This window comes from Haliotis rufescens, unplaced genomic scaffold (assembly GCF_023055435.1).
Source record: "Haliotis rufescens isolate VD_foot unplaced genomic scaffold, xgHalRufe1.0.p SCAF_18, whole genome shotgun sequence".
In the NCBI taxonomy this organism is placed as follows: Eukaryota; Metazoa; Mollusca; class Gastropoda; order Lepetellida; family Haliotidae; genus Haliotis; species Haliotis rufescens.
Window position 1 is genome coordinate 30,652,607 of NW_025963868.1, and position 134,352 is coordinate 30,786,958.

The 134,352-nt window shown below is 40.7% G+C and overlaps 2 protein-coding genes across 7 annotated transcripts; both read right to left on the minus strand.

The window, feature by feature from the left end:
• Positions 1-15,097: 15,097 nt before the first annotated feature.
• On the minus strand, positions 15,098-86,723 carry LOC124115526. 6 transcript variants are annotated; one of them, XM_048398580.1, is made up of 5 exons: positions 86,304-86,723; positions 59,875-60,308; positions 22,595-22,909; positions 22,070-22,231; positions 15,098-19,369 (listed from the first exon to the last, which is right to left on the minus strand). In XM_048398580.1, exons 2-5 carry the CDS (start codon positions 60,206-60,208, stop codon positions 15,432-15,434), a joined length of 4,749 nt encoding a protein of 1,582 aa, XP_048254537.1. In that variant the 5' UTR covers positions 60,209-60,308; positions 86,304-86,723; the 3' UTR covers positions 15,098-15,431. The 6 variants fall into 6 exon arrangements, with proteins under 6 accessions (XP_048254537.1, XP_048254540.1, XP_048254538.1 ...); XM_048398583.1 differs by lacking the exons at positions 59,875-60,308; positions 86,304-86,723 and adding exons at positions 23,748-24,187; positions 27,440-27,836; XM_048398581.1 differs by lacking the exons at positions 59,875-60,308; positions 86,304-86,723 and adding exons at positions 23,748-24,187; positions 27,436-27,836.
• Positions 86,724-87,453: 730 nt separating this feature from the next.
• On the minus strand, positions 87,454-106,664 carry LOC124115507 (cystathionine beta-synthase-like). The gene is made up of 14 exons (XM_046476523.2): positions 106,533-106,664; positions 103,812-104,021; positions 101,593-101,753; positions 96,733-96,845; positions 95,805-95,939; positions 94,929-95,008; positions 94,202-94,336; positions 92,501-92,570; positions 92,255-92,346; positions 91,413-91,535; positions 90,892-90,976; positions 90,108-90,219; positions 88,845-88,924; positions 87,454-88,452 (listed from the first exon to the last, which is right to left on the minus strand). The coding sequence occupies exons 1-13, from the start codon at positions 106,635-106,637 to the stop codon at positions 88,849-88,851; spliced, it is 1,497 nt and encodes a 498-aa protein (XP_046332479.2). The 5' UTR covers positions 106,638-106,664; the 3' UTR covers positions 87,454-88,452; positions 88,845-88,848.
• Positions 106,665-134,352: the final 27,688 nt, after the last annotated feature.

Below are 134,352 nucleotides of genomic sequence, written 5' to 3' on the forward strand. Positions count from 1 at the left end.
GGCTATTTGAGTTTAGATATAGGTTATGACATTTTTTGGTGATTTTTTGCTTGTTTACACTTTTAATTTCTGATTTTGAGATGGGTAAGTTTAAGCTTATTTCTGGGATTTTGAGGGATAGTTTAGCTGCTTTATCGGCGTTTTCGTTACCGTATATTCCTACGTGGGCGGGTATCCACAAGAAGGTTATTCGTTTGCCTGCCTTAGTTAGGTCGTTGGAGCTTTTAAGTATTTGATTTATTAATTTAGGTCGGTTTTTGGTATTTTTGTTTTGGAGTGCTTGCAGTCCACTTAGGGAGTCGGTAAGTATTAGGATATTTTTGTTTTTTTGGGATTCTTGATTATGGAGGGCTGAGGCCATGCCCATTAGTTCTGCCGTGAATATTGATTGGTTGTTTGGGAGTCGGAAGGATCGTGTGGTTTTAGTTGGTTGTGTGGTATGGACTCCGAAACCTGTGTGTTTGGAGGTCGGATCTGAGGATCCGTCCGTGTAAATATGACACCAATTTGGCCAATTTTCGTGTATGTATGCTAGTGTGGTAGTCTTAGCTATGTTTGGGTCGGTTTGTTTATTTATTTGGCTAGCTAGTGTTGTGTCTATTTTGGGTATTTTAAGTTTAGGGGTGAAGATATTTGATTGTTTGCAGTTTTGTTTAAGATTTTTAATTTGGTGTTCATTTAGGTAGTTTGTTATTCTTTGGGATATTGGGGTAAGTAAGGGGTGTTTGCGAGCTAGAGCTTGGTTTTTGGGGCTGATGTTTTGGTTTATTAAGTTTTGGATGAGAGGGTTTGATTGGGACGCGGCCCAGAAATTTAAGCTTAGCTGTTCCCTGCGTAGACTTAGTGGCATTTCTCCTGTTAAGGCCTGAAGTGAGGTGTAGGAGGTGCCATGTTGGGTGCGTGTAATTAGTTTGAGAGCCTGATATTGTATTGAGTCAAGTTTTTTAGATAGAGAGTTGTTTAGGGTGTTGTATATGGCGCAGCCGTAGTCTAGTTTTGATCTAATTAGTGATATGTAGAGAGAGAGGAGGGTATCTTTGGATGCTCCCCAGTTAGAGCCAGTTAGGCATCTTAGGGTGTTTAGGTCTTTACTGCATTTAGTTGTAAGGTTTTGGATGTGAGCATCCCAGGTGAGATGTTCATCGAAAATAAGTCCTAAGAATTTGGTTTGTTTTTGAAATTTGATTGTTTGATTGTTTAGCTGGAGGATTGGGGAGGCGGGTTTCATGTTTTTATGTTTGAATACTATTCCTGTTGTTTTTTCTGAGTTAAGGGAGAAGCCCCATTTGTCAGCCCATTGTTGTATTTTATTAAGAGATTTTTGGAGTAGATTTTGGGCCATGTTCATGCTTTTAGTGCGGATCCAGATGGCTCCATCATCCGCGAATTTTGATGTGTTTACTTTAGGGGATAGGCCCTCGAATAGATCGTTAATCATTATATTGAAGAGGGTGGGGCTGAGGATACTGCCCTGTGGAGTACCATTTTCTAGGGGACATTGGTCCGATAGAGTTTGGTCTATACCCACGGTTATTTTACGATTGTTTAGGAAGTCCTGGATGTAGTTTATTATCTGACCTTTGAGTCCTATTTTTTTAAGTTTTTGTATTAGCCCATCGTGCCATACCATGTCGAAAGCTTTAGAGAAGTCTAAGAAGATGCCTGTGGTATATTGTTTATTTAGTTGTACTGTCTTAATATCTTGTTCTAGTCGGGCGAGGTTATCTAGGGTTGAGCGGCCAGGAGTGAAACCGCTTTGATCTGGGTTTATGATGTTATTTTGGGTTAAGTAATGTTGTAATCTATTTTGAGCCATTGATTCCATTACTTTACATAAGTTTGGGATATTGGCCTATATGAGTTAGCTTGATTAGCTGATTTATTAGGTTTAGGGATTGGTATGACTAGGGCCTGTTTCCAGGGAGTAGGAACCTGTCCGTTTAGGTAGATGAGATTGTATAGTTTGAGTAGTGCCTGGAGTAGTTTTAGGGGGAGTTTTTTAATTATTTGGTAAGAAGTTAGGTCTAATCCTGGGGCTGTGCCCTTTTTCCTGTTTTGGATTACGTAGAGGAGCTCCTCCATTGTGTAAGGTTGATTTATTTCTAGATTGTTATTGTTTGGTTCTTTTGTGGGTTTGTTTTCTGTTTTAAGTTTATCTTGGAATTTTTTACTGAAGTTGGTGTTACTGCTAACGGCCGAAAAGTGGTTGGCGAGATTATTTGCTTTTTGGGCGGGGTTGGTTGAGTTGTCAATGTTAGGGGTTTTTTTATGTCGTTTTAAGCCTCTAATTGCGTGGATTTTGCGCCAGACCATTCTGGCATCTGTACGGTTATTTATACCTTCGCAGAATTTTTTCCAGTCTCTACTTTTGGCTATTTGGACTAGTTTTTGAACCTGGTGGTTTAGTTCGTGGGCTATATTAAATATTTGTAGTCGCGTTTTGCTTTATTGAAGGCTGATTTACGTTTTCGTCTAGTTTGTTCTATTTCCTCATTCCACCATGGTACCGTCGGTTTGCCTGTCTTAGATGTTTTGAAGGGGATGGAGGTTTTGGCTGCGTTTATTATATAGTCTGTTAGGTTTTTACAATAGGTTTCTGGATCATTATTTTCTATTTCGTTTAAGTTAGCTTCGTTGCAGATATCTTGGAATTGGTCCCAGTTAGCTTTATTGTAATGGAATTTTGGTTCTTGGTTTTCTGTTTGGATTGGTACGTTTGTATTTCCTATGGTTATGTTTATGGGGAAGTGGTCACTACCTAGCGGGACGTTGTGCACTTCCCATTGAGTACTTTGGGCTAGATCTGCGGTGCATATGGTAAGGTCGATAGCCGACATTTTTTGGTTTATCTTATCGTACCTCGTGGGTTGGTTGCTATTAAGGAGTACTAGGTCGTTTGTTTCTATCCATTCGGAGATTAATTTGCCATGATTATCTATTTTATCATCTATGCTCCATGTAGGATGGTGAGCGTTAAAGTCTCCTAGGAATATAGTAGATTTATCGCTTATTTGGAGTAGTTTGTTTAGATCCTCAGGTTGGACTTTTTGTTCCGCCCAGTGGTAAATATTTATGATGTTTATGTTTCGGTTATTTAATGTGATTTTAATGCCGTTGGCTTCTAGGTTTGGCGTGTCTATTTTTATTTCTTCGTAATTTATATCTTCCCTGATAAATATGATTAGTCCTCCTGCGGCTCTTCTTGTTTTCGGTTTAGCTCTGTCAGTTCTAACTGAGTTGTAGTTAGGTAGTGTGAATTTGGATTTTTTTGAGAATATGGTTTCCTGTATACAAGCAATGTGAGGGCCTTTATTTAGTTTAAATTTAGTTTTTAGTTCATGGCCGTGGGACGTGAGTCCGTTGGCGTTCCACTGAAAAATATTTAGTCCTTCGAATATTGGGTTCGGGTGATTGGTGATTTATTTTTTATTTTTTTATTTTATTCGGTGAGTTCTTTTAGATGGAGGTTAAAGAGGAAGAAGGGAAGATTGGTTAATTTTAGATTGAAAGCTACTTTGTGGAAGGATTTCATGCTAGCTTTTGGTGAGTTTTGACTATGCATGTATGCTAGGAGTAAGGTGAGGTTATTTAGGTTTTGGGTGTTGGTTGGTTGGGGAGTTTGGTTTGTTTTAGTTGGAGTAGTGTCTATTGTTTCCTCAGTAATGGAGAAATCTTCGTCATCGGTTAGATTAGGTTTAGCTGATTGAGTTTCCATGGGGGAGGCATGTGATGTGGAGGATTGTGAAGGTGTTTGTGGGATGGGTGTAGCTGATGATTTCTTAGTGTTTGTGTTTTGTTGTTGTGCTTGCTTGTGGGAGAGTGTTGTTACCATATGGGCTGTAGGGTGCTTGGATGAGGGTCGTGTTGTGGTGGTCATTTTGAGGTTTGTTTTGCATGCGGGGGTTGATGTTTTGGCTATGTGAGATGTGGGAGGGTTCGTGGTTGGTTGAGTGGCTGCTTGTGTGTGTGAGGTGGGTGCGGTTTCTCGGTAGGGGGCCCAGACAGAGCTGTCGGTTATGGGTGTGGTGTTTGTTTGTGGGATGGTGTTTGGGTGTGGTGTAGGGAGGAGTGGTTTAGATGCAGGTGTAGCAAATTTTCGTGTTTGGATTTTGGCCGTGTCTATGTTTATGTGTTTGTTGGCCTGCTGGGTGAGTGTGTGTCTGTATGGGCATTGGTTTGAAAGTGAAGTGTGTTGGGTGGATTTGCAGTGGATGCACCAGGGTGTGCATGTGCCTGGGCAGTCTGTTTGTGCGCATTTTTTACATTTAGTTTTACGGTATGTGCATTGGGAGGCAGTGTGGTTGTATTTGAGGCACTTTGTACATTGCTTAACCTGCTTTATGTAGGGTTTGACTTCTAAGTTGGTGTGGGCTCCGAAGGATATGTGTTTGGGGGCTTCAGGGAATTTAGCGGTCTTTTTGAAGTTGATTATGACAATGGAGGTTGGGACCGTTTTTCCGTTTCTAGTTGAGGTTATTCTACGCGTGCTGGTGATTAGGGGTTGAGGGTTTTGGTCTTGGTTTATTTTAGCTTCTAGAGAGTATAATTGTAAGTCCTCATTTGTTTCCCTTGGGTTAACCCTAATTACGCCTCGTGTATATTGTTGCCAATTAGGTGTTTGTTTGATTACCGTGACGTGGAATATTTGAGTTATTTTATTTGCTGCGTTGTAAGATTCTTGGTTAGGGAAGATTATCTGGTATCCTTTGTTGGCTTTTTTAATATTGTTGTAATTTATTTTTTCTCTTTTAAACCAAAGTCCTATTTTATCTGCCGAAAGTTCTAGTGAGAGAGTGGTGTTACCAATTGAGTGGTGTTACCAGTAAACTGACTTGATAAGTAGCATTGCAGGCAGTGTGGTTGGAAACTAACTAAGCCGTCACAACTCAATTAAGTAATTAACAGATAATTGCAAGTGATAATACCCACCTGACACTAATTGCCCTGTTAATCCCTAATCCACCATGAGTTGACATTGAGTTCATCTTGCTAATGAGCTGTTGTGAGCATAACGAGATGATAAACATCAAAGGTGGGGCAGGCTTTGAAAAAGTGTTCTGTAGAAGAGATTATGTCACTTGTTTAATGTTTATTTAGGATTAGCTACATCCCTTGATGCTACCAAGACCATACTTGAGATTATCAGACAGTTTGTCTGGATACAACCTGGCTTAAACTTACCCATCTCAAAATCAGAAATTAAAAGTGTAAACAAGCAAAAAATCACAAAAAATGGCATAACCTATATCTAAACTCAAATAGCCAAATCAAAAAAGTGCTCAGCAAACCACTAACCAAACCAAAAATTCTCCATCCATCCAACAAAATCGACAGAGTAATTACTAAACTCCAAACAGGACACACCAACCTAAATAACCACCTAAAAAAATTTAAAAAACACACTATAGGTAACTGCCCACACTGCAAACAACCAGAAACCCCAGAACACGCACTCATCCACTGCACACACTACCTAACACATCGAACCGCATTACAAACCACCCTCAATCTAAACAAGGCTCTTACTCTAGAAGCAATACTAAACCCACAAAATAAACTCGAAAACTTCAAGGCCTTAGGCGTATTCTTAATAAAAACGGAACTAATAAAACGCATCTAAAAACACAATAACCTACCAAATCAAAATCACATAAACAAACAAACATCCACCATACCCAGCTCCCTTAGTTCTCCTCCCCAATCCCATCGGCATCTATTCCAAATCTCAAAATTCCCAAATTCTATATAAGCAACCCCTAAAACCCCCCTCTTGGGTTGCACAGACCACCTTCGCCCCTTTCGGAAACACATTAAATGGCCTGGCCGGGCCCGTGTGCGAAATACGCATCAGTCGGAAAGTGCACGTTAAATCTCCAAAGTAAGTAAGTAAGTAAGTAAGATACAACCTGATGTCTCAGCTGTACTTATTGGATTCTGCCTTTTTGCAAACTATGTGTGTGACAAGGACTTTGACCACTCTGTGCAGATGCATAACAATGCATAATGAACTTGGGGTATGATTCAATTATGTCACACAAGTCAAAGATGGGTTCCACTGTATTTAGAAACAGACGATAGATGCAATACTGTGTAACTTTATAACAATCAAATGAGTATTCAAATAGGAATACACATATATTTACAATTACCCTTGAAAAGTTCCAAAACCAAATAGAACTACTTATATTATGATTACACTTGACCAATATATTTGGCAGTTTTCCCCGTTATTGTTAATCTTAATTAACGATAGGATAAATGATAAAAATATGATAATGATTTTACTCATGACTATTCATGGGCCGATACAGCTTTTTTTAAAAGTGGGGGTGCACAATTAAGATCTATTTATTGTCTTTGGTGGTAATTTATACAGAAATAAAGATTCTTTTCGAAATAAAAAGGGGGGTGCGCACCCCAGCACCCCCCCTCTGTATCCGCCCATACTATTGCCAGCAGCCGAATTAAGGTCCCTTAAATGTAATATACATAGTTTTTAGTCGATTGTTCAGGTGGTTCTTTTCAGTTGATTTTTTGTATCAGTGTCTATTTTGGCCTACCAATTAATGGTAGATATTAAATATCAATAATAAGTGAGATAATTATTTTCAGTGTGGCTCCCATTGCAACTAAAGCAGGGAACGATTCAAATTAAGCCTGATTCAGCTGCTACATTGAAATGTATTTGCTCCTCTAATCAATAATTCAATCAGTTGTATAGTGACTTGATATTTGGTGAAAATATCTGTTGTATGAAATCCTAATGTTAGTTACTTTTGTATTTGAGATGATATTTGTATTTGGTAGCCTAGTGGGTAATGCGTTCTCCGAAGCACTGGGTTCTGTTCCCCACATGGGTACTGTGTGAAAAGCCCATTTCTGGTGTCCCCGCAGATATATTGCTGGAATATTGCTAAAAGCTGTGCGGAACTATACTAACTTGCACACTCATTATATAGTATTTTGATATCACTTACATGACTTGTGTGACTGAAAGTTTTGATAGTTATGAATACCGTATTCGACGTAATAAGCGTCCAGGGCGCTCTCAAAATTTCGTGGTTTATGCTGGCAGCCTGAAATGTTTATGTATGACAAATATATTTTTCAAGAATGAAAATCCCCATAATTAAGGGTGCATATCACACACGAGTGTGTATTATACACAAATAAATAAGTCTTGTATACATTGATCAATTGGAAAGGGTGCTAATTGGGATTGTTCACTAGCCAATATTTTAGCAAATATTCCTGTGGGCGCTTATTAGAGCGAGGCGCTTATTACGTCAAATACGGTAGTTCTGTTTTTATGTATACGAACCTATTGTATGCAATTTGCATTGCATTGTTTACCCTTCCTTATGTTTTGATGTAATGCAAACATTTGAGAAAAATTCAGGTGAGCCTGCCTTATGGCACTACAGGAATTGTTTTCAGAAGATCAATTACAATTTTGTATTTTCTGTAAAATTTACTGTTTGCTTTGGCTTTTTTACATTGGTTAACATGGTTTGGTTAACAGTTGCTTGATAAATTGTCATTACCTTACTCATTGAGAAACCAACTTTTTACCCTTTGTCAATATATGTGTGTTTCTTATATTTTTAATAACAAGCTTTTAAAGATGTTATATATTGTTTCAAGCACCTGGATTTCACAATGACACCAGATCAGACAAGTCATACAAAGGACTCTCCGGATGATGAATAATCCTCCCCAGAACAACCAACAGGTTCACCTCAGAAAGTGATGATTCTGAATGAATAATGCCACATCAGTGTGATTCTGTAGGTTGTTTTATTACGACATTAATCATGTCTAAAGGAATTAATACCACAGCATTGAGACTATGTTTATGTGGTGTACACTGACGCTGACTATACAAATCTGAATGACGTTTGTGGTTTACTGCACAAACATAATTGACTTTAGATATTCTTCTACGTTGAAATTCCTCTAAGATTTGACTAATTTGTTTATTTAGAAAATGGCATTGAAGCATCTGTTTCAGATTTTGAATATTCTTACACCTCTGGTTACTGAACCAATGAAATGTCATAAAATCAATAAATATGATTTTTTATATGAACAATTGTTTTGTTTTGCTTTTGATATTGATCATTCATAACAAAGGTGCTAACATATATCAAATATACTAATGCCCTGAATGTTTTCCTACAATTAATACAGCTCACTGAACGAAGATTTTAGTTCCATGTCAGTAGAAAAATTACATTGATATTTTTATGTACCAGTACTTTATTAGGTGTTTTCTGTGGATGCCATTAGTCTTATGCACCCATTTGGGTTAATGATATTCTGTTTCAAACTTCAATGAAACTCGTCTGTCAAGATGTAACAAGTACTGATACAGTTCCAAAATAATCTTTTAATCTCACCAGGAACAAAGGCCCAAGTGAGCACATAGCCAATGACTCTCATTTTTTTGTCAGAGTGAGTATGGTGTTATGCCACTTTACAAAATTCCAACAATATCATGATGGGTGACACCAAGCAATGTACCGATGTGGTGAATCGAATGCTTCAACCACTAGGCTAGAACAAACTGGGAATATGAAGATAAAATGTAAGGATACCATCATACCAGGACTGAATGCTTTTCATTTAATACGCTTAACATCTAAAATGAAATATATATGAACTTGAAAAATGTTTTCAACAAAAGTACATGCCCAACTTTAAGGGGATATTTACAACTGAAATAACACAGAATATTACTACAGCTATCTGCTATGCCCAGGCTAACATTATGTACCAGAAATAAGACATCTCGAAAAATTGCATCCGGATACCTGCCGGATTCCTGCCGACCTTCAGCAATGTTCAATTTTCATGGTTAGTTTCCAATATATTTTTAGGTGTTTCACACTTAATTGAACACAATGCACCCCCCAAATTGTGACAAGTTTTTTTAAACTCAGAATGAGGTATCCGGTGCCGGATCCCTGGACACCCAGATTGAGGTATCCGGTGAGGTATCCGGTGCAGGATACCCGGATTCCAGGTGGCATATTTTCCGGTGTGGTGTCCATGCCGGATACCACGGATCTGGTATCCGGCAAGGTATCTGCCACCGGATACCCGGACGCGTTTTGGGTAAGTGTCCGGTGGTATCCGGCAGGTATCCGGATACCGGAAACTGCATTTTTTTTGCTGTGCCTGTACATCACATCACATGATGCAGGTTACATTACACTACATTCACAATACATCTTTATCTATCAATCACTTTAGACAGGATAGTATTTCTGTACGTCTCATATATAGTTAGATTTAGTTGATGACTTGCAATTATTGATAGCTTTATATAAAACAGCTTTGATTTCAATTTGGTCCAAAGACTTTCTCACACTTCCCCAAATGCATTAAGGATTATTTTTAGTGTGTGCAGTCAATCAGCCAACTCCCGAACAACTCGAGACGATACGAGGTTAGAATTGGTCTTCAGAAAATCATGCTTGCCGTAAGAGGCGGCTGATGGTAGTCAGGCTCAATTTGATGGATGCATGTTACTGTATCCTTGTGGGGGAACTTTTTGTTCCAAAGGGCAAAAACTCTCCTTTTGAAATGATATAAACGACGGTCCAAACTGTCAATTTTGGTCTGGTTCTCGGATCAATGCGCGCTGCGACAACTGGTGACATGTAGAGACGGAGCCAAGCTAAAAGGTTACCCTGTTGCACCTTCATTCAAAAACGGTCGCTTACAACTGAATATTTTTAACTAGCACATATTTTGTGGTGGTTATTAAATCAGAATATCAACATTTGTCGAGTCTTCAACTAAAAGACGAATTGTCACGATGGAAGATAGCGGGGAAATAGCCATAAAAACGGTATATTGAAAACGGCGAGGCATTCTGTCAGTCTGGACATTCGTGACCAAATTGTTTATCCTAGGACAAGCCGAATGGCGACTCCAGCCCCTGTCATGGCCATTTTTGCGACCGGGTTCCATCTTAGCGCAAACGGTCATACCTTAACCAATTGTCCACTCGTTGTGTAATGAATGGTTCACATATATTTCCCCATATGGTATATATATTTCAGATGCAATTTAAAACACATCGGTACATGCGGAATTATACAGTATGATTGAAGATATTTAACTGTGTCTTGGGTATATTTTTAGATGCAAGACATGTAAAATCAAAAATTATTTCTGAGGAATTCTTTGACAAAGAACTTGAAATCATAAGCGCGTTCTGATTGGTTTGTAGCATTTTCGTTTATTTATGTAATTTGTTTTTGCATATTACATATAATACTTATATATGTATCAGCAAGTGTCTATAATCAGGCAATATTTATAGTGACTGAATCACTCAGGCAATGTATAAATTGACTTATATTTTCACCCAAAATACATAATTCATGAAAAATGAGACTTGATTTTTAGACGGATTGACTGAAATGAATCAGACTCCTAAATTTAATCATTTAATTTGGATCTAAACTGACGTCACTCTTGCTCAAAAACAACAAAACATACAGGCATGAAGTAAAATGCATTGAGAAGATCAATTTCTCAACATAATCAGCACTAAAAATGACAATCATACCGCTATCGAGAATGACGTCAGAGACCCCCAAAGGTGGGGGTGGTACAAAACTCGAGTTTTCAGAATCATTGACAATAGGCAGAGTACATAAACAATCCCTCACGTTCAATAACAAGTCATTAGTAGCGTGTGTGACCACCAAATGCCTCAATACACGCAAAAACTCTTCGACGCACAGAAAAAGTCAGTCGTCTGATGAGGTCACGTGGGATTTGACGCCATTCTTCTTGGAGGGCCAAGATCAGTTCTTGCCGGTTGGCTTGAGAGTGTGGTCGTTGTCGAACACGACGATCCATCAAGTCCCAGAGGTGTTCTATGGGGGACATGTCGGGTGAGCGTGCAGGCCACGGCAGGACGTTGACGTTGTTGGTTGCGAGGATGTTAGTGACAATTCTGGCTGTATGGGCTCAAGCGTTGTCATGCTGATAAATAACACCACGTGGCTGTTGTTGGAGAAATGGTAAGACAAATGGGCGGAGAATGTTATCCATGTAACGCTGAGCTGTCAAGTTTCCCTCAACGATGACCAGCGGTGTCCTCTCCTGCCCACAGATCCCTCCCCATACCATGACACTCCCTCCACCATATGGTACGACCTACTGCACGCAACACATCGCCGTTCGTTCACCCCTTCGGCGGTAAACATGTTGTCTTCCATCAGCCCTAAACATACAGAATCAACTTTCGTCAGTGAAGACAATCCTCTGCCAGTCACGTCGTTGCCAACGTCGTACAGTCCGGGCCCATCTCAATCGCAGACGACGATGTTGCGCTGTCAATAGCTGTCCTCTGTATGGTCTACAAGCCCTGATTCAATGAGCCCTGAGTCTCCTGGCCACTGTCTGTCGACTAACCCTGTGACCTAAGGCATTTGTCGCCGATGACGTCACTGTCAGGAAGCGATTTCGGAGGTGCAAGGTACGCAAGTACCGGTCATCATGGGGCGTGGTCACCCTCGGTCTGCCTGTTCTTGGCCTGTTAGCGGTCCGCCCTGTCTGTCTGTAACGTTGCATCAAGTATTGGTAACGGCAACACGGGAGCAACCGAAGGTTCGTGCAATATGGGCGTGGGTGGCTCCCATTTGTACCATACCCAAGGCTCGTTCACGTTGTTCGACTGTGAGTCGTGGCATTTCTTTTGTGTTTTTTTTATCACTGTGGATGTCTCACTTGCCGTTGCAATTGTTTTAATCCCTTACCCGAACGTGCTTTTGCAGTTGTCCGTGGTGCACGTGTTTTTCACTTTTTCGCGTGTTATCTCACAAACATGTAACAGACGATTATCATTTTCTGCATACACTATTGTTGTATTTAGGTTATGTGTTTTAAATAGACTTCATCGAAAAACTTTGTCTGAAATTTACATTTTCAGTTGGTAAAGTTTCTTTTGGACGTCAGTTTATTTTGATTTTACGACTATCAAAGAAACTTCTATAAGTAATTGAAAATGTTTCAACAATGAATTGAATGGTTCTTCAAACATGAAAGTGAGTGAGTGAGTTTGGTTTTACGCCGCTTTTAGCAATATTTGAACAATATCACGGCGGGGGACACCAGCAAACATGAAAGCATACTACAGTCCTTTTTTATGTTTCCTATTATTATTGATATAACATTCACTTCAGTAATAGATGATAACTGCTAAAATTTCATGCATGTGATATATAATACCAGTGCACATGCACAAGTATACAAAGATATGAAATAAAATAATAACAGTTGTGCAATGCAGATATGTTTGTCTAAAGAGAAAAAAGACTAACATTAATAACTTGTTTATGTGGGAATTTGAAACATCAGTTTTGAATAAGGAAACATAAAAAGCAATATCTGAGTGGACGAATGAGTTGGGTTTAACGCCGCTTTTAACAGTATTCCAGTTATATCAAGGCGTGTCAGCTTAATGTGGGAGGAAAGCCCAGTGAAACAGATCTCACAGGGCGAAACCAACGAGCACGGGTATAGTGTTGACAAACCAAATCGGGATTCTAATCCACAATCATAGGTTTCTTGCGTGCCCAAGGGACGCAACTCTGCACAGCGAATCGCAGCGCCTTAGACGACTGATTAAATTAAGAATGAGCTCTATCAGTATTACAATCATCTGATGATTGTCACAGCAAACTGGATGTAACTCCTTTGGGAGTGCCGGACAAAATTTATGAACAGAAGGGCCAGTCCTGGTAGCATGGATGTATTGTCTAATGAAGATGAGCTTGGGTATATAGGATGGGGATGACGATCTTTTAAGTAATTATGACCCAAAGACATTTTCGAGCCGGTGTCAGAGAGTGGGATTTCCCCCCTAGCCTAAATTCCCCCCGGAAAAAGGGTTATATAGCCTAATTCCCCCCCGGAAAAAGGGCTATTTAGCTTAATTTCCCCGGGGGAAAATGACTACATAGCCATATTTCCGCTTTAGAGTCAGATTTTCCCCCTTAATACAAGGGGGAAGTATGGCTATATAGAAGAATTTCCCCTATATCCCTCAGATTTTTAAAAAAACATAACCTACTGCACCATTTCACAAACATTGATCAAACAGCACTGGCAAAAGCGAACGTCTTGCATGCCATATTTGACAGAGAAATTGGAGTTAAACGTGTCTCAATTGAAAACAAGCTTTTAGGAATCCTGTATAACAAGTTAAGTGTTGAAAACATAGACGATTCCGACTTGCCACTTGTTATTCATGCCAGAGAACTTATTTATGAATTGTTGCTGGATACTAGTAAATACTTCACGTCAGTGATTTTCTACAATGCAGTGATTAAGGGTGTGTTGGAATCAACAAACAGTAAAACAGTGGAAGACAGTTATATTTTAGAATTTCTTGACAAAGTTTTGTCCTGTGTTTCTGGCGCAATAGACCAGCTTGAACTCCAAACCTCATCCGAATTGTATGTTCCCAGGAAATACCTTCAACTGGGACAAATGAAGATTTGGCTCTATTTGATTTAAAACAAGGTACAAGATATCTTCTTCCAGATGGTAAAACGTAATACCAACAAGGGTATAAAAAGTGATTTGGTTGGTCTGAACAAAAATTTGCAAGCTGTAAAACACATTGATTGTAAAGAGTCCAGACTGTTGAATTTGCATCCTGAAATTTTGCTAGCCACTGTAGTTATATTAGTTATTTAACCTAAGGGCTGACATTAGTACAGGTCCTAAAAGTGTTGTCGCAAGCATAGCCTGCAGTTCACAACCCTGTGCACTAAACAGAATCCGCTCATCAGTTGTTAAATGAACAGATGACGGAAACAGTACTCACGTATATATCTTCCACTGAAACACGAGTTGAAAAACTTGCGGCGTCACCTTTGGCAAGTGATCTTGTTCATGCATGCCTCTGTCCACAAACAGTAAATGGGTACCAAGGAGTTAATGTGGTAATGGTAATGTGAATGGGTAATCTTCTAGCGCCTGACAGGCAGCTTTGGTTGCATAGTTCACATGTAGCTGGGAAGTTCTGGAATGCAAAATATACAGACCTCTGTTCGGGGAGATATGTGCGCTATATACGTTGTAAATATACTATTTAATATACTTGACAGTGAGAGACTGAGGATTCTCGATGACAGAAAAGTAATATGTCATTGCAACAATAATAAGGAGAATGACTGCCGTTCAAGTTTACAGTGACGACCTGATAGAAATCAACTAGCAAAGTGTGTTTCAACTAGCAATGTAATGTATTGTTACTGAAGACAGTTGGGAGATTTTAGATTCGCTGATTTACCTCAAATACACCACAACAAAATAAAAATAAAAAACAACACATACCCTACCAAATAAATATATAATAAATAAAACAGTTCATTTCGTCAGTGACAAAAGGCTGATCTGTCGAGTGACAGATCCGCCATATCTCACTGTCAAAATGAACTATCCTCTTTTTATTAAAATTAAGAATGTATATCGCAAAAAAACACAAGATTTTAATCATGGTTTCTCTTGTAAATTACTCCATCAGCCGACTGTACATCTAGGTACTTTTGATAATAAACATATATTTAATTATGGGGGAAATCTGACTCCAAAGCGGAAAATTGGCTATATAGTGTATTTTCCGGGTGGGAAATATGGCCATATAGTGTGCTTTCCGTGGGAAGTATGGCTATATAGCCAGTTTTCTGGGGGAAATTTGGCAATATAGCCCCTTTTCCGGGGGGAAATTTGGCTATATAGCCCTTTTTCCGGGGGAAATTAGGCTAGGGGGGGAATTCAACTATCTGACACCGGTCCCCATGATATCAAGCATATGACTATATAGATTCCAAGTTAGGATTCACTTTCTCCCATCGGGCCCCGCTCCATCCATACAATGACGAGTATAAAATGTCGTGAAAATTACTGCCTCTGTGGTCTAGTGGTAGAGCGTCCGCCCGGAGCGGAAGGTCCGGGGTTCGATGGCTATCAGGAGTGGAACACAAATGAAAACAAAGGCAAAGTTGTTTATATACAAATCAAGTTTATTGAAGTTGAAACAATATTTAAAAGGAATGATTGAACAAGTTCCAGATGAATAGGTATGGTATCGGAAATAAAAAATCAAAATCAAATTTTCATACAGAGAATGTGCATATAATGGAAGGCAACAACCTGCATTCCTCTCATTCTACTCAGCAATTGTACATATGGTGATACCGTGGGGATGTTAAATGTGTCCAAGTTATAAACTCTTTTTGGCTCTGCCCCTCAGCCCCTCTTTTATTTCTCACATTGAAATATAATCAAGGTAGTATTTGGCAATCCAATACAGCCACCATTCATCCATGAAATCATTTTTGTCTGCAATTATTTCTAATAACAGTGGCATATCTCTGATAAGGTTTTGGATGTCCTGGTCAATGAAATACTGGTGTGCCACCTGTATTGTTCTGGACATTCACATCAGCTCCAGCCTCCAGTAACACATCAACACACTTTGTAGATCCATTACATTCTGCTGCTGCTGCTGCTGCTGCTGCTGCATGCAGCGGTGTGTCACCTGTATTGTTCTGAACATTCACATTAGCTCCAGCCTGCAGTAACGCATCAACACTCCATGTAGATCGATACTTTGGTGCTGCTGCTGCATTATGAAGTGGTGTGTCACCTGTATTGTTCTGTACATTCACATAAGCTCCAGCCTCCAGTAACACAGCAACACTCACTGCAGATCTAAGCCATCCTGCTGGCGCTGCTTTATGAAGTGGTGTGTCACCTGTATTGTTCTGTACATGCACATCAGCTCCAGCCTTAAATAACTCATCAATACACCTTGTCGATGTATACCATTCTCTTGCTGCTGCTGCTGTACTCAGCGTCGTGTCACCTGTATTGTTCTGTACATTCGCATTAGCTCCAGCCTTCAGTAACGCATCAACACTCTCTGTAGATGCATACTTTGCTGCTGCTGCTGCTGCATGGAGTGGTGTGTCACCTGTATTGTTCTGTACACTCACATTAGCTCCAGCCTTCAGTAACGCATCAACACACTTTGTAGATTCATACCCTGCTGCTGCTGCTTTATGAAGTGGTGTGTCACCTGTATTGTTCTGTACACTCACATTAGCTCCAGCCTTCAGTAACGCATCAACACACTTTTTAGATTCATACCTTGCTGCTGCATGCAGCGGTGTGTCGGCTGTATTGTTCTGTACATTCACATTAGCTCCAGCCTTCACTAACACATCGACACACCCTGTAAATCCATACCATGCTGCTGCTGCTGCTGCTTCATGAAGTGGTGTGTCACCTTTATTGTTCTGTACACTCACATTAGCTCCAGCCTTCAGTAACAGACCAACCCTCTCTGTAGATCCATACCTTCTTGCTACTACATGAAGTGGTGTGTATCCTGTATTGTTCTGTACATTCACATTAGCTCCAGCCTTCAGTAACACATCAACACTCTCTGAAGATCCATACCTTGCTGCTGCTGCTTTATGAAGAGGTGTGTCACCTGTATTGTTCTGTACATTCACATAAGCTCCAGCCTTCAGTAACGCATCAGCACTCCCTGAAGATCCATACCTTGCTGCTGCTGCTTTATGAAGAGGTGTGTCACCTGTATTGTTCTGAACATTCACATTAGCTGCAGCCTTCAATAACAGATCAACACACTCTGGATATCCATCCCATCCTGCTGTATGAAGTGGTGTGTCACCTGTATTGTTCTGTACATTCACATTAGCTCCAGCCTTCAGTAACAGACCAACCCTCTCTGTAAATCTATACCTTCTTGCTGCTGCATGAAGTGGTGTGTTACCTGTATTGTTCTGTACATTCACATTAGCTCCAGCCTTCAGTAACGCATCAACACACTTTGTAGATCCGTACCCTTTTGCTGCTGCTGCTGCTCCTGCTGCTGCATGAAGTGGTGTGTCACCTGTATTGTTCTGTACATTCACATTAGCTCCAGCCTTCAGTAACGCATCAACACACTTTGTAGATCCGTACCCTTTTTCTGCTGCTGCTGCTGCTGCTGCTGCATGAAGTGGTGTGTCACCTGTATTGTTCTGTACATTCACATAAGCTCCAGCCTTCAGTAACGCATCAGCACTCCATGTAGATCCACACCTTGCTGCTGCTGCTGTATGAAGTGGTGTGTCACCTGTATTGTTCTGTACATTCACATTAGCTCCAGCCTTCAGTAACACACCAACACACTTTGTATATCCATCCCTTCCTGCTGTATGAAGTGGTGTGTCACCTATATTGTTCTGGACATTCACATTTGCTCCTTTCCCCAACAAAAACAAGACAACATTAGGGTTTCTTCCACATGCGCAGTGAAGAGGAGTATCGCCATCAGATGCAATCATGTCAACTTTGGCACCCTCCTCAAACAACATCTTGATGGTAGGCAAGTGTTCTAACCTACAAGCAATGTACACAGCATCACCGTCAACCTGTGCTCCTCTGTCTAAAAGACAACGCGTCATATGCGTGTTCTGGCTCATCAATGCACAACCAAGACCTCTCTGTTTATCTATATCACATCCTTTCTGCAGCAGCAGTTCCACCACCCCGACATGACCATTTTTTATGGCAAGGTATACAGGAGTTTGGTACATACAAAACAATAGACAAAAATGCTCATTAACATCCACGCCCATGTTGATTGCATGTTCAACAGCTGATGTAAGGCCATTTGCGCAAAGGTATTGAAAGACTGTTTGATCGTGACGGTCTCTTGCATTCAGGTCAGGGTGAAGGGCCATAATTTGATTTACAAACACACTGTCTTTGGTTTCTGCTGCTAACATGAGTGGCGTTTTCTCCTTCCTACCATATCTAGCATCTATCTCAAGCTGATAGTGTTCACTGATATAGGTCAGTACACTACAAGCAGCATTCATGCAGACCCCAAGTAATATGTCTCTCAGTTCACTCTGGCTTAATGTTCTGTTTTCTTTCTCCATAATAAATTTGATGAGATGATGTGACTTGCTGCTAGAAATTAATTTACAAAATGACTGTTTTGAAGAGTTATCAGCTAGTTTGAGAATATCAGAAACAGACATGTGACACTGTGTCTTCAGGCAGCCCATTAGCAAGTCTATAAACTCTGGATTACAACATGCATGGTGCGATAAGACATGCAACAAATTGCTCCTTGAAATTTCAGTTGCAAATCTTCTTGCTAGATGTTTAGCATAGTTCCAGGAGATGTTTGCAACAAGATCTGTCTCACCAGGAACGTTTTCCCCTGGTCTTGTGGAGGCTTTAAGACGAAGTCTCTGATGGATGAATGACAAACTGCAAAAATCGATGATAAACTTTGATTGTTTCATGCTGAGAATTAAAGCGACACTGTCATATATAGAGGGATGGTCAAACATGTATGTGTCATCTTCCTTCTTGAGGTAAGATCCAGCCAAATCATCAGCAGCTGTTATGTATTTGTATCCATGGGCATCCTCCTCTTCCAACTCTTGTCCACTAATCTTTCCATCCCTTTTAATCATAGCCTTGAACAGGGAAACCTTTATCTCATCTTTAAGAAATTTATCTAGGGTCTGTTTGAGGAATGCTAGAGGCGCTTGAAAAAAGGTATCTACTGGAAGCTGAGTCTGATCCTTTTCATATGTTGTGACAAACATTTTACACACGTGGGGAAAGCCATGTGGACAGTCAGATTGACATATCCGAGACACGGTTGACTCATCAAAGTCTATGTTTTTTGTTTTGGCATGAACATGCCATATCTTCCTTCGTTCATTAGAGTCTCTCTGTGAGGAGACTTCCACCACATACTGGGGAATAGATATGTAACCTGCCATCCTTCCCAAGTCTGCCAGTGAGGATTTCAGCACATAGTCACGGCCTACGAGGATAATGATCGTTTTGCTTTTGTTTGGTGCTGTTCTTTTGAGAATTGTTTGCTCATCCTTTGTTCTCTCTTTTTTACTTTTAGTGGACTGATCCATAGAGTCCTTTTCAGTGGTCTTGTCTGTATCCTTCATATCCACAAAAGGTCGTAGACTTGGTCTCCACTTAGCCCATTCTGCTACATCAAATTCTAGATCACCGAATATGTCATCTAACATAATGACAGGGTTAATGCTGGCCGTTATGACCTCATTGAACTCTTCTGGTGACACCACCTGATACACTTGTCTCCCCTGAGTGTGCTGATCTTTGAGGGCCATGTAGGCTATCGTAGACTTCCCCTCTCCCGGCCTTCCTTTAATTGTCACCCATGTTGCTCCTCTGTCCAGCTTCTGCGTCACTTTCTGGAGGGCTTCTGTCTCCACCATGTCTTTACTCATTGACTGAATCCTAGATTCCGTTCTTTCTGTGAAAGCAGGGCACATTCGATATATATATATATAACCATATAAAAATATGTGTAAAAGTATACAGTCTGCCATATTTTAATTTGACCTCAATTAAAGGAATAAAGTGTGGTCATTATCAATCACATACAGTTTGACTCTGAGATCACTGATTTTGAAATGTGTCAGTGACTGAGGGAGTGAGGGAGTAATATGTTGAATATTGTCGATTTACAATCAATAGTTTACACAAAATATCTTGAATTAATTGTGCCGCCTTCAAATTGTTTAAATTGAAACACTGCTTTTCACAGCATTTCTCTATTTTTCGATATAGATCTGCAAGTTATTTGTTCTGAACCAGAGAGCAGGCAGTTTAAGAGACGTTCGAATAGTACCTGTTCTATGTGTGGATAATAACAGAATGTTCATATGAACGAAGCAGCCAGAATACCAAAGTATAGAATTAAAGTGACAAAACCGTTTTGATAATCATAAGCAACAGTCCACTGAAGGATTCTGTCTATATATCATAAACACCTGTTTATGAAACACTATCAAGTAGTGATGATACCAGGTCCTTGCAAGTAGGTGAGGGTAAGTTTCCTGCTTGACATAATGGGAAATTTTACTTTTGAAAGTTGAAGTCATCCCCCTTGCCATACAGTCTTATGGAGAGGTGTTGTGTCATTCAGCATCTTCATTCATAGATCTAAATACGAAAAACAGCCCAGACGGTCTGACTGGTCTCCCTTATTTATAGTCCAGGTGGCTAAACCAGTGAAAGGGTCATTGACTGATATCTGATCACTAATATACCTGAAGCCTAAGATAAACGTCTTGGCCAAATTACCTTGTTTTCACTTTTCCAAACCAAACAGAAATTCTGATTCATATATATTTGTTGATTTTATCTTCCAGCTACTTAGGAGTTGCCATATATGTTGTATAAATTTCTAATGTGTATGTTGTATCACTAGATACAAATATGTTCCAACAACCTATCAATTTACATTTGATCTGAGTGATTTAGATGACAAAATCATGGGCACGCTGCAATTTGTGTATGGTCCTGTAGGGATGTAACATAATGTGAAATGTAACAAATATCAAGAAATAATACTTCAGTGGCTTTACTAGGTTCATTACAAAACTCGATATAAATTATAGTCATGAACACTTAAACTGTGTACCCGAAGTGACAGTTGGAACGAATAGGAAGATTTCAGAGCCAGCGTTTACTACAAAATATAAACTGACGTCCAAAAGAAACTTTACCAGAGTTTGAAATCACTCTTGCTCAAAAACAACAAAACATACATGCATGAAGCAAAGTGTATTAAGAAGATCAAACTTGAGCTTTCAGGATTATGGACAATAGGCAGAGTACATAAACAATCGCTCACGTTCAGTAACAAGTCATTAGTAGCGTGTGTGACCACCAAATGCCTCAATACACGCAAAAACTCTTCGACACACAGAAAATGTCAGTCGTCTGATGAGGTCACGTGCGATTTGACGCCACTCGTCGTCGAGGGCCAAGATCAGTGCCGGTTGGCTTGAGAGTGTGGTCGTTGTCGAACCCTACGATCCATCAAGTCCCAGAGGTGTTCTATGGAGGACATGTCGGGTGAGCGTGCAGGCAACGGCAGGACGTTGACGTTGTTAGCTGCTAGGAAGTTAGAGACAATTCTGGCTGTATGGGCTCAAGCGATGTCATGCTGATAAATAACACCCCGTGGCTGCTGTTGGAGAAATGGTAGGACAACTGGACGAAGAATGTTATCCATGTACCGCTGAGCTGCCCACAGATCCCTCCCCACACCATGACACTCCCTCCACCATATGGTACGACCTCCTGCACGCAACACGCCGCCGTTCGTTCACCCCTTCGGCGGTAAACACGTTGTCTTCCATCAGCCCTAAACATACAGAATCGACTTTCGTCAGTGAAGACAACCCTCTTCTAGTCACGTCGTTGCCAACGTTGTACAGTCCAGGCCCATCTCAATCGCAGACGACGATGTTGCGCTGTCAATAGCTGTCCTCTGTATGGTCTAAAAGCCCTGATTCCATGAGCCCTGAGTCTCCTGGCCACTGTCTGTCGACTAACCCTGTGACCTAAGGCATTTGTCGCCGATGACGTCACTATCAGGAAGCGATTTCGGAGGTGCAAGGTACGCAAGTACCGGTCATCATTGGGCGTAGTCACCCTCGGTCTGCCTGTTCTTGGCCTGTCAGCGGTCCGCCCTGTCTGTCTGTAACGTTGCATCAAGTTGGTAACGGCAACACGGGAGCAACCGAAGGCTCGTGCGATATTGGCGTGGGTGGCTGCCATCTGTACCATACCCAAGGCTCGTTCACGTTGTTCGACTGTGAGTCGTGGCATTTCTTTTGTGTTTTTTTATCACTGTGGATGTCTGACTTGCCCCTGCAATCGTTTTATACCCTTACCCGCACGTGCATTTGCAGTTGTCCGTGGTGCACGTGTGTTTCATTTTTTCGCGTGTTATCTCGCAGACATGTAACAGACGATTAACATTTTCTGCCAACACTATTGTTGTATTTAGGTTATGTGTTTTAGATAGACTTCATCGAAAAAAATTTAACTTTGTCTGAAATTTATATTTTCAGTTGGTAAAGTTTCTTTTGGACGTCACTTTATATGCTTCAGCTTAACGATCATTGTGAGAACAAGTACAGAGATCTAGATAACTTACTCCTGATCTTCCGTGCTGCAACAGTCAGTGGCTTCTCCTCTTCCTCTGGGTTGGTCTGAGGTGTACCAACGTTTTGCGTTCCGCCAATGTTCAGATTCCTGGCGCCCTGGACTGTCACATCACCAAACTGCTGCCGTACTTGGATAAGGTTGTACTGGGTGACTGTAACAGAAACCATATACCTGAAGCTTTCAAGATTGTGTTCCATATTTAAACAGATATATTTCTCATGATACTGAAAACAGACAACTGTCATGAACAGACAACAAACTGCTCCTTCATATTAGTGGCTATATTTTCGTAAATAGTGACTTTCGTGTTACGATTGTTCAAAAGTGGCAAACCTGCAATTGAGCAGAGCTGGACCTTAGAAGTGGTTGTATAGGGTTAATGTCATCCGTGTAAAATAATTAAGGAAATACTGTCATAGCCTATTAGCTTAAAAAAGCAAAGTCATTTGAAAACACCATGTTGAAGGTATTAGATATTTGAAAATTAGTCATGTCCCTGTTTATCTGCACTCACCCACAGAAGAATCACCAGTCACTGGTACCACAGGTAGCCCGGATGACTGTATCTCTGATGCAACAGATCCTGGTATTCTGGGTAGAAGGGATGATGTGGACGCTGGTGTCAGGGCTGCCATTGTCGGGTCCTGTAGACTGGTTGTGTTAGGAACTACACAAGATGTAGTTGAGGACAATTGTGCCTGGCTTGTTGCCTGATCAACATCACCATCTGAAGCTGATTGGAGTTGTGTCCCCTGCTGTGGTGTTGACGCTATTTCTCCCTGTGGTTGTTGACAACATCCCACAATGTGTTGTGCTAGTGTCGTGGTATCTACGAAGGAACAAGCATGTCACATTTGGATCGCAAGCTATTTGAAAAATACATCAAAAATATAAATTATCTCCGATTCAATTTCAAACAAAATACTGCTGCAAAAGACATTGTCTGCCATTAAAATTACATTGTTACAAGCTGTTTTTAAGTAAAACATATTTAGACTCATTTAACAAAACCTGGTTTTGCAGCTGTAGCTCCATACCAAATAAGTTTATTTTCACCACCCTAGCCGTGGTAACAAACAGTTATAGTGAGTTAAACAATTGAATAAAGGATTGTGCAAGGCTCCACACGATTTTGTCGAATCTAATATGCACACTATTGCAAGTACTTGAAACTGTTAATGCAGTAGTAAATACACTGAACACGTTGTGATACAGTAAGTGGCGGAGTATGCTTATGACGTAGCTTTTAGCAATATTCAAGCAATATCAAGGTGGGGGACACTAGAAATTGGCTTCACACATTGCACCCATGTCGGGAATTGAACCTTGGTCTTCGGCCTGACGATCAAACGCTTTAACCACTAGGCTTCCCGACCGCCCCTCGTTGTGATACAAAGTGTAGTAACAGGACTATCTGGCAGATACACCTTACTATGGTTGTTCTACAGGTGCGATTGGTGATGTGTTTCTCTTTGGAAAACACATGTTAATTTCAGTAATTGAGTAGGATTTCAAAATACTAGTATCTATCTTATTAATTGAAACATATTTTCCTGTCCATATGCTTCAATTCCTCAGGTAGCACCTAACTGTCTTTAATAGTCACTGACATGGTGGGATTCTAAAACAGCATCCTCAACAAGCAAGTGAAATTGCTTCATACAAACCTTTCTCTACAAGTTGATATGACTCTTGTTGAACAGTCTGGAGTTTGACCTCTACAGTACCTGCTCCAAGCTGTGACAAGTCTTCTATTCCTTCCCCCTCTTCCTCATCTGTGATGTCATCAAACGAGCATCCATCAGCACTCTCTTCATCAACATCTTTATTTTCTGCACCCTCTGCAGTACAGCCTGCTCCTTCAATTGTTCCTTGAGGGTTGTCCGTGGGAATACCTGCAAGGTCCATGTTTTCCCCGTCTGATGAAGTGTCACCGTCATTGTGCTTCCCAGGGCACTCTGCTGGTGTACATCCTCCACACTCTGTGTCACTATCATCCATCTGGCCTTGATCGTTCTGATTCAGTCTTTGAACATTCTTCACTGTTTCTTGTTTTTCATCAGTGTCTTCAATCTAAGTCGGCATCTAACTCATCATCATCATCATCCTACAAGAAAAAAGTCCTGACGTGTACAGTGTCTGCCTGGAGGACAGCCTTACATTTGGTATCAGTGTATCAAGTATGAGAATTCTCTGCCACAGCACTGTAGCTAACCTGGATATTTTGTCAAATCGATGCTAGCTTTCAGTAAAATCTCTGCAAGTAAAAACTGTTAACAATACATTTATTATAGAAATGAGTGTGGCATATACAGTTATAAAGGTTGTTGTTTTTCATCAAAAGTCATGTTTTACTGTCATGAAAACAAAAACCAGTACTTTCACTTGTGTGAAAATACACAAAAACATGGCCCCGGGATGACAGAACAAGTATCATCCACAGTTACCCCCCTTGAGAGTTGTCTCCCTTGATTTATCTGTCAGCGTAAAAGCAGAACAAAACAAAATGACTAAACAAACTTTCAACTTGTAGTATTGACTATGTGATGTCATATAACTTTCATATTACAAAATAATATCACCATGATGTCTGTAATGTTCTTGTTTGACTTTCGTACCACAAACTTGTGACAAAGCGGGTGACTGATGTTTGCCATGATTGTCGCTCTGTTGTATACATGTATTTAACTGTAAACTGTAAACTGAAATAGTATCTGTATCGCCAAAACAAACCTGAAGATAAATTTTTAAGTACCAAATTTCATTACAGTTTTAGTAAATAATAATAAAGTAGCAATAAATATCCATGGCTGGCTTAAAACAATGTTTATGGCAAAAGGTGAGACTTCCGGTCGTATACCCCTTCAAAAATATATATAATGATATATATATATATATAACTTTTGGCGGAAGTCTTTACAATGGACGGATGACTGATGGTCCCTATAAAACAATTCAGGCTAAAGGTTTAACAATTCCTAACTGTACATTTGTACACTAAACATGTCCTTGTTGGTATGATATGAGTAATGAGTTAGATAGATGTAAACATTGTTTTATAATAAACGATATGTTTGTCTCACATGTATAAGTATATATGTACATATGTAATGCATTAATGATAGTGAACCTATTTTCGAAACAGTCCTAACTGTAAATTATTGTCCTTAACACGTTTCACTGTTATCATGGAGACAGGCGTGAATGTTGGTCTGGTTTCTATGTTGCGAGGTTTGAGGACTTTATACAGCGAGAATAATTGACGTGTTAGAGCAATGGAGTAAACATACAGTACGCTTAGCGTAAGGGAGGTAACACTCTTTTAGTACGATTCATGATTATATAAATACCACACACTCACAACGTTATGGTTTTCAATTTTAACAATGTGTGGATGGAAGACATTTACAGGTACATTTTGAGGCCCACCTACTACCAACAAAAGTATCAAATTTCATTATCTTTTAGTGAAGCGTGAGAACCATGACAAATCCATGTAAAACATTATAAAAACAAGGGCAAAAGTGAGCGTGGCTCACTAATACCCCGGACCCGCCCAGTGTGTCAGTAGTTTCAAATTAAATACCTAGGATGGGTTAGGGTTTGAAAAATTCATAGAAAAATGGAAAATTAATAAAAACATTGTTTTTTTTCTTTTGACTGCACCGCTCCGTTTGACAAAGATTAAACGTACTATGTTTGAGATGAATCTACTAAATAGTTTCGGAAAAATCGCGCGGTCAAAATTTTCGGACGGACGGACGGACGGACGGAGAGACGGACGTACGGATGGACAGGACCTTTGTATATCTATATACTCCCGGGGGTAAAATAAATCTACAAGCAGCGATCTTTGTAAGTAAAAATAAATCTATCCCTTGTTTATGTTATATACTGGATTTCCCCATTCTGTAACAACGGGACGAACAGACACAGTTGTACTTCCTGACGCTACTGGGCTAGTTTCGTTATCTCACTCACCAACATCGCGTCCATATCAGTATACACACTGAACTATTCCTTCTCAAATTCAACCGACAATAAATAGTTACACAGTGATGATAACAGACAAGCATAAATCTGCCGACACTTACTTACTGTGTTGTATCATGGGGATATGCGTGGATGAGATCCGCACCCTGTCAAGACACGTTGCAACTGGAAAAACACAGTGCTAAATTTAGCTGTATATCCCAGCTCCTCACAGCGATGCTTCGTTCCCGGCGCTACCTTGTTTTCAAATAGCGAAAGGAAGCTCCTGCACAGCGCTTGCGTAAACTGTTTCCCGCATCCTTCGCTTGGTGTCGCTGCTCTCCCATCCAGGATAGACTGGCACCTAACCTGGTTACAGGCTCCTTATGCGCATCGTCAAGGTTAAATTGTGATATGAGAGACGGGGCCCAGCTTTGACTGGTACCCTGTCCTTTGCCTCATTGAGGCGGCACAAGTAATGCGACAAAGAGCGCAAGCGCACTAGGGGATACAAACCCGTCTAGGAGAAGGCCTACTGTCACCAGCTGGTTAGACTGGGTACCGCGTTGGGTCGCTGCTCTCGGTTCTCGGTTGGGCGAGTCATGTCAACTTTCCAAAAGTAGCATATTTGCAGTAAAAGTTGTGACTATTGGTACAATTATTGCGTGCCGTGCATACCGTGCTTTATTTGTTTCTTTGTTTGAGAAAGGAGTATGTGGATGAGTAATATTTGGAATATTGTAATTTTTAAAAGATAACTTGTCACCCTCTTTACAGCGCCTTATGCTAAAACAATTCAGCAGGCTAAAGGTTAAACCATTCCTAACTGTACATTGGTACACTGAACATGTTTTTGTTAGTCGGGCACTATGATGAAAGGGGGATAAACTCTATGATATGAGTAATGAGTTAAATAGATTTAAACCTTTTTTTCTAAGAAACCATATATTTGCCTCAAACATGTAAAGTAATATGCGTACATATGAAATGTATAAATCAGTATGAAAATATTTTTTTCAGGCTCAGTTATCAAGGGGACCAAGTTTTTGTCATGGTGACAGGCGTGAATGTTGACCTGTTTTCCGTGTAGCGAGGTGTGAACACTTTTCTACTGAGTTTTTACAGCGTGAATAGTTGACGTGTCAGGGCAAAGGAGTAAACGTACAGTACGCTTAGCATAAGGGAGGTAACTCTGCTAGAGAAACTTTTTTCATGATTGTATGAAAACTACACACTCACAACGTTTCACAGCGAGTTTCGTTATCTCACCAACATCGCATCAATGTTAGTATACACACTTAACTATTCGTTCTCAAATTCAACCCGACATTAAATAGTTACATAGTGATGATTACAGACAAGCATAAATCCGCCGACACTTACTTACTGTGTTGTATCATGGGGATATGCGTGGACGGGATCCCCACCCTGTCAAGACAAGTTTCAATTGGAAAAACCACGGACTTGTTATACAGGTCCGTGGAAAAACACAGTGCTAAATTTAGCTGTATATCCCAGCTCCTCACAGCGATGCCTCGTTCCCGGCGCTACCTTGTATTCACATAGCGAAAGGAAGCTCTTGCACAGCACTAGCGTAGGCTGTTTCTCGCATCCTTCGCTTGTTGTCGCTGCTCTCCCATCCAAGAGAAGCATTCGACACCACTCGCCCCTTTCCGTAACCTACACTATACATGAGAATAACACTAGTTGGTCGCGAATGATATTGTGAAATGAGAAACGTGTCCCAGCTTAGACTGGTACCCTGTCCTTCGCCCTCAAGCGGCGAGGAGCGCAAGCGTACATAGGGCAGGCAAACAAGTCTAAGAGAAGGACTGCTGTCACTCACTATTTAGACTGGTTTCCGGATCCTCCACGTTGGGTTGGTGCCCTCCTTTCTAAGATTGTGTTTGTTTGTTATTTAATGCTGCACTCAGTAATATTCCCGCTATATGACGGCGGTCTGTAAGTAATCGACTCTGGACCAGACAATCCAGTGATTTATATCATGAACATCGATCCATGCAATTGGGATCGATGACATGCATCAACCAAGTCAGCGAGCCTGACCACCCGATCCCGTTAGTCGCCTCTTACGACAAGCATAGTCGCCTTTAACGGCAAGCATGGGTTGCACACAAAACTGAATGTTGTCCAAATATTGATCTGTTTATAAACAAATTGAATAGATTTGATGATTCAAACAATTTCAAGGCATGAAAAGGACGAGTAAATATTCAACTGGCAATACTTTACCAAATTACGAAACGGGAATCGTTTGAACTCTGCTTTGTATAGCTTATGTCAAATAATGGTTTTGGGCCCGAATTCAGTGGGTGTACGGAATTCCTGATTGTACTATTCTCGTGATTGCAATTAGGAACTTACTTATAAATATGACCATCTGGTCAAAAATCAAGACATTAATAAATGGTCTAATTCTTCGTGTGTAATTGTTGGCGTTATTTTCACAAATTTCCATTGATTGTGCATTTTTCCAAGTGAACATTTAAGTACTGAGCGTTGTTCCTTATCTAATAATATTTTTGATTGAATAGTCAACGCTGGTATTGGGCGATTTGACAAAAAGACTATTCAACCTCTAATATTTAATGTTGGAGGTATCCGTTTAACAGTTCTATTATTGTATACATACAACGTGTTTATGTGCCTCGTGAGAAAATGTTGCCCTGATAATACATGAATGCTTACCCGATGAGAAGGTACAGACCACTACTGTGCATTCTGTGTCTGTCTGTCTGTCTATCTGTCTGTCTGTCTATCTGTCTGTCTGTCTGTCTGTTTGCGCGCGGATCAAGATTAAGGCTGGTTTGACAGTGCTAGCCCATTGAAATACCATGTCACAGTTAAACATGAATACCCCACTCACAATGTACTGCCTCCGAGCCAACCGGTCCTTATTTTATTCTCTTTAATGACAAGCACCAGGCAGGGTAACAACAAGTACCATATTTTAACGTCTTTAGGCATCACACGGCAGGTGATCAAACAACCGACGTTTCACTAAAAGGCAGGCGCTCTACCACTACACCCCAACAGAGGACGAAGGCACAGAGCATAAAATGTGTCTCAGGAGAACATATCATGTGTCTCATCCGGTATGGCTTGGGAGGCCTTGGGAGGTCTTGGGAGGACAACGTGTTGAAATACCAAGGGCAAATAGCAGTATCCCTGGGCGGGAAATTTTGAACCAGAGTTCGCAGCCAAAGTCCCTGGTATCGGATACGTTTAGATGACGTGACGTGAGGTGAGATAAAATGGAATTTAACGTCGCGTCCAAGAATATTGCACTTAAAAAGCGACGTGCTTGCACGTGTGTGTGGCTGCTTGTACTTGTCCGGACTGATGCCGATTTCTAGTGCTAGCCCACTGAGATACCATGCTGCATGTTTACATGAATACTCCACTCAGACACAGTATACTGACTCCGTGCCGACCAGTTCATGATTTAGCCCCTTAATGCCGAGTGCCAGACAGGGTAACAACATGTACCATCTCTTAACGTCTTTGGTATGACGCGGCCTGGGATCGAATACCGGACCTCCGCTCACCAGGTGGACGCTCTACCACTAGACCATGGAGGCGGTCCAGATAACGTGAGACGACTCTCTGGAATCCTGTGATCGGGGTTAGAATCTCAGTTTGACAATGAGTATGGTTCCAGACCCGAGTTCGTGGCATTCACCTGCGTTACATCCTGTTCCTCCCACATCCATCTGACACACCGTGATATATCCAAGATACAGCCCACAACTCTCTCTCTCACACACACACACACGCACGCACACACACACACACACACACACACACACACACACATTCACGGCTGGCACTACTTTCATACCAAGTAAAATTTGTAACAAACGTTTGTATACATTAATAAACTGGTTTATTTTCAGATTGATTGCATCATACAATACATTTTTACAGAATGTACACATCCAAAATTCAAAACATGCATTTACATAAATTGTCGTTTTACTTGAGGTGAAAGTTCTATGTACCTACATGCACCTCAACACAGCTATATAATACTTAACAACGTATCCTCTGCCTTGGAACATTTATAAATCGCTATTCTACATGTATTGTTGCATGAAGCAATCACTCGACAATGCAACATAAACAGTTTTACACATACTTCCTAATTACATGAGTTTACGTTCATGAAATAATGAAAATGAAAAGCAAAAAATCAATATACTCTAAGCCTACATGTTTAATAGATCCGCATGTCACCGCCATATTGTTTCTGTCAAGTGAACAGTTTCTGCAGCATGCTGTGTTTCAGGGCATTGTTGCTGGGTGGTGCTGCGATTAGTGGAACGTGTAGCTACCGATGTCACTTTCTGCAGCATGCTGTGTGTCAGGGCATTGCTGCTGGGCGGGGCTGCGATTAGTGAAACGTGTAGCTACTGATGTCAGTTTCTGCTGCATGCTGTGTTTCAGGGCATTGCTGCTGGGTGGTGCTGTGATTAGTGGAAAGTGTAGATACTAATGCCAGTTTAGTGTGCATGCTGTTGAAACCTTGAACAAGATGAGCATGTACTTATATGGGAGATGATATCAGCTGTACATTATATACATTGTGTCGACTTCCACCGGGCTTTTGTGACGTCGTCACGACCTTTAGTGACGTCAATTGACGACACACTTGTATCTCTTGCAATGGACGCCACAATATTGACGATAAAAGCCGATCTTAACCTCGATCTGAAACAGAATGAAAACGTTGCTGACAACCCATGTAAACTTGCGTGGATCGATGCTCATGATGTCAATCACTGGATTGTCTGGTCCAGGTTTGATTATTTACAGTCCGACATCATATATCTGGCCTCATTAATATAGAGGCGTTAAACAACAAACACACATTAGCAACGTGTTTCGTTGCTCATAATAAAAAGGACTGGTTTGTCTGGTCCAGATTCGACATAGTTGAAATAGATGAAGCAAACACTTACCTGTCTACTTGCTGGGTTCCTCCTCTTCATCCTCCAGGTAACCCCTCTCCCCCATCCACTCGTCATTGAGGAACCGCGTCCTGCAACAGGAGACAAAGTCAGTACCTCACTGCGATTGGACAGAGTGATCAATGTGTCTACAAAAACATTTCTTAGAATGACTCCCAACAGTGGCAAGAAACCCGCCATTAACTCCACCATCAGGGGCTGTAGTCAGCCTTGATCTGCTTCAAAGACGACACGCAACTCTATCCATGTAACTAATAATAATAACCATTCTATCCATAGGATCCGGGTTAGAATAGGTCTCCAGCAACCCATCCTTGCGTTAAAAGGTGACTATGCTTGTCGTAAGAGACAACTAACGGGATCGGGTGGTCAGGCTCACTGACTTGGTTGATGCATGTCATCGATCCGAATTGCGTGGATCGGTGCTCATGATATTAATCACTGGATTTTCTGGTCCAGATTCGATTATTTACAGAACGCCGTCATGTAGCTGGAATATTGCTGAGTGCGGCGTTACACAATAAACCAACCAACCAACCAACAAAACGGGAATCGTTCGAACTGTGCGTTGTATACATTTCTTAGAATGACTCCCAACAGTGGCAAGAAACCCGCCATTAACTCCACCATCAGGGGCTGTAGTCAGCCTTGATCTGCTTCAAAGACGACACGCAACTCTATCCATGTAACTAATAATAATAACCATTCTATCCATAGGATCCGGGGTAGAATAGGTCTCCAGCAACCCATCCTTGCGTTAAAAGGTGACTATGCTTGTCGTAAGAGACAACTAACGGGATCGGGTGGTCAGGCTCGCTGACTTGGTTGATGCATGTCATCGATCCCAATTGCGTGGATCGGTGCTCATGATATTATCATTGTCGGATCCAGATTCGATTATTTACAGACCACCGTCATATAACTAGAATATTGCTGAGTGCGGGGTAAAACAACAAACAATAAGAAACAAACTCACAGTCAAAACCGAATTCTCGGAGTTTGTTTCTTAATATTATTAGATACATTGTCCTGTTCTCTATCAAGGCAAACCACAATGATGTGCAGAATGAGTGAGTGAATGAGTATGGTTTTACGCTTTTAGCAGTATTCCAGCAATTCTCACTTAAATTGTGCGGATTGAACTTTTGTGAGAAACGAACCTTAATCTGCAGTGTAATGAGCGAACACTTTAACCACTAGGCTACTCCATCACCCTTCTTGTATAGAGCGGTAATGGTGAACAGAGGCAGTGAAGCCATGAGCGGTATTTCCCCAAACCTAGCTACACATTTCACTCTTGTAAAGTGCTGTCATACATCTCCGATCGCTAAACATGGAAGCCCTGTTCCTAATCTGAAAACTCACAGACCCAGTCACGGATCTTATCGCTAAACCCATCATGAATAGGGTACAAGTATTCACCTAGCTACTCCTATGTACGCTCATGTGTCTCATGTGACGTACGACTGCCAAGTAATGGGGACACACGTCGCCGCATCGAGCTGGTTGGAAATGCAGCGGTCGCAGGTTCCGTTTTACGTATAACCTATATTTAGCGATCGGGGATTTCCCCGATTTCCACATGGACCCTGGGTTCCGTGTCCCTCCGCTGAGGCCCAAATGCCTCCATCTGCCACCACTTACATGTAGTTCCTGATGGAGTCGACGAAGATGACGACACACCTCTGGCCCTCCTTCAAGCCAAAGTCCTTAATTGCCTGGATGCCATAGTGCAGAGCTGTACCACTGCTGCCGCCTTGAACCACATTTATAACTTGTACACCACGTGAACCACATTTATAACTTGTACTCCACATGGACCACATTTATTACTTGTACACCACGTGAACCACATTTAGAACTTGTACACCACGTGAACCACATTTATAACTTGTACTCCACATGAACCACATTTATAACTTGTACACCACGTGAACCACATTTCTGCCTTGTACTCCACATCAACCACATTTTTAACTTGTACACCATGGGAACCACATTTATAACTTGTTCACATGAACCGCATTTATAACTTGTACACCACATGAACCAGATTTATAACTTGGACACCTTGTGAATCAATAACTTGTACACAACATCAAATACATTACCAATACAGTCGGAATGTGACTGTGACTCGTGGCCATCGTTAAGGTATACAGTCAGATTGTGACTGTGACTCGTGGAAATCGCCGAGGCCTACAGTGAGATTGTGACTGTGACTACCGGCCATCGTGGAGGCCTACAGGGAGTTTGTGTCTGTGACTAGCGGCCATTGTTGGGGCTTACAGTGAGATTGTGACTGTGGCAAGCGGCGATCGTGGAGGCCTACAGGGAGTTTGTGACTGACCAGCGGCCATCGTGGAGGCCTTCAGCGAGATTTTGACTGTGACTAGCGGCCATCGTGGAGGCCTACAGCGAAAATGTGACTGTGACTCGTTCAGACATGCAGTCAGATTGTGACTGTGACTCACCTACAAAAAGTCCCTCCTCTCTGACGATCCTGTACGGCAAACTGGGACGACTCCTTGTCTGCCGCTTTTACCATTTGTCTGCACACTTGGGAAATATACACGTATATATCACCATTACCGTTCACACCTTTAGTTGTATTAACTTTCCGATACTTCACATGTATTATACCCGCTCAAGACTGATTGGATGTCAATAACATGATGTCACACTGCTGCATTCTTGACATTAGAATATGACGTCACATGATATTGATGACGTGTCGAACTGATCATCAACACACAACATCGACTTCAGAGACATAGTTTTTGACATTGTACACGTCTTTCTTCAGGTTCTGTCAATTCGTAGCAATTGATAATATTTCCGTTGATCCTCATAGTTCAGAGCTCATTCACAAATTATTTTGCAAGCATCAACAATGTCTTTTGAAGAGTTGATCAAATCTGTAAGTTTCTTTCTTTTTTTATAATTGACAGGGCTATACTTGAATGGATGCAGACCCCTGCCGAGGGTGTTTAACTGACCTGTCTGTCAATCGCTGTCAGGACGAATTCCTTCCCGATCCCCTCAACCTCGAACTTTCCTTTCTGGTTTAACTCTGCTGGCTCAACGATGAGTGAAACCTCGGGATCCTCCGCTACTGTGTGACAACACTGAAAACCTGTCGCGTGCAAAGGACCACTGCAGCACCTGTTACACATCTCCGCATTCTTGAACGTATAAACATTTTGTGACGTAAAACTACTGTGAGACTAGGTTCTTTACAATGCTGATAAATTAACCATTGATTGACCAGGCGTTCGCAAGGAAATGCCCCAACTGTCAGAATAAACGCCCGAATCCTTGTCACTTAATGAGAGGTACTACTTTCAAGTGAGACCTGCTGGGAGGTTTTCATTTGAATGTAACACCTGCAAGGCGATTTTACTATTGAATTGTAAGACCAAGGTTTTAAAGTATTTATCGCACTGAACCAGTGAATTGATGTTCAGTCTTCCATGTCATGACTTCAGTCGTGTCAATGCTGCACGTGGTCGTTCTATCGCACGCCTTCAACAAATTTCTTTTACACCGCGACGCACTGTATTGTTTCACGGTATCCCCAGGTCTTATGATTCTTTCTGGAATTTCTTGCATTTGGAATGTTTATAACCCCTCCCCAATAACCCTCAGTCACAGGCTTACATTCTCAGTAGAGACCTCGGTGCCATTTTTATACTTTACTTCGCCCTCCACACCTGCATCCTGCACCCCCCAGCTTCAAACAGGCACAGCTCAGCTTCAAACAGACACACCTCAGCTTCAAACAGACACACCTCAGCTTCAACACCGCACCGCTCAGCTTCAACACCACACCCCTCAGCTTCAAACCCGCACCCCTCTGCTTCAACCCCACACCCCTCCGCTTCAGCCCCGCACCCCTCAGCTTCAAACCCCTGCACCCCTTACCTTCAAACAGACACACCTCAGATTCAACCCCACACCCTTCAGCTTCAAACCCCGACCCTCAGCTTCAAACACACACCTCAGCATCAACCCTGCACCCTCAGCTTAAAACACACACCTCAGTATCAACCCTGCACCCTCAGCTTAAAACACACACCTCAGTTTCAACCCTGCACCCTCAGCTTAAAACACACACCTCAGTATCAACCCTGCACCCTCAGCTTAAAACACACACCTCAGTTTCAACCCTGCACCCTCAGCTTCAAACACACATAGCTTAGCTTCAAACCTGCACCCCTCAGCTTCAACCCCACAACACACAGCTACAAACTAGCAGCCCTCAGATTCAAACCCGCATCCCTAAGCTTCAACTTCTCTCCCAATGTTTTTATTCCACATACTTCTACGTGAATATTAGTCCCCTGTTGCATTTGTCATACGATTTCTGATAAAAAAAAGTCAGATTGTTTGTCTTGTTAACCACGAAACCCTCTTCTCTGTATGAATACACCAGAAGTGAAACCCATTCTCTCCCAAGACCGCCTCTGTGGGCTAGTAGTACAGCATCAGCCCAGAGAGCGCAAGCTCGGGGGTTCGATATCCGTCCGCGTGATACCAAAATCATTGAAAAGATGGTACTGTTTCCTCTGTTTGCACTATCAGCACTTTCTCCAGGTAGCAGGTCGAGACAGTCCTCCGGCATTGTAATTGCTCGTGCAATCTCTGGTCCAGATACCACCCATCACACTGGTTAGGGAAGATCTAATTAAGCAGCAGACTTTTCAATTAACACTCAATTAGTATTCAATCGGTTTGTTCAACCAGGTAGTTATTATCCAATCAGACAGTTCAGGATGTTATTCCTTTCTGTATATCTGGCTTTATTTCCTAGCACCATGTTGTTCTTACTGTATATCTGGCTTTCTTTCCTAGCACCATGTTGTTTTTACTGTATATTTGGCTTTATTTCCTAGCACCATGTTGTTCTTACTGTATATCTGGCTTTATTTCCTAGCACCATGTTCTTCTTACTGTATATCTGGCTTTATTTCCTAGCACCATGTTGTTCTAACTGTATATCTGGCTTTATTTCCTAGCACCATGTTGTTCTTACTGTATATCTGGCTTTATTTCCTAGCACCATGTTGTTCTTACTGTATATCTGGCTTTATTTCCTAGAACCAAGTTGTTTTCACTCTATATCTGGCTTTATTTCCTAGCACCATGTTTTTTTTACTGTATATTTGGCTTTATTTCCTAGCACCATGTTGTTCTTACTGTATCTCTGGCTTTATTTCCTAGCACCATGTTGTTCTTACTGTAAATTTGGCTTTCTTTCCTAGCACCATGTTGTTCTTACTGTATATCTGGCTTTGTTTCCTAGCACCATGTTGTTCTTACTGTATATTTGGCTTTATTTCCTAGCACCATGTTGTTCTTACTGTATATCTGGCTTTATTTGCTAGTACCATGTTGTTCTTACTGTATATCTGGCTTTATTTCCTAGCACCATGTTGTTCTTACTGTATATCTGACTTTATTTCCTGGCACCATGTTGTTCTTACTGTATATCTGTCTTTATTTCCTAGCACCATGTAGTTCTACTGTTTATCTGGCTTTATTTCCTAGCACCATGTTGTTCTTAATGTAGACCTGGCTTTATTTCCAAGCACCATGTTGTTCTTACTGTATGCCTGACTTTATTTCCTAGTACCATGTTGTTCAAACTGTATATCTGGCTTCATTTCCTAGCACCATGTTGTTCTTAGTGTACATCTGGCTTTATTTCCTAGAACAATGTTGGTCCTACTGTATATCTGGCTTATTTCCTAGCACCATGTTGTTCTCACTCTATATCTAGCTTTATTTCCTAGCACCATGTTGTTCTTCTGTATGTCTGGCTTTTTTTCCTAGCACCATGTTGTTCTTACTGTATATCTGGCTTTATTTCCTGGCACCAATGTTGTTTTCACTCTATATCTGGCTTTGTTTCCTAGCACCATGTTGTTTTTACTGTATATTTGGCTTTATTTTCTAGCACCATGTTGTTCTTACTGTATATCTGGCTTTATTTCCTAGGACCATGTTGTTTTCACTTTATATCTGGCTTTGTTTCCTAGCACCATGTTGTTCTAACTGTATATCTGGCTTTATTTCCTAGCACCATGTTGTTCTTACTGTATATCTGGCTTTATTTCCTAGCACCATGTTGTTCTTACTGTATATCTGGCTTTCTGTCCTAGCACCATGTTGTTTTCACTCTATATCTGGCTTTTTTTCCTAGCACCATGTTGTTCTTACTGTATATCTTGTTTTATTTCCTAGCACCATGTTGCTCTAACTGTATATCTAGCTTTATTTGCTAGCACCATGTTGTTCTAACTGTATATCTGGCTTTTTTCCTAGCACCATGTTGTTCTTACTGTATATCTGGCTTTATTTCCTAGCACCATGTTCTTCTTACTGTATATCTGGCTTTATTTCCTAGCACCATGTTGTTCTAACTGTATATCTGGCTTTATTTCCTAGCACCATGTTGTTCTTACTGTATATCTGGCTTTATTTCCTAGCACCATGTTGTTCTTACTGTATATCTGGCTTTATTTCCTAGAACCAAGTTGTTTTCACTCTATATCTGGCTTTATTTCCTAGCACCATGTTTTTTTTACTGTATATTTGGCTTTATTTCCTAGCACCATGTTGTTCTTACTGTAAATTTGGCTTTCTGTCCTAGCACCATGTTGTTCTTACTGTATATCTGGCTTTATTTCCTAGCACCATGTTGTTCTTACTGTATATCTGGCTTTATTTCCTAGCACCATGTTGTTCTTACTGTATATCTGGCTTTATTTCCTAGCACCACGTTGTTTTTACTGTATATTTGGCTTTATTTCCCAGCACCATGTTGTTCTTACTGTAAATTTGGCTTTCTTTCCTAGCACCATGTTGTTCTTACTGTATATCTGGCTTTGTTTCCTAGCACCATGTTGTTCTTACTGTATATTTGGCTTTATTTCCTAGCACCATGTTGTTCTTACTGTATATCTGGCTTTATTTGCTAGTACCATGTTGTTCTTACTGTATATCTGGCTTTATTTCCTAGCACCATGTTGTTCTTACTGTATATCTGACTTTATTTCCTGGCACCATGTTGTTCTTACTGTATATCTGGCTTTATTTCCTAGCACCATGTAGTTCTACTGTATATCTGGCTTTATTTCCTAGCACCATGTTGTTCTTAATGTAGACCTGGCTTTATTTCCAAGCACCATGTTGTTCTTACTGTATGTCTGACTTTATTTCCTAGCACCATGTTGTTCAAACTGTATATCTGGCTTCATTTCCTAGCACCATGTTGTTCTTAGTGTACATCTGGCTTTATTTCCTAGAACAATGTTGGTCCTACTGTATATCTGGCTTTATTTCCTAGCACCATGTTGTTCTCACTCTATATCTAGCTTTATTTCCTAGCACCATGTTGTTCTTCTGTATGTCTGGCTTTTTTTCCTAGCACCATGTTGTTCTTACTGTATATCTGGCTTTATTTCCTGGCACCAATGTTGTTTTCACTCTATATCTGGCTTTGTTTCCTAGCACCATGTTGTTTTTACTGTATATTTGGCTTTATTTCCTAGCACCATGTTGTTCTTACTGTATATCTGGCTTTATTTCCTAGCACCATGTTGTTTTCACTTTATATCTGGTTTTGTTTCCTAGCACAATGTTGTTCTAACTGTATATCTGGCTTTATTTCCTAGCACCATGTTGTTCTTACTGTATATCTGGCTTTATTTCCTAGCACCATGTTGTTCTTACTGTATATCTGGCTTTCTGTCCTAGCACCATGTTGTTTTCACTCTATATCTGGCTTTGTTTCCTAGCACCATGTTGTTCTTGCTGTATATCTTGCTTTATTTCCTAGCACCATGTTGCTCTAACTGTATATCTAGCTTTTATTTCCTAGCACCATGTTGTTCTTACTGTATATCTGGCTTTTTTCCTAGCACCATGTTGTTCTTACTGTATATCTGGCTTTATTTCCTAGCACCATGTTGTTTTTACTGTATATCTGGCTTTCTTTCCTAGCACCATGTTGTTCTTAGTGTACATCTGGCTTTATTTCCTAGAACAATGTTGGTCCTACTGTATATCTGGCTTATTTCCTAGCACCATGTTGATCTCACTCTATATCTAGCTTTATTTCCTAGCACCATGTTGTTCTTCTGTATGTCTGGCTTTTTTTCCTAGCACCATGTTGTTCTTACTGTATATCTGGCTTTATTTCCTGGCACCAATGTTGTTTTCACTCTATATCTGGCTTTGTTTCCTAGCACCATGTTGTTTTTACTGTATATTTGGCTTTATTTCCTAGCACCACGTTGTTTTTACTGTATATTTGGCTTTATTTCCCAGCACCATGTTGTTCTTACTGTAAATTTGGCTTTCTTTCCTAGCACCATGTTGTTCTTACTGTATATCTGGCTTTGTTTCCTAGCACCATGTTGTTCTTACTGTATATTTGGCTTTATTTCCTAGCACCATGTTGTTCTTACTGTATATCTGGCTTTATTTGCTAGTACCATGTTGTTCTTACTGTATATCTGGCTTTATTTCCTAGCACCATGTTGTTCTTACTGTATATCTGACTTTATTTCCTGGCACCATGTTGTTCTTACTGTATATCTGGCTTTATTTCCTAGCACCATGTAGTTCTACTGTATATCTGGCTTTATTTCCTAGCACCATGTTGTTCTTAATGTAGACCTGGCTTTATTTCCAAGCACCATGTTGTTCTTACTGTATGTCTGACTTTATTTCCTAGCACCATGTTCTTCAAACTGTATATCTGGCTTCATTTCCTAGCACCATGTTGTTCTTAGTGTACATCTGGCTTTATTTCCTAGAACAATGTTGGTCCTACTGTATATCTGGCTTATTTCCTAGCACCATGTTGTTCTCACTCTATATCTAGCTTTATTTCCTAGCACCATGTTGTTCTTCTGTATGTCTGGCTTTTTTTCCTAGCACCATGTTGTTCTTACTGTATATCTGGCTTTATTTCCTGGCACCAATGTTGTTTTCACTCTATATCTGGCTTTGTTTCCTAGCACCATGTTGTTTTTACTGTATATTTGGCTTTATTTCCTAGCACCATGTTGTTCTTACTGTATATCTGGCTTTATTTCCTAGCACCATGTTGTTTTCACTTTATATCTGGTTTTGTTTCCTAGCACCATGTTGTTCTAACTGTATATCTGGCTTTATTTCCTAGCACCATGTTGTTCTTACTGTATATCTGGCTTTATTTCCTAGCACCATGTTGTTCTTACTGTATATCTGGCTTTCTGTCCTAGCACCATGTTGTTTTCACTCTATATCTGGCTTTGTTTCCTAGCACCATGTTGTTCTTGCTGTATATCTTGCTTTATTTCCTAGCACCATGTTGCTCTAACTGTATATCTAGCTTTATTTCCTAGCACCATGTTGTTCTTACTGTATATCTGGCTTTTTTCCTAGCACCATGTTGTTCTTACTGTATATCTGGCTTTATTTCCTAGCACCATGTTGTTTTTACTGTATATCTGGCTTTCTTTCCTAGCACCATGTTGTTCTCACTGTATATCTGGCTTTATTTTCTAGCACCATGTTGTTCTTACTGTATATCTGGCTTTATTTCCTAGCACCATGCTGTTTTTACTGTATATCTGGCTTTATTTCCTAGCACCATGTTGTTTTTACTGTATATCTGACTTTATTTTCTAGCACCATGTTGTTCTTACTGTATATCTGGCTTTCTTTCCTAGCACCATGCTGTTTTTACTGTATATTTGGCTTTATTTCCTAGCACCATGTTGTTCTAACTGTATATCTGGCTTCATTTCCTAGCACCATGTTGTTCTAACTGTATATCTGGCTTTATTTCCTAGCACCATGTTGTTCTAACTGTATATCTGGCTTTATTTCCTAGCACCATGTTGTTCTAACTGTACATCTGGCTTTATTTCCTAGAACAATGTTGGTCTTACTGTATATCTGGCTTACTTCCTAGCACCATGTTGTTCTCACTTTATATCTAGCTTTATTTCCTAGCACCATTTTCTTTTTTTCTGTATATCCGGCTTTATTTCCTAGTACCATGTTGTTCTAACTGTATATCTGGCTTTATTTCCTAGCACCATGTTGTTCTTACTGTATATCTGGCTTTCTTTCCTAGCACCATGTTGTTCTTACTGTATATCTGGCTTTATTTCCTAGCACCATGTTGTTCTAACTGTATATCTGGCTTTATTTTCTAGCACCATGTTGTTCTTACTGTATATCTGGCTTTATTTCCTAGCACCATGTTGTTTTTACTGTATATTTGGCTTTATTTCCTAGCACCATGTTGTTCTTACTGTACATTTGGCTTTCTGTCCTAGCACCATGTTGTTCTTACTGTATATCTGGCTTTATTTCCTAGCACCATGTTGTTCTAACTGTATATCTGGCTTTATTTCCTAGCACCATGTTGTTCTTACTGTATATCTGGCTTTATTTCCTAGCACCATGTTGTTTTCACTCTATATCTGGCTTTGTTTCCTAGCACCATGTTGTTTTTACTGTATATTTGGCTTTATTTCCTAGCACCATGTTGTTTTTACTGTATATCTGGCTTTCTTTCCTAGCACCATGTTGTTCTCACTGTATATCTGGCTTTATTTCCTAGCACCATGTTGTTCTTACTGTATATCTGGCTTTATTTCCTAGCACCATGCTGTTTTTACTGCATATCTGGCTTTATTTCCTAGCACCATGTGGTTTTTACTGTATATCTGGCTTTATTTTCTAGCACCATGTTGTTCTTACTGTATATCTGGCATTCTTTTGTAGCACCATGCTGTTTTTACTGTATATTTGGCTTTATTTCCTAGCACCATGTTGTTCTAACTGTATATCTGGCTTCATTTCCTAGCACCATGTTGTTCTAACTGTATATCTGGCTTTATTTCCTAGCACCATGTTGTTCTAACTGTATATCTGGCTTTATTTCCTAGCACCATGTTGTTCTTACTGTACATCTGGCTTTATTTCCTAGAACAATGTTCGTCTTACTGTATATCTGGCTTACTTCCTAGCACCATGTTGTTCTCACTCTATATCTAGCTTTATTTCCTAGCACCATTTTCTTTTTTTCTTTATATCCGGCTTTATTTCCTAGTACCATGTTGTTCTTACTGTATATTTGGCTTTATTTCCTAGCACCATGTTGTTCTTACTGTATATCTGGCTTTCTTTCCTAGCACCATGTTGTTCTTACTGTATATCTGGCTTTATTTCCTAGCACCATGTTGTTCTAACTGTATATCTGGCTTTTTTTTCTAGCACCATGTTGTTCTTACTGTATATCTGGCTTTATTTCCTAGCACCATGTTGTTCTTACTGTATATCTGGCTTTATTTCCTAGCACCAAGTTGTTTTCACTCTATATCTGGCTTTATTTCCTAGCACCATGTTGTTTTTACTGTATATTTGGCTTTATTTCCTAGCACCATGTTGTTCTTACTGTACATTTGGCTTTCTGTCCTAGCACCATGTTGTTCTTACTGTATATCTGTCTTTATTTCCTAGCACCATGTTGTTCTAACTGTATATCTGGCTTTATTTCCTAGCACCATGTTGTTCTTACTGTATATCTGGCTTTATTTCCTAGCACCATGTTGTTTTCACTCTATATCTGGCTTTGTTTCCTAGCACCATGTTGTTTTTACTGTATATTTGGCTTTATTTCCTAGCACCATGTTGTTCTTATTGTATATCTGGCTTTGTTTCCTAGCACCATGTTGTTCTTACTGTATATTTGGCTTTATTTCCTAGCACCATGTTGTTCTTACTGTATGTCTGACTTTATTTCCTAGCACCATGTTGTTCTTACTGTACATCTGGCTTTATTTCCTAGAACAATGTTGGTCTTACTGTATATCTGGCTTATTTCCTAGCACCAGGTTGTTCTCACTCTATATCTAGCTTTATTTCCTAGCACCATGTTGTTCTTCTGTATATCTGGCTTTATTTCCTAGCACCATGTTGTTTTCACTCTATATCTGGCTTTGTTCCCTAGCACCATGTTGTTTTTACTGTATATTTGGCTTTATTTCCTAGCACCATGTTGTTCTTCCTGTATATCTGGCTTTATTTCCTAGCACCATGTTGTTTTCACTCTATATCTAGCTTTGTTTCCTAGCACCATGTTGTTTTTACTGTATATTTGGCTTTATTTCCTAGCACCATGTTGTTCTTACTGTATATCTGGCTTCCTTTCCTAGCACCATGTTCTTTTCACTCTATATATGGCTTTGTTTCCTAGCACCATGTTGTTCTAACTGTATATATGGCTTTATTTCCTAGCACCATGTTGTTCTTTCTGTATATCTGGCTTTATTTCCTAGCACCATGTTGTTCTAACTGTATATCTGGCTTTATTTCCTAGCACCATGTTGTTCTTACTGTATATCTGGCTTTATTTCCTAGCACCTTGTTGTTCTTACTGTATATCTGGCTTTATTTCCTAGCACCAAGTTGTTTTCACTCTATATCTGGCTTTATTTCCTAGCACCATGTTGTTTTTACTGTATATTTGGCTTTATTTCCTAGCACCATGTTGTTCTTACTGTATATCTGGCTTTGTTTCCTAGCACCATGTTGTTCTTACTGTATATTTGGCTTTATTTCCTGGCACCATGTTGTTCTTACTGTATGTCTGACTTTATTTCCTAGCACCATGTTGTTCTTACTGTACATCTGGCTTTATTTCCTAGAACAATGTTGGTCTTACTGTATATCTGGCTTATTTCCTAGCACCAGGTTGTTCTCACTCTATATCTAGCTTTATTTCCTAGCACCATGTTGTTCTTACTGTATATCTGGCTTTATTTCCTAGCACCATGTTGTTTTCACTCTATATCTGGCTTTGTTCCCTAGCACCATGTTGTTTTTACTGTATATTTGGCTTTATTTCCTAGCACCATGTTGTTCTTCCTGTATATCTGGCTTTATTTCCTAGCACCATGTTGTTTTCACTCTATATCTGGCTTTGTTTCCTAGCACCATGTTGTTCTTACTGTATATCTGGCTTCCTTTCCTAGCACCATGTTGTTTTCACTCTATATATGGCTTTGTTTCCTAGCACCATGTTGTTCTAACTGTATATATGGCTTTATTTCCTAGCACCATGTTGTTCTTTCTGTATATCTGGCGTTATTTCCTAGCACCATGTTGTTCTAACTGTATATCTGGCTTTATTTCCTAGCACCATGTTGTTCTTACTGTATATCTGGCTTTATTTCCTAGCACCATGTTGTTCTTACTGTATATCTGGCTTTATTTCCTTGCACCAAGTTGTTTTCACTCTATATCTGGCTTTATTTCCTAGCACCATGTTGTTTTTACTGTATATTTGGCTTTATTTCCTAGCACCATGTTGTTCTTACTGTATATCTGGCTTTGTTTCCCTGCACCATGTTGTTCTTACTGTATATTTGGCTTTATTTCCTGGCACCATGTTGTTCTTACTGTATGTCTGACTTTATTTCCTAGCACCATGTTGTTCTTACTGTACATCTGGCTTTATTTCCTAGAACAATGTTGTTCTTAGTGTATATCTGGCTTATTTCCTAGCACCAGGTTGTTCTCACTCTATATCTAGCTTTATTTCCTAGCACCATGTTGTTCTTCTGTATATCTGCCTTTTTTTCCTAGCACCATGTTGTTCTTCCTGTATATCTGGCTTTATTTCCTAGGACCATGTTGTTCTTACTGTATATCTGGCTTTATTTCCTAGCACCATGTTGTTCTTACTGTATATCTGGCTTTATTTCCTAGCACCATGTTGTTTTCACTTTATATCTGGCTTTGTTTCCTAGCACCATGTTGTTTTTACTGTATATTTGGCTTTTTTTCCTACCACCATGTTGTTCTTACTGTATATCTGGCTTTATTTCCTAGCACCATGTTTTTTTCACTCTATATATGGCTTTGTTTCCTAGCACCATGTTGTTCTAACTGTATATATGGCTTTATTTCCTAGCACCATGTTGTTCTTACTGTATATCTGGCTTTATTTCCTAGCACCATGTTGTTTTCACTCTATATCTGGCTTTGTTTCCTAGCACCATGTTGTTCTTACTGTATATCTGGCTTTATTTCCTAGCACCACGTTGTTTTCACTCTATATCTGGCTTTGTTTCCTAGCACCATGTTGTTCTTACTGTATATTTGGCTTTATTTCCTAGCACCATGTTGTTCTTACTGTATATCTGGCTTTATTTCCTAGCACCAGGTTGTTCTTACTGTATATCTAGCTTTATTTCCTAGCACCATGTTGCTCTAACTGTATATCTGGCTTTATTTCCTAGCACCATGTTGTTCTTACTGTATATCTGGCTTTATTTCCTAGGACCATGTTGTTCTTACTGTATATCTGGCTTTATTTCCTAGCACCATGTTGTTCTAACTGTATATCTGGCTTTATTTCCTAGCACCATGTTGTTTTCACTTTATATCTGGCTTTGTTTCCTAGCACCATGTTGTTCTTACTGTATATCTGGCTTTCTTTCCTAGCACCATGTTGTTCTTACTGTATATCTGGCTTTATTTCCTAGCACCATGTTGTTCTTACTGTATATCTGGCTTTATTTCCTAGCACCATGTTGTTCTAACTGTATATCTGGCTTTATTTCCTAGCACCATGTTGTTCTTACTGTATGTCTGACTTTATTTGTTAGCACCATGTTGTTCTTACTGTATATCTGGCTTTCTTTCCTAGCACCATGCTGTTTTTACTGTATATTTGGCTTTATTTCCTAGCACCATGTTGTTCTAACTGTATATCTGGCTTCATTTCCTAGCACCATGTTGTTCTAACTGTATATCTGGCTTTATTTCCTAGCACCATGTTGTTCTTACTGTACATCTGGCTTTATTTCCTAGAACAATGTTGTTCTTACTGTATATCTGGCTTACTTCCTAGCACCATGTTGTTCTCACTCTATATCTAGCTTTATTTCCTAGCACCATTTTGTTTTTTTCTGTATATCCGGCTTTATTTCCTAGTACCATGTTGTTCTTACTGTATATTTGGCTTTATTTCCTAGCACCATGTTGTTCTTACTGTATATTTGGCTTTCTTTCCTAGCACCATGTTGTTCTTACTGTATATCTGGCTTTATTTCCTAGCACCATGTTGTTCTAACTGTATATCTGGCTTTATTTTCTAGCACCATGTTGTTCTTACTGTATATCTGTCTTTATTTCCTAGCACCATGTTGTTCTTACTGTATATCTGGCTTTATTTCCTAGCACCAAGTTGTTTTCACTCTATATCTGGCTTTATTTCCTAGCACCATGTTGTTTTTACTGTATATTTGGCTTTATTTCCTAGCACCATGTTGTTCTTACTGTACATTTGGCTTTCTGTCCTAGCACCATGTTGTTCTTACTGTATATCTGTCTTTATTTCCTAGCACCATGTTGTTCTAACTGTATATCTGGCTTTATTTCCTAGCACCATGTTGTTCTTACTGTATATCTGGCTTTATTTCCTAGCACCATGTTGTTTTCACTCTATATCTGGCTTTGTTTCCTAGCACCATGTTGTTTTTACTGTATATTTGGCTTTATTTCCTAGCACCATGTTGTTCTTACTGTATATCTGGCTTTGTTTCCTAGCACCATGTTGTTCTTACTGTATATTTGGCTTTATTTCCTAGCACCATGTTGTTCTTACTGTATGTCTGACTTTATTTCCTAGAACAATGTTATTCTTACTGTATATCTGGCTTATTTCCTAGCACCAGGTTGTTCTCACTCTATATCTAGCTTTATTTCCTAGCACCATGTTGTTCTTCTGTATATCTGGCTTTATTTCCTAGCACCATGTTGTTTTCACTCTATATCTGGCTTTGTTCCCTAGCACCATGTTGTTTTTACTGTATATTTGGCTTTATTTCCTAGCACCATGTTGTTCTTCCTGTATGTCTGGCTTTATTTCCTAGCACCATGTTGTTTTCACTCTATATCTGGCTTTGTTTCCTAGCACCATGTTGTTCTTACTGTAAATCTGGCTTTGTTTCCTAGCACCATGTTGTTCTTACTGTATATTTGGCTTTATTTCCTAGCACCATGTTGTTCTTACTGTACATCTGGCTTTATTTCCTTGAACAATGTTATTCTTACTGTATATCTGGCTTATTTCCTAGCACCAGGTTGTTCTCACTCTATATCTAGCTTTATTTCCTAGCACCATGTTGTTCTTCTGTATATCTGGCTTTATTTCCTAGCACCATGTTGTTTTCACTCTATATCTGGCTTTGTTCCCTAGCACCATGTTGTTTTTACTGTATATTTGGCTTTATTTCCTAGCACCATGTTGTTCTTCCTGTATATCTGGCTTTATTTCCTAGCACCATGTTGTTTTCACTCTATATCTGGCTTTGTTTCCTAGCACCATGTTGTTTTTACTGTATATTTGGCTTTATTTCCTAGCACCATGTTGTTCTTACTGTATATCTGGCTTCCTTTCCTAGCACCATGTTGTTTTCACTCTATATATGGCTTTGTTTCCTAGCACCATGTTGTTCTAACTGTATATATGGCTTTATTTCCTAGCACCATGTTGTTCTTTCTGTATATCTGGCTTTATTTCCTAGCACCATGTTGTTCTAACTGTATATCTGGCTTTATTTCCTAGCACCATGTTGTTTTTACTGTATATCTGGCTTTATTTCCTAGCACCATGTTGTTCTTACTGTATATCTGGCTTTATTTCCTAGCACCAAGTTGTTTTCACTCTATATCTGGCTTTATTTCCTAGCACCATGTTGTTTTTACTGTATATTTGGCTTTATTTCCTAGCACCATGTTGTTCTTACTGTATATCTGGCTTTGTTTCCTAGCACCATGTTGTTCTTACTGTATATTTGGCTTTATTTCCTGGCACCATGTTGTTCTTACTGTATGTCTGACTTTATTTCCTAGCACCATGTTGTTCTTACTGTACATCTGGCTTTATTTCCTAGAACAATGTTGTTCTTACTGTATATCTAGCTTTATTTCCTAGCACCATGTTGTTCTTCTGTATATCTGGCTTTATTTCCTAGCACCATGGTGTTCTTACTGTATATCTGGCTTTATTTCCTAGCACCATGTTGTTCTTACTGTATATCTGGCTTTATTTCCTAGCACCATGTTGTTTTCACTCTATATCTGGCTTTGTTTCCTAGCACCATGTTGTTTTTACTGTATATTTGGCTTTTTTTCCTAGCACCATGTTGTTCTTACTGTATATCTGGCTTTATTTCCTAGCACCATGTTTTTTTCACTCTATATATGGCTTTGTTTCCTAGCACCATGTTGTTCTAACTGTATATATGGCTGTATTTCCTAGCACCATGTTGTTCTTACTGTATATCTGGCTTTATTTCCTAGCGCCATGTTGTTTTCACTCTATATCTGGCTTTGTTTCCTAGCACCATGTTGTTCTTACTGTATATCTGGCTTTATTTCCTAGCACCACGTTGTTTTCACTCTATATCTGGCTTTGTTTCCTAGCACCATGTTGTTCTTACTGTATATCTGGCTTTATTTCCTAGCACCACGTTGTTCTTACTGTATATCGTGCTTTATTTCCTAGCACCATGTTGCTCTAACTGTATATCTGGCTTTATTTCCTAGCACCATGTTGTTCTTACTGTATATCTGGCTTTATTTCCTAGCACCATGTTGTTCTTACTGTATATCTGGCTTTATTTCCTAGCACCATGTTGTTCTAACTGTATATCTGGCTTTATTTCCTAGCACCATGTTGTTCTAACTGTATATCTGGCTTTATTTCCTAGCACCATGTTGTTCTAACTGTATATCTGGCTTTGTTTCCTAGCACCATGTTGTTCTTACTGTACATCTGGCTTTATTTCCTAGAACAATGTTGGTCTTACTGTATATCTGGCTTATTTCCTAGCACCATGTTGTTCTTACTGTATATCTGGCTTTATTTCCTAGCACCATGTTGTTCTAACTGTATATCTGGCTTTATTTCCTAGTACCATGTTGTTCTTACTGTATATCTGGCTTTATTTCCTAGCACCATGTTGTTCTTACTGTATATCTGGCTTTCTTTCCTAGCACCATGTTGTTCTTACTGTATATCTGGCTTTATTTCCTAGCACCATGTTGTTCTTACTGTATATCTGGCTTTATTTCCTAGCACCATGTTGTTCTAACTGTATATCTGGCTTTATTTCCTAGCACCATGTTGTTCTTACTGTATGTCTGACTTTATTTGTTAGCACCATGTTGTTCTTACTGTATATCTGGCTTTATTTCCTAGCACCATGTTGTTCTTACTCTACATTTGGCTTTCTGTCCTAGCACCATGTTGTTCTTACTGTATATCTGGCTTCCTTTCCTAGCACCATGTTGTTTTTACTGTATATTTGGCTTTATTTCCTAGCACCATGTTGTTCTAACTGTATATCTGGCTTTATTTCCTAGCACCATGTTGTTCTTACTGTTTATCTGGCTTTATTTCCTAGCACCATGTTGTTCTTACTGTATATCTGGCTTTATTTCCTAGCACCATGTTATTCTTACTGTACATTTGGCTTTATTTCCTATCACCATGTTGTTCTAACTGTATATCTGGCTTTATTTCCTAACACAATGTTGTTCTCACTGTATATCTGGCTTTATTTCCTAGCAGCATGTTGTTCTCACTGTATATCTGGCTTTATTTCCTAGCACCATGTTGTTCTTACTGTATAACTGGCTATATTTCCTAGCACCATGTTGTTCTCACTGTATATCTGGCTTTATTTCCTAGCACCATGTTATTCTTACTGTATATCTGGCTTTATTTCCTAGCACCATGTTGTTCTAACTGCATATCTGGCTTTATTTCCAAGCACCATGTTGTTCTTACTGTATATCTGGCTTTATTTCCTAGCACCATGTTGTTCTTACTGTATATCTGGCTTTATTTCCTAATCCATTTTGTTCTTACTCTATATCTGGCTTTATTTCCTAGCACCATGTTGTTCTCACTGTATATCTGGCTTTATTTCCTAGCACCATGTTGTTCTTACTGTATATCTGGCTTTATTTCCTAGCACCATGTTGTTCTTACTGTATATCTAGCTTTATTTCCTAGCACCATGTTTTTCTTACTGTATATCTGGCTTCATGACCCAGAGCAACGGCATCCCATTGTATATTTACATGGAACACATATTTTTAGATAAAATAGAATCAAGACTCGTAATAAATGTGACAGATTTGGAGTGCCGGAAACACGACAACATTATTTGTTTTACTGCCCAACTGTCCTTCCATTTTGGGTCACTTTTTTAATGGATGAAGGTGAATGTTTATGATATGGTATCTGAAAGTTACAGAGATACCTTTGGAGTGTAAAGGAGTGTGTCCACTGAAGATACTCAATTAGCTTCTACTTACGGCATAACATGATGTGTATAAATGTATAATTATTCATTGAATCTGCACATTTAATACCTTTGTTAAGGAGTTTCATGCACAAATTATTAACACACATCAGAAAATGGGCCATGTAATGATAGGTCAACGACTTGCCTACGCCTGTAAGAGAATGGGGGTAACTTTTCTACAGCAGTTTCGAACAGCTTTGTGAAACAGGGCTCTTTTGGACTGCACGGCGTCTAGTTTTGAGTAAGTGAGTTTGGTTTAACGCTGCTTTTGACGTATTTCAGTTGCATCACGACGTGTCAGCTTAAGATGTTGATATGACTGAAGGAAACATTAGGTGTTTACCACTTTGGTGAACTACAATAACATAGCCGTGGTACTGACAAACCTAGAAACATAATCATGCAAACGGGAGATCCGAACGCCACATGCAGCAATAGTCCAGCTGTATGACGGCGGTCTGTTAATAATAGTCTGGACTAGACACTCGAGTGACTAATTTTATGAACAGCGATTGACGCCGTCGGTGTACGATGATAAACTATCAAATAGTGCTTTGCATGTTTAAAACAACCACTGACTTGCAGGGGTACATATGCCTGTCTGATTACACTAAACATATTGGTCGAATCATCGAGTGAGTGAGAGGCAGTGAGAAGGGAGGTCAAGTAGCGTCACTCCCGTTAACAGTTGCCACCGTAACCAGTGACTGAAAGCATATTGTTACAATGACCATATAAATCAAGCATAACCAAACAAAATGTCCTACTGGACATATTCAAAAGAAGTGAGACGGTGACCGAGTCCGGCTGTGAACCAGTGAGTGAGCATGATTCGTCACTACTTCCAGAACTATTTCAGCACAAACGGACAGAGCAGCTGAAAGTTGTATTTACACTTTGTAGGAAGTGGTGGCAAGTATCTTTCCCGATATGTTACCTGAACCGTATAAGTTGTTCAAACATGTACTACATCCATACAAACACACACACGTGCATGCAAGTCGCTATATAAGTGCAATAATCTTCGACGCGACGTTAAACCCCATTTTACTTCCATCTGTATGGGTAGACAACTTCTAAAATTTACCTGTAAACCAGCTATTAAGCCCCACCCACTTTGTTTATACATCACTGAGTTGTCTCGGCGAAATGAGGCAAGGGGTCACACCTTTGCTTTAAAAAATGTTTGCTTGGCCACATTTATGTGCTAAACTAGTACAAATCTAATCAGCAATTCTGGACTAGTCAAGCAAATTAATTTTAGAAAAGTGAATTAACATCCAACGGGAAATTGTCTTTATTTCACATGGCTTTTAGGAGTGGAACATAAATGAAAACAAAGACAAAGTTTATATATACAAATCAAGTTTATTGAAGTTGAAACAAAATGTAAACGAAATGTAATTGAACAAGTTACAGATGAAAAGGTATGGTATCGAAAATATAAAATCAAAATCAAATTGTTGCTGCATATGCATCCAACAATCTATTTACTGGCGAAGAATGTGCACATAATGGAAGGCAAGAACCTGCATTCCTCTCATTCTACTCAGCAATTCTACACATGGTTATACCGTGGGGATCTTAACTGTCCAAGTTATAAACTCTTTTTGGCCCTGCCCCTACCTCCTTTATTAATCATATAGAAATATAATTACGGTAGTATTTGGCAATCCAATACAGCCATCATTCATCCATAATATTTTTGTTATGCAACATGCACCAACTAACCCTGAAGTATCAAAATTGATTTCCGCGATTTTCATTTCTTTAAAGTGAACATTGTATTATGCTATCTAGCTGATGACATTATTCGTCAGTGCCTGTTTTATTTTGCATTTTCTTTCAAACATGTCACACTTCTCTCAGTTATATACCTGACAAATACATACATGTACTGCTGGCGAAATTCACAACATTTAGGCAACTATCAATTACGTTGCATAAGACCTTCACATTTCGCGTACCGCATCACCTTACCGCTGAACTGAAATGAATGCTTATGATGTAGCGTGATGGGCGATACTCCATGATAGGTATGGGTATGTATACAATGAAGATCTACTTCATTTCTAAAAAATGTAAGATTCAAACATCAAAGGCAATCACTTTCAGTACCGATTGCAAACCATCAACAAAGCGACCTTGAATGAACGATCAGCTGATCTCACTGTCTCGCTTGAAATGGTTATTTAGTGGTTAACTATACGATATAACCAGTCCTGGTCATCCCTAATGTACCAGTGAACCACGAACATCTATGTCCGGACCTGACAATAGATACATCTTTGTTCAGACACCAGCGTAACCGTTGCCGCTAGAGATGAAGGCTATACTGGTCAACTGTCTAGAGGTGTCCTATGAACATGTACCGCTCGTACCACATGCGCCGTCAATTTAGGTTGGACCGTCTGAGTCAGTCACCAGCCGGGTGAGTGAAGGGAAGATGAATTGAAAAAGATCGCCTATTTCGGAGATCGATGCTCATGATGTCCATCACTACAATGTCTGATCCAGTCTCGATTATTTACAGACCGCCATCAAACAGCTTGGATATTGCTGAGTGCGGTGTTTAACCAAAATACAACAATCCATCAACGGCATAAACCCCTCACACCAACAGTTACGAAGTGAGACAAAGGATACAGGGACAAGAGTTTGCTAATATCACAAACTGTGCGACATCCATAACCTCTGCGTTATTTCTAATAACAGTGGCATATCTCTGATAAGATTTTTGATGTCCTGGTCAATGAAATACTGATGTGTCACCTGTATTGTTCTGTACATTCACATGAGCCCCAGCCTTCAGTAACACATTAACTCTCTCTGAAGTATCATAACATGCTGTTGCTGCTTGATGGAGTGGTGTGTCTCCTGTATTATTCTGTACATTCACATAAGCCGCAGCCTTCAGAAACGCATTAACTCTCTCTGAAGTATCATAACATGCTCTTGCTGCTTGATGAAGTGGTGTGTCTCCAGCATTATTCTGTACATTCACATTAGCTCCGGCCTTCAGTAACGCATCAAAACTCCGTGTAGATCCATACGTTTCTCTTACTGCTGTATGAAGTGGTGTGTCACCTGTTTTATTCTGTACACTGACATTAGCTCCAGCCTTTAGTAACGCATCAACAAGCCCTGCAGATATGAACCGTTCTGCTGCTGCGTGATGAAGTGGTCTGTCACCTGTATGGTTCATTGACATTAGCTCCTGCCTTTAGTAACACATCAACACACTCTAGTGTAGATCCATCCCATGCTGCTGTATGAAGTGGTGTGTCACTTGTATTATTCTGTACATTCGTATCACCTCCGGCCTTCAGTAACAGATCAACACACTCTGTATATCCATTCCTTGCTGCTTTATGAAATGGTGTGTCACCTGTATTATTCTGTACATTCGTATCACCTCTGGCCTTCAGTAACAGATCAACACACTCTGTAGATCCATTCCTTGCTGCTCTATGAAGTGGTGTGTCACCTGTATTGTTCTGTACATTCACATTAGCTCCAGCCTTCAGTAACAGATCAACACACTCTGTATATCCATTCCATGCTGCTCTATGAAGTGGTGTCTCACCTATTATATTCTTGACATTCACGTTAGCTCCTTTCTCCAACAAAAACAAGACAGCATTAGGGTCACATGCACCGTGAAGAGGAGAATTTCCATAAAATGAAATCATGTCAACTTTAGCACCCTCCTCAAACAACATCTTAATGATACGCAAATTTTTCAACCGACAAGCAGTGTGCAAAGCATCACCACCAACCTGTGCTCCTCTGTCTAAAAGAAAACGCGTCATATGCGTGTTCTGGCTCCTTACTGCACATTCAAGACCTCTCTGTTTATCTATATCACATCCTTTTTGTAGCAGCAGTTCCACCACCCTAACATGACCATTTTCTATGGCAAGGTATAGAGGGGGTTTGTAATGTCGTCGTGGGTAAACTGGTGAATACTGCTCATTAACATCCACGCCCATGTTGATTACTTGTTCCACAGCTGATGTAAGACCATTTGCGCAAAGGTATTCAAAGTCACTTCGACCTTTATGGTCTCTTGCATTCAGGTCAGGGTGAAGGGACAGGATCTGATTAACAAACACACTGTCTTTAGTTTCTGCTGCTAACATAAGCGGCGTTTTCTTCCAACTATATCTAGCATCTATCTCAAGCCGCTTGTTATCACTGATATAGGTCAGTACACTGCAAGCAGCATTCATGCACACCCCAAGTAAAATGTCTCTCAGTTCACTCGGGATGAATGTTCTGTTTTCTTTCTCCATAATAAATTTGATGAGATGATGTGACTTGCTGCTAGAAATTAATTCACAAAATGACTGTTTTGAAGATTTATCAGCTAGTCGGAGAATATCAGATACAGACATGTGACACTGTGTCTTCAGGCAGCCCATTAGCAAGTCTATAAACTCTGGATTACAACATGCCTGGTGCGATAAGACATGCAACAAATGTCTCCTTGAAATTTCAGATGCAAATCTTCTTGCTAGATGTTTAGCATAGATCCATGAGATGTTTGCAACAAGACCTGTCTCACCAGGAACTTTTTCTCTTGGTCTTGCGGAGGCTTTAAGACGAAGTCGCTGATGGATGAATGACAAACTACAAAAATCGATGACAAACTTTGATTGTTTTGTACTGAGAATTAAAGCGACACAGTCATATATAGAGGGATGGTCAAACATGTATGTGTCATCTTCCTTCTTGAGGTAAGATCCAACCAAATCATCAGCAGCTGTTATGTATTTGTATCCATGGGCATCCTCCTCTTCCAACTCTTGTCCACTAATCTTTCCATCCCTTTTAATCAAAGCCTTGAACAGGGAAACCTTTGTCTCATCTTTAAGGAATTTATCTAGGGTCTGTTTGAGGAATGCTAGAGGCGCTTGAAAAAACTTATCTACTGGAAGCTGAGTCTGATCCTTTTCATATGTTGTGACAAACATTTTACACACGTGGGGAAAGCCGTGTGGACAGTCAGATTGACATATCCGAGATACGGTTGACTCGTCAAAGTCTATGTTTTTTATTTTGGCATGAACATGCCATATCTCCTTTCGTTCACTAGAGTCTCTCTGTGAGGAAACTTCCACCACATACTGGGGACAAGATATGTAATCTGCCATCCTTCCCAAGTCTGCCAGTGAGGATTTCAGCACATAGTCACGGCCTACGAGGATAATGATCGTTTTGCCTTTGTTTGGTGCTGTTCTCTTCAGAATTGTTTGCTCATCCTTTGTTCTCTCTCTTTTACTTTTAGTGGACTTATCTTTAGAGTCCTGTTCAGTGGTCTTGTCTGGATCCTTCATATCCACAAAAGGTCGTAGACTTGGTCTCCACTTGGCCCATTCTGCTACATCAAATTCTAGATCACCGAATATGTCATCTAACATAATGACAGGGTTTGAGCTGGTCGTTATGACCTCATTGAACTCTTCTGGTGACACCACCTGATACACTTGTCTCCCCTGAGTGTGCTGATCTTTGAGGGCCATGTAGGCTATTGTAGACTTCCCCTCTCCTGGCCTTCCTTTAATTGTCACCCATGTTGCTCCTCTGTCCAGCTTCTCCGTCACTTTCTGGAGGGCTTCTGTCTCCACCATGTCTTTAGTCATTGACTGAATCCTTGATTCCGTTCTTTCTGTGAAAACAAGGGACATTTGATATATCTATAAGCTATATATGTGTAAAAGTATACAATCTGCCATATTTTAATTTGACCTCAATTAAAGGAAAAAAAGTGTGGGAATTATCATTCACATTCAGTTTGACTCTGAGATCCCTGGTTTCGAAATGTGTCAGTGAGTGAGCGAATTAACATTTTAACAATACTGCATCCATATTGTGACTACAATATTTACAAACTTTATATGAAATAAAATCCTGTCAACAATGACTGTAAAAAAATCAGGAACATATCAAAATACTAAATACATCCAGTGAATGTTGAATACTGTCGATATACAATCAATAGTGTGCACAGAACCTCTTGAATCGATTGTGCCACCTTCAAATTGTTTAAATTGAAACACTGCAAGTAGGTCCTTGCAAGTAGGTGAGGGTATGTATCCTGTTAGACATAAAGGGAAATTTTACTATTGAAAGTTGAAGTCATTCCCCTTGTCATACAAATCTTATGGGGAGGTGTTGTTTCACTCAGCATATTGATTCATAGATCTAAATACGAAAAACAGCCCAGACGGTCTGACTGGTCTCCCTTATTTATAGTTCAGTTTGTTAAATCAGTGAAAGGGTCATTGACTGATATCCAATCACTTATATACCTGAAGCCTGAGGTAAACGTCTTGGCCAAATTACCTAGTTTTCACATTGTCAATTCGAGCGGAAATTCTGACTCATATGTATTTGTTGATATTATCTTTCAGGTACTTAGGCGTTGCCATAGATATTTTATCAATTTCTACTGGATATGTTGTATCACTAGATACAAATACCTCCTAACAACCTTACATTTGATCTAAGTGATTTAGACGACAAAAGCATATGGACAGGCTGCAATTTGTATGTGGTCCTGAAGGGAGGTAACATAATGTGAAATGTAACAGAAATCAAGAAATAATACTTCAGTGGCTTTGCTAGGTTCATCACAAAACTCGATGTAAATTATAGTCATATCAGTATAGTGAGTTGGAACGAATATGAAGATTATTACAGACAGCATTTATTCAAAACGCCTTCAGCTGATCGATCCTTGTGGGAACAAGTACAGCAGATAACTTACTCCTGATCTTCTGTGCAGCAGTCAGTGGCTTCTCCTCTTCCTCCGGACGGGTCTGGGTTGTACCAACGTTCTGCGTTCCGCCAATGTTTAGATTCCTGGCGCCCTGGACTGTCACATCTCCAAACTGCTGCCGTAGTTGGATAAGGTTGTACTGGGCGACTGTAATAGAAACCATGTAACTTAAGCTTTCAGGGTTGTTTTCCATATTTGAAATTAGATGTCTCTCGTGATACTGAAAACTGACAACTGTCATAGACAGATATCGAACTGCTACGGCATATAAGTTGTTTTATCATATAATGAGTAGGTTTGACGGCAGGATAAAGCCAACGGATAAAAACGATATCCATTGGGGTCACATGCAGATAGAGATGCAAATATCAAAGGTCGATCAGGGACTACTTTCAGTGTTTATAAACAAACATGGCCTCGCCCTTGTCATTCGGCGATCGAGTCAGAATTAACCAAAAGGAATCTAGATAAATTACAGGGATAATTGCTATCATTATCAATAAATCAGTCTAATATACTGAAAATCAGTGTCTAACTGTAACGTAGCTAAGGCATCTTTTGGCAACTTTCCAAACAACTTTGCGGGGGCACTAGGCCTAGCCAAGCGGGATCAGTAGCCGTATATGTGCATGTAGACCTCTGCGGCTTGACACCTTTGCCACAAATTAAAATAGTTGGATTTGGCCGAAATTGTTTGGATTGTTACCTTGTTTCGTTTTGTCGCTGTGAGTACATTTGAGTGTTCTTCTTTACGTTATGACAGGATAGGCCGATTGTCCACAACGTCTGAACGTGGCCGTGACGTCTCATAGACTAGGGTTAGAGTAGCTTCCCTTTGACAAAGGGCAGTTACTCTAGCGGAGAGACCGATTGATTGCCAGTGAAAGGCAAGTAAAAACAATTGTTGTTTTGCGTATATGATGCTTCGCCACTGTATAGGAACAGATTTCAGTTGGAACTATATTGGCTTCTGTCACTGTCCGACTGTCACATCACTTACCGCGTGACGTAATAAATATTAATGCTCGCATTCCAGGTAAACTCGCAATGTTTCTGTAATGCTTGTGAGACAGGGAAAGCGATTTTCGAGCACAGAATTAAAGAATGACATAATATGATAAAGAGGTTATCACGCTTGTGGGTCGTGAATATCCTGTATTAGAAATAAACACTATGTGTTTAGCTCGCCAAGGCTCGCTAAGGACAATGTTTTTTCCTAATGCAGGATATTTACCATCCCCAAACATACTCGCGTGATAACCTCTAAATGGTTTCGTAAATGGTGACTTTCTTGTTTCAGTTATTCTCAAAAGTGGCAAACCTGCAATTGAGCAGAGCTAGTCCTTGTATAGTGGTTGTATAGGGTTAATGCCATCCCTGTAAAATAATTAAGGAAATACTGTCAGAGCCTATTAGCCTTAAAAAAGGAAAGTCATTTGAAAACACCATGTTATTGGTATTAGATATTTGAGCAATTAGTCATGTCCATGTTTATCTGCACTCACCTACAGGAGAATCAGTCACTGGTACCATGGGTAGCCCGGACGAGTGTATATCTGATACAACAGATCCTGGTATTCTGGGTAGAAGGGATAATGTGGACGCTGGTGTCAGGGCTGCTGTTGTCGGGTCCTGTGGACTGGTTGTGTTAGTAGCTACACAAGATGTAGCTGAGGACAGTTGTGCCTGGATTGTTGTCTGATCAACATCACCAACTGAAGCTGGTTGGAGTTGTGTCCCCTGCTGTCGTGCTGACGCTATTTCTCCATGTGGTTGTTGACAACATCTCAAAATATGTTGTGCTAGTGTCGTGGTATCCACTAAAGAACACGCATGTCACAGTTGGATCTTAGCTATTTGAAAAATATATCTAAAATATAAATTATCTCCGATTCAATTTCAAACAAAATATTGCTGCAAAAGACATTGGCTGCCATTAAAATTACATTGTTACAAGGTGTTTTTAAGTAAAACATGTTTAGACTCATTTAACAAAATCTGGTTTTGCAGCTGTAGCTCAATACCAAATCCCCAATAGGTTTATTTTCACCACCCTGGCCGTGCTGACAAACAGTTATAGTTAGTTTAACATTTGGATAAAGGATTGTGCAAGGCTCCATAAGATTTTGTCGAAACAAATATGCAAACTATTGTAATTACTTGAAAATGTTAATGCAGTAGTAAATGCACTGAACACGTTGTGATACAGTAAGTGGCTGAGTATTGTTTTACATCGCTTTGAGCAATATTCCAGCAATATCAAGGTGGGAGACACCGGAAATGGGCTTCACACATTGCACCCATGTCGGGAATCGAACCTGGGTCTTCGGCATGACGATCAAACGCTTTAACCACTTGGCTTCCCGACCGCCCCTCGTTGTGATACAAAGTGTAGTGACGGGACTATCTGGGAGATACACCTTAGTATGATTGTTCTGTGGTGATGTGTTTCTCTTTTGGAAACACATGTTTATTTCAGTAATAAAGTAGGATTTCAAAATATCAGTATCTATCTCATTATTTGAAAATATTTTTCTGTCCATATGCTTCAATTCCTCAGGTAGCACCTAGCTGTCTTTAACAGCCACTGACATGGTGGGATTATAAAACAGCATCCTCAACAAGCAAACTGAAATTGCTTCATACAAACCTTTCTCTACAAGTTGGTATGACTCTTGTTGAACAGTCTGGAGTTTGACCGCTACAGTACCTGCTCCAAGCTGTGACATGTCTTCTATTCCTTCCCCCTCTTCCTCATCTGTGATGTCATCAAACAAGAATTCGTCAGTACTCTCTTCATCACCATCTTTACTTTCAGCATCCTCCGGAGTACTGCCTGCTCCTTCAGTTGTTGCTTGAGGGTTGTCCGTGGGAATATCTGCAAGCTCCATGTTTTCCCCGTCTGATGACGTGTCCCCATCATTGTGACACCCAGGGCACTCTGCTGGTGTACATCCTCCACACTCTGTGTCACTATCATCCATCTGGCCTCGATCGTTCTGATTCAGTCTTTGAACATTCTTCACTGTTTCTTGTTTTTCATCAGTGTCTTCAATCTAAGTCGGCATCTAACACATCATCATCCTACAAGAAAAAAGTCCTGACGTGTACAGTGTCTGACTGGAGGACAACCTTACATTTAGTATCAGTGTATCAAGTAAAAGAATTCTCTACCACAGCACTGTAGCTCACCTGGATATTTTGTCAAATCGGTGCTAGCTTTCAGTAAAATTGAACTGCAAACAATACATTTATTATATAAATGAGTGTGACATATGCAGTCATAAAGGTTGTTGTTTTTCATGAAAACAAAAACCAGTACTTTCACTCGTGTGAAAATACAAAAAGCAATGGCCCTGGGATGACAGAAGAAGTATCATCCATAGTTACCGCCCTTGAAAGTTGTCTCCCTTGGATCATCTGCCAGTGTGAAACCAAAACAAAACAAGATGAGTAAACAACCTTTCAACTTGTGGTACTGACTACTTGATTTCATAGAACATTTATATTACAAAACAATATCACCATGATGTCTGTAATGTTTCTGTTTGACTATAGTACCACAAACTTGTGACAAAGCGGGTCACTGATGTTTGCCATGGTTGTCGCTCTGTTGTATACATGTATTTGTGTGCTTTCCCACTGGTGCTCAAGAACAACCGTTTTATTATGGTTTTCAAACTTTACTCAATGAGTCTCTATCGCCAAAATAAACCTGAAGATACGTTTTGACCCCATACCAATATAGTAGCCATAAATAACCATGGTCAAACTTTACGCCCCAAACAAGTTGTTTACCATTCCAAAACACCGTCGTGATAACCTCTATGTATTCACAAAAGTATGTTATGATAGAAACTATTTATAAATTGATCTCACATTCTTAGTCATAATATTTCTTTTGGTTTTTCCAAATATAATCAAAGGAAATGCATTCGTCTGCGCCAAATAAAGAGAGTAAGGGATGGTTAATTTTAGACTCGCCTGGGAATTATTAAGTGCCTTTTTATCCTATTTAATGAAAGAAATATGTGCTTTGGGGATATAGATTGTCCATTACAGTTTCTGATGTGTACTTAGTTTGATGCAAGTGTAAATTGAAAAGATATGAGAAACCTTTTTCAAGTTTTTTTCATGTATCATATTAGTCAAGAAACAATATGTAATGTCAAAACAAATTTCCCACAACAACTACATGAAAAAATCGCGCTAGTTGATATTAAAATAGGCATTACTTGATTGGTTGCTTGGTCAATTTTACCCACGCCAATTGCCTACATGCAAACATTGGTGGAGTAACTTTCATGCACTGCCACAATGTCCTCTTTTTGAAATGTTGGTTGATTTGGCGTTTGTACGTCACTCACACCGGTCCGTTTTGGTGTTGGTCCGTTTTGACTTGAATCCACTACGAGCCCTGAAGCGTGAGAGCAATGGCAAAAGGTGAGACTTCCTTCCGCCTGGCCCCTGTGGACATGAGGTCATAATGGGGCGTTTTGACCTGACACAAACTGATCCGTTTTCACTTGTATCCATTACGTGCCCAGTGTGTGAGAACCATAACAGATACATGTAAAACTTTGTAAAAATAAGTCTACATGCAGCGATCTTTGTGAGTAAAAAGAAATTGTTCCTTTGGTTATTTTTACTGATTTCGCCATTCTGTAACAACGGGACCAACATAGTTTGTTTCCTGATGCTACTGGGCTAATTTCGTTGTCGCAGTCACCAACATCTTGTCTATATTACTTTTTATTATTTGTTTTGTTTGTTAGTATTTCGCGGTCTGTAAATAATTAAGTCTGGAGCAGACAATCCAGTGATTGACATCATGAGCATCCGATGATGTGCATCAACCAAGTCTGACCACCCGATCCCGTAAGTCGCCTCTTACAACAAGCATACTCACGTTATAGCATACACACTGAACCGTATACTTATTTGTTTCTAGGGTGTGTGAAATGCGCATAAAGTCGGAAAGCTCCTACAGTAATTTATGTAAGTAAGTAACTATTCGTTTTCAAATTCAACCCAACACTGACTTAATGTGCTGTATCATGGGGAAATGTGTGGACGAGCTCCGGACACCGATCCCCCAGTCTAAAACAAGAAGAGACTGCTGCAGAGCATCAATTGTTCCCCGCATTATAATGTTATATGCCGAGGAAGTACGTGTAAGCTGAGGGAGGAGAGAATTGGCGTAAAGTACAAATTGTTTGTTATTAATGTAGTTATCTTTTGAAAGCACAATAAAAGAAACAGTGTCTTTGAATGGTCAGCACAAGGAAAGACCAGGCAAGAAAACTGGGCCTGTCAGGCAGAACTTGATATATACCCACTAATAGTACCAATAAAAAACATAAGCTGATTACAAGTCATATATAATTAACACAACAAATATCATTCTTTAACATGCATTTGCAGCAAATATCAATATTTCTGGTCAAAATGTTGGCTGGTTTAAATAAAACAAACTTTTAAAATAGTAAACACAAAAAAATATAATGACTCCACTGTAAATAAACTTTAGTTCAAATATTTAAAAAATCGCGCATTCCATAGGGGATTCCTTTTTATCTAACAGCTAGTTAAGAACACACAGTTTGGTCAAGTCATCTATAAATATTGAGAATTATCTTTCATATTTTTAAAAAAAAGGTCATAAGTCACTTTTCTCATTTCGTTAAAATAATCACAAACTAAAATTTGAAAAATTGGTAAATATACAAAAACACCAACCCCATTTGAACAACGTCTCTGTGAAATATGTAATGTCTCAGAAGATGAGCAACCTTACGCAAAACCAAGAAAGAGAATCACAAATAATTCTCAATCATGATAAAGAATTTGGTACACTCTGCTCTTAATGATTTTACCAACAGTTATCCAGAAACATCTGTAATCATATCAACAATTACAAACACATTCCTTGTATATACAACATTACCATGGTTTTGCTCAATTCTTATGTTGTTTCTGTAACAGTGCTAAAATTGCTATATTTCATTCAACTTTTTGTGAAATTCGCCTTCAATTCATAAGTTGTCGGTTAACCATTTAAGAGCTGTTGGTACATACTAGCGATAAGAAATTGCATAACAACATCTGGCACTTCAGATTTACGCCGCCACAATCAGGTCGGTGGGCGAAACTTTAATTACATGTTGAATAACAACTGGTAGTGGTCAGCGCGTTTGGCACTTACCAGTGTACCGTTATCAGCTATTTAGCGTCAACTGACCAAACTAGAAAATTGAAAACGCAAAACTCTGGCACGAGCTGAGTGATTCTATCGGTATTTATAATCTTCTATTACTCAACTTTCCAAACTGACCGTCTGCTTTGGCTATTAACAGACCAAACCCATCATACAAAATTGTATAACATGTCCAGTCTTTATTAGTCCAAAGTCTCGAATTTCAAAGTGGACATGCACGTGTAGACTTGCCTTCAGATTAACAAAGGAGGTCTCAGGTATAAATATAGGGGGAAATCGACTGTTAGTCTTTCCTGCTTTGCCTGAGAACCTCTCTCTGTTTGTCTTTGAAGGTGTGTTGATCCCGTGGCTAATTCCCCGAAAGCATTCTAGGTTTTGATCACTTTTAGTGTAAAAACTAACTCTGTTTTATTTCCATATCATTATAATACACTCGTTTTGAAATAAAATTGTTATAATGTCCCTCCTTTGTATGTTGAATGTACCTTTGTTTTTCAATTGTCGTTTATGGTGCATGTATTTTGTCGTTTGTGATTGTGTAATATTGCCAGTGTTTCGTCATCTAAAACATCTGTTGCATGATTGTTTCTTAAAGTTGTGTGTGGGGGAAGGTCGCCTAAGGCGCTGTAATTTGCTATACAGAGTTGTGTACCTTGGGAACGCCAGAAACCCATGACAGTGTGTTTGAATCCAGGTTTGCCGCGATTTTATTGTCAGCACAAAACCCGTGATCGTTGGTTTCACCAAAGTGGTGAACGTCTAAGACCTGCATCACTTCGGGGTTCCCTCACACATCAACCTGACACTGCATACTATTCTAAAAGGCGTTGAACCCAGCTCCCTCACTAACTCTTGTGTATCGTTCCGTTTGGTTAACTGTGTTTGAGTTGTGATTGCTTCCGGTTTAGATTTGAAGTATATTTAGAAAAATTTAACTGTGTTCAACTCAAACATCGTGAAGATATCGTGCAACTATATTAACATTTAGGTAAATAATTGCATACTACATACGAACCTGTTGATTTCTTATGTATCCAAAAGCAAAGAACATATACAGGTGTATAATCTCTGCCGGAAGAAAACTGTCAAAGCAATAAACAATGCAGAACCGTAAACCACCGCAAGAAATGGTATAAAACATTTGGAAGTATACGGAAACCGTTAATTTTGTACATTACATACAGTGAACTATTTCAAACAATACTGTGCTCAACTATGCCTAGCAAGGGTCATACATGTGATAATGAAGACAAGTAATTACAAATTTCTCATATCAAACCCGTTGTTTTACATGTTTTTTTATTGAACAAAGTTATAGTTCATAGAAGTCTGGTATTTAATCGTGTTGTACTAATGTGTTGCAACAGCAATGTGAAGTTGAAAGATTGAGTGACTGGACAGGCTTGACCTAAATACCTCCCTGTAACCTCTCTCGTTGGCTGTCGGAATAACATACGATACATTGCAAAGGTAGTGCACAACAGAGCTGTTCGGGTAAGGGAGATAATCACTCACGCTCAGTGATACAGCTTGAATAAGATAACACACAGTATTGCTAGGTCAGCGCGTGATAAAGCTCTATACTACGCCTATAGCTGAAGGAGACAATCGCTCAATGCGCAATAGTTTACTCTTACAAAATATAGACCGGTAAACTTTAGCAAAATGAGATATATATTTCCCTAAACATTTTTAGCTCTTTTAAATACAAAATGAATAAATGTCATGGGTTATCTGCATTACGAAACGCCACTAAGTCTCAGAATAGCAAGACGATTTTGAAGTATCTCTTATTGCTGCAAAAGAATAGCATCAACATTCCACGCACATGATTTGTATGTTTCGTTTCGGTAAATGCGTGGCTTGAAATTTCAAATAAATCAACATGTCGACATACATGCTACAAAAGTAACGGTTCACATATACTTCCCTGCCTTCAGGGCGGGGAAGAACAAGACGCTGGAAAAAACAGTGTTAAATATAGCTGTGTTTACGCCGCGTATATCCAAGCTCCTCTCAGCGATGTCTCGTTCCTAGTGCTTTCTTGTATGTAAATAGCGGGGCACAGCACTAGAATAAACTATATCCTGCATCCTCCGCAATTCAGGATGGACTGGTACCTAAGCTGGTTAGAGGCTCCTTATGCGCATCGTCAACTTGCGCCAAAGGAAAAGTGTGATATGAGAGACGGAGCCCAGCGGCGGCACAAGTAATTTCTCTAGGGCAAACAAGTGTATGAGAACGGTCACCCTCTATGTGAGTTTGGGCTCGTTGCTCTCAGCTCCCTGTTCGACGAGTCATGGCAACTTTCCAAAGGTAGAATATTTGCAGTAATAGTGGTGAGTATTGGTACCATTATTGCACGCCGTGCCTACCATGCTTTATTTGGTGTTGTTCTTGTTTGATGTCAGTTTTAAAAGATCCCTTATCACCCTTTTTACAGGGCCTTATGCTAAACAAATCAGCTGGCTAAAGGTTAAACCATTCCTAACTGTACATCTGTACACTAAATATGTCCTTGTTAGTCGGGCATTATGATAAAAGGGGGACGAACTCTATGATTTGAGTAATGAGTTAGACGTAAACATTGTTTTTAAAGAAGCCATATGTTTGTTTCACACGTATAATGACATGTGTACATATGAAATGCATGAATCATTAAGAAAATATTTTCTAAAACTATAAAACTTAACTATAAATTATTATCCTTAACACGTTATCGCTGTTATCAAGGGGGCAGGCGTGAATGTTGACCTGGTTTTTCATGTAGCGAGATGTGAGGACTTTGTACAGCGTGAATGATTGACGTGTCAGGCCAAAGGAGGAGGCCATACAGTACGCTAAACATAAGGGAGGTAACTCTCCTAGAGAAAAATGATTCATGATTGTACCTAAGCTACACACTCACAACTTTATGGGTTTCAATTTGAACAATGTGTGCATGACAGATATTTACAGATACATTTTGAGCCCCTCTGCCACCTCCAAAAGCACCAAATATCAGTATGAGTAGTATAGGTAATAGGGGTTCTGCCGCAACTCCACTGGAGCCAGATTCATATACCTATACTGCTACTACAGGTTACCGTCTCACTATGCGCTTCGTCAACTTGCGCCAATCTTATATTGTGGTAAATCATGAGATTAGAAGGTAAACTACCAGCGCAGAAGTTACTGATCACGCCTGCTATTCTTCTGAAGATACGTCAATAATTAGAACTGACCTCACCGTTCAATATAGCTTTCTGGTCAGCCTGTCTGGTGGGGTTTCCACATTTTTAAGAAAATCGACTCTGTTGCCCGCCAATGTGGAAAATCCAAGACCTGACAAGCAGTTGTGTATTCGTGACGTCACATGGTATAGTGATAAAGTGCACGTACCGGCGACATGCCATGTGTTCTCATTCTTGGACACAGCTCAGGTTGACTGTGTGACTCACGACATGTTTGTCAAGGCGTTGCGCCGTGTGCGAGCGGCATGTGGGTTCACCTCAAGATTACAGTGGACATTCCTTCCGAGGGGAGGTTGTACTTCTGCTTTGAATATCGGCATGACACAAGTGCTGATAAAACGACACAGTGACTGGAACTCAAACGCCTTTCAGCGTTATATCACAATTGAAAAGGACTGGCACTGTTAATTCGTTAAAAAAGAGAGAGAAAAAAATATAGTTTAGATTATCACAACCGTTTGGGGGATTTGGGGGTATTTTTACATTGTTTTAACACATAAAGAATTTATTGTCAATTAAATATTGATCTATTCCCCCTTTGTGTTTTCTACCAATGGACCACGGAGGCGGGACAGATAACGTGAGACGACTCTCTGGAATCCTGTGATCGGGGTTAGAATCTCAGTTTGACAAAGAGTATGGTTCCAGACCGAGTTTGTGGCATTCACCTGCGTTACATCCAGTGCCTCCCCCATCCATCTCACACACCGTGATACAACCAAGATAAAGCCCACAACACTTTATCTCTCTTTCTCTCTCTCTCTCTTTCTCTCTCTCTCTCTCTCTCTCTCTCTCTCTCTCTCTCTCTCTCTCTCACACACACACACACACACACACACAAACGCACACACACACACACACACACATTCACCGATACGGCTGACACTATTTTTATACCAACAAACTTTGTAACAAACGTTCATATAGAATTAATAAACTGGTTTATTTTCAGATTGATTGCATCATAGAATACATTTTTACAGCATGTACACATCCAAAATTCAAAACATGCATTTACATAAATTGTCGTTTTACTTGAGGTGAAAGTTATATGTACCTACATGCACCTCAACACAGCTATATAATACTTAACAACGTATCCTCTGCCTTGGAACATTTATAAATCGCTATTCTACATGTGTTGTTGCACGAAGCAATCACTCGACAATGCAGCATAAACAGTTTTACACATACTTCCTAATTACATGAGTTTACATTCATGAAATATTGAAAATGAAAAGCAAAAAATCAATATACTCTCAGCCTACATGTTTTATAGATCCGCATGTCGCCGCCATATTGTTTTTGTCAAGTGAACAGCTCCTGCAGCATGCTGTGTGTCAGGGCATTGTTGCTGGGCGGTGCTGCGATTAGTGGAACGTGTAGCTACCAATGTCAGTTTCTGCAGCAAGCTGTGTTTCAGGGCATTGTTGCTGGGCGGTGCTGCGATTAGTGGAACGTGTAGCTACCAATGTCAGTTTCTGCAGCATGCTGTGTGTCAGGACATTACTGATGGGCGGTGCTGTGATTAGTGGAACGTGTAGCTACCGATGTCAGTTTCTGCAGCATGCTGTGTTTCAGGGCATTGCTGCTGGGCGGAGCTGTGATTAGTGGAACGTGTTGCTACCGATGTCAGTTTCTGCAGCATGCTGTGTTTCAGGGCATTGCTGGTGGGCGGTGCTGTGGTTACTGGAACGTGTAGCTACCAATGTCAGTTTCTTCAGCATGCTGTGTGTTCACGTTAAATCTCCTACAGTAATTTACGTAAGTAAGTAACTGTTCGTTCCCAAATTCAACCCGTCACACAGTGATAATAACAGACAAGCATAAACCCGTCGACACTGACTTTATGCGCTGTACGAGCTCCGGACACCGAGTCCCCAGTCTAAAACAAGTAGAGATTGCTGCAGAGCATCAATTGCTCCCCCAATATAATTCTATGTGCAGAGGAAGGAAGTGTAAGCTATGGGAGGAGAGAATTGGTGTAAAGTAGAAATTGGTTGCTATTAATGTAAGAATCTTTGGAAAGCACAATAAAAGAAACAGTGTTTTTAAATAGTCAGCACAAGGAAAGTCCAGTCAAGAAAACTGGACCTGGCAGGCAGAACTTGATATATACCCACTAATAGTACCAATAAAAAGAATAAATTGATTGCAAGTCACATATAGATAACACAACAAATGTCAATCTAGAACATGCTTTTGCAGCAAATATCAATACATGCTGGTTGGGTCAAATAAAACAAACTTTTAAAATAGTAAACACAAAAATATTATGACTCCACTGTAAATAAACTTCAGTTCAAATATAAAAATTCATGCATTCATTCAGGGATTCCTATTAATCTAACAGCAAATTAAGAAATCACTCAAGTCATCTATAAATATTGGGAATTATCTTACATATTGTAAAAAGACAGGTCATAGGTCACTTTTCTCAAAACTTCGTTTAAGTAATCACAAACGAAAAATTGAAAAATTGGTAGGTATACAAAAACAACCACCCCATTGGAACAACGTCTCTCTGAAATATGTGTTTCTCAGAAGATGAGCAACCTTACTCAAAACCAAGAAAGAGAATCACAAATACTTCTCAATAATGATACAGAATTTGGTACACTCTGTGTAAAGGAACAGTTTTTAATGATTCTACCAACAATTATCCAGAAACATCTGTGATCATATCAACAATTCGAAACAAATTCCTTGTATGTACAACATTACCATGTTTTTTTCTCAATTCTCATGTTGTTTCCATATCATTATAATACACTTGATTTAAAAATAAAATTGTTATAATGTAGCTCCTTTGTATGTTGAATGTACCTTTGTTTTTCAATTGTCGTTTATAGTGCATGTATTTTGTTGTTTGTGATTATGTAATATTGCCACTGTTTCGTCATCTAAAACATCTGTTGCATGATTGTTTCGTAAAATTGTGTATTGGGGAAAGGTCGCCTAAGGCGCTGTAATTTGCTATACAGAGTTGTGTACCTTGGGCACGCCAGAAACCTTTGACAGTGTGTTTGAATCCCGGTTCGCCGCGATTTTATTGTCAGCACAAAACCCGTGATCGTTGGTTTCACCAAAGTGGTGAACATCTAAGACCTGCATCACTGCGGGGTTTCCTTATGGAAGTATACGGAAACCGTTAATTTTGTACATTACATTCAGTAAACTATTTGAAACAACAGAGCTGTTCGGGTAAGGGAGATAATCACTCACGCTCAGTGATACAGCTTGAATAAGATAACATGTACAGCATTGCAAGGTCAGCGCGTGATAAAACTCTTTACTGCGCCTATAGCTAAAGGAGATAATCGCTCAATGCGCAGTAGTTCATTCTTACAAAATATAGAGGGGTTAACTTCAGCAAAATCAGATATGTATTTCCCCTAAACATTTTAAGCTCTTTTAAAAACAAAATGAACAAATGTCATGGGTTATCTGCATTACGAAACGTGACTTAGTCTCAGAATAGCAAGACGATTTTGAAGTATCTCTTATTACTGCAAAACAGTGTTAAATATAACTGTGTTTACGCCGCGTATAGCCAAGCTCCTCTCAGCGATGCGTCGTTCCTAGTGCTTTTTGTGTGTAAATAGCGGGGGTAAGCTCCTCCACAGCACTAGAATAAACTATATCCTGCATCCTCCGCCTCGTGACACTGTTCACCCATCCAGGGTAGGCTGGTTTCTAACCTGGTTACAGGCTCCTTATGCGCATCGTGAACTTGCGCCAAAGGTAAAGTGTGATTTGAGAGACAGAGCACAGCTGCGTCACAAGTAATTTCTCTAGGGCAAACAAGTCTAAGAGAAGGACTACGGTCATCCACTATGTGACTTTGGGCTTGCTGCTCTAAGCTCTCGGTTCGGCGAGTCATGGCAACTTTCCAAAGGTAGAATATTTGCAGTAATAGTGGTGAGTATTGGTAGCATTATTGCATGCCGTGCCTACCATGCTTTATTTGGTGTTGTTTTTGTTTGATGTCAGTTTTAAAAGATACCTTATCACCCTTTTTACAGGGCCTTATGCTAAGGCTAATGATTAAACCATTCGTAACTGTACATCTGTACACTAAATATGTCCTTGTTAGTCTGGCATTATGATAAGAGGGGGACAAACGCTGTGAAATGAGTTGGACATAAACATTGTTTTTAAAGAGTGAGTGAGTTTGTTAACATTTAACGTCACATCGGCAATTATTCAGCCATATCGTGACGAGAAGTTGGTCATTAATAATGCATATGTTCAAACTTTACAAAAACCTGTCATCGAAGGACAGTACGCTAACTAGCATATCACAGATTAGATTTAAAACTAGTCGAGGCACATTTAAAAGAAGAAAGAATGAGTTGACATCACAATATGAAAAAGGGCTTGAGATCGTCAGTAACTAAAAGTAGATCACCATACCAGGGACCATGGGGACTTACAGTGCCCATGCTTCCTGCATGAACCCTGGCAGGATTTATATCATCCCCTCAGTCACTGGTGATTGTATACCAGTTAAGCCTGAAGTTAAAATTACGAAAATACTACTCTTTAAAATTCTGGCAAGCATAAAAATACTGCGAATGATGTGGGACTTACATACCCTCTTAGGGGGACAATAATTTTGCGCTACTTCAACCCCCTCAAGGGTACAGCCACTAACAATCTCAGTTATAAATAAGCACTACCAATTTATAAAATAATATCCTAAATACATCAAAATATATGAACAAGTTCTATTTCTTTTAAAAAGCATAATATTAAACGATAATTAACGTCATTAAAAAGGGCCTTGTCTGTTTTAACACTGAAATATTTATCCCTTGTGATGGAAAAATCAATACAGTCAAGCAGGACATGCTTGACCTTGTTTTTAAAGAAACCAAATGTTTGTCTCACACGTATAGTGACATGTGTACATATGAAATGCATGATTCGTAATGAAAATATTTTCTAAAACTATAAAACTTAACTATAAATTATTATCCTTAACACGTTATCACTGTTATCACTGTTATCAAGGGGGCAGGCGTGAATGTTGACCTGGTTTTCCGTGTAGCGAGATGTGAGGACTTTGTACAGCGTGAATAATTGACGTGTCAGGGCAAAGGAGTAAACATACAGTACGATTAGCATAAGGGAGGTAACTCCTAGAGAAACATGATTCGTGATTGTATCTTAACTACGCACTCACAATGTTATGGGTTTCAATTCGAACAATGTGTGCATGACAGATATTTGCACATACATTTTGAGCCCCTCTGCCACCTCAAAAGCACCAAATATCAGTATGAGTAGTATAGGTAATAGGGGTTCTGCCGCAACTCCACTGGAGCCAGATTCATATACCTATACTGCTACTACAGGTGGCATTTTTTATGCCAAAATGATGATGCGATTCAATGACAGTCATAAGATTAAGTTAAATTGGGTCTAGCTCACCAATACCTGGGGCCAATCATTGCTTCTATTAGTATAAAAATTATGATGTGATTCAACGAAAGTCGTTTTAAAAGAAATATCAATATTAATTAATAATGAATAAAATTTACTATAGCCCACGAGGATATTGGAAAGGTATAGGAGCAATAAAAAAATTAGCCACCGCAGCTAAGGTATCTAAAGATGTGGCCAAGGATTGGTTAAAGAAAAAAAGCGATGTGGCAAATATATTTACCGGCAACGCGTTATATACCGAGGAAGAAGTTTGATATTTTTACAACAAATGAAGTTCATCAGGCTGACCTCTTGTTTCTTCCCTCATGATAAGGTAAAACGCAAAACGTATAAATACGCTTTAACAGTAGTGGATGTGACTAGTCGATACAAAGAGGCTGAGCCATTAATCTCGAAAGATTAAACAGAAGTAGCTAATGCACTGAGTCACATATATAAACACGGGCCATTAAAATGGCCTAAGCTACTTCAAGTAGATCCCGGTAGCGAGTTTATGGGATCGGTAACTAAACTGTTAACAAAGCACGATGTCGAAATCAGGCGTGGTGAAAGAGAGGCCCACCGCAGTCAAGCTATCGTTGAAAGATTTAACAGGACATTAGCGGAACGTTTGTTTGGCTATCAGTATGGGATCGAAATGAAATCGGAACGATTGAGATCAACCGAATGGGTGACATGATTATCAGCTGTTGTATCAGCGCTGAATAATGAAGTAACAAGATTAATAGGGAAGAAACCATCCGATGCTATTAAAATGAAATCCGTGACTTCCGAATCTTCAGCACCGAGGAGAGGCAAAGAACGAAAACTTCCGGATAGAGTAAGGGTAAGATATTTATACCAGCCCGGTGAACTCGAAGGAGGCCTACGTCGCGCAACCGATCCCATATGGTCCCTTAAGACGTATAACATTAGTCGATTGGTTACAAAAGAAGGAGAGCCTATTCTTTATTATCTTCAAGATGGACCGGGTAGGGCATTTGTACGAAAAGAGTTGTTCATAGTTCCCGACAGTACGGTATTACCACCATAACCATAAGCATAGGTAGTTACACCATCATTATCAATCCATCTCTTTGTATCTAAGGGGGCTAATTATGTCTTGTTCATTCTTAATCTATATATCCTATGATTGTAACTTCTTAAAGAGTTCTTCTCGTGTTTGAACGTTCTACCGTTGAATAATGATTCTTTATACTGTTCGTGTTTGATATGCTTTTTTACAACATACTTCTTAACGCCCTTAGCTTTTCTTATCTCCCCATTATCGGACTACTTTATAGAATACATCTTAGGTCTTAATCCGACATACTCCGCTATAGGGGTCCCAGCACATTCATTCTTCATCTTACCTAACACCTTTTTATTTACTACGCTTTGCAGTGGATTATCTTTTGGGTAATCGCTCGTGTCATACATATCTATTTTTTCTGCCATATCTTTATACACATCCTCGGTTTCAATCAACAAAGAATCTGTGTCGGTATATAACACCTCGCATCTATCGCTGTATTGCTTCTTAAGTTCGTTGTAAGAAAAGTCATACATTAAGGGTTTTGACAAGTCGAGAATACTAATACCGACATACACCGGTCTGTTGAATTTTATATTATTCTTCTGCATATGCAGCGCGGCTAAGTCGTTATCGAATATCTTGCTTCTGTTAAAAGCCGGACTGGATATAAGTTTCCTGAGTCTTTCTTCCTCATTAGATCTGACTAATTTAACATCAACACGCTTCCTTAGATTCTCCATAGTTTTACCAAATACTGAGTTATTCATGAGCTTATACAGATTCTTTTCGAAATCGCTGGTAGCTATCTTTCTTAAATCTGTGTTCAACCTTATATAGGGCTCCATCCAAGGGCTTTGATCAAACTTTAGAACTCTGTGTATTTTCTTAAGTTTCATACCTAACGATAGATACAACTGGAGATTTCTGTAGTGAACTTTATATTTTGTCTTATCCATCAAATTTGGTGCGAGTTTTTCTACATTAGCTAACCTACTATTACCCATCAAGGAGCGTTGATATTCCGACATCCAATCTTTATTAACCATTAATCTTTCGGGAGCTAGCGGATAACTGTTATGATCTTTATGTAAGGAACTTGGATATTCCAGGTCAACTTCTGGTATGTACCCTTAATTCACATCATTCACATTGATATTATGGATATCATTCACTTTCGATATCATTCTCATCGACCCACTCAAAACCACTAGGTAAAGGTTGAATCATAGCCCATCCGTATAAATTGTTAGCGTCGAGATATAATATATGCGTGTCAGGTTTACTCGGATCGTATCCTTCCACTAATTTATTATTAGCCTTAGAATACCTTTTCGCCGCCATCGATATACCACCTCTTAATCCTTTCTCAATAAACAAGTGCATATCGTAATCTGTGAGTGGTTTTAGTTCTACGCCGGTCTTCTTCAACAATGCATCCCACGATAGTCCGGGACTGGAATAGTACTATGCCGGGTCCAAGCCGTATTGTTTTAAACATGTCCTTCTAAATATCTCGAATATATCGGCGAGTAACAGTACATAAGTTTTTAAGTACAGATCGTGATAATCGCCTAAATTCTTACAACCTAATTTATCCCAGACTGTCAGAGCGTGTTCATAATCGGCATCTGTTAGTTTAGATTCTGTTAAGTTACTATAGAATGATTCGAGGGAATGGTAATTCAGTTTCTTCAATGTAGACCAATCATCCATATATTCGTAAGGATATACACCTTTTCTCAACAACAAATGACGCGTTAACCTATCAGTATATTGATTTGTTATCGCAAAGTCATCGGGATTGTTCGCATTAGCTAAATTGTCCAGGGAAGATAACAGAAACTGTACGGAGTCTATGAATCTAAGCCCATTACTTTGCTTTATTCTAGATTTCCCATCCTTGTCCCTATAATGTATAGGTTTAGTCAACGAGAACGGTATGTATTTTTCCATATTATTAGGAATGCACGTTAAACCGCCGTCGGTCTTTGAGATAGCTTGCATGATGAGATGTGAATCGTATCCCCTAAGGTTATGAAAGGTGAGGTGAAATTGGGTTTAACGTCGCGTCCAAGATTATTGCACTTATATAGCGACGTTAAGGTTATGAAACACAACGGGGATGGGTATTGTTTGAGAATTCATTTTTAGTTTCAAGTTACACTCGTTATGAGCGGCCCCCCGATAGTTACCCGTGACCTGCCAATGATCTCTTATGGAATCCCCATCCAGGGGTTTATTACAAACGTGACAACTCGTTGACTTCTTCTTGGGCCCTCCAATCATCCCTCCTCATACACATGGGTTTCTTACATGATAATTTTTCCCTGATTATTCTGATGTAGATATTCTAGGAACTTTCCCGTTGCATCGGGACCTCTGTAAATCACGGGGAGTGTTTGTTTTCCCATCATACCTTACAACTATATATCCAAACCCACAAGGAATATGTTCTTGAGTTGTGTACGTAAAACTACTATCTTGATTATTATGGTTGGTATTTTCTATGGGTTTGATAAGCGCTTCAAAGTCGGCGTAAATTACGTACAGTACTGGCATTTGATTACAATAATGTTCAAATTTTAATATATTTTTTCCCTCTTTAGGCATATCGATCCTGATAGCGGTCTGTCCAACACCTCTACAGTCTTCTTTATGCACTTCTAATAGATCTTGTCTGCTGTACCCATGTTGGCATCTTTCGAAGAAATATTTCTTTCCCTTATCTTTAGTTTGATCGTATAATAGCCTGTTTAAACTCTTTATCCACGTATATTGATATTTACCATCTTTTTCGATCAGAAATGAATTGATTCTGGGGATATGTTCCGGAGCGGAGCTTATCCTGTGTACAACAATTCCTTTAGAATGTCCGAAAACATTTATAGCTAAATTATTTTGCTTTTCCACCTTATCAATTTGTGATATTGGTTCTTCTATACCATCGAAGTTGAGTCCATCGTTTTGGGGATAGCTAGAAGGTCTATTTGCAATTTTAGAATCTACGGGGAACAATGCAGATCTTATCATCATTCTTAAACAGTCATCGGATTTATTTTTTACGCTAATTGTGGGTTTTTTCTTCTTATAATGCGGGGGTAAATCTATATAAGATCCACCTTTGAAGGGCATATAATTTGCTATATCTAAATATAAACTATCGATTTTATCCACACCCCAACCCGAACCTCTATTAGTCCAGCGTTCTAAAGTTTCCTGTATCCTCTGAATTGATGTATCTAATGATGCGTTTATAGTGTCGGATTCGGATTCTTGATTGCTTCGGAAATATGGTTCGGTATATTCGGTGCTATCGTCTGTGTTACTTTTACTCAATAACATTTTAATCGTCAGCTGGTATTTTATACTATGTAAATCATCTAACTCCTTGTTAATTTTACTCCATATGATGGGCTTAATATCGTTAACATCCATGTTGGAATTAATATCCATCTTCCAACCTCTTAGATATTTACCAACGTCGGAGGATGTGGGTACAAATATTAATTCTTGTTGTTTATTCTCAACATCATTATCAATATCAACATTATTATCATTATGTTCATCATCATTATTATCTAGTAAAGCGATCAACTCAGCTTTCTCATTCTAGAATAACCTCTCAGCCCACTGTTTCTCGCTTGAGCTTTGAGTTCCCTAACAGTCTGGGGTTTGTTGTATTCCAAACCGAGTAAATCAATCAATTCAGCTTTTCTCATTCGAGAATATCCACGTAGGCCACTTTGCTTTGCCATAGCCTTCAACTCTCTGACAAAAACCATTGTGGTTGAATGGTATATGCAAAATGAGTCAAATGTCTAATTGGTTGTTTTTCATATATCTAAATACGTATTCTCCCCAACCTATTCCTCTCATTGATGTAATCTCTCTTCCTAGCATAAATAATCTGGTTCCTGACCCTATCAGCACCGTGTTCCTCACATAAACAATAATGACCTTTGACCCCTATCCCGCATACAGAACACGTATAGTTTATGTTTCCGCGCCTGATGTAATAATTGTGTATGCCGCGGTAAATTTCAACACAGCGTCGGTTACATAGAGTTTTTTTACCCATGAGTGTAAATCTGCAATTATTCATGGTTTATACATCTATCATATCATTTGTCTAAATGCAAATCACATCTACACTATTGAGATATTGATTAGGCAGTCAGCCAACGCTATTTATAGATTAGCTGTTACTTTGACTCTCCTAACTAGGTCATGGTTTATGCATAGCCACAGTTGTCACTCTGGTTATTTATGCGTAGCTATTGTATAGCTGAAAATCAATACAGCAGATAACCCCATAATCACAAATTATTCCTCTTCCTCTGACGGTGTATAAAACTGACTCATTGTTGGTCTAGGTATTGGGTCGAGTTTTTTCCCATAAACGAGGAAGTATTCGTGCATGGCAGATTCGACATCCTTAAACATTTGAATTGAATGTCCTTCCTTAAGCAGTTTTTCATGAATAAAGTATAATCTCTTCATTCTCTGCCGCGTATATTGTGACTGGGCTGCTTCGAGTTGTTCTAAAGCATTGTTATGTCGTTTACGTTCCTCTTCAACTTCTTTAGCGTTTGATTCCCTCATACTAGAAAATAAATAAATACTCCCCGAAAAAGCTAGAGCATTAACAATAGCTCCACCGACCATCATCGCAATTGTTGCCATATGTTTAATAATATAAACTATTCAAATGTTTATATGAATATAATATATTCAAATGTTTAATTAATTACTTCATTATGTCTTCCGGGATAAGCCCTTGTTTGATGAGCATATCCTTCGTTGCCATAGCCAGTCCAATATCCAGAACCATCATACCTATATCAAATCCATTAAAATCTAGCTTGGGAGGTGTGGCTTTAGTAATCATTTTAGCCATACGGGCATAGCCAATGGCCAAGCCGGTGACCTCGCTGAATGATACGTTGCGTTTACCAACATTTTACTGTCTGTAACTGGAGTAGTCATACTTCTTATAGCGTTATATGGGGGCTAACCTCTAATTGAACTTGTTGTTGCATTGGGGGTGACGTTTTCTCTTCTCCGGTCTTATAAAAGAACCATACAGCCGCTATACCAGCAACTCCTACTAGTGCCCATGTTTTAATCTGATTAATATTTGAATTATTTATTAATTTCGCTTTCCTCGCGGGTCCTCCCTTTCTTCCTGCGGCTATTTTCAAAGGATTTTTTGTCGCTCTGGCTTGTTTTTGTGTTTGTGGTGCATTCACATGTTGTATTTTCTCATTCACATGTGGTGGTTCCTCATTCACTCGTTGTTCCGCGATCTGTTGTGGTTGTGCAGTTATTTCCTCGTTCACAATCTGTTGTGGTGTCACCTGTTGAGTCTCCATTATTGTTAAGTGGGCACGTATGTTTAAATTGACAATACCTAGCCGTTATTAAAGCTGTGGTGAACGGAGCTAAGAACATTCCGTATCTATGATAAAACTCACAGCTCACTGAGCTTATAGCGTGTTCGATGAAGGGGTCTTTCTCGAGACATTCGCATAAATACGTGCGATGTTCTGCCGGGATAGGGAGAAACGTACTAGCTACGACTGTGTATAGTTGTAACATAGCCGACCCTATCGTTTTAGTCATGGTAGCTCCCAGTCTAAACTCGTAATGCGCATACAGTTTTTTAATTTCTTCGTCGGTCATGTTATCAATTTTTTCGATGGTATAATTTTCCCCAAATACTGGGAACATTTTCCACCGGCTACCAGAGCTGCGAGTCTTTCTCTATGTTTATCTACATGTTGATGTGTATGTTGATCAGGCTCAGATTCTTTGAGCATTTGTTCGATCAGTTCATCGTATTCCATAATGTAATACCTAAGGAGATATTTAAGTCTAACATAATATAATATGGCAAATCCAATACATCCCATAATAATGAACTGTTGTGAAAGAATGATGATTTCGAACCACAATTTATGTCATATTAACCGCTAATGTTCAATTTGCTACATTTTGCTATAATTTTGCTATAATTTTGCTACAATTTACTACATTTTTGCTACATTTTGCTAAGCAATTGCATAAGCAGCTGGTTGATCGGTTTTTAATACGAGTTTACAGTGCTTCGTTGCCGCTAACAGTTTTCTGACTTTATCTCGTTCGAGCTTGGTATAAATGACATTATTTTCCCGTAAACATTCCTCGAATGAATCTCGGTCTTTGGAATGAAACAGTGCTACCTATTTGGTCTGCTCTCTGATATCTTTCAGGACAGAGTTGTATTTTTGAGTAAGTACCCAAACACTATGTTGAGTATGCCGACCGGAGAATGCTAAATACGAAAGCATATCTTTTCTTTTTTGTTAGTTCTTTACTCGCGCTGCAGTCGTCTATTACGAAAAGGGTTGATTCTCCTTTGTATTTTTTGTGACATACTCGTAAACAGTCTTGTAAACGATCGCCCGGATCGACTCTGTGTACCCCGTCGTCATTCATTACCCAATCTCTCGATAGGTATGTTTTATTAACGCTTATAGTCGGGCACAGAATAATAATATGATCGAAAACGTCCCGATAATGACTTTGTAAAATATCTAGAATAAAAGCTGTTTTTCCACAGCCCATTTGCCCGCATATGATAGCGCAGTGCGGATCTTTAGGTAAAAGATTATTAATAGATTGCTTGCACGAATCTTCCATTCTGTATATTAAGTTGCGCATCCATAATCACGTACAAATATATGTTTAATTTACCGGCCTTTTTCTGGAGCTTCGTTATCTGTATGGTGACACCCTCGCTAGCATTTTCTATTCTCCTCCCACTGCCGTGTAGTTGGTCATCGTCCGTTGTTCGCATGTCGAGCCATAGCGCATTCTTCGTGGTGAGGTATTCACCCATCGATACACTCCCGAGAGACAGATCTTTCACGACCGCGATAACTTCCGGGGAACTTTTTATAGAAGGAAGTTTTTTAATCTCATCCCACTGGTGATACGCTAGCATTTCTTGGCTTTATAGTTGATTAGGAACGCCCTCGATAGTCAATTCTACTTTTGTAATCTTGGGATTGTAGAACTTCTCGGTATTTCTTTTAAATGCATCGGAGGGGTCCTCGAACAACATTAAAATACACTTCAACGACCTCGTGGGTACGTTTAGATTGATATTCCACATCGTATCTTTTTTGTCCCTCGTGATCTTTCGATGTCGCAGCACGCGATCGTACAAAATTGCTAAACTTCCCGTATACTGATTACGAATTTGTCTGGCTAATTCGGGATCCGTTATCATTATCGTACTCCAGCGAGATATTGTCAGTGGAATAGCTAGCATCTTGACCCCCGGTTCTGATTACTCTATCGTAGTCATTAAAAGTGAGTTCGTATTCTAACCTATCGCCTGGGGATGCTTGATAAAAGGGCATGTTGGAATCTAGTAATTCAAAGTCTAGGGGAACATAGAATCGGTTACCTAATGCATCGGCAACGGCCTTAACTTTTACGACGGTATCATCACCAGCACCTACGCGCAGTCTCAATGTGTTCTTATTACAAATACCTTGGTACTGTAAGTTTTCCCGCTCTTTATCCATTCTCCAGAGATCCATGTAACAATAGTATACATCGCTGTCGTCGATACTCAAAACCTCATTACCGCTAATTTTAATGGCGATTTTCTTAACGATAGCACGACCTATGTTCTGAACAGGCTCCCTGTTAACGTCGGTAGAAGTCAAAATAATTGTAAATGCTAGTCGGACAGTTCCTGGAACTAACACATCGTGTGCGCCGAGATTAGGAAAGCGAACCAGAAGCGTTTGATTCTGATCGATGGTACTAGTGTTATTAGTTATAGTTACAGACTGACGAATTGCTTTGACCCCTAATGGATCTCGAAGTCTACGTTGTGGGTTTAACTTGCGTCCGTTTTTGCGAAGACATTGTTATATTGAAAACATGTACCCTGTGTTTAATAAAAAAATGACTGATTTTTATCTAGATACCTTTGATGACTTTGATAACCAGAATCCAATCGAAGATACTGATGAAACCAGCTTTACTAATCTTAATGATGAACTTTTGAACCCAACCGTAAATGATGAACTTTTGAAACCAGCCGTTGATGATTATTACGATACCTTTAAAGATGATAGTCCTATTGGTCGTGACTATTCAAAGTTTGAGATAAATAGTAAAGGAATATTGCGACTGCGTGGCGCTCCAGATATTGATCTTATGCATTCTCGTACTCGTAAGCCCCTAGCCTTGTCTACGATAGCCGCTAAACACAGTATCAGCACTGTTCGTGATAAATAAGGTTTTGTATACTACTCACGACTTTCCGCGAAGACTACTAAGGTTCTTAGGACTGTGCGTACTGAACTCAGTAACACAGATAGTTTGGAAGCTTCCTCGAAGGTAGTCTTGGACGGACTCGAAGAAATCTTGGGTACCTACTACAATAATTCCACAGTCAGTGTATCACCGTGTTCGGAGTTCAGTATTAGGAAATTACGAGGTCTTGACAAGGCAATGCGAACAATGCGGGGAGAACTCACCAATAATATGGCCAAGATATCCGAAATCGACAAGCATATAGTTTACGAGAAAACAAAACTTGAACAGGCGGGCGATGAATTCAGTAGACGCTGCGTAGCGGAAAGATTGCGTAACTTAGAAGACGAAAGATCGGCCCACCTCGAGGCTGCTTCCACTAATAGAGAGGCACTTCGTTCGCAAATCAGTCGAATTCGAGAAACTATCGATCGAGTCCTCAACGATGACACTACACTGGCCGATAAAATTAAAACATTGTTCAGAGAACAGGGAATAACAATTGCCAGTATTTTAACCGCGTTGGGATTTATTATATCGACTTTGACTCTCGCGTTAACCGGTGGCACAGGTGATTCGGGTGGTAGCGGATCACCGCCTACATCTGATGGTATAAAAGAGTGGATAAAAAAGCATTTAAAAGCATTAGGCTCAGCACTGGGAAAGCTCGCTGAGAAAGCCAAGGCCGCACTTCCCGGTATAATAGCGAGTATTGTTTCCTGGCTCTTGAATTTATTAGCTAAGACCACCACTTGGCTTAGTCAAAACTTGTGGGCACTGACCGTAGCAATTGCAGGGCTGTTGTACGTATCCGCTAAGAACTATTTATCCAAATCATGAGTAAACCAGCCGCGACCTCACCTAATACAAGCGCTGTTTTTTCATCGATATGTTGTTGATTTTTAGCCGCAATATGTGGTGGCACTTGTTGTTGTGTGTCAGTAGATGACTGTTTCGGTGTTTGCGGCTTGACTATTCCCTTTTCGCCCGCGATTGTTTGCGTTTTTAATTCAACGTTAATATCTGAATTAATACCTGTTTTTTGTTGATCGGAAGCGATAACAATTTTATTATTATAACCTATCACTTGACCGATCTTAGGTTCAATATTACTCGGAGACATGTATAATCCTGGCGCATAAACGAAGTCCACTTTGGATTGAGCGTACTGTAATACATCTTGAAAACGCTTTATAGACGATGGTATGTCAACTGGTGAATTAATGGCGTCCTCTACGTTTGCGACAAACTGTTTTTGCGCATCGAACGCCGTCCCAGTACCGATAATGGACGTTCGTGTTTGCGATTGCGCTCCAAGAATTGCCCATACATAAGTTCTTATTGATTCATTAAATCTTACAAATCCTGGGTTTGTAAAATTATTTTCCGTTTTATCATTAAAAAATTCATTCCAAGCGTTATCGTTCAGTTGTACAAATTTTTTACCAATATAAATAGACCCACTCTTAAAACTCATAATATCCCCTCTCCAATCGTTACTATAAAGTTCCCAGCCTTTATACCAATGACTGGTTTTATACTGATGATCATACATTCTTGAGTAAAGTTTGCTGGTACGCACCAACTTATTAAAATTAACATGAAGTTTATTAAGTTCTTTATATACATAATCGCTTTCTTCTTTGACGGTTATTTTTTCCTCTGTGTAAGGAACACCTAGACCATGGTTTGCTCCTTTAATGCGCCAATCTTTACTCGTAGAAACATTAAATTCCTGAAAAATACGCTCATTCGCGGACCTAGCATAATTATTATTTGTGGAATTCCACGCTCGATCCTGCGGTAATGGAGCATTAATTTCTTTGAGTATACGTCTAATCTGATAATACATGTAAAAAAAATAAAACAGACTTAGTTAGCATATATCCTGGGGCATTAACAGATACGCCACATCCCGTTGTGGCACACCATACGGCAAAGTTTAACTGATTCTGCCAAAATTGCATCGGATTGTGAAACCAATCGTGCACCATTTTATCGCTAGTTGCTGTGACCCTGTACTTTTCAAAGATATCAGGGAATTTAACGAAAAAATAAGTACCATAGGAATTTACCATAATCGATAGATTAGTAATGTGTCTCGATTTCATATTTAAGTTATGATATAGTATCATTGTATATTTAATATGTATGTTACACTCCCGGGAAAAACAAATGGTCAGTCTGTTTAACTGCTTCGTACTATCGATAACTCGAATGGTCAGCTCGAAGTAGCTCTATGCGATGTAACCTATGACACTCTGTGGACCAATATAAGTGCTGTGAGAGGTAATAATTTGATTATTGTAATAAATGAAAGAGGCAGTATTACTATACCTGATTGGTATTACAGCGTATGCTTACTCAATGATGAATTTTTTAAGCCTAATGGAGCTAGTCTCACACAAAATGAATCGAATGGGATGTTGAATTTAAGCACTGGAGAAACAGCTGTAATACTTAACGAGAACTTATCAATTACACTTGGATTTAGACAGTCAGTAGCATTACCAGCCAATGGAACAATACATGGAGATACATTGCCTGATTTAGTTCCCTATAAAGAGTTGTGTATCCATCTTGATCAAATAAGCACGACGGATAATATTCAACTAGAAAGTCCTTCAACTCTGCTCAGATCTATTCCAGTGAAAAATGAAAAATATAATAGCGGTAGAACGGAATCTTTCTCGTCATTACAATATAAAAAATTAAAGTGGGGTATTATTTCAGACCTCAAAATTTCTGTATTAGATGTAAAACACCAACCTGTACATATAGGATACTTAAGTGTAACACTCCATATTATAAATAATGGTTGATGCATCAGGCCCTGGAACGCTCAGACAATGTAATACAATTGCACTTTCCGATCTCGAAGACACGGCAGACTGAATATCGTCATTACCCCACCTTATGCGATGATAGTTAAGGGACATAATTTAACTAAGATAATAAATAGTGGCATCGTCCTCGCGATTTATATCCCATCAAAACGAAAAAGTGTGTTAGTCACTTTTCTGCCAGAAGACCCAGGTCATATGTTATATAGTCGTCCGGCCTTAAAAAATGTTAGTTTAAATTTGGTTACTGAATTCCATGATATTAAACAGAATTTGAGTGCAATACCTAATACTTCTATGCTTATTATTGAAGTCTTGTTCAGAGATGCACCGGTAGATGCCTTCGAAATATTACCAGGCCTATCGATTAAATGGCTCAAGAAACACCAACGTCAACGTTGCAGTATTATTCATATCGGAGCATCCCCCTTTGCAACCCTCGAGGGGGTCCAAATTATTAAAAGTGGTAGTATTTCTCTTACTAAGATATTCTTGCCGTATAATATACATTTAATAAGATTGATGTATACTCTCAAAACATTTAAGCAAGACAAATTAAAGACTATTATATGACCGTAATATACACTATGAGTTTATATCCGGTGCTCGATGAAGCAATTGAAAAGATGGAAACTGTTGATGGATTTCGATTACATCATATAAGCGACATAAAACATCGAATAGAGAAGGATAGGGGGTTGAGACTTGGATTGTATAAAAAGTATCGCAGAGCCGTGAATGCTCTGGACGGAGTTGACACCGCGCTTGTAGCAGCTGGCATGGGACTCGGTGTAGCAGGTGTTGGTTTACTATCAACTATTATCACGGCGCCTATCGTGCTCAGCATGGAAATAGCCGCTGGAGTCTTGGGACTGGCAGGAATAGCGATAAAATTCATTTCTCGTAGGTTACAAAAGAAAGCATTAAAACACGATAGTATTCGGATACTCGCCGAATTAAAGTTGAACAGCATTGAGGATCATATTTTGACAGCAATGGTCGATTGTAAGGTATCCAAGGATGAGTTTCGTTTAGTGCTGTCGGAACTCACCAAATACGACGCAATGAAGCAGGAGATTCGATCAAAATCTCGTAAGACCAGTGGTATTAGCGAAGACGAGAAAAAAAGTTCATAGAACAGGGGAGGCAACAAGCGCGTCAATTATTCCGTGCCAAAACCAAAGAACTGGTTGGAGATTAATAATAGATTGCTTACTATCGTTTGATCACATTTAGACAAATGCTTACATACATATATACAATAATGGAGATCGAAAAAGCTATTAAATGGAGAGAATTACCACAAGGTATTTCATATATCAGTGATGACAAACCAACCAAATACGGTTATCAATTGTTTCTTATCAATTTACAAGAAGAGTGCAGTTATAAAGTCTGGTCTCCTAGTAAAATGAACGAAGAACTTAATAAAAAATGTTGAATATCGCTTTATCGATAAAAATAATGAAGAATATTTTTATTACCATTTAGGCTCATCTAAAGCAATGATTGGCCCCAGGTATTGGTGAGCTAGGCCTAATTTAACTTAATCTTATGACTATCATTGAATCGCATCATCATTTTGGCATAAAAAATGCCACCTGTAGTAGCAGTATAGGTATATGAATCTGGCTCCAGTGGAGTTGCGGCAGAACCCCTATTACCTATACTACTGTATGTTTTAGTAAAGTGGGAGAACCATGACAAAATTTTAATGCATGTAAAACTTTGTAAAAATAAGTCTACATGCAGCGATCTTTGTGAGTAAAAAGTAATCTATCCCTTGTTTATGTTCTCTGTTGGATTTCGCGATTCTGTGACAACGGGACCAACAAACATAGTATGTTGTTCTTCCTGACGCCACTAGGCTAGTTTCGTTATCTCAGTTACCAACATCGCGTCAATATTAGTATACACACTGAACTATTCCTTCTCAAATTCAACCCGACAATAAATAGTCATACATTGATGATTTTAGACAAGCAAAAATCCGTCGACACTTACCTACCGTGTTGTATCATTGGAAAATGCGTGGACGAGCTCCGACCCCTGTCAACACGTCAAGACAAATCTCGATGCAGCTAGACCTAGCTCCTTACAGCGATGTCTCGTTCCCAGTGCTACCTTGTATTTCAATAGCAGAAGCAAGCTCCTCAACAGCACTAGCGTAGACTGTTTCTCGCCCCTTTCCGTAAAATGCCAAGAGAAGGATATATATACTGGTTACCGTCTCAACTTGCGCCAATCTTATATTGTGGTAAGCAATGAGATTAGAAGGTAAACCACCAGCACAGAAGTTACTGATCACGCCTGCTATTCTTCTGAAGATACGTAAACAAATTGACCTGACCTCACCGTTCAACAAAGCTTCCTGGTCATCCTGTTTGGTGTGGTTTCCACATTTTTAAGAAAATCGAATCTGTTGCCCTCCAATGTGGAAAATCCAAACCACTCACAAGCATTTGTGTATTCGTGACGTCACATGGTATAGTGATAAAGTGCTCGTACCGGCGACATAGACACAGGTGACTCATGATCCCGATATGTTTATCAAGGTGTTGCGCGGTGTGCTAGCGGCATGTGGGTTATAACCTCAAGATAACATTTGACATTCCTTCCGAGGGGAGGCTGTACTTTTGCTTTGAATATCGGCATGACACAAGTGCTGATAAAATTATACAGTGACTGGAAGTCAAACGCCTTTCAGCGTTATATCACAATTGAGGACTTGCACAATTAAGGACTTGCACTGTAAATTCGCACGACCTTTGGTTTGGGGGATTTTGAGGTATTTTTACATTGTTTTAACACATAAAGAATTTATTGTCAATTAAATATTGATCTATTCCCCCTTTGTGTTTTCTACCAATGGACCACGGAGGCGGGACAGATAACGTGAGACGACTCTCTGGAATCCTGTGATCGGGGTTAGAATCTCAGTTTGACAATGAGTATGGTTCCAGACCCGAGTTCGTGGCATTCACCTGCGTTACATCCTGTCCCTCCCACATCCATCTGACACGCCGTGATGTAACCAAGATAAAGCCCACAACACACACACACACACACACACACACACACACACACACACACACACACACAGATACGGCTGACACTACTTTCATACCAACAAACTTTGTAACAAACGTTTGTATACATTAATAAACTGGTTTATTTTCAGATTGATTGCATCATACAATACATTTTTACAGAATGTACACATCCAAAATTGAAAACATGCATTTACATAAATTGTCGTTTTACTTGAGGTGAAAGTTCTATGTACCTACATGCACCTCATCACAGCTATATAATACTAAACAACGTATCCTCTGCCTTGGAACATTTATAAATCGCTATTCTACACGTATTGTTGCACGAAGCAATCACTCGACAATGCAGCATAAACATTTTTACACATACTTCCTAATTACATGAGTTTACATTCATGAAATATTGAAAATGAAAAGCAAAAAATAAATATACTCTCAGCCTACATGTTTTATAGATCCGCATGTCGCCGCCATATTGTTTCTGTCAAGTGAACAGTTTCTGCAGCATGCTGTGTTTCAGGGCATTGCTGCTGGGCGGTGCTGCGATTAGTGGAACGTGTAGCTACCGATGTCAGTTTGTGCAGCATGCTGTGTTTCAGGGCATTGCTGCTTGGCGGTGCTGCGATTAGTGGAATGTGTAGATACCAATGTCAGTTTCTGCAGCATGCTGTGTTTCAGGGCATTGTTGCTGGGCGGTGCTGTGATTAGTAGAACGAGTAGCTACCGATGTCAGTTTGTGCAGCATGCTGTGTTTCAGGGCATTGCTGATGGGCGGAGCTGCGATTAGTGGAACGTGTAGCTACTGATGTCAGTTTCTGCAGCATGCTGTGTGTCAGGGCATTGCTGCTGGGCGGTGCTGCGACCAGTGGAAAGTGTAGATACTAATGCCAGTTTAGTGTGCATGCTGTTGAAACTTTGAACAAGATGAGCATGTACTTATATGGGAGATGATGTCAGCTGTACATTATATACATTGTGTCGACTTCCACCGGGCTTTTGTGACTTCGTCACGACCATTAGTGACGTCAATTGACGACACACTTGTATCTCTTGCAATGGACGCCACAATATTGACGATAAAAGCCGATCTTAACCTCGATCTGAAACAGAATGAAAACGTTGCTAACAACTTAGGTAAACATATATTGTATTCATTTACAGCAGACCTGTGAAGATCCGGGCTAGAATAGGTCTTCAGCAACCCATGCTTGCCCTTAGAGGCGTTTATGCTTATCGTAAGAGCCGACTAACGGTATCGGTAGTCAGACTCGCTAAATCGGTTGATCATTGTCATCGTATCCAACTTGCGTGGATCGATGCTCATGATGTCAATCACTGGATTGTCTGGTCCAGGTTTGATTATTTACAGTCCGACATCATATATCTGGCCTCATTAATATAGAGGCGTTAAACAACAAACACACATAATAAAGAGGACCGATTTGTTTTGTCGAGATTCGCCATAGTTGAAATAGATGAAGCAAAGCCACACCTGTCTACTTGCTGGGTTCCTCCTCTTCATCCTCCAGGTAACCCCTCTCCCCCATCCACTCGTCATTGAGGAACCGCGTCCTGCAACAGGAGACAAAGTCAGTACCTCACTGTGTACAGGGTGATCAATGTGTCTACAAAAACATTTCTTAGAATGCTTCCAAACAGTGGCAAGACACCCGCCATTAACTCCACCATTAGGGGCTGTAGTCAGCCTTGATCTGCTTCAAAGACGACACGCAATTCTATCCACAGGACCATGTAACTAATAATGATAACCATTCTATCCATAGGGTCCGGGGTAGAGTAGGTCTTCAGGAACCCATGCTTGCGTTAAAAGGCGACTATGCTTGTCGTAAGAGACGACTAACGGGATCGGGTGGTCAGGCTCACAGACTTGGTTGAAGCATTTCATCGATCCCAGTTGCGTGGATCGATGTCCATGATATCAATCACAGGATTGTCGGATCCAGACTCGATTATTTACAGACCACCGTCATATAACTAGAATATTGCTGAGTGCGGGGTAAAACAACAAACATTCCAACCAAAGGATCACGTAACTAATAATAATAACAAACAATCTCACAGTCGAGACCGAAGTCTACGAGTTTGTTTCTTAATACTATTAGATACATTGTCCTGTACTCTTTCAAGGAAAACCACAATCATGTGCAGAATGAGTAAGTGAGTGAGTATGGTTTTACGTTTTTAGCAATATTCCAGCAATTCTCACCTAAATTTTGCGCATTGAACTTTTGTGGGAAACGAACCCTAACCTGCAGTGTAATGAGCGAACACTTTAACCACTAGGCTACCCCATCATCCTTCTTGTATAGAGCGGTAATGGTGAACAGAGGCAGTGAAGCCATGAGCGGTATTTCCCCAAACCTAGCCACACATTTCACTCTTGTAAAGTGCTGTCATACATCTCCGATCGCTAAACATGGAAGCCCTGTTCCGACTAATCTGAACACTCACAGACCCAGTCGGGGATCTTATCGTTAAACCCATCATGAATAGTGTACAAGTATTCACCTAGCTACTCCTATGTACGCTCATGTGTCTCAACAGTCTTACGTACGACTGCCAAGTAATGGGGGCACACGTCGCCGCATCGAGCTGGTGGGAAATGCATCGGTCGCAGGTTCCGTTTTACGTATAACCTATATTTAGCGATCGGGGATTTCCCCGATTTCCACATGGAACCTGGGTTCCGTGTCTCTCCGTTGCGGCCGAACTGCCTCCATCCGCCACCACTTACATGTAGTTCCTGATGGAGTCGACGAAGATGACGACACACCTCTGGCCCTCCTTCAAGCCGAAGTCCTTCATTGCCTGGATGCCATAGTGCAGAGCTGTACCACTGCTGCCACCTGGAACCACATTTAGAACTTGTACACATGAACCACATTTATAACGTGTACATGACATGAATGACATTTAAAACTTGTACACCACGTGAACCACATTTAGAACTTGTACACATGAACCACTTTAATAAGATGTACACCACGCCAACCACATTTATACCTTGAACACCTTGCGAACCATATAAATATCTTGTACACAACATTAACTACATTACCAATACAGTCGGAATGTGACTGTGACTCGTGGCCATCGTTAAGGTATACAGTCAGATTGTGACTGTGACTCGTGGAAATTGCTGAGGCCTACAGTGAGATTGTGGCTATGACAAGCGGCTATCGTGGAGGCCTACAACTAGTTTGTGACTGTGACTAGCGGCAACTGTGGAGGCCTACAGCGAGATTGTGATTGTGACAAGCGGCCATCGTGGAGGCCTACAGCGAGATTGTGACTGTGACTAGCGGCAACTGTGGAGGCCTACAGCGAGATTGTGATTGTGACATGCGGCCATCGTGGAGGCCTACAGCCAGATTGTGACTGTGACTAGCGGCAAGCGTGGAGGCCTAGAGCGAGATTGTGACTGTGACTCATGACCATCGTGGAGGCCTACAGTCAAAATGTGACTGGGTCTCGTGGCCAGCGTTAAGGCATGCAGGCAGATTGTGACTGTGACTCACCTACAAGAAGTCCCTCCTCTCTGACGATCCTGCGAGCCATCTGGAACGACTCCTTGTCTGCCGCCTTATACCATTTGTCCACAAACTGGGGGATATACACACATATTACCAATACCGCTCACACCTTCAGTTGTATTAACTTTTCGATACTTCACATGTATTATAGCCGCTAAAGACTGATTGGTTATCAATAAGATGATGTAACACTGCTGCTTTCTTGACAATACAAAATGACTTCACATATCATTGATGACCTCTCGACCTGATGACGTTGCATCAACAACATCGATTTCAGCGTTTTGACATTTTCATGTCTTTCTTCAGGTTCCGTCAAATGAGGGCAATGGATAATATTTCCGTTGATCCTCATAATTCAGACCTTATTCATCAATTGTTTTGGAAATATCAAAAACGTCTTTTGAAGAATTAATCAAATCTGTAAGTTTCATTCGTTTTTTTTTTATAATTGACAGGGCTACACTTGAATAGATAAAGACCCCTACCGAGGGTGTTTAACTGACCTGTCTGTCACACGCTGTCGGGACGAAATCCTTCCCGATTCCCTCAACCTCGAACTTCTTTCCCTTCTGGTTCAACTCTGCTGGCTCAGCAATCAGCGAACCCTCGGGATCCACCGCTACTATCTGACAACACAGAAACACTATCAAGTGCAAAGGGCCGCTGCAGCACCTGTTGGCATAGTGCATCATTCAATGCCGCATCCCCCAGCGGAGAATTCTTTACAATGCTGTATTTAATAACAGGGAAACAACGGGGCGTTTGCAAGGACATGCCCCAACTTTAAGATATTACCCTGTTACCAAAGTAACTTATGAGAGATACTATATTCAAGTGAAATCTGCTGAGGTGTTTTTTTATCCTTTACCCACCCTCTCCAGCTTCAAACCGCACGCTCAGCTTCAAACCTGCAATCCTAAGCTACAAACCCGTACCTGTCAGCTTCAAACTCGCACCCATCAGCTTCAAACCCGTACCCTTAGCTTCAAAATAGCAAGAATCAGCTTGAAACTCGCACCCATCAGCTTCAAACCCGCACTCGTAAGCTTCAAATCCATACCTATCAGCTTCAAATCCACACCCATCAGCTTCAAACCCGCACCCCTAAGCTTCAAACGCGTACCTACCAGCTTCAAACTCGCTCCAATCAGCTTCAAACTCGCTCCAATCAGCTTCAAACCTCCACTAATCAGTTTTATCCGGGCACCCCCCAGCTTCAAACCAGCATCCATTAGCTCCAACCCTCTACACCTAAGCGTCAACCCCTCACCGTCTGCATTGTCTCTTACCTTACAAACCCGCACCCCTCAGCATCAAAGTCGCACCCCCCAGCTTTGACTCTCACCTTACAGTTGGGGCACCGCTCCTTAATCTTCCTGGCCACGCCCGTCAACGTGCCCCCCGTACCGGTGCCTATGACCACCATGTCAAGCTTGTCTGGGAAGGAGAAGAAGGATTAGATTCTACTGACAGGGCTCCATCACGGCTTCATCAACACTGGCATTGCCCCGTCAAAGTACATGTATTGAAATCAAGCATCGTCTAATGCTTTATTTGCCGGTATTCTTATAGCATCCATATTTTCACTTACTATCACAGGCATCTAAGATCTCCTCCGCCGTCCCGTCGTAGTGAGCAAGTGGGTTGCTGGGGTTGCGATACTGTAACAGAGGTGAGGTGAGGTGAGGTAAGGTGAGGTGAGGTGAGGTGAGGTGAGGTGAGGTGAAATTGGGTTTAACGTCGCGTCCAAGATTATTGCACTTATATAGCGACGTGCATGCACGTGTATGTGTGTGTGTGGCTGCTTGTACTAGTCCGGACTGATGCCGATTTATAGTGCTAGCACACTGAGATACCATGCCGCAGTTTAACATGAATACCCCACTCAGACACAGTATACTGACTCCGAGCCGACCGGTCCTTGTTTTAGCCCCTTAATGCCGAGCGCCAAACAGGGTAACAACAAGTACAATCTTTTAACGGCTTTTTGTATGACGCGACCCGGGATCGAACCCTGGACCACGGAGGCGGTCCTGTAACAGAGGTCATTCAGAGTCAACTGAAAATTATGTGATCGTGTTTAGTACATGATTCATTGTTTGGTTGTTTGTTGTTTAACTCCGCAATCAGCGATATTACAGCTGTATAGCAGCGGTCTGTAAATAATCAAGTCGGACCAGACAATGCAATGATTGACATCACGAGCATCGAACCACGCATTGGGATCCAATGCCATGCATCAACCATGTCAACGAGCCTGACCAGCAAGCATAGGTTGCCGGGGGCTTGACTCTAACCTGGAACTCATTTTAACATATGACGGACACCTCTTCCATCTGATATTTTCTGTTTCATTTATCATTCGTAATATGTACCCTTGTGAATAGCATCATCTTCCCGAGGCAAGAGAGTTAACTGTCTATAAAAGTCCAGTTTCCACCGTTGCCGAACTAGGCTGGAATAACTGGGCTCGATCGTAGCGCCACCAGTGGCTATTACCAGTTATGCCACTTCTAAGCCTCCCCTATGGGCCAATCAGATTCCACCTCTCGTATCACTTGCGTTTGCTTCACACAAAATGGTGGCGCCCGTTCAGAACGATCTGATCGATAATCAAGATCTATATATTGTGATAAAACGGGTCTTACATCGCCAAATGCATCAAATCACGTGAGCACCTTGATTAAAAACATGAAAAGATTTGGAAAATATCTGCTGACAACGAGTTGGCGGTACAGATGCTTTGCAAATCCTGCAATCGACCGAAATCTCCACGACAGTTTACGAACCGGATTTCAATTTCGGTGCGCGATTTTGATTGGACTATGCATAGACTCGTTGGTCCAGCCAAAATGTAACTCCATGATACAGCCTAGATCGGCAAGGGTGGAAACTGGACTTTTAAAGTCAGTTAACTCTCTTGCCTCGGGAAGATGGAATAGCATGTGTACATTTAAAATGAGTTTGAGCTAAAATAATTCTGATGACGTTTCGTAATAACGTTTACTTTAATGAGTCGCCAATCGTCGCCATTGTATTTAATACATATTTCTCACAAACTGACATTGCGGTTTATTTCGTTCAATACAAACAGTATAAGGAAAGTGCATCCAAATAAGATGGTTACTCGCTATCTTTGCACTGCACGAGCGCTATGATTTGACGAGGCATATTTCGAGCCTTTTTCTGTCTTAACAGCGAGTCGACTCGTGAGCACGTGAAAGAACCGACACCAGAAAGTAACTGACGCATTAACCGCGTCATGCTTGACATGATCGGCATTTTAGCTCACCTGGTCTAAGAGGAATGAATTAGGGATTTCCTCCATGAGCCGTCTGGCCACGCCCACGTGAGACTCGGGCTGGTCGAAGGGTATCCCGTTTGCGGTTCGGTAGATTTCTGCACCCAGCGCTTTCATCGTGGCTACCTGGAGACAGATAGGTAAGCATAGGTGAAGACAGGTAATCACAAGTGGACACAAGTAAACACAGGTAATCATAGGTGAACACAGGTAAACAGGATAGCCAAGCTCACATGCACATCTCGTATTTGGCGATCGCCTCTTCCTAATTTGATATTACTATTTTGTTTGATTTGTAATTAACATTTTGTGGATGAGGTGAGTGTAACACTGCTCTCAACGTTATTTCAGTTGTATCACGGCGTTAAGGGAGCGAACCCAAAGTGATGCAGATCAGTGACGTTACCCACTTCGGTGACTCCAACAGGCATGTGTATGGTGCGGACAAACCATGAATCATTAACAGGGTGAATCTTGGATTCGGACCAACAAATCATCGAATTCGGCCAAAATCAAGGGGCGTAACTCTGTAGAGTTTACTGAGATGTCCGATATATGCTTGTCCCATAAAGCTCCCATAGTATAACACGGGACGCAACTCTGTAGTATTCCCATAGTATAACATCGAAATTCACATAAAACAGTTATTCACGTTATCTGAAGCTGAGCTTCAATCTCCATATGCATCAAGAAACAAAAAGAAGAAGAATAGCGTTACCTTCTCCAAACTCATGCGCTGAGGCATGACGATGATACAGCGGTAACCCTTGACAGCGCACACCATGGCAACGCCGATACCTGAAAGGGAGATAACTTTTGACTTCACCAACAGTTATAATCCATATAACTTTACGTGAATATTAGGTCGTGCGTCCTCTATTACATATGTCATACGAGTTGTGATTAAAACAGTCAGATTGTATACCAGTCTTGTCTTGTTAACGACCAAACCCTCTTATTTGTATAAATACACCAGGGCCCACTTGCACAAAGCGATCTTAGCGCTAAGACTATTGTAAGCCTGTGCTAAAGTATGGGAGTTACGATCATCTTAGCGCTAAGATCGCTTTGTTCAAGTGGGCCCAGGAGTAAAAGTATCTCTCTCAGGACATCCTCGGTGGTCTAGTGTTAGAGCGTCCGCACGGAGAGAGGAAGGTCCGGGGTTCGATCCTCGGCCGTTTAATACCAAAAAGACGTTAAAAGATGGTACTTGTTGTTATCCTGCCTGGCGCTCGGCATAAGGGGCTAATACTGACTCCGAGCCGACCAGTCCTTGTTTTAGCCGTGAGTAACAACAAATACCATCCTTTTACGTCTTTTGGTATGACGTGAGCGGGGATCGAACCCCGGACCTTCCGCTTCCCGGGCAGACGCTCTACCACTGGACCATGGAGGCAGTCCTTGGACAAGAGATAAAATATGCAAGTATAGCACAATGCATCATATCAACAAAATTATTCAGGAGGTTGGGATTTATTTGAATATTGCAATTCCAACGTCAAATTCAGATTGGAGTCAAAGATAGGTGATATATGATCTGTTTCGTTGTCACATTCAGATGTAATAGAATTTAGTCGAAGGGGAGACAACCAACCAGTGTTTCCAGACGATGGTTCAATGATTGTCGCCCCTGGTTTAATGAAACCTTTCTCCTCAGCATCCTCGATCATGCGCAGTGCGATTCTGTCCTTAAGACTCCCACCGGGTTGAAAAAACTCACACTTGGCAACTGTAAACAGAAAGATGGGCGTGGTTAGTCGCCTGGCCTGGTCGCTACAATACATCAATATAATTCATTACAGGCTAGATGATTCATAGATACATTGTTTACTTGACACACACTGATAAACTACGGAGACATATTTCATTAACATTAATGTATGGGACTTACTGCCAACACATCTTCATAACACGGCAAACTAAATCACTTTATTGCTAAGCTCACATTTCACTAAGTACAAAATGCGAAAATGCGACGAAAATGCGAGAAGGGCGAGAATCAAAAGGCAGCATAGAGTCTCGTTATGTCGACCTGGGCCCACTTGCACAAAGCGATCTTAGCGTTAAGATGATCGTAACTCCCATACTTTAGCATAGGCTTACAATAGTCTCAGTGGGCCCTGGACTTAAACTAGGCTTCGATTTAATCTGAAGTCGAAAACTGAAGATACGGGACCTCTGTATCAGTTATTGGTAGTTCGACAAAATAAGGTCGACATATCGGGAGTCTACTCTTCACTAAAACAAAGATCGACACATTCATAGATACATTGAATATAGCTATCAGTTACCTAGTAATAACGCATAGAAAGCTAAAAATACCAAACATGATACTAGATATGCTATACATTAGAATATCAGATACTAGATAAACACTAGATATACAAAACACTAGTGTGGTTTATTACTGTGGGAATTCGGTGAAAATCTAAATCCACCGCTAGCGTGTATAGCATAGTTCAATCCCTGTAATGACGTCATAAAGCGCAGACCAATCACCACAGTCCACGTCATATACTAACGTATTTCACACTTAAGTCCCTCGCTCTTGCCGATGTTGTTGAGTCTGATCATGGGAGTGCCGGCAATGTTCTCCAACACGCTATTGAGAATCTTCGGCCGAACTGGTTTGGGACTGTGGTGAAATAAACATCAATGCAGGAACATTGTACAAAATCATAGTTATCTACCCTTTGGAAGAGTTAACTGCCCCTTAGAAGAGTTAAATGCCCCTTAGAGGGCATCGATGCTGTGCACGTGTTACTTTACACTGTCGTTGACTATTTCAGCCACATCGGCCTGAAGTGTGTAATCATGCAAGCAAACCAGTGGGCGATAGAGTGAAGGTCACTCTATGATGCTAGCAGAGTTATCTTCCCTGATGGTCATCCATCAAATACTGTTTATACTCGGTCATTGTGACCACATGATTCTTCGTTTAGTTGATTCAAACACTGGTTAATTCTCTTTATGGCAAACTGATCGTGAGCTCCCCTGGGCAGATAACATGAACCAATAGCAAAGGTGAGGTGAAATTGGGTTTAACGTCGCGTCCACGATTATTGCACTTATATAGCGACGCCGACTGATGCCGATTTATAGTGCTAGCACACTGAGATACCATGCCGCAGTTTAACATGAATACCCCACTCAGACACAGTATACTGAACCCGAGCCGACCAGTCCTTGTTTTAGCCCCTTAATGCCGAACGCCAGACAGGGTAACAACAAGGACCATCTTTTAATGTCTTTTGGTATGACGCGGCTGGGGATCGAACCCCGGACCTTCCGCTCTCCGGGCGGACGCTCTACCATTAGACCACGGAGGCGGTCCCAATAGCTAAGAGTCGCAGACTGCATGTATATGCCACTGTTAGTACCTGCATGCGACACCCCCGTGTAGAAAGTCACACTACACGACGTGGGTGGAACGACGTCAACAAAGCATATAACAGATTAACAAAGAAAACAAACACGTTAGTACTTGTCATCTTCCCGAGACAAGAGAGTTAACTGACTTTAAAAGTGCAGTTTCCACCCTTGCCAAACTAGGCTGGAATTCCTGGGCTCGATCATAGCGCCACCGGTGGTTATTACGAGTTATGTCCCGTATAAGCCTCTTCTAAGGACCAATCAGATTACATCACTTGCATTTGTTTCAAACAAAATGGCTGCACCCAGTCGATATCTGATCGATAATCAAGATCTATATTGTGATAAAACGGGTCTTACATCGCGAAGTGCATCAAATCACACGAGCACCTTGATTAAAAACATGAAAAGGTTTGGAAAACATCTGTTGACAACGAGTTGGCGGGGCACCTGCTTTGCAAATACTGCAGTCGACCGAAATCTCCACGACAGTCCACGAACCGGATTTCGATTTCGGTGCGCGATTGTGATTTGACTATGCATAGACTCGTTAGTCCAGCCAAAATGTAACGCCATAAAGCCAGCCTAGTTCGACAAGGGTGAAAACTGGACTTTTAGTCAGTTAACTCTCTTGTCCCGAAAAAATGGTACTTGTCGACGTTCTTTCAGCTCCCGTGAATATATACGGCCGATTTGTGATAGTGACGCGTGTCTATTTTTACTGGCCCACATAAGTATCAAAACATAGAACTGAGTTGAAGTCAAACGACCCTACTCCGACCCTGCCGGATATTGAAGCAATGTGACGAGTAGAAGCCGCATGGCTTAGGGTGCCGATGTAATCTAAACGTTCATTGGTCAGCGATCTCGCTGGTTTCTCTCGCTTGAAACAAACTGCGACGACACATTTCGAATTTACGGATGGAGGAAAGTATACAGACCCTTTGAAGTAAGCAGATGTGGTTAAAGAAGACGACATAAGTTATGTGATCTTATTAACATAGTTAAAAGATGGCTAGACTCTGGCAGGTTGACTGTAACTGTTCGATCAAGTTTGATCAAGTTTGATCCCCATCTTTCCATCTGCTTCTTCATGGTCCAACCCACTCACTCACTCACTCACTCCATCACTCATCCGTCATCCGTCATCCAGGATCAGTTATTTCATCATTTCGACCCGTGAAGGTCCGGGGTAGAATAGGTCAGCAACCCATGCTTGACGTAAAAGGCGACTAAAGGGATCGGGTGGCAGGCTCGCTGACTTGGTTGATGCATGTCATCGTATCCCGGGGTGGTCGGGTAGCCTATTGATTAAAGCGTTCGCTCGTCACGCCGAAGACCCGGGTTCGATTCCCGACATGGGTACAATGTGTGAAGCTCATTTCTGGTGACCCCCGCCGTGATATTGCTGGAATATTGCTAAAAGCGGCGTAAAACCATACTCACTCACTCATCGTATCCCAATTGCGTGGATCGATGCTCATGATCTCAATCACTGGATTGTTTGATCCAGACTCGATTATTTTACAGACCGCCGTCATATAGCTGGAATATTGCTGAGTACGGCGTTAAACAACAAAAAAGAAGAGGAAGGATAGAGTGTCTGTACGGAGAGCGGAAGGTCGATGGTTCGATAGTCATATCAAAAGAAGTTAAAAGATGGTACTTGTTGTCACCCAGCCTGGTGCTCGGCGTTAATACAAGGACTGGTCGTCTCTGAGTCAGTATACTGTGTGGGGTATCAACGTTAAACTGTGGCATGGTATAAACCCCATTTCACCTAACCTCACCTCACCTCAAATTTTGTTATGTGTGTCAGCCAGGTAATGATTACAGTACTCGCACAGCGACAGTGTCTAAAGATCATGCATGCCATGAATTACGCCTAGACCTAGGAACCAGAGCATAGTCGACCTTTAACCGTGTTCGCGCAACGAGTTGGGTTAACTGACTACAGTAGACTACGGTTAAAACGAACACGCTTATAACGAACTGACAGATATAACGAACTTACTTTTTGGTCCCGACTATTTGCTGTAGTTATGCTGTATAAATGCTTATTACGAACTACGGTTATAACGAACTACAATTAGTAGTCTCTTTGAGTTCGTTATAACCGTAGTTTACTGTTATAATATATTTCTGCATCCCATATTAAGTTGAGACATGATGCTGGAACTGAAATACTGTCTGAAGCGGCGTTAAAATCTACATCAGTATTTCGCGGCCAGTGCACCTCGACGGCTTATATAGGTTTCTTGTGAGTCATTTCATTTCGGTCAGCGTTCGCGAAAGGTCGTTCTGGCGTGACCTGTAATGGGATGTCCTCAGATCTTTGTTTAACGGTAGCGAGGAGTAGAATCTGATTTTAATGAGGTTGTCCTTTACACCGACGTCATGGTGATATTCAATGACAGTTACGAGATAAAAGGGAATGAAGCGGAAGCCTTAGTACGAATGTCCAATAGGGCCATATCAGGTTTTTAATCTCGCTTGAACATGCAAGATGTTAATTTGAAAATGACAAGGCCCTTATGGGCCTCCGTACTCGCGCAATAAAAATGTAATTAACTCGAATGGTCAACATTGTTTGATACTATCATAATATTTCAACATGACTTGTTCTCTCTTTTTATTATAGTATCTTGAAATTTTTTCAAATGGTACCATTAAATTTCAACATGTTATCTTTAATTGTCAACAGTATTTTATCATTTCAAATATTCATAAGTCTTGAACTTTCAACATGTTATCGCGAATTTTTAAATTAGGGTATTGAGTTGTCAAGAGAAAAAAGTTGATGTGTTGCAAAATCAAGATACTACAATCAAAGTTTAAAGATAATCAAGAGACTAAAATCGAAATTTAAAGATAAATCGTTGAAAGATTTAACATTCATTCTCTTGATATTTGAAACTAGTATCGATTATTCCTTATTTGTCCAAATATTCAAAAAATATTACGAGATGGCCCTTATGGTGTTCCATATGTTTTACAAGTAGAAATCAACGCACAACACTCGCCGAGAGGCGCAGGGAAATAATAGATAGTCAGAGCCTTATGTGAATACATATGGTATAATTATGTCAGTAATATAACACTTGCATGTAAATACAGTGTCTATGAATACAATGAATAAATATATGCCAAGGACTGGCAGTTTCAATAAAGGTCTGTGTGACTGACGACACACATACCATGTGACACAAACACTTAAATCTTCCCATCTCTACGTTTTAGACATCTTAGACTCGGTACCGTACTGGCCCGAATCACTTCATTACCGTCGTAAGGGATGACAAGGAGGATTGGGTGGTCATCCTCGGTAACTGTTTGTCAGTATCGGGTTCGTGTTGTCACGATTCCATTATATACTGGACGCCATGATAATGATGGAATACTGTCGTGTTTTAAGAGGCGGCTATGTTTGTCATAAGAGGCGACTAACGGGATCGGGTGGTCAGGCTCGCTGACTTGGTTGATGCATAACATCATATCCCAATTGCGTGGATTGATGCTCCTGATGTCAGTCACTGGATTGTCAGGTCCAGACTCGATTATTTACAGACCGCCGTCATATAGCTGGAATATTGCTGAGTCCGGTGTTAAACAACAAACCAAACCCTTCAGCAGTAACATTGATGTACATTTAAACCCTACATTTAAACAACAAACAAACAAAACTGACGTGTCCAAATGGAAAACGACTCACCTCAAAATGATATATTAATTGCTAAAACTTATTGACGGCACAAGAAGATAACAAGGAGCGGACGTCGACTACGACGTTGTTGCATCAGCTGCAGCAGCAGCATCGCAACAGAGACTCTGATTATCTATTAATGATAATATACCCATGTGTAGAATTAAAAGAAAGGGACTAAACGTGACATCCCAATTGTCTCCCTTTGACATGACGTCACAGGTTACTATGGGAACAATTACTGACGAATAGTTACTCAGTAATAAAATTCAGTAATAAAACAACTGTCTGCGTGTACATGTCTCACCATGACTTGTTGGAATGGGGGTTGTCCTTTGATCTGCCGTACGTGCAACGACTGGGCAAGTCTGGTCGCCTCCAGTTCCTGTATGGATTGAACTCTGCGCCTTCTTTGTTTATTGGGCAGCCATTTTGTACACCGTTTTGACTTCCGGTCTGCATGTTTACCTGAAACGACACGTGATCTGGATTAAACAATGAGCACGTAGATGTACATTTAACAAAAGCAAAACAAATCTTTAAAAATCAATTCAGGAACATTGGACAGCAATTCCCTGACGGTTGCTCTTAACACCAGTGGATCGGCATTGCGGTATTGGTTGAGTTACTCCTGAGATAGCGTGTTCATAATATCAACCACTGGACTGTCTGTCCTAACTGGATTGGGTAGCCTAGTGGTTAAAGCGTTCGCTCGTCACGCCGAAGACCCAGGTTCGATTCCCGACATGGGTACAATGTGTGAAGCCCATTTCTGGTGTCCCCCGCCGTGATGTTGCTGTAATATTGCTAAAAGCGGCGTAAAACCATACTCACTCACTCACTCCTAACTGGATTATTTACAGGCTCCCGTCACACTAAGGAGAGTGGCGTTAAAAGGCCAAAGGCCAGGACGTGCCTCTTTAAGCAGCGTACCAATGCCCCAGTAACCTTGTCATTCTAGCCCGATAACTATGCGGCTAAACACAACGTTTATCTCGCCGGTCTTTGCCTCGGCCTATTAGCCTCGTTATCGATAACTAGACTTACACACTGTCGTCACCAACCCTGCCAAGTCAGCATCGTGAAAATAGGACGTCGACAAAGAGGCAATCATAGTTGCTCCTTATCTGATACTTTATAGCTGATACATTAAGATGACATACTCATTTCACGTGACATATGTACCGTAAATCCTCGAAAAAGCGCACGTCAAATACATTTCGGGGGGTTCTTTGACTTGTGTTCCGTCTTTCAGAGAGGCTTTTCGGTGACTATTTTCAATTTTTCAAATACTATCATCTACTCTCAATTTATCAGGCGTTATAAGGGAATGTATTCAAAATTAAATCTTAATTCATTCAGCCATATCACCTTCGCGCTTTACACTTGACAAAAAATTGAAAAAATAACCCTTCTTGAAAAAATACGTTCGACATTGTCACAATATTTTTAAGAAATGATTACTGTTTGCCCCCTAATGCTTCATCATATATGTGCCTATTTATTTATATACGTTTATTTAAGGATTTACGGTATAACAGGGATTTGCCCTATAACGATGGACATCTGTATCACGTGCAACTAACGTTAGTATTCATGTACTTACGATACAAAATGATGGTTCAAAAATATTAAAAAAACGTTTATTTATTTGGGTAGTATGTAATTTGGGAAGCAATACTGATACTTCGACATTGATTCCAAACATACCCCTGTTGTACAATATCAGATTTTATAAAAGTTAATTATGTCAGGTTATCAGTTTATCAACAGCAACACGCAATTCTCAACCACAGAACATTATGTCGGGACCAGTAAAAGTAACAATGTAGCATCTGTTCGTACTAATGAATCCATATAGCCTACATTATTCAAACGACAGCGAATTGAAAATGATGACCACTTAATCCATTGCCATGTTATCAGCATACTGTCCACGTAGATACATATATGGCATTAATATGCATTAATATACATCATACTTCTCATAGATTTATTCTTGCTGAATAGAAAATAGTACAAAATTAGTTTGCATCATTATTTAATCACTATATTATACTCTACCGGGCAAACAAAAGTATAAATTGGAAATTGGATTTGACCAACAATTACAACCGTTATCAAAACGTTACTTGGGCGAGTACAGTCGCCTAACTACTGCAAAAACTTAAAACCCAAAGCACAGTTATGATACCCGTATCAAATACGCCACAATCCAATAATAAAAAATAATTTCTTGTTTGTTTCATTTTTAGCCGCCATCAAACGTGCAGTTTATAACATTGTCTGCAATAAACATGATTTAACAACGGTTGCTGTTGACTTGTTTCATAGATCTCGTTGCCTCCGGCGACTATCATGAATTGTGTGAGCGAATATCATGAATAGTATGCAAGTGATTCCATTATATTTGACAAGTTTCTTTACGAGAGAAGTGACATTATTCTACCTCTAAATCATTCACAACATGAAATCTACAATTTACAAATTCCACATGTGCTGAAAGATGATCTCTGCTATACTCACTGTGTATGTTCCGATCCGATCTTGGGGAATGATCTGCCTTATCACGCTGCCGGCGTATTTATACACCACCTCACTATCTGTAGTGCCCGGATGTGACATTGGCTGCGCTTTGGGACCTCCCACCCCTTTTGGGTAATCTTCCACTCCGAGTTGTTGCGTTTTGGAGAGACGTTCTGTTTTTGTGAACACTCCTTGGTGTTTCAAGGCCTTCTGAAGACATGGTGCAAGGTGGTTCTTGAACTTTGTTCACACAGCATACAGCCGGGGTTTTTCCTCTACACGACTGATACCAGTACTGAACATACAGTCATGACAAACATGTCTAGAACATCAAAGTTTAATTCTTGTTTTTGTCTGTGTGTTGATGTCAAGAGCAAGACTAAGCTCAACAAGTATGCTTTTTAACAATCTCGAAATGTCTGAATGTGTGTCTTATTCATACTATGTCCTAGTGGCAACGCTTATTATTCACCGCTTGTAATTAGTCTGTTCTCTGTCGCTTGACGTTGAATTTTTTCATCTGGCCATATTGCATTGTATCGCATCCCTCACCAGTGTTGCGATCATGGAGTTGCCATGGTAACGACCCTTTGTGTGACTACAGTCCGACTGCCTACGTCTACACAATACAGGCCGACGGCGTGTAGGCGTACAAATCTGCCTGCAGCGTGGGCACCGTTGACAACATGTGATTCTAAAAACTTGGATTATGTGTTCTGAGGAGAAAACTAACTACAGGAATACGGTTTGGAATACAGGAATCACAGCATGGCGTAGCTTTAAAAAATCCTTATTCAGAGCATTAAGACATTCTCTACCATTGGATGTTTACATAACTGAACCGATTCTTGACCAAGGTATATATTTTGTTCACTGCAGTACGAAGACTGGCTCTACGACAAGCTGACAGGACTAGGTGTTAAATCTGTTTGTCCTTCATGTGAATCCCGAATTGCAGGCAGGAAAGGCTGCAAGCACCCATGTTTGCCGCAATGGGGGAGGGTTGCAATGGCTGACTGTTTGTCATACTGACCCAGACTTTATTATTTACAGGTCGCTGTGACTTAGCCGGAACAGTGCTGACTAAGCAAACTGTATTAAGTTGTAGGGTTTGTTTTTGTTTTTGTTTTTGTTTGTGATTTCTACTGTGACAGTCATCCCACGTACTGAAAATGCAGTTATGCATTATTGTGCATTATCATTCATTATCGTGGGTTATCATATGTTATCTGCTGTGTTATAACCGTTTGCCGTCGCGGTGAGCTCTCTGTTGACACGTCGGGGTGTTACGCAGGCAGCACATGAGATACTACAGGGATTATTGAACTGTATCTGTATCTTATCTGTAGTATCTCGATCCCTTTGTGTAGGGATTTCGTACGCGGTAACTTAGGGATGGATTTGGGGGTAGTCGGGGATAAGGGAGGGAGGGGATGTAGGTCTTGGGTAAATGAAGAGAAATTTGTTTCGGGATTGGGTTCAGGGCAAAAAGCGAGTGAGTGTTGTTTAACGCCGCTTTCAAGAACATTTCAGTTGTAACTGCTGGCATGTCAGCAGGGTTCATAATCGCGACACAATTGGTTACCTCGGGAACAGTCAGCAGCTCCTGGCACGGCCAAGGAGGACAACTCTGCATTACGAATTGCGGGGCCCTGTACCCGGGAGTCCTGAAGTTGGCCTCTCTCTCTCTCTCTCTCTCTCTCTCTCTCTCTCTCTCTCTCTCTCTCTCTCTCTCTCTTTTTTTTTTCTCTCTCTTTCCCTCTCCCTCTCTCCCTCTCTTTCCCTCTCCCTCTCTTTCTCTCTCTCTCTCTCTCCCTCTCTCTCCCTCTCTTTCCCTCTCTCTATCTCTCTCTCTCTCTTTCCCTCTCTCTCTCTCTCTCTCTCTCTCTCTCTCTCTCTCTCTCTCATCAAAAACGATGTCTGTTTATTAGTTCTGATGTCTGTTTATTAGTTCTGATGTCTGTTTATTAGTTTTGATGTCTGTTTATTAGTAAATACGAAACGCCAATACCAGAGAAGCACCAATCACTATTATCCGCCGAAACATATCCCATTGGCGTAAAAGTAAACATAGCGGTGAAAACTATACGAATGGATCACAAAAAAAAACAGTCATGACACCATTTGTGGGCGAAAAGGGTAAGCATGCCCTGACCTCCTGGCATCAAAACATGTTAAGATTTGACCGCAATGTGTGGCTAGTTAGTTCCGGCCGAAGACAATATCCACAGACTACAATGATGATTGGAGGGGCTCGGCAGAGATAAGACTGATGGTCGAGTGGTGGAAAGTTACCCGGTTGTGTGGAGATTCCATTCGGTCAACGGTCATACGTGCGCGCCTGACACTGCATTCTTTATACAGGCTGTTGCTGTGATCCCGCACCAGAACGAATTCATCCCGTTTTCTTTGTGTCTAGCATTTTTACCAAAATAATACTTTTCTAAATGAACTTATTTTACATGCTTTTGACGCACTCGTGTTGATTCAGGTCGGTTTGACCTAATTCTTAAACAAACGTATTGTCAGTGTGACAAAACATACACTTTGTTCTTGTAAATAAGGGGTGGTCGGGTAGCCTAGGGGTTAAAGCTTTCGCTCGTCACACCGAAGAACCGGGTTCGATTCCCGACATGGGTGCAATGTTTGAAGCCCATTTCTGGTGTCCCTAGCCATGATATTGCTGGAATATTGGTAAAAGCGGCGTAAAACCATACTCACTCGCTCTTGTAAATAAGCCAAACTGTCTCTTGATCCACAGCTCGTTTTCTTCAGAAGACCCAGATGGTCCAGGGATATTTGTTTGGGAACATAGTTCCGGGGCATTGTCTCTTTGACTTTGTAACGGTGTCATAGGCTGATAAAATATCTGATTAGATATTTTTGCTTGTTTGAAGGTTAGAAAATTTCCTTCTAGATTCTAGCGGAGTGTTGTTTTGACCAGGTAGGGGATATAAGTTGAAAACTTGATACCTATGAAAGTAACGTACTTCTTCTTGGACCTTGCCTTCTGTTAAAAAGCTGACATGTTTAATGTACATACGATTGGAGAGAGAGTGTGTGTGTGTGTGTGGGGGGGGGGGGGGGGGGGGGGCGTGTGAGAGAGAGATAAGGTGAGAAAGAGATCTATCTAGAGACTAAGTAGGGGTTATGTGAGTGAGTATATATTATTATTATTATTTTTAGTTTATCAATAGTAGTAGTAGTAGTAATTGTAGTAGTAGTAGTAGTAGTAGTAGCTATAATAATGTGTCTGGCGTCAACTTTTGGGTCAGACAGGGGTGTGTTTTGTCACCGACGTTTTTCCAATATATGTTATTGACTTTGCAAAGGTAACAGACAACTTACGAGGTGGTATTGAATTTATGGTTCTATGTTATAGGTACTGCCTTTGTAGCTCCCGACAGACAATTACAGCGTATGTTAGACTGTGGTGCTGCGTGGTGTTCACAGTGGCGTGTTGGGTGAAGAAGAAGAAGCATATTTTTGTTAATTTTATTATAAGTCACGTGGTGTTGAGGAACAATTCCGTGACAGAGGGTTTTATTGTTACTCTGCAGATAAAATACCCTTCATCAAAGAGGATGTTAAAGCGTTCGCTTGTCACGCCGATGACCCGAGTTCGATTCCCGACATGGGTGCAATGTGTGAAGCCCATTTCTGGTGTCCCCCGCTGTGATATTGCTGGAATATTGGTAAAAGCGGCGTAAAACCCCACTCACTCACTCTTGTAAATAAGCCAAACTGTCTCTTGATCCACAGCTCGTTTTCTTCAGAACAATCCCAGATGGTCCAGGGAACGAGTTCTTTGTTTGGGAACATAGTTCCGTGGCATTGTCTCTTTGACTTTGTAACGGTGTCATAGGCTGATGAAATATCCGATTAGATATGTTTGCTTGTTTGAAGGTTAGAGAATTTCCTTCTAGATTGCTGTGTTGCTCAAGGGTTGCTGAAGACCTATTCTAGCCCGGATCTTCACGGGTCACTGCTGAGGGAACGACCACTACATATTTTCATATATTGGGGTGTTTGTGTGTGTGTGTGTGTGTGTGTGTGTGTGTGTGTGTGTGTGTGTGTGTGTGTGTGTGTGTGTGTGTGCGCGCGCGCCTTGCATTTTTGTGTAACAGTATATTTGATCAAGAAAACATATCTAACTCCATTCACTCACAAAAAGTTCAGTGGAATGTTTCTGATTACTGCTCTTAGTTTGTTGAACGAGCTAAAATATAAAAAAAATCAATAATATTCTATTGAATATCACTGACATAGAAAATAGATATGGGAATTCAAATTGTTATCGCGCCAGATGCCAAGGTTATCTCATCTCACTTTTGAGGAAAATTGAACATAGTATTTGATGTCAGTCAGTGTGGATTTGACGCCGCTTTGAACAGTATTCCAGTTATATCATGACTTGTCAGCTTGATGGGGGAAAAATCACGAAGTGATGCAGGTCTCCGATGTTTACCACTTTGGGGAAACCTACGAGGAAGAGTATGGTGCTGACAAACCTAAAAACATAATCGGGGCGGACCAGTCAGCTTGTAGGAACTTGTACACAGTGCTTGGAAGACCGTCTCAGTGGTCTAGTGGTACAGCGTCCGCCCGGAGAGCGGACGGTCCGGGGTTCGACCCCCAGCCGCGTCATACCAAAAAAGTTAAAAGATGGTACTTGTTGTTACCCTGCCTGGCGCCCAGCGTTAAATGGAGAAAACAAGTACTGGTCGGCTCGGAGTCAGTATACTGTGTCTGAGTGGGGTATTCATGTTACAACACGTCATGGTGTCTCAGTGGGCAACTACTATAAAATCGGCATTTGTCCGGACTAGTTCAAGCAGCCACAGACGCACACACACACACGCACGCACGCACGCACGTGCATGCACATCGCTACATAAGTGCAACAATCTTGTACGCATCAATGTTAAACCCCATTTCACTTCACCTCGTATTTCAGAGGTAGTGTGGTAGTCTGGTGGTTTAAGCGTTCGCTCGTCACGCCGACGACCTGGGTTCGAATCCCCACATTTTGTGAAGCCCATTTCTGGTGTCCCCGCCATGATATTACTGGATTATTGCAAAAGCGGAGTATGATATGGTGTGATAAATGGGAGAAATCCAATAGACAATGATCATATAAAAAGTCAACTATGCTTGTCGTAAAAGGCGACTCACGGGATAGGGTGGTCAGGCTCGCTGATTTGGTTGATACATGTCATCGATCCCAATTACGTGGATCGTTGGTCATGATATAAATCACTGGGTTGTCTGGTCCAGAATCGATTATTTACAGACCGCCGTCATATAGCTGGAATATTGCGTTAAAGGGGCACTGATCTAACGCAATTCCCTGGGACTGGTTCTTGCCTTTGTTATTGTTTTTTCCGAGTGAGTACCCGGATGTATAGCAGAAATCTAGACTTGTTCGCGACCTCTGCTGCGCCATTCGTAAGCGCATTAGTCACGTTTATGGATACCGGTAGTAATTAGGGCGTATGGTCACATTGATCAACAAAATGAAATACAGTTTTCGAGATAATAAGGAAATGTAGGTATCTTTGTGGGTAGCATCGGTAATGGTGACGAAGTTTTGATAAGTCACTTGCTTGGTAATTTTGCGATTTTCGTTTTCACTATTTTGACTTGCAACATAAAGTAAATATTTCACCTGAGCATTGCTTTTTTTATAGTGTGTATATTATTTTACTGTCAAAATGTGTAACATATTTATTAAACGTCTAAATATTCAGTTATTTTACAAATTGACTGAAAAACATTTCCATCTCTATTATTATGATAACGAATTCCAAACATTTTGATGTTTAATGTCATCACCAAGAGACTGAAAATGTTACGTTGAAAAGTACATTTCTATGTTGTTTGGCTTCTAATCCTACATAATAATCTGTTGTGATTTTTGTAGGCCCTTTTGATATTCTTAATCAATCTGGACAGATTTTTTTAGACAAAATAACTGAAATATTTACACATTTTATAAATTGCCTGAGAGAATCACATTTTACAAATTGACGGTAATATATACACGCTTACAAAGGAAAAGACCTGTGAAAACAACGTCTATCGCGCATTGAAGAATTTCCATACCAAGACGTAGAGAAACAAGAACGAATTATCGGTTCAAATGAAGGAAAACAAAATGCAAATACCATAATAACAACCCACCAAATTTATGTGTATAAATTTTAGGCAGCTTTCTTGTTCGAGGAATGTATCCGTGAATATCCACACAAAGGAACAATATCCCACTCGTCTGCAGCTGTACAAAGAAACTTATTCGATGTCACGTGCCTCTGTGACAATCAAATATTTTAAAAGATATATATCGTTTCGGGATATTATAACCCGTGTTCGTTTCTCAACTGATCACTTGGATTGTTTCAGGTGTTTCACATAGGTGTCAAGTCTCAAGGGTCGGCTGAGAAGGCCCACGTGACAACTATTTTCATAACGTCCACGGTTCCTAAAAAATCCATTGAGTGATAGATAACAATGATCAATCAATCAACGTATTATCAGTTGTATGTTGTTTTTACATGGGCACTTCACGCCATGATATGAGTGTATTCCCTTTGTTTTAGTAAACCTAGACATGTAAACACTCAAATTGTTTGATAGGCATTACTTAGAAGTTGACGGATGACAAGATAGACACAATTTTTATGGATAACAACTTCTTTAATACTTTTCACAGTTATTCATAAAAAATTGTGTCTATCATGTAAACACTCACTTTTGACATATCCACTGTGCAAGATAACAGTGATTAATCAATCAACGTATTTTCTGTTAACCCTTTGATGACTAGGAACGATCCGTTGATTTACAAAAAAAAAGTAAATCAACTGATCATTCATCTCTTGCTGGGCTGCCACGTGCATATTACATAACACACATTTCACCTCACTTCAAACCTGGATTTAGATTGAATAATTACCCCAGACACAATAAATGCCAAATGGGAACCTTTGTCAGGTAATCTAAGTGGTGCTACCACTAACTGTACCTGTAATAAATTCATCAAGTGAATGACGACAAATACACAAGTGTAGGGTTATACGAGAAAACGTGGATGACAACAAGGGAGTAGTAATCGTATTATCGACGCAATCCGAAATCCGAAAATGCTTTCACTGCATGGATACTTTTTTTAGTATTAAACTATAACCATCTGGGGTATTTCCAAATGACGACATCCGATGAGCTCCGCCGTTCTTTTTGCCTATTTGTTTAGGCTGAAGAAATGAATTAACATGCGCCCTTTGTCGAAATCTTTATAGATCACAGTCAACCAATCAGTGTTTATGCAAAAATGCGTAAAACAAATATTGCCTCCAGCCTCCAAGTTTATTTAACTGTCCTTGCAGACGGTAGCCCAGTCTCTGGTCACGCTCAGTTGCGTTGCGTATCATCCGGGTAATCACGGGGGGAAAACAATAACAAAGGCAACAACCAGTCCGGGGAATTGCGTTAGATCAGTGCCCCTTTAATCAACAAACCAACCAACTTGGGGGTTTATGCTGCAGCGTTAGGTTTTAGACCACTATCCGGACGCCTTTTACGACAAGCATGGGTTGCTGAAGACCTATTCTACTCCGGATCTTCACGGGTCAAAACCCCATGTGCCCCTCGTGATCCTGCTACAACTTAAAATAATACCTCGGTCCGCAATGTTCTGATATTGCATAAATTCACTGTAAATGACGTAACGCCAGATCCCGACCCATTCCGGGGCGGTCGGGTAGCCTAGTGGTTAAAGCGTTCGCTCGTCACGCCGAAGACCCGGGTTCGATTCCCGACATGGGTACAATGTGTGAAGCCCATTTCTGGTGTCCCCCGCCGTGATATTGCTGAAATATTGCTAAAAGCGGCGTAAAACCATACTCACTCACTCACCGACCCATTCCAGAAGCCTAATGACGTTGTTTCAATGATGAAGTTTGGTTGATCTGAGATTGCTAATCTGAAAAAAAACATCGTATCAAAATATCTTTTTTAAATTGTTCCTCTGTCAGGTACAGGTGAGAGAGATCTACGTGTGTGCTATCTCGTGTGAATTGTCAAAGTATGCCACTCACAGCTGCACGAGGTCAGGCAGATCCAGTTTATTCCGGTTCCGTGTGTCTGTAGGCAGGTCACGCCATCTGGCGTACACGTCGTGCAGAACTAGGACGTCGGGTCACGGTGGAGCCGAGGCCGCGTGTCTAATGGCGGTAATGGCAGGACTAAAACAGCTATTAAACACCAGGATCCACTTGCCCACACTTAAACATAGACCTACGATAATCGTAACTCCCATACTTTAACAAAGACCTACAATTATCGTCACTCCCATATTTTAACATAAACCTACGATAATCGTAACTCCCATACTTTAACATACACCTACGATAATTGTAACCCCCATACTTCAACATACACCTACGATAATCGTAGCTCCCATACTTTAACATACACCAACGATAATCGTAACTTCCATACTTTAACATACACCTACGATAATCGTAACTCCCATACGTTAACATACACCTAAGATAATCGTAACTCCCTTACTTTAACATACACCTACGATAATCGTAACTCCCATACTTTAACATACACCTACGATAATCGTAACTCCCATACTTTAACATACACCTACGATAATCGTAACTCCCATACTTTAACATAGACCTACGATAATCGTAACTCCCATACTTTAACATAGACTTACGATAGCCGTAACTCCATTCTTTAACATAGACTTACGATAATCATAACTCCCATACTTTAACATAGAATAACGATAATCGTAACTCCCATACTTTAACATAGAATAACGATAATCGTAACTCCCACACTTTAACATAGACTTACGATAGCTGTAACTCCATACTTTAACAAAGACTTACGATCATCGTAACTCCCATACTTCAACATACACCTACGATAATCGTAACTCCCATACTTTAACATACACCTACGATAATCGTAATTCCCATACGTTAATATACACCTCCGATAATCGTAACTCCCATACTTTAACGTACACCTACGATAATCGTAACTCCCATACTTTAACATACACCTAAGATAATCGTAACTCCCATACTTTAACATACACCTACGATAATCGTAACTCCCATACTTTAACATACACCTACGATAATCGTAACTCCCATACGTTAACATACACCTAAGATAATCGTAACTCCCATACTTTAACATACACCTCAGATAATCGTAACTCCCATACTTTAACATACACCTACGATAATCGTAACTCCCATACTTTAACATGGACTTACGATAATCATAACTCCCATACTTTAACATAGACTAACGATAATCGTAACTCCCATACTTTATAATAGACTAACGATAATCGTAACTCCCATATTTTAACACAGACCTACGATAATCGTAACTCCCATACTTTAACATAGACTTACGATAGCCGTAACTCCATACTTTATCATAGACTTACGATAGTCATAACTCCCATACTTTAACATAGAATAACGATGATCGTAACTCCCATACTTTAACATAGACCTACGATAATCGTAACTCCCACACTTTAACATAGACTTACGATAGCCGTAACTCCATACTTTAACAAAGACTTACGATAATCGTAACTCCCATACTTTAACATACACCTAAGATAATCGTAACTCCCATACTTTAACATACACCTACGATAATCGTAACTCCCACACTTTAACATAGACTTACGATAGCCGTAACTCCATACTTTAACAAAGACTTACGATAATCGTAACTCTCATACTTTAACATACACCTACGATAATCGTAACTCCCATACGTTAATATACACCTACGATAATCGTAACTCCTATACTTTAACATACACCTACGATAATCGTAACTCCCATACGTTAACATACACCTACGATAATCGTAACTCCCATACTTTAACATACACCTACGATAATCGTAACTCCCATGCTTTAACATACACCTATGATAATCGTTACTCCAATACGTTAACATACACCTAAGATAATCGTAACTCCCATACTTTAACATACACCTACGATAATCGTATCTCCCTTACTTTAACATAGACTTACGATAATCGTAACTCCCATACTTTAAAATAGACTAACGATAATCGTGACTCCCATACTTTAACATAGACCTACGATAATCGTAACTCCCACACTTTAACATAGACCTACGATAATCGTGACTCCCATACTTTAACATAGACTAACGATAATCGTAACTCCCATACTTTAACATAGACCAACGATAATCGTAACTCCCATACCCTTACATAGACCTACGAAAGCCGTAACTCCATTTTTAACATAAACCTACGACCGTCGTAACTCCCATACTTTAACATACAACCGTTTGTGGACCCTTGAAGAGACGGGATAGAATAGGTCTTCAGCAACACATGTTTGCCGTAAAAGGCGACTATGCTTGTCGTGAAAGGCGACTAACGGGATCGGTCGGTCAGGCTCGCTGACTTGGTTGATACATGCCATCGTACCCAATTGCATGGATCATGATGTCAATCACTGGAAAGTATGCTTCAAATTACAATAAAAGTTATGTAATGTAGGACAAGTATGCGCTTTTAACTGAATCAATTTATGTTTTCTGATGGCGGCCATTTTGAAAAATGGCACAAAAATGAACATTTCTTATCCGAGTACTTGATACTGGGACCAATATTTATCTATAGGACTCCCTCTCGCCTGGAGTCGCTCGCCTGTTTTATTCCGCTCGCCTGTGTTCCACAAATTTCATGTCTCTGGGTTTCATTTCTAACCCGCCTTTTTTCAACGATGTCTTCCCATTCTCAGGGAACTAAGACCCGTGAAGATTCCGGGGTAGAATAGGTCTTCAGCAACCCATACTTGCCGTAAAAGGTGACTATGCTTGTCGTAAAAGGCGACTAACAGGATCGGGTGGTCAGGCTCGCTGATTTGGTTGATGCACGTCATCGATCCCAATTGCGTGGATCGATGCTCATGATATTAATCACTGGATTGTCTGACTCGATTATTTACAGACCGCCGTCATATAGCTGGAATATTGCCGGGTGCGGCGTTGAACAACAAACCAACCAACTCAGGGAACTTATGTTTGAATCGGACTGTAGCTGACCATGTCATTTGAAACAGCCGGACATATTTGTTCCGGTTCGTTCCAGTCTGACTGTTGCAGTTCTACTCGCCTCTTCCCGGAACAAATATACCAAACTCGCTTTCACCCGTCAGATACCAGAACTATTCCCTCGTTTCATAAAATTAGTATTGCGCAGGGAGCTTGCTTAGTATTCTATATGTATGAAGGTAATAGGCCCAAATACACGAATTGCATACAAGACAGTTCGGGATCGTTTTACAAATATACTGACCCGCAAAAGAAACGTCAACATGGATAGATATATGAGAAACCTTATTTGTCTGAACACTGTAAATATACTTTGAGACATATTAAAAAGATGGAACTTGGCAAAACTGATCATCAAGGTTGAAATTAAAGTGTCAAATGTTCTTATAGTGAAACAACTCTAGTCTCTGAGAAAATGGCATCACAAGTCAGTATCTTGTGTGTCTGCCATGTGCATTGATGAGTGCCGTGCAACGTCGATACATGGAATGGATGAGGCGGTTGATGAAGGCCATAGACACTTGAGCCCACACTCTGGGGAATGCTTGGCGCGGTTCAGCTGCAGTTGTCGGCCTAGGTCGGACGTCGACTTGAAATGCATTGGCTACTTGCCGGGCGGTTTGTCCAGCTTGCAATTGTCCGAGGGCTTGGTGTCACCGATTTCTTGGCATTCAATAACGAATGAATGTTTTAATAGGGCAACAAATGGTGGAACGCATGTGCATTTCAATTTGCATGGAACTCACGTGCATCGTATTACCATGGCCGTTGCCGTGATGCGTTTGGGCGATCGGTTTTATTGTCATCTGCTTTGTCGTTCATCATCAAATTTCATTTTTCCGGACAAGGTAATGTTAAGTTTTATAAAAATTGACAAAAATTACACAGATATTTAAATGACAAGTTTTCATGCAATGTTACTTGGGGTGGCGTTTCTTATGCGGTTTAGTATAGATTCATGTTTCTTTTGATGCATATCACAAAATTCGAGGATCCGTATCACTACTTCAAGGATCCGTATCACTAAATTCGAGGATCCGTATCACTACTTCAAGGATCCGTATCACTAAATTCGAGGATCCGTATCACTACTTCAAAGATCCGTATCACTACTTCGAGGATCCGTATCACTACTTATATATTGGCCCACTCTTTACAAACTGAGAGGGGTTTTTTATTTCACAGTATGAAAAACTTTGCCTGAAAAATGCATCTTCACGAGGCAAGAGGGTTAACTGACTCTAAAAAGGCCAGTTTCCGCCCTTGCCGAACTAGGCTGGAATCTCTGGGCTCGATCGTAGCGCCTACCGTGGCTATATTAGGGAGTTATGTCCCTTCTATGCCCCTTTTATTGACCAACCAGATTCCACCTCCCATATCACTTGCATTTGCTTAAAACAAACTTGCGGCACCTAGTAAAGACGCTCTGATCGATGATCAAGATATATATTGTAATAAAACAGGTCTTACTTTGCGAGATCCATGCAGATTCGGGGTAAATAGATAGGTCTTCAGCAACCCATGCTTGCCGTAAGAGGCGACTATGCTTGTCGTAAGAGGCGACTAACGGGTTCGGGCGGACTTGGTTGATGCATGTCATCGTATCCAAACTGCATAGATCGACGCTCATGATGTCAATCACTGGACTATCTGGTCCAGACTCGATTTTTTAAAGACCGTCGTCATATAGCTGGAATATTGATGAGTGCGGCGTTAAACAACAAACAAACAAACACACTTACTTCGCGAAGTGCATCAAGCCACCTTAATTAAAAACATGAAAAATATCTGTCGACGCCTGGTTGCAAATCTTCCAATCCTGCACGTTGAAATCCATGTTGTTTACGAACCGGATGTCGAGTTCGTCACGTGATTTTGACTGGACTATGCACAGACTCGTTAGTTCTGCAAAATATAACTCCCTAATTGCTGCTCAGTTCGGAAAGAGTGTAAACTGGACTCCTTAATCGCTGCCTAGTTCGGAAAGAGTGTAAACTGGACTCCTTAATCGCTGCCTAGTTCGGAAAGAGTGTAAACTGGACTCCTTAATCGCTGCCTAGTTCGGAAAGAGTGTAAACTGGACTCCTTAATCGCTGCCTCGTTCGGAAAGAGTGTAAACTGGACTCCTTAATCGCTGCCTAGTTCGGAAAGAGTGTAAACTGGACTCCTTAATCGCTGCTTAGTTCGGAAAGAGTGTAACCTGGACTCGGGAAGAGAGAAAAGTATTTTGTTGCTGAAATACATGAGAATTCCTTAGAGACGAAACGTCGCCCGCACGTCTTCCAAGAGGGATAACAAAGGGTCTCAGTCCGTTGTCCAGATAGTACTGCCTGGTGACCCTTCCTTGCACAACAGGGGGCAACGGGTGGCCCAGTCGTCTCAGGCGCCGCGATTCGCTGTGCCGAGTTGCGGCCCTTGGGCACGCCAGATAACTATGATTGTGGGTTCGAATTCCGGTCCGCCCCGATACCTTTTCTAGGTTTGTCGGCACCATACCCGTGCTCGTGGGTTTCAGCGAAGTGGTAAACGTCTGAGACCTGCATCACTTCGGGCTTTCCTCCAAAAGTAAGCTGACACGCCGTGATATAACTGGAATACTGTTAAAAGTGACGTTAAACCCAACTCACTCACTCACTCACCGAATTGAGTATGATACATCGAATGTTACTTTACCCGCAGTCTGATGGTCGCTGAAGGATCATGTGTTTATTGGCCTGTGAAGCCTGCATCTGTCATCGCATTTCGATCGTATAGTTTATTCATATATTTATGCAAATATTTCCAAACCAATTAAAACAAATCGTCATGGTTTAATTTGTCACAACCTCCGCCCGAAGCAACCCCACGGCCTCCAACTTCAGCCAGATGTTGTTTCCATGACAACTGTTGCTCTAGGATGTAGTAAATGAAAATTTAATTACGTCGTATCATATTTCTTGCAATTATCATTTTGTGATTAACTTGTTTTCATCTGTTTATAAAGAGGTTATTAATCAAGTGAGTTACCGTTATGTTCATAAATTTAGTACATTTTTATTCCAAATAAATTATATGTGCAGAAACAAACGAGGGTCCTTACATTTGATCCTACAATGTCATTTCAAAAATGATTCCAAGTTTATCAGTATGGTTTATGGGTTTATAACGCTGTCCATACAAGGATTATGGAAACTCGCCATGTTGATAGTATTTACTTGGATTGTTGCCTGTATCATCTGCACCCTGTACACTTAAAACAGTCAGTCAAGCACACACGTGCGTGCGTGTCACTGTATACATGTTTATATATCTTGAACGAAACGTTAAACTCTATTTCACCTCAGTGCACCGCGCCTCAGCTCAACGCATTTCAACTGAACGCAACGCAACGCAACGCAACGCAACGCAACGCAACGCGACGCAATTTAACTAAACTCAACTCACAGTATTTGTCTTTATTTGGCGCACGGGTGGCCCAGTCGTCAAAGACGCCTCAATTCGCTGTGCAGAGTTGCGTCCCTTGGGCACGCCAGAAACCTATGATCGTGGGTTCGAATCCCGGTTCACCCCGATTATGTTTCTAGGTTTGTCAGCACCATACCCGTGCTCGGGTTGAATCACTTCGGGATTTCCTCCCACATTAGGCTGACACACCGTGGTATAGCTGGAAATTGTTCAAAGCAGCGTTAAACCCATTATACTCACACGCTCAGGGTATATGATGCAACCTTTACACAATTTCCCACGCACACATCTGTTCCCCTGTTTTAACCGCGTTGGAAGCGGCAACCATACCAGATGTGATCGAAGATCTAAAAAAATTTGCATAAAATATTCCACCTTTTTGCCAAGTTTCCTGCTTTTAAATAAAAGCGACAAAACCTTTTCCATAATCATGAAAAAAGTCTGTGTTAAAAGAGTTCATTGTACGATTCCGACTTTATCATGAGCAGGTGGTTTTAACCACTGGCAAATAGTGATGACGCTAGGTGTTCACGAGAAGGTGACCGTATCCTGCTTCACAGGTGGCACCCGTCACAAACACATGCAAAGCCAAGTCTTACGACAAGCATAGTCGCCTTTTACGACAAGCATAGTCACCTTTTACGACAAGCATAGTCGCCCTTTACGACAAGCATAGTCGCCTTTTACGACAAGCATAGTCACCTTTTACGAAAGCATAGTCACCTTTTACGACAAGCATAGTCACCTTTTACGACAAGCATAGTCACCTTTTACGACAAGCATAGTCACCTTTTACGACAAGCATAGTCGCCATTTACGACAAGCATAGTCGCCTTTTACGACAAGCATAGTCGCTTTTTACGACAAGCATAGTCGCCTTTTACGACAAGCATAGTCGCTTTTTACGACAAGCATAGTCACCTTTTACGACAAGCATAGTCGCCTTTTACGACAAGCATAGTCGCCTTTTACGACAAGCATTGTCATCTTTTACGACAAGCATAGTCGCTTTTTACGACAAGCATAGTCGCCTTTTACGACAAGCATAGTCGCCTTTTACGACAAGCATAGTCACCTTTTACGACAAGCATAGTCGCCTTTTACGACAAGCATAGTCGCTTTTTACGACAAGCATTGTCATCTTTTACGACAAGCATAGTCGCTTTTTACGACAAGCATAGTCGCCTTTTACGACAAGCATAGTCACCTTTTACGGAAAAGTTAGAACACCAATCATGCAAAACCATAGCATTGCTCACGAAAAAATACTATACTCACCGCCAAAAGAAACGCGAATACCAAACATGTTGGTTAATATATCAAGACTTACTCATATTCAAGAGACATTAGATTGTTTCGATGCAAACGAACATACTGTTACGTTGCAATTGTGTGAACCGATGCTCATATGAACATCTTACATGTGACGTCATAGATCCATGACTCAAGATGCACCATTATTTTGTCTCGTGCAGGATTAGAGTATAAAGTTTGGAAACCACGTGCATCATATCGTGATGAGAATAAAAACACTCTTTTGTAACACTTGACTTATTGATAGTTTTGTCATTATTTGGTACACATTGGGAACATCACTTCTCAACGTACATACTTCTCTTTGTGTTTCTATGGTTCTGTGGTTTTGGCGGTGAGTATATATATTGTGGTACTGTTCGTTATGTGCAAATGAATAGCATAGTTTATTAATTCATATAAATAGCATCTGCATGATGGTGTTACATAAAGATGAGCAGTCTATATGTACACTCTCCAAAAAAAGAAACGCACAGGTCGATTTTTAGTAAATTTATTGCACCTAATAAAGTCGATATATTTAATATAATATCATAGATACAAATATGAAATTTTGGAGCTCGATAGACACATGTTGTCGTTGTAAAAAGGCATTGAAAACTGTTCATTGTCATGTCACATTAGGCCACAAAGTTGCGCTGGCCACAATATCTCGTGTGACCGCCCCGGGTAGCAATCACGGCTCTGCATCTCCTCGGCACTGACTGGATAAGTGTACGAATTCTGTCCTGCGGAATTCTGCGCCATTCTGCTTGTAACGCGTTGGCCAGTTGTGGGAATGTATGCGGCGTGTTCTGACGTTGACGTACACGTCGATCGATTTCATCCCAGAGGTGTTCGATTGGGTTGAGATCTGGAGATCTCGACGGCTAGGGAAGCCGTTGATGTTGGCATTATGAAGGTAGTCTACCGTGACAAGAGCTGTGTGCGGTGGAACGTTGTCTTGGTGAAACAGCTCCCTCTGGCGGTAATGATTGGAAGAAGGTGAGGTTGAAGAATTTGATTCATGTAGCGATTTGCTGTCAAATTTCCCTGAACCACAACCAAATCAGATCTCCTGGTGAAGGATATGGTCCCCCACACCATCACACTACCGCCGCCGAAATTGTCGAATTCGCGTACACAATGTGGGGCAAAACGCTTATTTCGACGACGATAAACACGTTATCTTCCAGATCGCCGGTGAAGAAGAAATCGCGATTCATCGCTAAACCACACTCGTCTCCAGTTTCTCAAATTCCAAGGCTGTAAGGTATGGCACCAACGCAAACGTCGTTGTCGATGAATCTGTTGCAAAACAGGGACGATAACTGGTCTTCTGGGTCGGATTCCAGCCTCGTTAAGATGGTTCCTGACAGTCTGGTCCGTAATCCTCCTCAAACCAGGGATACGCCCTGCAGTCTCCGTAGCTATGGCATTGCAATGACGTAGATGGAACAGTCGAATGTAGCGATCCTGTGCAAGGGTGGTAACTCTTGGTCGGACGGTTCTCGGACGGTCTGCAGTGGAATTGAACTGTGTGTATCGGTCCCAAAGGCGGCAAATGGTGCTGTGGTGGACGTTGAAGTGGCGTGCAACAGAAGACTTCGATTCCCCTCTTTGGATACGTCCTATGGCGATGTTCCGATCGGCAGCGCTGAGTCTCGGCATTTTCGAACTTGAAAAATGTTGACAATTGAATGACAAATTATAGGCTTATGCTTGCCTTTTTATAGCCACTACCACGAGTTACGCATGCCATAACATGCATTTTGCTTTACTTTTTTCCTCCATGACACTTTTGAACAAGTGTGAAAACAATGCCGTTTAAGACATTGCAAATCGACAATGGCTGCCTTTTGACGAACCGTTTGTCGAATATCTGGCCACCAACATTTTCCAATAACATATACTGAACCAAATTAAAAACTTCACAATCCTAAAATTTTAACATTTTGACTAGTTGTCATTGTGGGCCCTTATTGTGTATTTAAACAGTAATGGCCACGTATTGTCTTCAGATAACACCCGTTTTTGTGCAGGTGAATTGATCAAAATCATGTGCACAGCACTGTAGTGGCAAAAGTGGTTTTTCACGTGCAACTGGCCACGTGGCCATAATACCGCACGTGTTTTCAGCCATACTTCTTAGCAGTCATTAACAAAAAAAGAAAAACACAAGAAAACAAAAGTCTTTACGGCCATTTGTCATGCCACGCCTTTCAAATGTGCAACGTGAACGTGCCATCGGCATGTTGCAGACGGGAACGTCCGTAACTGAAGTCGCAAGGACGATGGGTTGTAGTCGACGGACTGTTTATGATTTACAGACGCGTCTTCAGCAAACGGGTACCACCACTGATCGCCCTCGGCCAGGTCGACCACGTGTGACGTCACATGCAGAGGATCGTCAGATTGTCTTACGTCACCTCCGTAACCGATTTTTGACGGCTACATCAACCAGAAATTAACTGTTTAGGGGTAGACGGGTAGGAGTGCGCAAACTGTTCGAAACCGTCTGAGAACTGCTCACCTTCAAGCACGACGGCCATACTGCGGGCCGATTCTGACTCAATTACACAGACGTCAACGTCAATTGTGGGCACCGCGACACTTACGATGGACTCAGAGGAATTGGAATCAAGTCGTCTTCAGTGATAAATCCCGATTTAACCTTCGATTTGCTGATGGAAGGGCGAGGGTGTGGAGGCGCCGTCATGAACGTTACGCCCAGTGTTGTGTACAGGAAGTTGACAGATTTCGAGGCGGAAGTGTCATGGTGTGGGGTGCTTTCTGTGGCAATGCACGTTCTAGGCTTCTTGTCATCCGTGGCAACCTCAACGCTGCTGCTTAACGCGACCAGGTACTGGCACCAGAACTTCTGCCTTTTATGGCAGCACATGGACCCGGTTTGATCTTCCAACGCGACAATGCCAGACCCCACACAGCAATTTTGACAAGGAATTTCCTTCAGAATGCGGGAGTCAACGACATGGACTGGCCGTCAAGGTCTCCCGACCTCAATCCCATCGAACACGTCTGGGATGCTCTTGGCAGAAGTCAGCGCACTCTCCAGAACCAACCACAGAATTTGCAAGATCTTGGCACCAGATCTTTTGCAGCAACAATGGCGTCGTCTTCCCAATCATGTGTTCACAAGCATCACAAGCTCCATGCGGAGGCGTTGTGTGGCAGTTGTCAACGCACATGGTGGCCATACACGCTACTGAACTTGTGTGCCATCAGATTCTCGTGCTTGGGACTTATGCTTTAAACTGTTGATGTTATTACCGAATACCGTAGGTGCTTGGAACAAATTATGGCTACCACCGTTAATTAAAATCCTTCTTTGGACATTAATGATTAAAAATTACCTTCTCTAAAACATTTGTCCGTTGTATATCATATATGGGATTACTTTTAAAAATGTGAAGTTTTTAATTTGACGGATTTTTTGTGTTAGGTTCAATACTACATACTACCTGTGCGTTTGGGTTTTTTGAGAGTGTATTTAACTTAACTAAACATGAATGCATCAACCATTTCGAAAGATAACAGACAATACTAATTAATAACATAGTTAAGAATTGTACAGGACATTATGTGTGATACGTTCTGTCTCCGCAATTAATTTATTCATATTTGCACCGCGTGCAACTTTGTTTTTCCGTGATCCATCTGTTTTTAATCTTTTGTCCTGAGAGTGATTAAGTACCAGATGTTCGACGATTGATGCTGCGCTCCATCTACCCGGTAACCTTACTTACAATAGACCCAACACACATTACAGAGAGGGTGAGTGAATTGGTGAGGTGAAATTGGGTTTAACGTCGCGTCCAAGATTATTGCACTTATATAGCGACCTGCATGCACGTTTGTGTGTGTGTGTGTGCGTGTGGCTGCTTGTACTAGACCGGACTGATGCCGATTTATAGTGCTAGCACACTGAGATACCATGCCGCAGTTTAACATGAATACCCCACTCAGACACAGTATACTGACTCCGAGCCGACCAGTCCTTGCCTTAACCAATTTATGCCGAGCGCCAGACAGGGTAACAACAAGTACAATCTTTTACCGTCTTTTGGTATGACGCGGCCGGGGATCGAACCCCGGACCTTCTGCTATCCGGGCGGACGCTCTACCACTAGACCACGGAGGCGGTCTGTGAGTGAGTTGGGTTCGGCGCCAAGTATTTCGGTTATACCACGGCGTGTCAGCTTGATTTGAGAGGAAAGCCATACTTGGTGCTGGTCTCAGACGTTTACCACTTTGAGCAGGTTACGGTGCTGATAAACCTAGAAACATAATCAGGTCGAACCGGGATTCAAACCCATTATTGTAGGTTCCTGCCACGCCTAAGGGACGCAACTCTGCAGAGCGAATTGTGACGCCTCAGGTCCCTGGGTCGCTCGTGTCCCTATACATATATACTTATGTGAGATGTCTTGGTTCAAGTTAAAACAACAATAATTTGCAAGCGCTTCCGTTGCTAACCAAGCAAAATGTTTTGCGTTTATGTTTCCAAAAACCGAAAAACAATTAGGCCACGCCTACTTAGAAAGTTTGTTTCCTGATTGGCTGATAATAGAATGGGAGGGGCTTGTGCTGCATTATTGCAATGAACGATGTCACTGATTGCGTACTGTTGTCTGCTGTTTTTCGTGCGTTAACCATTAGTGAGTGAGTGAGTTGGGTTTAACGCCGCTTTTAACATTATTCCAGTTATATCGCGGCGTGTCAGCTTAATGTGGGAGGAAAGCCCGGTGTGATGCAGGCCTCAGACGTTTACCATTTCGGTGAAACCCACGAGCACGGGTATGGTGCTGACAAACCTAGAAACATAATCGGGGCGAACCGGGATTCGAACCCACAATCATAGGTTTCTGGCGTGCCCAAGGGACGCAACTCTGCACAGCGAATCGCGGCGCCTTACACGACTGGGCCACCCGTGCCCCCAACGTTAACCATTAAACATGCAGTCTGTGAAGAAAGTATTGTTGACAACATTTATTTATAAGAATTGACTTAAATATTTTTTGCGCTTATGGAGATATAAACGCAATTTGTAAATCCGCTTCAGACCTATTTTCCGTCACGCGGATGAAAACAGTTTACACACCGGTCTTTAAGTTCATATCTACATTAACACACAAAAAACCCATTGAAGCCAGTTCTTAACATCAGAGTAAGATATATATATTGCCCTATTATTGGACCGCCTCCGTGGTCAAGTGGTAGAGCGTCCGCCCAACGTCTCATACCAAAAGACGTTAAAAGATGGTACTTGTTGTTACCCTGTCTGGCACTCGGCATTAAGGGGCTAAAACAAGGACCGGTCGGTTCGGAGTCAGAAATACTGTGTCTGAGTGGGGTGTCCATGTTTAACTGGTCGGCTAGGAGTCGGTATACTGTGTCTGAGCCGTGTCTCCATGTTAAACTGGTCGGCTCGGAGTCAGTATACTTTGTCTGAGTGGGGTGTCCATGTAAAACTAGTCGGCTCGGAATCAGTATACTGTGTCTGAGTGGGGTGTTCATGTTAAACTGGTCGGCTCGGAGTCAGTATACTGTGTCTGAGTGGGGTGTCCATGTTAAACTGGTCGGCTCGGAGTCGGTATACTGTGTCTGAGTGGGGTGTCCTTGTTAAACTGGTCGGCTCGGAGTCAGTATACTGTGTCTGAGTGGGGTGTCCATGTAAAACTAGTCGGCTCGGAATCAGTATACTGTGTCTGAGTGGGGTGTTCATGTTAAACTTGTCGGCTCGGAGTCAGTATACTGTGTCTGAGTGGGGTGTCCATGTTAAACTGGTCGGCTCGGAGTCGGTATACTGTGTCTGAGTGGGGTGTCCACGTTAAACTGGTCGGCTCGGAGTCAGTATACTGTGTCTGAGTGGGGTGTCCATGTTAAACGGGCGGTCGGGTAGCCTAGTGGTTAAAGCGTTCGCTCGTCACGCAGAAGACCCGGGTTCGATTCCCGACATGGGTACAATATGTGGAGCCCATTTCTGGTGTCCCCCGCCGTGATATTGCTGGAATATTGCTAAAAGCGGCGTAAAACCATATTCACACACTCACTTACTCACTCCATGTTAAACTGGTCGGCTCGGAGTCGGTATAGTGTGCCTGAGTGGGGTGTCCATGTTAAACTGGTCGGCTCGGAGTCAGTGTACTGTGTCTGAGTGGGGTGTCCATGTTAAACTTGTCGGCTCGGAGTCAGTATACTGTGTCTGAGTGGGGTGTCCATGTTAAACTGGTCGGCTCGGAGTCGGAATACTGTGTCTGAGTGGGATGCCCATGTTAAACTGGTTGGCTCGGAGTCAGTATACTATGTCTGAGTGGGGTGTCCATGTTAAACAGGTCGGCTCGGAATCGGAATACTGTGTCTGAGTGGGATGCCTATGTTAAACTGGTCGGCTCGGAGTCAGTATACTGTGTCTGAGTGGGGTGTCCATGTTAAACTGGTCGGCTCGGAGTCAGTATACGGTGTCTGAGTGGGGTGTGCATGTTAAACTGGTCAGCTCGGAGTCAGTATACTGTGTCTGAGTGGGGTGTCCATGTTGAACTGGTCGGCTCGGAGTCAGTATACTGTGTCTGAGTGGGGTGTCCATGTTAAACTGGTCGGCTCGGAGTCAGTATTCTGGGTCCGAGAAGGGTGTTCATAGTTTGTCTTGTATTAATATTGCTGACTGTAAAAAGAACCCATTCACTTACTGAGACTCGATTCCATGACCAGCAGGGGACGCGAATTGCGGCGCCACTGACAACCCGTACTTCTTTGACCTTGGTTAAAATATACTGGGACTAAGTATCGAGCCCCAGGCAAGTCTATTGCCCTGACTGCTGCTGTTATCTGGCGATGAAGGAATTTCCCCGGCACCGGCCAAACAAGGACAAATGTCTGACCCCATTACTCACGAATAGATACAGTGTTCCAGTTGAATCCTGTTTTACAAAGGTTATTAGCCGTGTTGAGTTTTGCATTAAAGCTAAATGCCCGTCAATAATTATTTATGATATTTACAAAATGTCAGATATAGACATTTAACGGCTGGCTGGGAGATAGTGCGTTCAGGCTAACGCAGATTGCAACAGTATTTCAGTATCGTGGTATCGGGTCGGCTTAACGACGACCCAACAACAGAGTGACCGCGATGTCGCGGTAACGGGGCACCAATAGATCCAGGAGTGAGTTTGGGTTCAACGGCGCTTTGTTTCAACAGTACCCCAGTTATATCTCGGCGTGTCAGCTTGATGTGGCACGGTGCTGACAGACTAGTCTGTCTTACAGACCCTGATACAAATATAGATCAAATACAGCCCATGCAAGTCTATAATGTTTGGCAAGTCTAGATCACTGCAGTATCAGTATCTGAAAATGAAGATAGTCACTGGGCTCCTTTTTATTATATTTTTATTAAGATAACTAAAAAACTGTTTTTTTATGAACGATATGTTCATTTCAGAGGCTAGATTTTAGTCTAGCTTTTGACGCACTAGTGTTGATTAAGGTCGGTTTGACCTAATTCTTAAACAAACGTATTGTCGGTGTGACCAAACATACATTTTGTTCTTGTAAATGAGGGGCGGTCGGGTAGCCTAGTGGTTACAGCGTTCGATGAAATCACGCATTTTCTGAAGTCAGTATGGCAATTAAACCATTTGAATACTTGCACGAGTCTTTTGTCTGTTGCAAACGGAAATTGTTTCAGATTTGGTAAAAAAACATAACTTTGCATTAAATCTTATTCAATGTTACAGGAACTTTTGTTGTTCAGTATATATACAGTAACCATGACAACAATCGTCATGGTGTTCCACTTTATATCTCGGTTCAGCCACGGAACATCGTATATAAAACAAGTTCTCCAGTGTCGGGACGCGGTTATTTGTTCCCATGTTATACTCGCCATTGGTAATACATATATTAACGAGGGATAAGAGGACCAAGTTTCACAAATACTTTATCACGTTACATGCCAGATAATTATTAAGGATTGGACATTGTGTTTGTTTCTTGTTTAACGCTGATCTCAGCAATATTCCAACTATATGACGGCGGTCTGTCAATAATCGAGTCTGAATCAGATAATCCAGTGATTGAAATCATGGCCATTGGGATACGATGACCTGTATCAACCAATTCAGCGAGCCTGACCACCCGATCCCGTTAGTCGCCTCTTGAAATAACAAACCATATCTCCATATCTCCATTATCTTAAACCTGCCAAGGGTCATATCGACGACATAATTCAGGACCAGCATAGCTCTCATTTTTATACATATTAAAATAAACAGTGAGAGTTTATAAAATAATGCTTTGTGGTTAGCTCGTCAGCCCATGGCCCGGGTTCGATTCCCGGCATGGGTGCAATGTGTGAAGCCCATTTCTGGTGTCCCCGCCATGATATTGCTGGAATATTGCTAAAAGCGGCGTAAAACCATCCTCACACTCACACACTATATATATTGTAAACTGAAGCTGCAGTAAAATACCACCTTGGGTTGAAATTTGATGAGAATAGTTTGGGTTTTTTTTAGCTCTCTTTTATAGATTCTAATAGAACTTATTTTAACTGATAACCCATTTGAAAAGATTCTTATCTTAAGGGCCTTGGTTTTTATTTGCAATTTATCAAAATGACTTTTTTTAAATCTATTACAAAGAGTTATCTCCCTTGTGTCAACATTAAACAAACAAACATTTATTTCCTTAAATGAAATCAGATTATTTTAGCTGTATTAGAAATTCTCTTGATGCAAATGTTAATAATTGTGGTAGAAGCCTATAAGACAGCTGTAAGTTATTTGGTGTACATATTGTAAATGGGAGATCTGTACTGGAAAGCTCTGGTAACTTTACCTTCATCTCCCAAACAGGTCGCAGCTTTGTAGATTATTTTATTGTATCTACTGAGTGAGTGAGTGAGTGAGTTGGGTTTAACGCCGCTTTTAACAGTATTCAAGTTATATCACGGCGTGTCAGCTTAATGTGGGAGCAAAGCCCGAAGTAATGCAGGTCTTAGACGTTTACCACTTCGGTGAAACCCACGAGCACGGGTATGGTGCTGACAAACCTAGAAACATAATCGGTGCGAACCGGGATTCGAACCCACAATCATAGGTTTCTGGCTTGCCCAAGGGACGCAACTCTGCACAGCGAATCGCGGCGCCTTAGACGTCTGGGCCACTGAGTTATTTCCAAATGTATTAGATATGTCCGTTTCCCCACGCACAGAGTCTGATCACTTACCTATAGTATGCAGTTTCAAGGATAGTGTTACTGGTGGAATATACGGGGCGGTCGGGTAGCCTAGTGGTTAAAGCCATACAGCGACGTCCACTGAGAAGCTATATATCTCCAAGTAACTGGCTGATTTACTTTAGAGATCTTCTCGTCACGATATGGCTGCAATATTGCCGATGTGACGTTAAATATTACGTCAGACGTTAGAGAGGTCACGGACGCCATCAATAATCTGAAGTCCGCAGGTGAAGATGGGATACCCACTGAATTCTTTAAACTACCATCGGATCTCATTGCACCATACGTGAAGCTATTGTTCAACAAGATTTTAGACATGGGTGTGTTTCCAGAATCTTGGAATATAAGTATGATTATTTCATTATATAAATCTGGGTCAGTTGGTGAACCAAGTAATTATTGAGGCATCTCACTACTAAATGTTATGGGAAAAATCTTCACGTCAATCGGGGGCGTTTAAGGCGCCGCAATTCGCTGTGCAGAGTTGCGTCCCTTTGGCAAGCCAGAAACCTATGATTGTAGGTTCGAATCCCGGTTCGCCCCGATCATGTTTCTACGTTAGTCAGCACCATACCCGTGCTCGTGGGTTTCACCGAAGTGGTAAACATCTGAGACCTGCGCCACTTTCCTCCCACATTAAGCTGATACGCCGTGATCTAACTGGAATACTGTTAAAAGTGGCGTTAAACCAAACTCACTCACTCACTCACTTCACCTCAATCATAGAAAAGCGTTTGAGAATATGGATGGAAGTAAATGATTTACTGTCCGAGTCTCAAGCAGGGTTCCGACCAAACTACCCTTCTGTTGATAACTTGTTTGTTTTACAAGCTCTTTGTTCTAAATATTTGTGCAAAACCAGAGGTCGTTTTTATTGTGTATTTATTGACGTTAAAAAAGCTTTTGACTATGTTAATAGGAAAAAAATGATGTATTTACTTATTACTAAGGGGTGTCATGGTAAAATGTCTGTAGTTTTAAAAAACATGTATGGATCAGTCAGTGCATGTATAAAGATCAATAATGAACGTAAGGACTACCTTACAGCATCCGCCGGTGTAGGGGCGGTCGGGTAGCCTAGTGGTTAAAGCGTTCGCTCGTCACGCCGAAGACCCGGGTTCGATTCCCGACATGGGTACAATGTGTGAAGCCCATTTCTGGTGTCCCCCGCCGTGATATTGCTGGAATATTGCTAAAAGCGGCGTAAAGCCATACTCACTCCGCCGGTGTACGACAAGGTTGTGTTTTAAGTCCGTTGTTATTCATATTTTTCATAAATGAACTTGCTTTAGAGTTGCAAAATAGTTGTCGACATAGGATATTTGTAACACAAGAAATAATGGACATTATGCTCCTTCTCTTTGCTGATGATCTTGTCATTTTTTCCTATTTTGTAAACGGTTTGCAAAAACAGTTAAATGGGTTACAGAGTTACTGTTCAAAATGGAGCCTTGAAGTAAATCTGAATAAAACCAATGTTGTAGTTTTTAGAAAAGGTGGTATTATTGCAAAACATGAAAAGTGGTTTCTTGGTTCGTCTGCCTTGAGTGTAGTCACTTACTATAAATATTTAGGTCTTATGTTCTCCTCTAGATTGTCATGGTCTATGGCATGTAAGCAATTAGCTGCTCAGGCGTCGAAAGCCGTTATGCCTCTTTATAATTTATTCAGCAAAAATAGTCGTGTGTCTTTTTTCACAGCAAGTACTATTTTTTAAGGCAAAATTATGCCTATACATTTGTATGGTTCTGAAATATGGGGTGCTAGGTATTACGCAGCAATTGAAAAAGTTCACACTTCATATTTCAAATGTTTCTAGGTGTTGGTAAGTTTGACTCAAACAAGGCAATCCTTGGTGAAACAGGCGGTAGTAATATTTTTGTAGCCAGCCAATTAAGGGTAATTAAGTACTGGATTAAGTTACTTTGAATGATGCCCGATAGATACCCATATCAGTGTTACAAAATGTTAAAGGTACTTGATGATAATGGAAAAAAATAATTGGGTTTCAGATGTGAGAAATCTAGAGATCAAATTGCAAATTGAGCGCTTACTTCTAGGTCGTTTGTTTGAAGGTTATTATGTTTTGAATTTAGATTGGAGAAATTTTGAAAATTTTGAAAACTTCCTGGGCCAAAATAAAATAAAAACGGTCAATAAACAGTCAAGCCAATTCACTTTGTTAGGCATTCCGTCTTGTTAGAGCTCAAGTTTAAGACGGTTTTGTTTGTTTGTTTGTTGTTTAACAACAATTATTTTCCAGCTATATGTCGGCGGTCTGTTAATAATCGAGTCTGGACCAGACAATCCAATGGTTGACATGAGCATCGATCCACGTAATTGGGATACGATGACATGCATCAACCAAGTCAGCGAGCCTGACCACCCGATCCCGTTAGTCGCCTCTTACGACAAGCATAGTCGCCTTTTACGGCAAGCATGGGTTGCTGAAGACCTATTCTACCCCGGATCTTCGCGGGTGTTTTGTTTGCTGCACAAATGTTGAAGGAATAAAAGTTTATATTGAGCATGTTTTCCATACAATATTCCGCTCTGGTGATGCATGACACTAGCAGGATGATAGGAGATGCTTTCTTTGCTATTTGAACCTTATATATATCCAGCACCCTATTTTCCAACAGCCGTATTTGATATTGTATCGATTTGTCGCTATAACGAAAGCGGCCGACTGGAGAGTGCACCCATGGGCGGATACAGCTTTTTTGAAAAGGGGGGGGGTGCACAATTTAGATCTATTTATTGTCTTTGGTGGTAATTTATACAGAAATAAATATTTTTTCGAAATAAAAATGCCCCCCCCCCCCCCCCCCCTCTCTCTCTGTATCCGCCCATGCACGCGTTCGGCCTGTCAGCATTGAGTTCATGTGAAGTACTGTCAGAACATCCCGTCGTCATTCAGAATATTGGGGGACACGGGAGGCCCAGTCGTCTAAGGCGCCGTTATTCGCTGTGCAGAGTTGCGTCCCTTGGGCCCGCCAGAAACCTATGGTTGTGGGTTCGAATCCCGGTTCGCCCCGATTATGTTTCTAGGTTTGTCAGCACCATACCTGTGCTCGTGGGTTTCACGGAAGTGGTAAACGCCTGAGACCTGCATCACTTCGGGTTTTCCTCCTACATTAAGCTGACACGCCGTGATATAACTGGAATTCTGGTAAAAGCGGCGTTAAACCCAACTTACTCACTCACTCACAATATTGATGCCCGTGTCATGATAAAAGAAAGAGTAAAATAGTGTGAACACTATAATTTGACAAATATTCATATTTTGTGAATAGCTAAGTTTCAAACTTTCAATTACTTTTTGAGTATTAATGCCAACCTGCAATAATTATGTTGAGAAATGTGCGCCAAAACATATCTGTTCATTCATGGAAACCCGCTAAAGTACGAAACCAATCACGTGTTCGTAAATAGGTGACGTCACTCGAGTGCAGAGGAATTTTACAAACGGAGTCCCGCCTTTTATCGAGTATTTGTTTTCTTTCGGAATGAAACTGAATTTTATTGATGAAGGCATCACCTACTTATATGAAGCAGAATGTGAGTTCTGATTCACTCATCCCTCGAAATCTCAGCAATTCCGTCTTAACTGTTCGAAATTAGGGTAGTCAGGATATATTACTTCAAAAACGCTAAAGTTATTTTCAGCATAAGAAAAAATCAATTTTATTGAGAGACCGTTACTTAATGATTGATATGTTGCACTTATTATAATATAAAGAAACTACAAAAAACTGTATGGGGGTTTCTAGAAGGAGTGAGAGTGAGTTTGGTTTTACGCCGTTTTTAGCAATATTCCAGCAACATCACGGCGGGGGACACCAAAATGTGCTTCACACATTGCACCCATGTCGGGATTCGAACCCGGGTCTTCGGCGTGACGAGCGAACGCTTTAACCACTAGGCTACCCTACCGCCCCAACTGAGCATAGTTTGGACGTTGGATTTTATCGTCACTTTACTCCCTTGCCTCAGGAAGATGTCTGATCAAGTATTCAGTACGGCAATAAAGCAGAAAACCTCTCCGCTAAAGCACGGAGTTTCGACTCATGTTGGTATATTTCAAATCTAAGAAAACGTACAACTTGTTTTCTTTTTTTTGGTAATAATTTGTTTATTTTTCTAGAGCTAATACACGGGTTTGCATGACGATTCACAGAAATAAAGCATGACAGCTTGACCAAATCTTATTAAGTAATCTCTGTTATAATTAACTTATAAAATTCAGTGAGCTCCTGTCAATGTTAATCCGGTGCTTATCAGAGCATATCATGCATATACCTCACACCACTCTCCAGATTAATAGGGGCGGTCGGGTAGCCTAGTGGTTAAAGCGTTCGCTCGTCACGCCGAAGACCCGGGTTCGATTCCCGACATGGGTACAATGTGTGAAGCCCATTTCTGGTGTCCCCCGCCGTGATATATATTGCTAAAAGCGGCGTAAAACCACACTCACTCACTCCAGTTAAATAACGGTGTAAGAATCTACATGGAAACGTCGCTATATTCAAGCAAGCCCATTTCTGGTGTCCCTCGCCGTGATATTGCTGGAATATTGCTAAAAGCGGCGTAAAACCACACACACTCACGCCAGCTTAATAACGGTGTAAGAATCTACATGGAAACGTCGCAATATTCAATAAACAAGAAGTTCTTATCCAACAACTCACTTACTCACCAACTCCTCGAATGCCAATCAAACAGTTATATTTGATAAGTAAGGATAAGAGGGAGTGAGTGAGTATTGTTTTACGCCGCTTTTAGCAATATTCCAGCAATATCACGGCGGGGGACACCAGATATGGGCTTCACACATTGTACCCATGTCGGGAATCGAACCCGGGTCTTCGGCCTGACGAGTAAGGATAAGAATTTATGGATGAACGACTTCTTCTTTACAATTAAGATAAGATAATTCTTATCTTATCTTAGTACTCCAACTTCTAAATGCCTATCAAAGAAGTAATATTTAATATCGAAAGACACTCTGCATTCTGTGTTTTTATATATATATCTACGTGCAATTATCAATTATGTCTGTGAATAAATATTAGATTCATTATAAATAACCAAAATTTAGCAGACATTTGATATGCCAAATAGTAGGGCTGGTACGGGTAGCTCTGGTCGGGTGGATACTGAGTAGGACCCGGGTACCCACAGGACTACCCGGACCCGTGGTTAGTCACGTGATATAATGTTTAATGACAAAAATGATCTACGACTGTATATATGGTTACACTAAAGTCACTGGTGTTCGCATTTCTTACTGACTATGCACCCATTCCTTCTGACTTTTATGTTTGAATAAAGATAAAACTTCAGTCAATTTCCGTGTATGCATGACCAGATCGTTTTATATGTGTATCAT

Bases quoted from the DNA above. Each gene is read 5' to 3' on its own strand.
- LOC124115507 (XM_046476523.2), bottom strand. From the start codon at position 106,637: ATGCCCCGGAACTATGTTCCCAAACAAATATCCCTGGACCATCTGGGT. The intron at 96,846-101,592 runs GTGAGACATGTA...ATTTCACCACAG, and splicing joins CCCCATTCCAACAAGTCATG to TCCCAAACCAGTTCGGCCGA. The intron at 90,977-91,412 runs GTCAGTTAAACA...TATATCCCCCAG, and splicing joins CGACAGCGTGTGACAGACAG to TTTGTGGACAAATGGTATAA.
- LOC124115526 (XM_048398580.1), bottom strand. From the start codon at position 60,208: ATGGATGATAGTGACACAGAGTGTGGAGGATGTACACCAGCAGAGTGC. The intron at 22,910-59,874 runs GTTTGTATGAAG...GTTCCTTCGTAG, and splicing joins ATACCAACTTGTAGAGAAAG to ATACCACGACACTAGCACAA. The intron at 22,232-22,594 runs GTGAGTGCAGAT...TTTCTGTTACAG, and splicing joins GACTGGTGATTCTTCTGTGG to TCACCCAGTACAACCTTATC.